The following is a 143,900-nucleotide window of genomic DNA, read 5'->3' on the forward strand; positions in this document are numbered from 1 at the left end:
AATGGGTTTTACTGGCATGGTGTTACATTCCTCAGTTGTAAAGTCCCATGCCCCTTAACTGAGTCCTGAAAAAGATGCAGCTGGGAGTTCAGCAAAGCCAAAGCAAGGCCAGTGTCCAGAGCTGCTGTTTCATGCTGCAGCCGAGTCCAGTCCTGCATCAGATTATTTAAAATCCATTAGTCCATTGTGTGGAATCCACATTGTGTGGCGTCCACAGGGCCATGTGGGGGAATGCAGGGAAGTGCGCCCCCTGCAACAGGAGTCCCAAGAGGTCCAAGAGCCATGAATGGAAACTTCCTTTGTGCAGAAGTTTAAATATTCAGGTTTCAAGCCCTTGCAGTGGCCACACCTATTATGGCCCATTACCTGTTCCCAGGTGTGATTGACAGGCAGGTAAGCACCTTTCCACCTCACTCAGACGTTACTGGGAATGTGTCTATTGTCCAGTCCCTTCCCCAGTGATCAGTGGGGAACAGACTTGAAGAGTGGAGTGCCTATATTATCCAGTCTTTCCTTTGCTCCTTTCCTGTTAAATAATAACCAGATTATTACAAGGGTATCACTTTCATCAGTTTGTTTGTTTTACTGTATACCGTTTTTCTATTTAGAATTAGCCAGCTGGGCTCAGTTTAGATGATCCCAATTTTATTGACAACATCCAACGCATAATATTTGGGAGACAGTCAAATGTATGCCTCTTGTCTCCATCTAGCCTGATCAGGGCGTTGACCTTGGACATGTCAATGTCACAGAGCTTCCTCACGGCCTGTTTGAACTGGTGCTTGTTGGCCTTGACATGCACAATGAACACAAGTGTACTGTTGTCTTCTATGTTCTTCATTGGTGGTCAGGGGGGACTTGATGATGGCATAGTGTTCTGGCTTGTTTCTCCTGGGGGTGCTTTTCCAAGGATATTTAGGCTGCCTTCAGTGCCACAGTGTCTTTGGCCATCGAAGGCAGGTAACATACAGATCTCTTTTATGGCTGTGGACACTTTCAGCACTGCTTTCTTTGCCTTGAAAGCCTTTGTTTTGGCTTTGGCTTTGGGAGGGGCAGGGGCTTCCTTCTTCACTTTGGGCTCCATCTTTGTGAAAAAGGTTGTTTTTCTAATCATTAGTTATGATCATGAGTTTTTGCTGGTATAGAGAAATATACCAATATATACCAAATATACCAATAACTTACTATTGATTTCTGTAAGCTAATGTCTCTAGCAACTTCGATGGAAGTTTTTATAGTTATAATGAAATTAGTTCCAATATTTTGTGGATTCTGTTGGTTTTATAGGTATTTGGTCATATTGTTGCAAATGTCAATGTATCTCTTCCAATACTTACGCTTCTTTCTCTCTTTATTTTTCTCCTCTCCTTGTAAATTTAGCCAGAACCCCCTAGGGCACTTAAATATTGAAACCATGTTTTCTATACCAGAAGTTGGTTTGGAACTATGGCCCATAGGCCAAATCCTGTCCACTGCCTATTTTGTATTGCCTGTGAGCCAAGACATGTGTAATCAACAATATTAAAAACACTATTTTCAACCCAATGATGCAAATTTCCAATAATTTTATTTCAAAAAAGAATCCATTCCTCTCACTGATAGATTTTTATTTTCAAAACAAATTATACTCAATATTCAATTTTGAATTTCATCAAAAAATGTGGAAATGTGTTTTCTCGATTATTCTATTAGTACCTACACAATATCTTTAATTTTGCCTCTTGGCCTGCAAGACCTAAAATGTGTCCTAGCCTGCCCTTTAGAGAAAAAGTTTGCTGGCTCTTCTCTGTACCATGGCCTCTCCCCTGACTGCTATTTGCTATAGTTATCTGTTACGCACTGACCCTCAAGTGCACAATTTTGTCAAAACAAACCCCTCAGAGTGCCTTCATTAAAATGGGCATTAAATTATCTAATCGTGGGATCCAGGAGATATTTTTAAGTTGTCCTCTTACTGCTTCCCTTGAATGACTTAAAGCTGAAAGGAGGAAATGCAGATAAATGTCAAATAAACTTCCAGAGTCAATGTCAAATCAGGACACCCCGAGGTTATTTGGGGATCCAAGAGCAACAATGAAGAATCCAGATCTCCTGTCCCAGCTGAGGGGACTTTGCCATCTGAATCTCTGGTCTCAGGACAGACTTCAGTTGGACCTGTCTGTTCTTGGAAGTAGGCCCATCAAGACACCAGTGGTTGTTCTTAAAAGTTAACTCTTCTGAAACATTGTTCTGTTGCTTAAAGCTCTGTTACTAGAAGAACAGGCGATTGCTGGCTGACCCCTTGGTAAGGAAAGACAGAGGACTGGCTAGCTAGCTTGCTGAGGAGAGCCTGGCCCGGACAGAAGCTGAGCAGCTGCACTGACAGCGAGGACCCGGCTGCCAGGATTCCCACCTCCACCTTCAGTTTCCCAGGTTTCTGTTAAACCTGAGTCATTATGACCCACCCCAAAATGGGAATTTGAAAAACAGAAAATCCAGATATATAACCAATTGCCTATGGAAATTTCACATAAAATAAGGCAGCATATCCAGTCAGTGAGGAAAGCATAGACCTTTAGTAAGTTATCGTAAGTAATTAGGACCATGAAAAAAGATAACATTAGGATAAATTGCAAACGGGTATGTAAAGGAAAAAATAGGAGAACTGGAGGGAAATCTGAGTGAATTCCTTTACATTCTGGTCTTGAGGGAAACGTTCCTAATTACGATTCAAAATAGGCCAATAAAATATAGTGATAAAATTGAGTACGCAAACCCAGAAAACTTTTACGTAACAAAAAATACTACCTGAGAAAAATTAAGGCACTAGCTGAGAGAAAAATTTTACTAACATATTACAAAGTTTTAGTGTCACCAATATTATAAAAAGCTTTGAAAATTTGAGAAGAAAAAGCAATGATATGATAAGAAAAAATAAACATATCAATAAAAATAAAAACATTAAGCATCACCAATAATGGGGCCACCAAAGAATAAATACAAATGGCCCTTAAATATGAGATGTTCTACCTCACTCAGGAGAGAAATGCACATTAAAATTACATTGAGATGCACGCTCTTACATATCACATTGGCAAAAATTCCAAGTCTAACAGCCTGCTCAGTTGGTGATGCTGTAGGTAGATGGTCTCAAAGCTGCTGCTGGTGTTCAGGGGCCTTTGTAGGGAGCGGCTCTAGGGTCAAGCCTCGGGCTGACCTGTGGCAGGGCCACAAACAAGTCCCAGCCTGGAGGGCAGAGCTCTCCTAGCATAATTAAGCCTGGCCTTGTAGCCCTCCCTAGTTCCTTCCTAAGTAGCTAGTGGGCTGTGGGAGGTGCAGCAAGTGTTGCCAAAACAAGAACATTTGTATACATGTTAATCTACCCTTGTCTTAACCAGACTACAAAATAAAGCATCCGCTTGCAGGCTGGGTCTTTTGTGTCCTCATCCAGGCACGGGAGATCCACTAAGCCCCAGCTGTATTCTCTTGTCTGTCTTTTCTTCAATCCTTCACCACCCCTCCTCAGGTTCACCCTTGGCCGTGCTGGCAGGGCACAGGCCTTCCTATGCACCAGCTATTACAACATCAATAAACAGGCAGGCGTTCTTTTTCTTCAAAGTTGAAACACTATATGGCTCTGGGAACCGGTAGAAAGGATTTGAGAATTTTCTTTTCCCCTCTCCTTCAAATCACTGGAGGTAACATGACTATTAAGCCATTTCAATTGTTTTAACTGAATTTTAATTTTTTTAAATTTTAATCACTTTCCTCTAACTAAAACAATTGCCTGATTTATAATGTTTTCCATTGTCACATGCCTCGGTCATTTAAGAAAGTCACATGCGCACACACTTTACCATTTTTTGTTTGTTTTTTGTTTTGTCGTTGTTGTTTTTGTAATAATAAAGCTCCAATGATCTTAAAAAAATAATGGTTGCTGAGGAACACCAAAAGGAGTGGTGACTGTAATGGACTGAGCATATAAACAAGGACCATCCACAAATACAGCCCTAAATCCATTTAAATATGGGGGTGCTTAAAAGCCTAAACCAGAATATTTCTCAATGAGAATATTTTTCAAGAGGTCCCATGGGGTCACCTTATAATTGCAGAATGAAAAACATACTTTACAACAGCGACATCTGGTGGCTACCCTCTTACCCAGATGACTAAATTAAGCATCACCACTAATGGGGCCCTCTGAGATTATGTGTCTCCTTGTGTGATGCAATACGCAGTACACGGCATCACCTATGACAAATTATTGCCCAAAATGCTTAACTTGAAATTAATCAAGACTTTATCCCTAATCTCCAGTTTACAGGAAATTAAAGGGATGTAGGAACAGGTTAGATAGCAGTATGAGAACCCAGACAAACCCAGAGATAGGACATGAAAAAACAACAACACACACTGGCTTCGTCTCTTCAAAAAGTCAACGTCATCTTGTACGTCAATTGTGAGTGAAAAAGTTTTTAACTCAATTTCATGGGGGAGGGCGGGAATCAAAGATGTAGGAAAAAAGTGAGAGGATGGTTCCCAAGATGCTATTGATCACTGATCTGTTACTTGAAGTTTCTAATACAGGCTCAGTATGGCTAACAGGGCTGCAGTTTTTGGTGCTCCTGATTGATCAGGTTGAGTCCTCTGGTCCAGGATCTCAAAAGCATGTGAGGGACAGGGGGGCTGCAGGCCAAGGGAGATCAGATCAAAACTTGATGCAAGAAGGCCGAGAACCAGAACTCAATCTCTCTCCCTCTTCTGACTGCACAGAGCATCCTCACCAATAGTAGATCATTTCATAAAACATGTCTTTATATGCCAGGGGTTACTTTAAGTCACAAACATAGTTTCCATTCTGAAATTAGAGTGTCCACTTTAATTTATTTTTTTTTATTTTTTATTTTTTTTTTTACTTTAATTTATTAATCAACATTTTGATATTCATTGTGAAGAGAGGTCTTCTCCCTTCTCCTAGGGCTAAGGCCACTGCAGACTTCAGGGGAGTGTCTTTTTCTCTTTTCCCCACTTCTTCACTCTTAGATTCCTAAGGGCAGCTTCTGGCCTATAAGAGATTAGAGTGCAGAGAGGGAGAAGGAACAGGGAGTGAAAACTGGCTGAAACTATCATAAGATGGCTTTGTGCTCTCTGGACTTGGCAGGTGTTTAAAGCTGACCCTTACTCATATGTGTTCCCCTGAAAGGTTTCTCTGACTATCTGCCCCTGCTTCCCCCGTACAGTGCTCCTTTGACTGGCTTCTTCTGTCCCCTCCCAACCCTCATCCAGCATCTTTCTGGAAGGCCATGCTTTTGGGAAAATGTCTTCGTAATCCTGGCCAACATTTTCTGCAAACATTTCTGAGAATTCTGGCCTTTGTCCTCAGTTATGGAGAGGCATCTCTTAAAAATATCCTACCTGAGAAGAATGCCTTTGAGTACCTAGGGGTCTTGGGCCACACCAAACAGTCTAACGGTGGGATTTATGATGGGGGTTTGGGGCCATGCGGTATCAGCTCAGCACAGGTTGTCAACCCTGTAATGTTAAAGTCTGCATGACGGAGCTCTAATAAAAACTCGACGCCAAGGCTCAGGCGAGCTTCTCTGGTTGGCAATTCTCCGTGCATATTGTCACACGTTTTTGCCAGGAGAGTAGCACCATCCATGAGTCCGTTAGGAGAGGACAACTGCAGGCTCCATTCTTGGGACCTTCCTGACTCTGCCCTATGCATCTCTTTCCTGGGCTGATTTTAATCCATGTCTTTTTACTGTCAAAAATCCATGTCTTTTTACTGAGAGTTTAACAGCTTCCAGTGTGAGTTCTTTGAATGAAGTATCAAACCTGAGGGTCATCTTGGGAACCCTCCTAACTTGCCATCACTGTCAAAAGGGAGGGTGGTCTTGTAGATGGTCTCCCCAACATGGCAAGGGCCTTGAACAAGCAGATGTCTAATAAGTGTTCACAGAATGAAGGAAAGGATGAAGGAATTTGTATATACCAGCAGAAGAAGCCATGGCAGTTACCTAAGGGTAGTGTTTTCTCAAATGCAGTATGATAAGGTTTGTGCTCATGTTGTTGTTTTTTGTTAATCCTCACCCAAGGATATTTTTCCATTGATTTTTTAGAGAGAGTGCAAGAGAGAGGGAAAGACAGAAAGAGAGAGAGAGAGAGAGAGAGAGAGAGAGAGAGAGAGAGAGAGAGAGAAACTTTGATGTGAGATAAACACATTGATTGGTTGCCTCCTGCATGAGCCCCAACCAGGGGCTGTTGGGTTTTGTTTTTGTTTGTTTGTTGTGTGTGTAATTAATTTTTTTTGTTACTCCTCATCTGGGGATATTTTTCCATTGATTTTTAGATAGAGTGGAAGAGAGGGGGAAAGACACAGAGAGAGAAACATCAATGTGAGAGAGACACATCAATTGGTTGCCTCCCCACATGGCCAACCAGGGCCAGGGATTGAGCCTGCAACCGAGGTACGTGCCCTTGACTAGAATCAAACCTGGACTATTTGGTGTGGTCCTTTAATCTACAGGCTGATGTAACCACTGAGCAAAACTGGCTAGGTTGTGCTCACATTTTGCGTGACAAAATTAGACTTTTTAATGCTGTGGGTTTTCTTCCCAAGTACACTTGGACTTATCTGGTCACACCTTAAACACATGTCAATTGCCACACCACTTCAAAGACTAAACATCAAGCAGATTTCTGCCTGAAGAGTGGGAATATTAGCATTGTCATAAAGCTCTTCACCGAGTAGAGGCAGGATTTGAGGCTGGCCTGAACTATTGCCCATTGCACCTTTCTCCAGAGTTCCTTCAATATGGACACAGGAAGACACACCCTCTACCCATAGTTGGCAAAAGCTTCACAGTCGGGAATGACCACTCTAAGAAACTTCAGGGACACAGCACTCTCCCTAAACTGCTGTCCATGGACAAAATGAGGTCTCCCTCAGTAAGAGAGCATGCTACTTATGACCCCAGGGAAGGATAAAGCCTGTAGATGTAACATCGAGGGCTTCTCCCTGTTCTTCCTCCTTTGGGGACCCAGGGAAGGTCTTCTCCATCTTCTTTGGCACCTTCGGCCTCAGGGACAGAAACAACCCATTAACAGGTTACTTTCCATAAGTATCTCAGGGCTGCTTTTTCCTCCCACACTGTTTTCAAGAGTGAATTGCTGTGAATTGCTGAGTATAAGGCAGTTGCCATATACTCATTATCAGAGAACAGAAAGTACGTTCAGATAGTATGGGAATGAGGCCCAGCAGACCTCAAAAAGAACTTTAGATTCCTAATTCCTATCAGCTTCTTCATGGCCTGGTATCTGAGTTTTTGCCCAGGAGGCAATTCTGGCCTCAGAAGTCACCAAAGAAATATCGGCTACATTATCCAGACCTGGGGGCACTGCCCTTTTAACCTTTAGATCCCCAACCAAGCAATAAAGTTTTGATCAGATATCCTCACGTGATGCAGAATTTTGGTTCAGATGTCCATAGTCTCTTTGCAAGAATTCCTACTTCCATCCTAGGAATTTAAAGTCAACTTCCATTTGCACACTTCCCTGATGGGTCAATTCTGCATTAGTGGAATCCAAATATTAGGTGGTGTCTCCTAGCTTTTAAGTTCTATAGAACGCTGGCTTGAACCCTCCCTTCTACAGTCTGTGGAAGTCCAAAGCTATTTAAACAGTTACTACAAGTTCTCAGGGGGTATGTTCTTATGTTCACTCAGTTTCCACGCTCAGCCTTCCTGGGCTGCCTTTCTTTGAGATATCACAATTCTTAAGAAATATCCTTTAACTACCAACTACTTAAAACACCCCAGCTAATCGTACCATCTCTCTCCATTTTTTTTCTCCAGGCTCTCCAAACAAATTTCTTTATCATAGCAGAGTTCTTGCTCCTGAACCCCATTCTTTTATCAAAATATTTTTTGTTTAAACAATTAAAATGTTTTTCTTCATCTCATAAAGAACTATTTTGGTGCCATTGGGTTCAATGAACCATATTATGTATTTGTCCTGGTCAAGATAGTAACTGCCCCGTCTAGTGTGCAAGAGATCCAATGGAATCAAATTGCAGCCAAGTGACTGGATAGCTTCCTTAGGAGATGATGCTGTATCAGAGGTTCAGTGTTGCTCTTTGCTGCTAACAGGTTGGACTTTAAACAGAAGCAAGATCAACTGTTAGACCAACACATAGCCTCCATCCCTGGTTACTTTGTTAACGCACTCCTTGTACCAACACTCAGGTAGCTGATGATGGAGGTCTTGGCCTGCCTGCTGATGATGGAGGCCTTCACCCTTGAAATCAACTTCTATTCCCAGCTTAAACATCTCTGTCACCACCACCACCACCACCACACACACACACACACACACACACACACACACACACATTCGCTCACTGTTCTTTCCCTAGCCTCAACAGTGACATGTGGGTGCCCTCCCTGGCCTACTGTCCCTGATCGTCACAGAAATGATTGTTCCTCTCTTTTCCTTTATAACAGGATTCTCCTCACCCTCCTTCCCCATCTTTCTCTTCTGAGACAAGATTTCATGTTTGATATGGAAGGATTGTTGGCTCTGAGGTCACTTGCAAACTCTGAACTGGGGCTCCAGTGTCTGATCCCTTGTCTGAACACACAATAGGTGTCCCAATGTCTCAGTCCTCAGATGTGGTAAGGTCCCTACTCTCTTATCTCTGAAGAAAAATTTAGGCCTCTGCTAAATAAGGTTGAGGTACAAGGATACCAAAACTGAGTGGCATAAACTTGGGGTTCTGGAAAAAGAGGGACTGTGAACTAATAGGGGATTGGGAGATAAATCCCACACTGAAGGAAATGAGCCAATACAAAACACTCTCCAATACTGGGAAAGAATGAGTGATTCCCTCTGGGCCCAAATCCCATAAAAAGTCTAGGCCTACACATGCTGGTCTCTTACATGATCGAGGGACAGGGCCAAGAATCTCTAATTTCAGAAACCAGTGAGAGCAGGTATCATTGTCTTGGTGAAAAGTGTTAAGTCTGAGAAAACGTATGTTAAATATTTTCCCAAGACATGTTCAGTAGAAAGTATTTATGTTTGAGTACTTTAAAAGCTCAAAACTGTGTAGAAAACAAGATGTTATTCCCACATAATATTTCATGTACATCTATGTGGCCTATATCCCTACCTCCCTGTGAACTCCTCTAGCCCAAAGAGAGGCCAACCCCTTCTCTCTACAGTAGGATCTAGATCCATCACTGCCCTCTCCATCCGAATTCTTCAACCAATTCCTTCCCACTGGCTCTTTTCCCTCTGCCTAAAACCTTTCCCAATAACCACACTTGAAGGCCAGGGATGCCATGTTGCACAGCTGCCCAAAGCACCACTGAATCAGTCTATGTGAATGGCGCCCCCTGGAGTTGAACAGTGTGCACTGAATAGAATGAATGAACAGTGATGAAGCATAGAAAGGAGCATTTCCTCTGTTCACTAGGTGGCGCTCAGGCAGTTTTCAACTATGTGATGTGTCAAGGGCTCAGAGATTCACTGCAGCAATTTGGCAATCTCACTACTATTTTCTTAGCTAAGTAAACCTTTATTATACGGGTCCTGGGATTATAGACTCAGACTCTAAAAGAAGCTTTGGGTTTGTGTATCTTTAACTTAAAACATCTCCAGTGGAAGAAGTATCATTCCCCCTTAAAGAGCTCAGTCAGCTGTTCATGCATTCATTCAAGAAGCAGTTATTGAGCACCTACTACATACCAGGCACTGTGCTCCATGCTGACGATTCAGCTGAGGATAAAAAGAAAGAAAGAGGTGGTGGTGGGGGGGAAACAACAACACGATCTCTGCACTCATGGACCTTTCAGCATTCGTTAAAAATTCATACAAATACCATTAAATTATAACAGTGGAAAGACCTGCAAATGAGAGGTACATGATGCTGTGGGTACATCTAACAGACCAAGACAGGAAGTTCAAGGGAGGCTTACTTGAGCACGGGATGGTTGAGTTAACATCTAAAGAGAGTAGATGTTGATTAGATAAAATGGAAATGGAATGTCATAAGCAGAGATAAAAGCATGATCTAGGGCCCTATGTGGCACTGGAGGAGGTGAGTGAATGATGAAGACCAGTGTGGCTGGGCCAGTGCAAGCAATTGGGAGTTTCAAGTGAGATGAGGCTGGAGAGGTAGGGTGGGCCAGACCTCGTAAGTCTTATAGGCTATATAATATGAATTGTGGTCCAACACTTGATCTTAGCCAAAAGGCCAAGAAGCGATGAATTGTGGTCCTTATTCCAAGAATAACTGAAAGTAATTGAAGGGTTGTAAGCAGAGTAATGACATGATTATATCTGTACTTTAATGGGATCACTTTGGCTGCAATAATGTATTAGAGGGGCTTTAAAGGTGTGGCAAACAAATTAGGAGGTTATTGTGGTAGAGCAGGAGAGAGACACTGGTGGTTTGTACTGAGGTAGGCTTCAAAAGCTCTATTAGAAATCCTTCCTTAAATCAAAGCAAAATTTGTCCCAGCTCTTTCTTCTGAGACCACAAAGACCAAGTCAACTCCACATCAACATGGCAAACCTTCAAGTAGATTAAGGAATACACTTCACCGAAACCTCTTCCACTCTACCCCTTCTTGACCTCATCACTTAATCCTCCTTTCTTCTTGTTGAAAACATAGTTCTTTTACCAGGTCCTCACATGGCCTGACTATGAATTCTCTTTGCCACCCTCACTATCCATCTCAGAACAGTCTCCGTTGGCCAATAAAGACGAAAGCCCCCAATGAGCCAAAGCTTCTGGAGATTAAGATGAACACAAAGATAGGACTGATATGCTAAACCCTGATTACAGTGTGAAAACAAACAAGGAAGAGTTAAATCTACCACCGGAAGCTAGAACATTATAAATTAACATCTGACTTCTCTATCAGGCTGATAATAATAGAAATAAACATATATTGAGACTATTTTGAACATATAACATGCATTAAGTCCTTTTGTCCTCTCAACAAACCTTGAGGTAGGCCCTAATATTATTTCCATTTTACAGATGAGAAAAACAAGGTATGAAAGACTAAGGTCACCCAGTCACGAAGCATCAGAACCAGGACTCAGGCTTCAATCTGACTTCAGGACGTGTGCTCTTAGCCACTACACTACACTACCTTCAAGGGCAAGGAGATTTATCTGCATACTTAGAAGAAAAAGCACACAATAAATAAGAATTAATGCCCCCCCCCCCCGAAAAAAAAACACAAAGAGAGAGAGAGAGAGAGAGAGAGAGAGAGAGAGAGAAACCAGAGGAACTCCCAACTATTTGTTTGATTTTAATCTAAAGCCCAGATGAAAATTATATTAAGACACGGTCAAATATGAGCCCAAAACAACAGTTGGCCATCTTTAAGAAATATTGGAAGATGACCAACACATTAAAAAGACAAATTTATTTTTCTAAAAGAGTAGCACTGTTTTTAATGAGGTTTAGTCCAGGATACAAAACAAGGCGCTAGCTGTGGCCTCAGTGTTAGTACAACTGTGAACAATGACTTTTCCTTCCCCCCTAAAGACAAGGTACGAAAGTGTATCCGATGGAAGGGGATGAGACATTCCAGTCTATTTTTGAAAAACCGCCCTGAAGCTGGTAGCATTGTTGCAGTTTCAAAGGCTTTTCCATAACCTCTTCGCCCCACACCCACCCAATAGGCATTCAAATTCTGGGCCTTTCTTGATCCAAGAGATTTTTTGCTGGAGAATTTCTTTTTTGAGACTTTTAGAGTGCAAAGGTCATTTTTCTTGTTTGTTGTTGTTTTTCATCTCGTTGAACTTTCTGTCACTGGATGAGTAAGGAAGCCAGTGCGGTTCTTGATGAGTTTTTCGGAGGAACTTTGTGATTTTTTTTTAAAGGGTCAATTTTAGGAAATTGATGTACTTTCTGTCTTACCTCACTTCGGTATTAATATCTTTTACCATCAACCAGGAAGTTGACTTTAGAGAAGACTTTGAAATTCTGGCTTCTTTAACTAATCGTCTACTTGTTTGTTCACAAATATTTATTGAATATTTGCTACACGCCACACAGACTGCTAGGCGCTGAAGAGTCAAAATAGCCAGGGTTCCTACCCTCAGGAAGAATATCATTACTGATATAATGATTTCATAAATGTGGCCATAATTATAGGCTGAGTCACCTGCTATAATTATTTCAGAAATTTCTTCCAGAGCAGTTTCTAATATTCTAGTGATAAGCAAGAATGTAAATGATTCTTCTTTCCATATTTTAATGACATTTACACAATGGAAAAAACATATCAAAAATCTTTCAGTGACTTAAAGTTTGATCGTAATCTTACAGTAAGATTATGCCTTAAATTAGAATGCAAAGTTTGAAAAACTATATAAATCATTGAAACACCATTAAAAATCTTAATAAAATGAAATTGACGAATCTGCTTTGAGTCAATTTTTTAAATCTATTGATATATATAATTCAGATGCCATAAAATTTAGCCTTTTAAAGTGTACAGTTCAGTGGACTTGGTATATTCACAAGGTTGTGTAACCATCTCCACTGTCCAATTCCAGAACATCTTCATCGCCCAAAAAGAAAGCCCATATCCACTAGCAGTCTTTCCCCATTGCCCTCTCCCTGCAGTCCCTGGAAATATATCTATTTTCTGTTCCTATGGATTTGCCTAATGTGGACATTTTGTATAAACGGAATTATAGACTATAGGGCCTTTCTTGTCTGACTTCTTTCTTTCACTTGGGATGTTTGCAAGGTTCATCCATGTCGTAGCCTGTATCAGCACTTCATTCCTTTTGTTGTGGAATAAGTGATTAGCCAAAAGAACACCATTTTACATGCACTGAGTATCAGTACAATAGACCACACACATTTCATGTTTTTCATTTAATTTCTGGATTCAGGAGTTAGGTATTATACTCTCAAATACAGGTTTATTCAAATTAACTATAAGCTATGATTATTCTATAAGAGCCTGGACACTTCAAAATGTAATAAGGCTTTTATCTCAAGATGGTGGGGAGGATATACGTATGACCTCTCCTTCCTCTCAAAATATTATTGAAACAAAAGGAATATATAAAGTATTAATAGGAATAGCTTGATTGAGCCCAGGGCAAACAGGATAGATGCCATCAGTGAACCAGAACCATCAAGAAATATCTGGAAGATGCTAGGCAGATAGAGCCAGAATGAAATCCATAGAACAGAGACGTCCAAAGCTGGCCAGAAGGGGAGAGGACAGAGAACAATGCCTCGTTAAAGGGAAGTGACATGGAATAAACCCTAACCCAGATATGTGATGACTCAACCTACATCTTCAAAACATTAACTTGCTTCCTGGAGGGGGTAGCAGATGTATTTTTTCCTTGGCCCGCTATGGTTCTGCAAATGTGGTGATGGGATATGATCTTGACTGTCCCTTTTCTCCCTCTGGACGAGGTTACGCCTTTTCCACCAGGTTCGTGTTTTCCTAACACTTTTATTCCCTGAAATCAAAAAGCGATTATGTGCCTAACTTGATTTAGCTCAGTATAGAGGTGTTTCCTGACCTGTACCGGCCATATTTCTCTAAGATCTACTTCTTCTGTTTTATAAAGCAAAATTTGACTGGTAAAATGACAGTGCAGACATGTAAATACTGAGTCAGGGTGATAGCAGGTATCTTGCCCTTCCCCCTCCTTACCTCCCTGAATTACACAGTGTGGTTTTAAGACAAAACTTAAGTATTCAGAAACAGGAACCTTTTTTTTTTTTTAGGAACAAAAACTTAATTTTCATTTCTTAATTCTTTTTAAATTGTGGAGACTTTCACTTTGAGGCTGCTGATCACATGTTGGTTAAGGAGTGTAGCTCAGGGCCCCTACTCCCTAAACTAGGGAACAAGTATCCATCACTCCCCATGGTGAAGCTCCTGAGTGGAGAGAGCAGTGGAATTAGTTTCTGAGGAGAGAGTGAGAAGCACAGATGTGTGTGTTAGGAGTTGCTACATCCTGGCCAAGGAGAACTGAGGAGGGCTGGTTGGTGGGGATTAAATTTCTAAATGCTCCTTTGCCAAAAACGGTCCTGGTGTATTATATCAGGAGCTGTCAGAAGGTGATGAGACAGGAACTATGGAAACATGGGCTATAGCTTTTAGCTCTAAATCCAGTTTCAGTGGCTGCAAAGCTTTCGATAAATCAGGGCTTGGAGGAACAGCAGGATTCTGAGATCACTTTGTAGATTTGATTTAGTGGTGACAGTTTGTCCAAAGTGTAGTGTTGATAAAACTAAGAGTCTCATCCCAAAGGTACCCGTGAGTTAAACTGCACCCACGGTCATGTGCTACTCTGCTGCAAATCCAGGCTAAGATGTCGGAGGGTTTAGTTTAGTGAGACCCATCACCACTGCATGGGAGGAAGAGTGGTTCTGTGGGAGGTCTGAGTCATGGAATTGGAAGACTCATCCTTACCAACTGTGGATTTGGGGCCTCAGGTTCGTTAGGAGGCTGTTCTAAATAGTGACTGACACTTAATTTTTCTGAAAGTCTAAACCCATGGGTTCCCCAGACAATGGAATAAAGTAGATCTTTATTCACTGTTTATCAAATATTGACTGCGTGCCATCTAAGCACCAGACAATGTGTTGGGCTCTGGGGCTTGATGTCAACCAAAATATGGGCCCAGCCCTCATTGATTTTACAGTCTAATGTTACAGCCAAAAGACATGAATCAAATTTATCACCAAAACAAATGTGAAAAGTTCAACTGTGATAAGAAGAGGTCTTACGAAGTACTAAGAAACCCTATAATGGGGATGGGTGGAATAAATGATTTAGCCAGAAAAGTCAGGAAATATTTTCCCAAGGAAGTGGCATGTATGCTGAGACCCAAAGGATAGCTAGATGTTAACTAGGCAAAACAGGATTTTAGCAGGTTGTAGATAGAAGGAATGGCATGTGCAAAGGCCTGTGTAGAAGGAGCAAAGATCATCTGAGAAATAGGAAGCCAATATGGCTGGAGTAGAAACAAGAGACAGCCTGGTACAAGATGAAGGTGCAAAGGAAGGTAATTACCAGACAGTGCAAGGCTGGCAGACATGGTAAGAGGATTTGGTTTTAGAATAAGATATGTATTTTGAAAAGATAAATCTGGTTTCAGTATTGGAGAGGAATAAAGTGGATACATATAAAATATTAGCAGTTTATTGTGTGGGCCAAGCAAGAGAAAATGATACTTTGAACTAGGGCGCTGATATGAAAGTGGGAAAAAATTTATGAATTCCAGAGATATTTAAGAGGTTAAATAAACATGATCTGATAAAGAATTGCATTTAAAAAGGCTAGAGAAAGATATCAAAGATACCTTTCTAACTTACACATCTGTTTGCATGTAGTGCTATTCACAATGATAGAGAACACTGTCATGGGGGTGAGGAAAGGAGACTATGAGTTTGGTCTTCTATACATTGAAAAGATAACAAGTAGGTAATTGATATGTGAGTCAGGAGCTCAGAGAAAGATCTGAATTGTAGACACAACTTAATGAGTCAGCTACATATAAATGGTAGTTGAAACTATACGTGTAGATGAGATTGTTTACATAAGACAATAAGAAGAAAGCCCATGGTTGAGCCATATGAATTCTAACTTTAAAGACTGGTTAGAGTTTGATGAGTCTCCAAAGATGAGAGGAGTGGCCAGAGAGAAAAGAGATCAGCCAGGAGGTGTGGTGCTACCAAAGCAAGAGTATAAACCCTCAGTGGTTTAGGAAAGAGGTCAAAACTCTCAAAGGTTGCTCAGAGTCAAGTAAGATGAGGACTGAAAATGTCCATTGAATTTAATGACACAGAATGACTGATGACCTCAGAAAAAATCTGTTTCAGTGACATGATAGAGCTAGAAATAAAATAGAAAATAGTAGAAGAGTTTGAAAGTTTGAAGGGAATCACTAATTTCTGAACTTATACTTTTGGAGAACAAAAGAGTGAGAGTTGGCTGGAGAAACATCACAGGACTGCTGGGTAGCTTTGAGGGCTTATTCGAGATTCGATTTTGTAAATTTATAGTTAAAATCTGCCCTATTGTGAGACTTCCCCCAGCAGTCCTCCGCTACTAGAATGCCAGCCCATAATTGGGTTAATCCAAGGTTGACATGCATTGAAAACATAGAAGAACCAGAGAGTTTGATCTACTGAAAAGGATATTGCTAAAATGATGTACCATAAAATCTAATTTGGAGGAAGAGAAGAAAGGAAAAACTACTTGTTTGGAAAATCATATATTAGTGTAGGGGTACATGGATCCTGATAACATCAAAGAATCATTAAAGTGGGAGTAGTTGAACAAGCAACACAGAAGGAGAGGATGCTGTAGGCAGAGAGTGGGGTGTTTGAATTAATGACTTTGGAGTTGGCACAGTACAGTTGATCAGATACAGGATCCAAGGGAGTCTGTGGCTGAACAAGGGTGGAAGTCACTAACGATGAAAGGCCTTGGGTTTGACTCCATCAAATCTCTTTTATTTGCAATTGATAGAAAACCCAAATCAAACTTGGAAAGGGAATGTAGAAGGCTTTGTTCTTAAAAAGTCAAGGGATAATTTAGCTTCAGGCACAGCTCTCATGATGTCATTAGGATCTGGACTCTCTCCATCTTTCAGCTCCTCTGTTCTCTGTGTGCACTCCGATCTCTGGTAAACGCCTCTCTAGTGGTAGCAAAACAGCTTCCAGCAACTTCAGGCTTTCATCCTCATCAGTCCAAGACAGAGTAGAAAAGAATAAGCCTAACTAAGCTTTAATCCTGGGCCTTATTCTGATTGGTCCAAATTCGGGTCACATTCCCATCTTTGAACCAATCACTATGATCACAGGCATGCATTGCTGGGATTGGTCAGACCTGAGTCCCATATTCAGCTGGAGGATTTTCATCCAAACAAAAATGGAGTGTTGTTCCCAGAAGAGTCAATGTATGCTGGCCAGCAAAAACAACAGATGTCTTTCTTCTTCTACAGTGTTGAACAGGTTGTTCATGAGGTTATTCAAGTTGGTAGCAGAGATTGGGGTGGAGAGGAATCCCACAAAGCCAGTCTTTGATGCAAGAGGAGGCATGGCCTGTCGTCATGACATCACATGTAAAACAGAAGTTGGAGTGTTAGTACAAGTGCCTTTTGATAATTTTTTGTGTTGTTAAGCCTCACTGGAGGATTTTTTTTTTTTATTGACTTTTAGAGAGAGTAGAAGGGAGCAAGGGAGGGGAAGAGAGAGAGAGGTAGAGAGAGACATTGATGTGAGAGAGACACATTAATTGGTTGCCTACCCCATGCACCTGCTTGGGGCCGAGGATCAAACCTGCAACCCAGGTACATGCCTTTGACCGGGAATCCAACCAGTGACCTTTTGGTGCTTGGGCCAACGCTTTAACCACTGAGCAACATCAGCTAGGACAGACTGCAAGATCTTTGAGGGCAAAGAAGTTTGTATCCCTGGTACCTACTAGTAGGCCTGATACTCAAAATATTTCTGTAAATAGATGGATAGATAAGTAGATAGTAAATTATAGATGAATGAACGAATAAATGAACCACTTTATTTGAATATATCTTAGGAATAAACTCACAGTATTTGATGGAAAGTATTTAACAAACAAGCGCCTTTGTAAAACATATCTCTTCTGTTCAACTACATAAAAAATGGAGCATTGTGAAAATAACATACACTCGGAAGTCACAAACCCAGATTTGCATCTTGGCTCTGTGTGAACCTTGTGCAAATTATTTAGCTACCCTGAGTCTTAGTTTCCTCATCTCTAAAATTGGGTAATGTTAGAGTGACACCTCAAGGGGGAAAGGCCAATGAAACAATCTCCCAAGAGTATCCATATGTAACATTCATCATTTTGATAAACTTATAGATAGGGCCTCATTCTCAGCCTGACAAAATGAAAACAACAACTTCATTTCATCATCACATGGAGAGGGAAGCCATTTCCCAGACAGAGGCTCACATGTAATTAACCAAATGAGACAGGTAGATGCAGTAATCAGAATGTCAACTTACTCATTTACCATGAGACATTTTTTGGAGTATCCAAGTACCTATCACATTTTCTTCCTGTGTGCAACTGTATGTGGGATGGACAATCATAACTAGAAGATTGTTGCGATCAGGCAAGGGGAGTTGGGCTGCCGCTTGCTGTGGTGATGGGCCAGCCACTGGAAAACCCTCAGAAGAAGTGGTGACGGACAGGGTTTGTCCCCACGTCCTAAGATGAGTTTGCATGTCTTCATTTTGTTCTAGTATATATTTATGTTTCGGAAGGTATCTTATTTTCCTCGCATTGCAATGTCTCAGGGAAAGGCTGATCCTAACTCCTAAAATATCAACAATAAAAAGAACAACACCTTCTTCATCGGTGCAGCCTGCACGTCAGCGGTAGGTGTTTCTTTGGCCTTTAAGATCTGGGTCAGATGGCTTGACTCCCCATGCCCATCACTGTGAAAGTCCTAAGCCCATCTAAGATTTCAGCAAATCCTTGTGTTCCTGTAGACTCCTCTTCCACTTGCTTCCTCATGATCTCTGCTCAATATATGTCAATCCAGACACGAATCACAGCTGCTTCACTGATAGCCTCCAAAATGAAAAATAAAAAAATCCCACTCACACAAACCTTTCCTGAGCAGACTCTGCTAAAGACCTGAGGAGGCAGGGAGAAGTCTTGGGAAGGATTGTTCTACACATGACTCCACAAGCTGTTCAACACCCATATGAGACAGTCCTACCCTGCTAAGGTCCCTCTGAGCACTCTGATACCAGGGTTCCTGTCCTGGCCCTTCTCACCATTAGTCCTCCTCCCCACACCTCTTTCCCTCCCTCTCTCCCTTCTCCCTCCTCTGCTCTCTCTCCCACCCCTCCCTCCCCAACACATCAGACAACTTCCTCTCTTTGACTCAGAAACAGAGGTTCCACCCCCACTCTGGAGCCTCCTCCACAGCTGGAATCCAGGCCAGGGCATTTCACCTTCTAACTGACCAAAGGTATTTTCCAAACAGAGACTACTCCTTTCTAAATTGAATTTTGGGGCCAGCTGTTAATAAAATAAAAGTATTTCCTACCTGGTTGTAAAGTGCCTAGGATGTACGTTCAATAAACAAGCTTCCATCCACTCCTCTTGTTCCTCTCCATTTATGCAACACATTGTTAATCACTGATCATTTCAAAATGACCAAGATGTCTCTGCTCCTCTCCACATTCCTATGTTGGTTGAGAGGACACCCTCAAACAAAACGCCCCATAGCCATAGGCTTTTAAAGACTGCTGCCAAATACTGGCTCCCCAATTTACTGGCTTTGTGATCTTGTGCAAATTACTTACTGGCTTCAATTTCTCCACCCAGAAAATGAGAGGATGGACTAGCTTAAAGACTTCTTGGGTGTGGCTCAGTAGGTTGAGTGTCATCCTGTGCACAGAAAGGTTGCTGGTTCAATTCCCGTTCAGGGAAAATGCCCAGGTTTTGGGCCCGATCCCTGTTAGGGGTCACGCAGGAGACAGCCAATTGATGTTTCTCTCTCTCCCTCTTCCTCCCTCTCTCTCTAAAAATATAATCCTATAAAATAAGACTTCTCAGGAGGATTAAATTAATTACTTTGCTAGTACATAGTAAGGGCTCAGTAAATGTTAGCTGCTTAAAAATATTTTTTGTTTCTTTATCTTCAAATATGTGACTTCATCAATGTAAAAGATGAGAGAGTTTAAACTTTGCATTTTAATAAACTCAACCTTGAGCTAGAGACTAAAGCATTAGAGTTAGGGTTCAACTGGGCTCATGGCCTATATATACCCTGCCAGTACCATAAGCCACAGAGGATGGCCAAGTACTAACTCAGTTGGGACCTGCATTCGGAGATGGAGGGGGTAGTAGAGACATGATGAAAATACACTCCAAACCAGAGTAGGCTAAACTGGGAGAGACACCAACTATCTGGGTCTAGTTCATTTCTGGGTCAGAGGATTCAGGCCTGGAGGGTCCCGGGGCTGGCTAGCATCATGATGAGCCGCTCCCACTATCCCACTAGACCTGTCCCGTATCTCCTGTGAATCTCAGAGACGGGGAAGAACTGAGACACCACAGACTCTCCCAGAGAGAATAAAGGCTGCCCTCTAGTGTCTGCAGCCCCAAGAACAGCCAAACTCCCTGATTCATATGAGCAAAGTGGGCTCTCTGGTCCAGGCTGCTGCTCTCATGGCCATAGCTGACTGCTGATACCATCTTCCCCCATCACCTACCCATTCCCTGGAGCCTCTGCCCTCACAGGAACAGACTGGTTGGACTGCTTGCTGCAGCCTCTGGAAAAACAGGGTTAGGAATGGAGTGGGAGAGCCAGGCATGGGTTGGGTGAAACCAGTTCCGCCCAAGGTGGGCCCAGGTGAGGGGGAGAAAGAGGGAAGGAAGGAAGGGAACTCTGAGGGGACTACCAGGCCAGCTCCACAGGGCACATCTTGATGGGGGTGTGATTAAGTGGGTCTTTCTCCTTGCAGAAGGCACAGTTGTCTGGGCCTGGACACAGGGGGCTGCCTAAGGACAGGGAGGGGCAGAGAAGATTATGGCTCACCTAAAAACTACCTAAAGGACACATTTCTACAGAAACCCGTTTAGATTTAGTCCCTACACCCAGAAGTACATTATCCATGTGACTTTATAGACTCTCCTTGCAGACTTGCGCTTCCCTTGTGTGACTCTGGGTTTCCGGCTCATCCACGCTGCCTGGCTGCGTCAGGGTTAAGCAGCCAGGGGAAGAAGTTTGAGTTTTGACTCTCCATCCCTGGGCACCTCTCCACGATTGGCACATATCGCTCCCCTGGCACATAATGTTGCCCCTGCACCACCCATCACCCTGATCCTCTTTGCAGAAGTGTGTGCTTAAAGGCGGAAGCGAGGCAGCCTGGGGGCAGCGACAAGCCCTAGGAGATACCTAGTGACCTGCGGGAAGTCCCGGCACGCCTGGCTGTGGGGAAATCGACACCAGGTCGGGCGGCCGCGCTCACTGGAGCAGCGTGATGCGCGGCCACGGGTGGGGCGCCGGGGCCAAGACTCGCTGTGCGCTCCCCTGCGCCTGGCTGCCCTGGCCGGCCGCCAGCCCCGCTCCAGGGGCGGGGGCGGAGACGAGGGCGGAGCGCGGCCCTTTCTGGCTGGGAGGAGTGGCCGCGGCCGGGAAGGTCACTTGGCCGCTGGGCTAGCTGCTGTCTGTCACTCGCGCCCCGCGCCCAGCTCAGTAGTTCTCCCTCCTCCAGGCTCGCACTTGCGCTCTGGAGCAGCGGGCGCTGAGCAAGCGCCTCCATCCCCATCAGAAACCCCATGGGTGCCCAGGCCACCTGCCCTTGCTGGGGCTACCTGTCTCGCCTCCAGGTGAGGACCTGGATGGAGCCCGTGGTGTTCTCCACTCAGGTGGCCAGCTCCCTCTACGACGCGGGGCTGCTCCTCGTGCTGCATGAATCCTTCGGGGGCAGAGTCTCCAACCACAGCGCCAGCCCGTCGCCCCGGGAGGCTCTAGAGGACCAAGGGCAGAAGGCCATCTCCAATTTTTACATCATCTACAACATCGTGACAGGCCTGACGCCCCTGCTGCCGGCTTACATCCTGGGCTGGCTCAGCGACCGCTACCACCGCAAGATCTCAATTTGCGTGGCCCTGCTGGGCCTCCTGCTCTGCCGCCTCATGCTGCTGTTCAAGGTGCTGTGGGACTGGCCCGTGGAGGTGATGTACGTGGCCGTGGCGCTGAATGGACTCTGCGGAGGCCTCTCAGCCTACTGGGCCGGAGTTATATCCCTGGGCTCCCTCGGCTCCTCGGAGGGCCGCCGCTCGGTCCGCCTCATCTTTATTGACCTGATGATGGGCCTGGGGGGATTCTGTGGGAGCATGGCCTCCGGGCATCTCTTCCAACAGATGTCTGAGAGAGCCTGGCAGGGCCTGGTGCTGACGGTCTGCAGCGTGAGCTGTGCCTCTTTTGCCCTTTTCTACAGCCTCTTGGTCCTGAAGGTCCCTGAGTCGGTGGCCAAGCCCAGAAAGGCACTCCCCGCTGTGGACACGGTGTCTGGCACGATTGGCACATATCGCAGTCTGGATCCTGATCAGCCAGGCACGCAGAGTGTGGTGGGGCACCCATCTCCTGGGAAAGCAAAGTCCCCCCAAACCATGATTGTCCTGCTCTTCCTGGGTGCCATCATCTATGACGTGGCAGTGGTGGGCACAGTGGACGTGATGCCCCTGTTTGTGCTGAGGGCGCCTCTCAGTTGGAACCAGGTGCAGGTGGGCTATGGTATGGCCGCAGGGTACATCATCTTCATCACCAGTTTCCTGGGCGTGCTGGTCTTCTCCCGCTGCTTCCGGGACACCACCATGATCATGATTGGCATGGTCTCCTTTGGATCAGGAGCCTTCCTACTGTGTTTTGTGAAAGAGACGTACATGTTCTACATTGGTGAGTCTGACCTTCTTGGAGAGGCAGGACAAAGACACTGCTGCTCCCCTGAGTCATGGGGCTGACACCAGGGATGCTGTGCGCTAGGTGTCCCAGCTCAGCACCAGGGATTACATCTGCTACCTAGGAGGTTCAAGGGAGACAGGATTATATGCACTTGAGTTTATCTGTGTTGTATTGGGTATTGTGTTATCTGTATTGCCCATTGAAATGTTACCAGAGTGGTGTCCATGGCTCCAGGAGGTCATGGGAGAAATGGTCAGGGGTACCTCAAGTGGCTTTGGATGGAGGAGATGGGATTGGGTTTCTTCACCCCAATTTTCAAGAGATAAAACATTGAACAACTCACCTAAAAAGATCCCTTAATTAAAATCATTTTGGGCCAAGCAAGAGCTTTCTAAAAATGGATTTAAAAAATTCTCTGTAACTGCTTTCTACACCCAATGTAATACATTCCTTCAAGGAAGCAGAATGAAGTTTCCACGAGAGGACACAGCTCCAACAACCACAAGCAGACAGCTCCAGACCAAGGCTCCAATAGAGCTTTCTCCAATGATAAAAATGCTCTATTCCAGTGATGGTGAACCTGTTGAGCTAAGGCGTGTCAGCATTTTGAAAAACTCTAACTTAACTCTGGTGCCGTGTCACATATAGAAATTTTTTTATATTTGCAACCATAGTAAAACAAAGACTTATATTTTTGATATTTATTTTATATATTTAAATGCCATTTAACAAAGAAAAATCAACCAAAAAAATGAGTTTGTGTGTCACCTCTGACACGCATGTCATAGGTTCGCCATCACTGCTCTATACCATCTGTTTTGTCCAAGATAGCAGCCACAAGCCACATGTGGCTATTGAGCACTTGAAATGTGGCTAGTGCAAGTAAAGAACATCATTTACCATTCTATTTCATTTTAATCTATTTAAATAGCCACACATGGCTAGTGGCTAATATATTAGAAAGAACAACTTAAACTAGTTACCCAGAGGGCATGAGTCTTCCAGAGCAAGCCACATAGGAGCTATGGGGAGAGGGAATTCTAAGTGAGACTCTGGCTTTATTCTAATTTACACCTTGGCCAAGGTTGGGCTACAGTGAGAAGTGTTCTTGGATGATTTCTTTCCAGCTCGAGGCGTCATGCTGTTTGCTCTCATCCCCATCACAACCATTCGATCAGTAATGTCCAAACTCATCAAGGACTCCTCATATGGTGAGTAACATGAATCTCTCTGAGATTCTCTGCCCAGGCTGTTTCAGAGCTCTTTGTCTTGAGGCACAGGGTTCGGACTTGCAGAAAACAGACAAAGACAGCTCCAGGAGCAATCTCAAATACTCCAGGATCACACTGATGTCCATCCAGGGCAGAGGGAGTGAAAACAGGAGGGCGGGGCAGACTCAGAAAGTAAGTCACTGGGGAGCCACAGTCAAAGGAAGACACTACTATCCACAGGCCACAGGTAGATCCACTGGAGGGAGGCAGGAGTCCTGGTGAGATGAGCCATGAAGACTGAGAGGGAATCCTGGCAAGTGGGGTCTCCTGAGAGCTCCCACAGATCCAGCCAGCTGGGAACAGGGAGGGGGAGCAGCCTATTTTCTTAGTAACCTCTGTTCCTTCCACAGGAAAGGTGTTTGTCATCCTGCAGCTGTTCCTGACTCTGGCCTGGGTGGTGACATCCACGATGTATAATGAGATCTATCAGCTCACCATGGAAAAGTTTGTCGGTACCTGCTTTGCTCTCTCCTCCTTTCTCTCCTTCCTGGCCATCGTTCCAATTAGGTAAGACAGGAGCAGCGTCTGCCGTTTGGGTTGGGACCCTGGGACTTAGGTCAAGGGCTGTTGGACAATCTCAACCCATTACCATAGAGCATTGTTTATTTTCAGTGAGTTCTCAGCAGGTTCTCTCAGAAAGAACAAAGTGCTGCTGTTCCCCCAAATGAATTATTTGGGAATTCCCCATAGTCATAAGTAATGAACAGAAGGCCCCAACCAGCTGGCTCACTTCCTGGAGGTTTTGTAATACAGTTTATTTATAGGAGCCTCATACATTTCTTGTCATCAGAAGCTGGGATTAGAAAATCTCTTGAACCTCTCAGCCCTCTTTGGTTTAGCCCATTTAGGGTAGAGTACTCCCTCCTCACTTCTGTGCCCTACCAGGGCTTGGCACCTGGCAGCCCCTGTGCTCAGTGCCCCTGAAATCTCATGGCCACTGGACGTGTGAGGTCCCTGGAAGACTTGGACAATTCCCTTGATGTCTTTTGGGGGAATTGTCTCATTTGTAAAACAAGAGCACACAAGTCTGGGAGATAACAGGCCGGAGAAAAGCTGGAAAAGCAAAGGAGAGGCATTCCAGGCCCTTGGCCAGAGCACCAGCCTGGTCATCACCAAACTGAACCACACGGAATAGTCTGGTCTTCAACCCCATCCCTGTCCAATGAAAATACAGAATGAGCCATATGTGCAAGCCATGTCGGTGATGTTGAACTTTCCAGTAGTCACATTTAACAATGATAAAAGTAACAGGTGAAATCAATTTAATGACATATTTGATTTAACCCACTATATCCAAACTATCATTTTCACATGTAATCAGTTTACAAAATTAATCAATGAGATTTTTTATTTTATTTTATTTATTTATTTTTTTTTTACGGAGTCTTTGAAATCTGGTATGGATTTCATGCTGACAGCACATCTTAACTTGGACTAGTCACATGTCAAGTGGTTAGGAGCCAGTGTGACTAGGGGCAGCACAGCTTGTACTGTTTAAGCCCTTTTCCCCCTCCCCCTAAAGCACGGTTCTCTCAGGCTTGTATCAATTCCAGTAGAAGATAAAGGAATGCAATAAAAACATCCACAATAAGGTGCAAGGGATTTGATGTAGAGTTGCATTTTAAAGGGACCTGCCGAGGAGCACATGAGAGCTGTGCAGATCAGTCACCATGGCATTGTAGGCAGCAGAGCAGAAAGTAAGTGAAGGCAGGTGGGAGAAGTAGGAAGTGGCCCTGTTTTGAATTCTCACATCACATCACAACATATGTCCCTGCCTGCCTAGGAATTGGGCCTTCTGAGACAGAGGCCACCAATCATTAAGGCTTTTTACAGCTAGAACAGGCCAAGGCTGTACCATTAATCATTAAGTGACCTCAACAGGAAAGACCAGTAGAGCTCTAACCACACAATGAACAGCTACATTCCAAGGAAATAAGAAGCCAGGAAGACAGGTCAGAGCAGGAGAGCTGAGGATCCGTGGAGGGCAGAAGGCTGGGAGGAGAGGTCCCTGGGCTACAGCTGCCAACAGTCTATTTGCAAGAAGGGACTTTGGCCCCAGCAGTTCCTGGTACCAATTTCACGTTACTGTAGAATCTGCCCTCTCCTGCTTGCTCTTCTTTATATGCAATAGGGAGATACTGAGGAAACAAACATATGGCCCTGCCCATCTGCCACCCACTACTGCCTCGTGCTTCATAGAGAAAACAGAAGCCATCAGAGGAGAATGGTCCCATCTTCCCCAAAGTTAATCTACAAACCTACCTTCATGTGCATCCATCCTATTCTCCCCTCCCCAACCTTTAAAAAAATGATAATAATTGCAAACACTTAAGTGTTCTTAATATGTGCCAGGCACTACTTTAATTATTTTATATATTTTAATTAGTTTAATATCCTCAAACAGTCCTCCTATGTAATTTCTATTATTATCCCCATTTTGCGGGTGAGGAAACAGACTCTACGGTATTATGTAACTTGCCAAAGGTTACACAGCTAATAAGTGGCAGAGACAGGATTTGAACCCAGGCAGTCTCCTTTACCTACTACATGACATTGTTTCTTAGAAATGTCACCAGGTGTCTGGGTGCCACTTCTCCCATCTCGTCAGAGAGATCACTACTAGTTAGCTGCTATCTCGCTCCTGATTTCTTCCTATCAGAACTGACACATGATCCACCGCCCTCTCTCCTTCTCCTCCTTCCCCCCCTCCTCCTCTGTTTTATAGCTAAGTTCTCCAAAGGCTGGTCAGCACATGCTCTGCAGACATGGTCTCATGTCTCTCCACCCATTCACTTTGCAACCCTCACCAGACGGTGTCCCCAGCTCAACTCCCCTGAGCTACTCTCACCAAGACTAAGATATGACTTCTGCCAAGCTGAATCCAGTGGACGCACTGCAATCTCGCCCCACGTGATTTCTCAGTGGCCCCCAACACTGTTGATCACTCTTTCCTTGGGTGGCACTTGTCACTGTCACTCACCTTTCTCAACACCTCGCTCTCCTCGTTGTTCTCCCACCTCTATGATTGCTTCTTCTCCACAAACCTCCAAATGGAAGAATCTTTGGGGCTCTGCTCTGGGTTGCCTTCTCACTTCATATTTTCTAAGTCATCTAAAGTACTCTCAAAATTCCAAGTTATTTAAATTTCTAAAATTGGATTCTTGACACCTTCCTAAGTCTGTTCTCCCTCCAGTCTTTCCCATCTCATTTCTACCACTCACCCAGGGCAGAAATCAGAGTCACCAATGTCCTCCCTTTTCTTCCTCCCTCTACCTGCAATCCATCAGGCCTCATTGATTCTATCTCAAAAATATGCCTTAACTTCATCCTTTTCTTTTTATCTTTCTCTTGCCACTCCTAGTCCAAAGCACTCATGACCGAATTAGCCTCTGAGCCATTCTCCCCACATCCACTCTTGTTCGCCTCCCATCTTCTCTTCACCAAGTGGCCAGAGCAATTTCCTGGGAAGGTAAATCAGATCATGTCATCTCTTGCTCAAAACTCTGCACTTGGCTTTCAATCTTTTAGGATAAAACCCAAAAAGCTCACCATGGACCACAAGGTCCTGTGACATCTGGCCTTGCCAATCTCTCCAGGCTCCTATTCCTGCCACTAACCACCCTCCCAACTCTATGCTTCAGCCCCAGTAGCCTCCCCTCATGCTCTTCCCCTTCCTCACCCACACAACTTTCTTAACCCAACTCACTGTGGTCTTAAACACCATTTTCTCCAAGAGGATTTGAAAAAAATCCCCTTCTCAATCTGAAATAGACCCTTCTAGTATATGCTGCCTATTTACTGGTAAAAGCCACACAGAAGTATGATGTAAGTTCAACATCACCTACACTTTTTCTTCATAGCATGACAGATGATGATTATTTAGTGATTATCTGTTTCATGTACTTGCCCACTAGACTGCAGGTTCCCCGGCGGGATCATGACTGGATTGCCAGGTATCCTCTGTGTCCAGTAGCCAACCTGCCATAAAAGAAGTACCCAAGTACATTTGTTTAATGAATGAGTGATCTTTGGAACCTACTACTACTGCTGACCATCCACAGCCCTGTGCTGCCTGTTGGCTGACCTTGAAGTCAGGGGCGGCCGTCACCATGTGGCTGTGCTATGGTGGTCCACCAGAGGGGTCAGCTGCAGAGTCAGGGCTCAACCCAGAGATCACACGGTCCTGGGCTCGCTGCCTCCAAGTCTTAGCTCTCCTCTTGCTAGTTTTGTAAGAATAAGTTTTAAGGACAGTAAGTGTTCCTCTCGGTAGAATCCTGGGGCTCATGGAAGGTGGGAAATCAGAGAGACTGGAACTTTCCACAAAGCTTTCCCTTTGAGGTTTGGATTTAAGCTCCTACCCCATCCAGCAGCTCCAAGTGCTCCCATATCATCCAGGAAGCGCTTAGAACCTGAGGTACCTAGAACTCAAACAGATGAGAAAACCGAGGCCCCCAGATGCTGATGGACACACCAAAAGTCACACATATCCAAGAGTTCTACTTAGAGCTATGCAGTCATACACATTCATTTACCTAAAAATATGTCTAATCAATGCAATGACTCATGGGAGAGGTAAAGAGGCTGTGGAAAGGCAGAAGATGAGGCAGCTAATTCTACTTGGGATTAGAGACCCTTGGTCTTAAGACACACGTGGAAGTTCATTCTCACACAGAAGATGTAAGATGGACAGAGGATACAGCCTCTCAGTCTATCGGTGATAAAGAGGCGACCAGAGTCCTCCCCGCCATCGGTGAGGAGGAAAAAGTTCATCTTTGCCCCAGTTCAGCTCTTCTCTTATAATTTTCTCTTGTAAATTCTTATAGCATCATGGCCTGTAAACAAACCTCATGGCTGAAACATGCAGACATCACAGAGACATGAAGGCGCTGACCCACAGGAGCTACAAACATCAGCAATGGCCAGGTCCCTCTGAAGACAAAGGAAGGGACCAGGAACTGGTGACCAAAGCAGCCTACTGCTGAGAAACCGGAGTTCCAGCCAGTCAGCCTCGCGTGACCTGCTCTGGCTCAGGGGTCCCTGGTGGGTGGGAAAAGCACTTCCCTGGTGATGGAAGACCTGTCTCAGCTTTCAGACACCCCTGACAGCAGAGGTTAGGTTCTGCGGGCAGTAGAGCATGAACTGTAATGGTACATGCAAGCTGCACACACAGCCATTCCAGACGCTACAAGGAGTTTCAGGCAGCAGCCTCTTTTCTTCCAGAAATTGTCTTCCAGGCTCCAAGATATGGCTAACTAGTCACCTGGGTGCAGTGCTAGGAGTCCCATGGGAGAACTCAACCAAACAGCTTCCAGCAACTCCTCAAACCAAAGCATGCATTTCCAACAGCCCCAGGGGAGTGTTGAAGGGGTGTTTTGTAAGAACTGCCAATAGCGAACATCAGTCAATATTTTTTAAATGAAAATAAAACCTTGGATAAAAGTTAGCTTTTTTTTTTTTTCCCCCTGCGGCCTTGCTAGCTGTGAATTCTCAGGAAAGATTCCGAACTCTGGCGCTTGGCTTTGGGTGAGTTTTGTTGTTATTGTTGTTGTTGTTTTTAAGAAGCAATTTTCAAGACTTTTTCTTTAACAGAATATTAAATTGAATACTTTCAGTCAACAATACTTACCAAAGTGAGTGGTGTAAAGGGAGGGGAAGAGGAAGTACAGGAAGAGCCATTATATTTTAAGGTCCTTTTATTGCCTATTTTATTTACACATATAAAAGCACATTCACCTCCTCATAAAATCAACATTCATAGTAAGTATGTGACTCAGTTTCTTCCCAAGTCAGATTCCCTCTGTAACCACAGACACAGCATTGTTATACGGGGGTAAAACTTAGAGCTAGAGAATGCACTTAACTCTCAGAGTGTCTGGGCCAGCCGTGGGCAAACTACGGCCCGTGGGCCGGATCCAGCCCGTTTGAAATGAATAAAACTAAAAAAAAAAAAAAAAGACCGTACCCTTTTATGTAATGATGTTTACTTTGAATTTATATTAGTTCACACAAACACTCCATCCATGCTTTTGTTCTGGCCCTCCGGTCCAGTTTAAGAACCCATTGTGGCCCTCGAGTCAAAAAGTTTGCCCACCCCTGGTCTGGGCTCAGAGGCTTTGTATCTCTGATCCTTTGCAGGGAAGGAACAAAACTACCTGGCGCATCTACTAAGGTCCCGGCACCATGCTAAGTCTGAGATATAGCGAGAATATGACTGCTCCTGCCCCAACAGAGTGTATTTTCCTAACAGAGTGTATTTCCAACTAAAAGCAGTTTCACTCTAGAGAAATGGGGCTAGGTGTTGGAAGGTCTTAAGCAGGAACACTAGATGCTTCCCTTCGCATCTCCAAAAGAGCTCTCTGGCAGCACCAAGGATGAATCGATAGGGGAAGGAGTGAGCAGATTTGGAGAAAGGAGACAAGCAGAGAGACCCTTGCAGTAGCCCAGGTGAAGGATGATGGTGGGCTGATATTGGGTAAGAAGCTATGAGGATGGAGAAATGTAGGTGGACTTGAAGAAATATTTGGAAGTGAGAGGTCAACAGGAGGTGGTGATAGATGTGAGGCAAGAATGATTCGGATTTGGGTTTCAGGCAAGTAGGAAGAAAGTAGAGCTCCTCACTGAGACAAGCAACATAAACTCAGAAGGTAGGATGGGGAAGGTGAGTTCAAGGCCATGCTCCCATCTAAACTCTCACCCATAAGCTCATTCCTCTTGACTCTTTGCCTCCCACCCCAGTCGTGAATGATTCCCCCAACCTGAATGAATCTAATCACTGGCTTCTTCATTCCTGCTCCTGAAAAGCTTGCTCTGAACATCTAGAACAATCACCTTATTTGTCCACATTGATCCTGCCATACACTGTGGGGTTTAACCTGAGTAGGGCTCTCAAAGCCCCAGTAGTGGCTCCTTTTTAACCCCAGCTGTCACTAGGGTAGCAGTTTCCAACTTTTTCTATTCTCCCCAGGTCATTGTTTCTTCTAACAGATGTTCTAACCCAGTGGTTCTCAGAGTGTGGTTCCTGGGCCAGCAGCATCAACAATCCCTGGGAACTTGTTAAAATGCAAATTCTTGGGCCCCATCAGAATCAAACTATGGGTGGGGCCCAACAACTGCTGTTTTCGCAAGCCTTTACGCTTAAGAATCAGGGTTCTAATTTATGGTCCTGACTTTTTCTCCTTAAAATCTGTCCCTGAGTCCCCCTCCTCCTCTCCCTGCATCCTGAATTCTTGAGTCCCTTAAATCCATGTCCTTGGTTCTCTTCCCAAGTAATCTAGTTTACTTCCATGGACTCCAGAAATCTCTTTCTAATAATCCAGTCAACACCTCCACCTGAATCTCCTCAAACATAAATCCAAACCAAATTTCCCTTCTCCCACCCTATCCTCTAATATTTTTTATATTCTCCTCCTGATTGATTTCATAGTTCACCTCCCAGCTCCTAGGCTGGCAGTCTCCAAGTCATCTCTGACCCTTTCTCTCACCACAGAAATATCTTCAATCAGCTCCCTTTCTATCACTTCTTGCCACTCTTGCAATCTATTCCCATCGAATCCTCCACATACTACCTCCATCATCCTTTTAAAAGAAACCAGTTGAAAAAGATATACACCCCCCAAAAAAAGGGTATACAACCCACTTCTTAATTTTCAATGACAAAGCATCCAGAAAGGATGATCATGGGAATATCCTTAATATCTAAGTTGGCCATATTTAAACAAGTCCTAGGAAGAGTCTTCCCATAAGGGCTATTCTAGAATGGGTGCCTAGCAGACACTAGGTGCTTTGTATGTATTAAGCTAGTCCAATCAGCAACCCTTCAGGGGAGGCATGTCTTCATTCACAAATCACAACACTGGCATACACCGGCCTAGCTCCTGAGGGCGCCAGCCCGCCACCCCACCCCCACCCCCACCCCCGCCCCCCAAAATGTGAGGAGCCTGCAAGCCTCTCTGCTCTTCTAGCCTGGTGCAGTCACCCCTGCTGGTGTCTATAGCAAGTCTGTCTATCTCAGCCATGGCTCTTGTCAGATCTTCATCGCATCTACTTTTCCTTGGACAATGTCATATCCTTGTCTTCAACTATTAGATTGATTTATTGCTCAAAATTCTCACTCTGTTTGTGTTTCCTACAAGCAGAATTTCCTGGCTGAGAGATAAAATTTTCCCAATGGGACATTTGAGGAGGTCAAATCAGGTTGATTCAGTCCATGCCCAGGTCATTGTCGAGGAGTAACAAAGATGTGCTTCTGGTCTGAATGCTCAAACTGAATTACGTGATACAAACCACATGCAGAAATAAATTATATTCTATATATTAAAAAAAAATCACAACTCTGTGGTGAGAATTCGGAGATGTGGCTTGCCTAAAGCTACATAGCAATTTAATGCCAAATCTCTCTCCCTCACCCACCTTGCTGCCTCATTTTGTATGGCTACATTACATTAATGACATCCACTATCAGTAAGCCAAATTTAACACCAGTTTAAGTCCACTTCCAGGTCATTGACTTCATTAGGAAAGCTTAACCTAGCTTTCTGGCCTCTAATTTGCAACACACTGTAAATGTCTAATGAGCCACAGACATTTCTTCTTTCCTTATGGATTTTTATTTTTTTTATTATTTTTTTTTTCAGTGGCTTCACACAATTGAAACTTATTTTTTATATATCTAATAATTCATGCAGGTATGTAACAGGCAGCCTTCAACACAAGGAGTCAGGGACCTCCATTTGGTCAACCCCTAGGGACTTGGGGACCTTCTCTTCCATCCAGTGGACAGAAAAGAATAGAGTGTAGGAATTCCTGGGGGAGGTTTTCATGGGCCAGGCCTGGACATGGAATCCATCACTGTCACATATATTTGCTGACAAGAACACATTCGATGGCTACACCAACTGCAAGGAAGGCTGGGAAATTGTTGGGGTCCAGCCCCAGCAGGTCCAGGGGTTCCCAAAGGTGTGGACGGAGTCGGCGAAGAAGGAATGACGTGGAGACAGCGTTCAGTTGATTAGCATAGCGAGGTTCTCTTTCCAGGTTCTCCAGCCAGGTTCTCTCCTTATGGATTTTTAAATAACAACTAAGCAGTCAAAAAGAAATCAGGAGATGACTGGCCCTGTCCCAGAAAATGATGTTGTGCTTTGCTATGGATGGAGTAGGAAGCAGTCCTTCCTGTGACTCCTGGGCCGGCTGCCAGCCTCCCCGCCAAGCCTGGTTTCGTGCATAGTTTCGCACATGGTTACACTACAGACACTAGGTGGTTCCTTCATCCCCCCAAGCCAGTGCCAACAAGTAAGTGGAGGAGATGGTAAATTGAGGATGAGTCTATACAGAAGTGAAGAATAAAAAATGGTCAATTATATTTTATTGCGGTTGCTCTACATATCCTGGTCTTTGCCGGCAAGCTTTAGAGAAGAAAAACAAGAGAGAGACGTGCATGTTTTCGCTCTTGTAAAAGGGTACAAACGAGAACAAGACTCAAGGTAAAGAAAGCATCTTTTATAGATTTATTGGTCCATTACTTTAATTGAGGTAAAGAAACCTTGAAAATTTACAGGCTACCAGTTTATCAAGCAATACAAATTCTTTTGTTTACCTCAAAATGTAATACTAATCCCATAGTAAACAATGGACAGAATGTTTTATACACAGACATATGAAAAGAAGTGGACAAAAACCTCGTGCCAACATCAAAAATGCAACAAAAGGTCTTTTTTTTCTTTTTACAATCTCTGGGTCCCACAACAGGGGAAAAAAAGGTGACATTCTTTTTAAAATTTGGTACCTTCATGACACAAAGACTTTGATCTGTAAATAAATCACTTTCTCATTGACACACATTCTTCAACACATTTTTTTTTTTTTTTAATTCACAGCTTTTGATTTGGCTTAATGGCAGCATGGAGAGAGAACACATTTACACAGAGGACTTGATCAACACCTCAGAAGGTGTTTTTTCCTTTAAAAAATTTAAATGTAAAGAATGACTTCTAAACATAAGAAATACGGCCCATAATTTGGACATGACCTAAGCAAAAGGTTGTTTTTGTTTGTTTTTGTTTTGTGTTTTTCAACAGTTAAAATACAAGTAGAAAGTCTGCTGGCAGTTTTTGGCATGGGAGTACTATCAGGTGTACATCATTTCCCCATGCATTCCCAACTCATAGACCTCAAGGGAGCAGGCACACAGCAGTACAGCGGACAGGGCATCTGCAGGCCGGACCCGAACCTCAGCGTGAGCAGGTGAATGGGTTGGACTGTTCAGAGCCGCTGGCTTGTTATTCGCTGAAGGCCCAGCTGACACGGGCACCATTTCAACATACTGAGTCACGTTTTGGTTTACAATCTACTTTCATCGCTCCATTTCCACACCGAGGAAAAAGCATCCCCCCTTCTTCTTTCCAGTGTGTGGCTGGAGGGCTGGCCTGGGACGGTGAGCCAGCCTGTCAAACAGGGGTGTTGACAGCTGTTGCCTGCTCTCACCCGGCCTGCAGGGAGCCAAAATCCCCCAGTGAGAGCACAGCACGGACAATACTCAGTCACTGGTTTTCATTGAAAAAGCCCTAGTAAAACTGACTAGATTATGTGAGTCAACACAATATGTTTTCTGTTTTTGGCATTTCAACCTGTGGAGCATTTCTTCCTGAAATGTGCTGGTCTGAGGCCTCCACGGTATCTCTTAAAAAGCTGCTCTGCAGAATCAGGGTAAAGCTTTAATATTGTCATAATCTATAGGGTTCTTTGTATCTATGTGATTTGTCGATGCTGATGCCATATATCCTCTACAATCAAAAGTGTGCCAAAAGGCACTAAGTTAATTTTTCACACTCTAAAACAAAAACGGTCTTGTGGTCCCTGTGTTTCCTTACATTATCAAAAACATCATTTGGCAATAGCAATACTTAGCTTTCTCTTCCCAAAAGGCAGCCCTAATTATGAACCCTACTTTCTTATTTGTTTCTTTAAGACAGTGGTTCTCAACCTTCTGGCCCTTTAAATACAGCTCCTCATGTTGTGACCCAATCATAAAATTATTTTTGTTGCTATTTCATAACTGTAATGTTGCTACTGTTATGAATCTGTGGGAAACTGTTTATTGCCTTCACTATCTGATAAGTGTAGACAGAGAACCCCCCGAAGGCTGGGTGCCTTTGAAGCCCTAGCAAAGGTAGGAGCTAGGCACCACCTCTGTTTGTCCAGACAGTGGTAGCTGAAGCAACTTCCCCATTTATTATTAAGTAAATCCTTGCTGATGGGCTAGTCTGCTTGTTACTAGGTGGTCACCTGCCTAAGGGCTATGCTATGGGTGCATCCCAGAATCAATAAAAGCTTGGTGAGGCCTGAGCACGGGTGGAAGTCCTTCCCCTTGAGTTGGACTTGCCCGCCTGGTCCCCCAATATTTCAAATTATCTCTTGTCTTTTCATTTTCATTTGTGTGCGGTTCTGCTTCCAGTTCCTGAACCCTGACCCACGCGGACGTGGGAAGGAAACACTCAACATGAATCGTAATGTAAATATCTGATATGCAGGATGGTCTTAGGCGACCCCTGTGAAAGGGTCGTTCGACCGCCAAAGGGGTCGCGACCCACAGGTTGAGAACCGCTGCTTTAAGAGGACTGAGGACTGACTATGCTAGACCTCTTGTGTTCAGGCTGAACAACTGATTACATTTCTAAAAACTCTTTTTTTAAAAAAATCCAGAATCTAAAAAACACCCATTGAAGAATAAGGCATTTTAACAGGTGTTGACAAATTCTCAAAAAGTAGAGTCAGGCTTTTAACAGTCTGTGGCATTTTTAAAAGTCTGGATTTGTTTATTTTCAAGTGCTAAGTACACAGAATGTTTATGTATGAGACACAGAATCTTACTGGTTTGTTAAAGGTATTTTTTCAAAGCCCTTATTTACAGGCTCTCTATAGTAGCAAAAACTACCTGGATAACGCATTTTTCTGCCACACAGAAGGGATCAGACAGCCTTACCCAGAAAGCATTTCAAATACATACGATTAAGAAAGAACAGTCAAACCCCCTGTAACAAAGTCCCTCCCCACCTTTTCTAATGCAGCCAGCCCTGCGCATGCTCTAATCTGTGCAGCTATGGGGAGACCAGACATCCCTCAAACAAAAAGCTAACCACCTACTGGGTGGATTGATCAAAAACCGGGTTTCTGGTTTAGTCACTGAATTAAAAAAAAACAAAACACAAGGAAGAGGACAACTCCAACACACCTGGCTCAATCTGTCTGGCCCAGGGGATGACATTTCCCCCAAATTTACTGCTAAATGCCACCTGCCATCCAAATAGAGAAAATGTAACAAGTGAGAGGGCGTGTCCAATCTGTTGCCATCTTGAGGACTTTTGAGAGGCAAACCCCCATTACCAACATCATTTTGTAAACGGAGATGACCAAAGCGGTGTTTCCCCAACCTCATAATTAGATTAACCAGTTTCCAGACCTTTAGAGTAGGCGTCTAGGAAGGCAGGGTCCAGGATGGTACGCCCGCCCTGACCACAGGCAGCCCATTTGCTCAGCAGAGGCACCTTTTAGTGCAGCCAGAGCAGAGCCCAACTCTGACCCATCTTAAGAGCCAAAGAGATGAGGCCAACATAGACCCAGGAGGTGGCTCTGGACCTCGCTGTCCCTCCTCTCTCACCCGTTAGGACACAGTACAGAGAATGACTGTTCTCAAGCCCCATGAATGGCATCAAAACAACAACTGGTGCCCATGGTTTCAATGCTCCCAATCTCAGGATCAAGTCACACAAACTCTGGGTGTCTCTTGGACTGATGCCGTCCCGAGAGAAACTCCACTGGCCGACGGCCGCCCTCCTCTAAAGCAGAGCTTCCTGTCATTCCGTCACAAAAGGCGGCCTCCCAGGAAATGAGCAGCAAGTGTGCATGGACAGCGACTGAGAAAACACTCATTCAACAACATGCAGAACACGCTCCGGTGTGGCTGAAATTTGGCATGAAGACAAGCTTACGTTACATTCCCCAGGATCCCAGCGTGGTGCCGGGCTGTGTTACTTCAACTAAAGAAAGGTGTCTGGTGAGTTCAAAGAGCAGCACAGTGAAATACAAGTTGATCGCCTCCCAAATCGCACTATCTGAGCTCACCGGGAATCGTCATTAAGCTTTACTAAAGGAGAAAGTCCGGCCGGGTAGGATAGGCCTCTTCCATCAGGGGCAGTGGTTCCTTGCAGAGTAGCCTAGGATCTTCTTGTAGGCCCAGCCCGTGATAAGGAAGAGCAATGTCCGCATCTGCTGCCATCTTATCTTCAACACCACCTGCTCTCTAAAACCTGCTGTTTCTAGGAACCCTCTCTTCTGCCTTGGCCTGGATTTTTGACCTGGGAAGTGAAACCTGTCGTTTCCCAGGCCCGGGGCCAGCAGACGGAATGACTGTCCATTTCACTGCCATGTGCTCAAGCCTCGCAACCTGCCCATGTCTGCCTGAGGTTAGGTGCACCTGCAAGCAAAAAATCTCCTGGAAAATGAATACAAGACAGGAGCTGGTGCTCTCGGCACCACGCTTTGTGGAGACAAGGAGGATGGGGCGACGAAGCCTCGATGAGGCAGTCTTTGGCACAGAAGTCTCTGGATCACACATCTCCTAGGGCAGTGGTCGGCAAACTCATTAGTCAACAGAGCCAAATATCAACAGTACAACGATTGAAATTTCTTTTGAGAGTCAAATTTTTTAAACTTAAACTATATAGGTAGGTACATTGTTATTAACTTAATTAGGGTACTCCTAAGGCTTAGGAAGAGCCACACTCAAGGGGCCAAAGAGCCACATGTGGCTTGCGAGCCGCAGTTTGCCAACCACGGTCCTAGGGGATCAATCACCTTTGTGCTGATCGAGATGAAGAGGCGAATGCTTGGGCCTGCTGACCCTCAGGGGAGCCCTTAGAGGACTGAAGAGCCTCCCTCACTGCCTACTGTCCCTGCCTCCTCACCTTAAGATGCCAGCCTAGGCCATTTCTCCAAGGAAGCCTGTACTACACACGGCTTTCCCCAGACCTGCTACCAGTAGCATGCTGGAGGGCGGTGAGCCGTGTTTCAGCTTTTGCTGGCATCTTATGGCACAGGAACATCACATGGGGGCCAAAGAGAGGAAGACAAAATCCCAAGGTGCCCAAACCCTTTCAGAGCTAGTCTTTCACCTCCAGAAATGTTCAGAGGTGACTGCGGGCCCTACGCCCTTCCCCAAATGTCCCACTGATGAACCTAGCAGACTACCGCCTAGTTTTCCTGTAACTCCTGCCATAGTTCTTTCTGAGTATTCATTACACTGGGCAACGTTTTAAAAGCACACATTCCATAAGGCAAGCCTTCACACATTCCCAGAGATGAGTGTTCTCTGTTGGGCCCGTCTAGTGTCTTCTATCAAATCTCAATAGAGAGCCATCAACCCACCCTGATTCTACCAGCAAGCGGTCAGGCTGGACCCGGGCACCCATGCCCACACCAACGTGATGGTTTAGAGGTAGAATGAAGCACTGAATCACCCCTCAGGCTAGATGGACTGTTCTTATCCACCTACTTCAATGAATCATTTCTAATCGTACCAAACTGAAAATTCACATCAGAGGGTTTGCGCATAGCACGAACAGGGTCTGACAGTGCAGTGAAGTACCCATTGATATAAAAATTATAATTTAAACCGCGACTTTTCAAACACGATGAAACAGAACCAACTGTCCTGTGCCGTCCAGCTGCTGCCCCGACAGCATCACAGCATGGCTGGCACCGGGCCAGCTCTGCCGACGGAAGTGGAGTGGCGTGACTTCAACGTGCCGCGCGCTGGCTGGCGGCACCTGCAGGTTACCTTCCGCGTGCAGGGCTGTCTCCGCACAGCTGCTTCATTAAAAAAAAAAAAAATACTACCGCATATTTGAGGCTCAGATTTATAATTTTATAAGGATGAGCCGCGGGAGAAAGAACACAAACGTGACATGTAGCTTCCTTTCAAGAGAAGGAAAAAACCTAGTTGGAAGATAGATATTTTTTTTTTCCCCATCTGCTTGTTTGATGTTGATTTTAAAAGTAAACCTGGTAATAGTTTGGAATAAAGACTAGATGCAGCCAGCAGGCCCCAGGAGCTTGGCTGCAAACTGACCTTAGCTCCACCAGAAGCAGAGAGTCCACTGCTGCCGGTGTCATAGTGGAGGTTCGACCAGGGACTGACTTTGCTCCTGGTCAGAAATAGTGGGGGTTAAAGCACTTCATGTAGGACATTCACACTGAGTTTGCAGAATCTCGACTGTGTCAGAACCACACACCAGCCTCTCACCAACGCGTTGCCCAAGCACTCAGTGGACATAATAGGAAACATTAAACTAGGACTTTTTGGTGAGGTAAAGGCAACTGCACAAAGCAGATGTGGGAGGCGGGGCTTGGCATCTGCCCTATGATCTCAGCAACAGGAGGAGCTACCCTGACTTCGAGACTATAGCTACTCCCCCACAGGCCTACTCTCTACTTTGATGACATTTCACAAATAAAACAACAACATGGAAGGACATCACAGAGGAAAAATGCACCTTTTTTCATTTTACACAAAAACAGTTTCCAATCTTCCGCATTCTAGTGTCAGAAAAAAGTTTGGGGAGCCCTGTCCTCCAGCTCCCCGAGGCATCGCGTAAGGACAAGGACGCTGGCTGGCTGGCTCTAGTTCGGATGCATTCAGACACTGATTTCAATGGCCCCACGGGAACCAGGAACCATCAAACAGGCACCACTCATCACGAGCAGGGAGCAGGCCACACACGGCTTCAGGCCACTGTACATTAAGGACCTTCCACGGAGGTGCCAACACCTCCTGCCAGGCTGGGACATGTCATTGCCCACAGAGGTCAGTCCAGAGCTGCTGTGTGTCCACGGGAAGCAAGAATGGCCTCCTGTTTGTGCCTTCCTCACATCCCTGAAAAGCGGGGCCCGGGTTCCCTTCCGCAACAGGCAGCTCCGCTGTCCCAGAACAGGAAACTGTGACAAGATGTCAGAGGGTCAACTGAGGATATCCGGTCCCTCGCTTTCGAATCTTCGTAGTGTTCCATGTCATAGGTTCCTTCACAGCACGGAGGTCTGCTGCTTTTGCTGAGAGATGATTATAGCCTTACACCTCCGCCAGGGAGTAAATTCTAAGTGAAAACAATGTCAGACAAAGGCAGGTGGGGAGGGAGAGAAATACACGGGGAGAGATGCTTCTGTGGTTGCTTGCTCAGCGCCCGCTCTCTGGCACAGCAGGGACATCCGGGACGGCGTGCTGTGCCCTGTGTAGGTAGGAGAGCCTCTGTCCCCAGAAGGAACTCACTTGGCCTCTTGCTTCTCCTGCAGAAGTGGAATAATCGACTCCCACGCCATGAGGCACTGAAACAACAACACGGGGCACCGAGTATCAGCATCGGGTTTCAATTTCGGGGTCAGCTTCTTAATTCTGCTCTAATCCTGACGATCCTGCCGGGTGACCTTGTCTAATGATGCCCACATGCGTTATCCATAACTACCAGCAAGGGAGGAGGTAACAGGTGCTGGTTTTGAAAACTTCACCCCCATTTCTACGAAAGATACACAGCGTCTGTACAAGGTCGCAATGCGCTGTCCATACTAAATGCTCACATCCAATAAGTGGAAATGGAGTCACTGAAAGAAATTCCTTCCCTTCAAAAAGCAGAGAAGAGACCAGGCTACGAACCCTTGATGAGGCCCTAGGTTCTCAGCCAGGATGGGGACAGGGCTCCAGGTATGGGTGGTGCCTGCATAAGGCTGGAAGTCACACTGGAATGAGTCAGCCACCTGGCTCTGAGGGGGTGGAAACCCGGTCTTCCTCACCAGCCTCACTTTTACTTGTATGGCGGCACCAGGAGCTCCCAACTGGGACAATGGCGGGAGGGAACTCTGTATTTACTGTTTCATCATGTCCAAACACTGCCATGTATTTCACATTCAGTATCAGTAGTCCTCACGACACACACACACACACACAAACACATACTTTATAGATGAGGAAAATGAGACCCAGGAGGTTAAGTAACTTGCCCAAGACACACAGCTAATAAATGGCAGAGGCTCGTGACTCCAAAATGAGAGTTCTTCCAACTATACCAATCTCCGTGCACCCCAGGTCCATAGACAACTTAGGCACTCTCCTCCGAGACCACCCTACTCAGCCGAACTGGTCTTCCCTTTGAGAAGTCTTTTGCAAAGAGGGACGGACAGGGGAATCACACAAGGCCTTTCTTAGAACCAGGAATTTGTGCTGAGTCACTTGGGGATGAATTCAGAGGAGATGGGAGGAAAGAGGCATCCTTAGGTCAAGAGCGGTGAAATCACTCCCTGCTACTCTTTCTTGGTGACTCTGAGGTTGGAGAAGAAGCCAGGCGCAGAGCTTACTTTCAAAACCAGAGGCCAGGGCGGGGTCCAAGGCATGCTGGGTCCTGCTCTCTCCCTTCAGGATCCTTCTATGTCAGCGATGGACCCAAGGCCACACCAGCTTTCCTTTTAATCCTCAAATGCTTAAGCTTTTTCCGACCTTGCATATGTTACATATGGTGTTCCCTTTGCCTGGAATACTTACTCCCCAAGTCCTTGTCTCTGAGAATCAGATTAAATGCCATTTCCTCAGTTTGGCCTTCCCTGCCCACTCCACTTGCCCCTTCCCGTCCCTAATCTGAATTACGCCCCCAGTACTTTCTCCCACAGTTTCCTGTTCTTTCCCTCACTCTGCAGTGGTGGAATTATTGTACCAATGCAGATCCTCCACCAGACCGAGGGCTCCTTAATGGCAGGAGTCCTGCTGTTTTGTTTATTAATGTGTACCCACCCCTTGCACACAGCAGATACACAGAAAGCGTTTGTTAAATGTACGTAGGAGCCAAGATGAGGTCCCCCAAGACAGTGAGCCTATTTGTGATAGAAGGGAATTCATGAAAAAAGCTGTTTATAATTGTTTTCCCTTGTAATTCTACATGCCTTTTTTAAAGGTATTTAAAGTCTGTTTTAAAAACAAAACAAAACAGGATTGTGATAAGGGGTCTACAGGCTTCAGCAAATAACCAAAGGGATCCATGGCACAATGGATGTGAGGAACCCGTGGAGGTAGAACCACAGCAGGTGATTCCTTTAAGCTGTAACCCCAAAGCCTCCATTAAAGTAACCCCAATACCACAGTAATGTAACCCCAAGCCTCCACTGACTGGGGGCATCCCTGCGCTAAGGCCTGACTGATTCTGGGAAGCGGTGAGCTGCCAGGGCCAAAGGACACGGTAGAGAAAAACACTGCCATCAGTAGTGACTGCAACTGAAACCCCAGTGGGGGTTCTGCTCCCCAAATCAGCACCACATTGAGCACAGCTGGGAAGACATGCAGGGGTTGCTAAGAATAAAGTAAAATAGGGAAGGAGCTGGAACCGGCAGGATCCCTAATTCTGGGTTTCTGACAGGCCCTCCCTAAAGGCTCTGTCTATGGGAAATACTTCCTTAATGAGAGGGCTGTGGTCCTTCGGCGTGCCCCTTACCTTCTCATAATATTGGATGTTCTTGTCAGCCATTCCCATGAGCAGCTGCCGGAAGTCCTGCCTCTTGTTGTTCTGCCACCTCTCCATGTCGGCTTTCAGGTCAGCATTGAAGCACTCCATCCGATCCTGACATTTCTCAACGTCCGCGGGCACCTGAAGAGCGATGCAGAAGTGGGTGTAACTGGTCTCTCATGCCCCAAATTGCTCTGCTCACACAGTTGTGACGGGCCAAATCACTACATGAAAATGTTATAAACCCACTCTCTCCTCTGGAGGCGTTTGCCTGAAGGCAGAGCCCATTGTTTTAAGGTCTAAGAAGGAACTCTGAAAGACCATCCTGACCCAAATCTTCAAACCCATCCAAGCGTAAGGGACTTGTGGGAAACACCCACCCCATTTATAAACAGAAAGAATCATTGTAAGCAGAGTCATATATCTTTGGTTCCTGTTTTTAAATATAAAAATGTGTGTAGATTTTGCAAATAGCCAGCACGATTTGGTATTGCCCTGTGAGTTTCCCATGTCCAATAATGAAATTAGAAAAGGTTCTCCCATATCAAGTGAACTATTCCATTAGTTCTTGATGCTTGACAATGTCTATCCTCATTAACCAGAGAATTAATTGCAATAATATGACTGTTGGCCAGCTCCCTCTTCTGAACCCCACATTACATATAATCTGGAGACTTATCTATGCTCTCCAAGATAGCAGATCACCAAAAAAAGAAAAGTTAAAGTTAGGCAACTCTGGGAAAGAGAAAAATTATGTATGCATGTCAAACGAATATGAAATACAAATTCAAGTTTTTCCTTAAAGAAGACCTCAAAATGGAACAAAGTCTGAATTTCACAACTTTCATTTTGCTTTGGTGAGTTTTATCCATCCTACACATCTAGACAGAGAACCCAATATTATGAAAAGGTAACAGGAAATTATTACCCTGGTTGCCAAAGCACAAAGCTAGATTCTCTCCTAACTCAAGAGCTCCATTGGGCCCTGATGGTGGCTAGGGGTTCAAGGAGCCCAAAGCTGGGTCAACGCCCACCTGCCAAAAGCTTCCCAACAACAAATAAGGCCTTGAATACATTTTGTGTGCCGGCTCCTGTGAACCCCAAAGTCTCCAAGCTGTAGGTCATCTTCAGGGTCACTCTTTACCAACCAAGGAATTTTTATACTCAGGCCTTATGGGCAAGGAGCCAACCCAGAAACAGCAATAATGGTGAGGCCAAGCCTGAGGGAGCTGGACACCTTCAGAGCTTCTAAAAGTGCCGAGGGCACTGGCCATCTGTCACCCAGACCACTTGGAGATGGCTGAAGGAGCAAGGAAAGGAAAGCAGCCTAGGTGAGGGGATTTGAGAGTACGTGGCATGGAAACTAAACCTGGGTGAGACAAGGATGAGTCGGAGAGAAAGAGACAGCAAGGCAACCTAGGCAACTCGAAAGGAAAGAACTTTTCTCTTTAGAGGGGGAAAGGAGCCTTCCTCAAAGCACTGAAGCTTCTGGAATTACAAACAAACTTGACTTTTTCTTCTGGTACCATGCCTGAGGTCACTCACCCTTGCCTTTCCCTGCTGACTCACCCATTACTGTTGACCACCTCGGAGGGAACCTGAAACAAAACAAGAGTACCCTGGCTTTGCTGCACTGGAGCCATTCCCCCATAAACGTCCAGTCACCCGGCCCATGGACACCCAGGGAGCCGGGGTCTCTGGCCAGGCCTCAGCTCCCTGCAGGCGCAGTCCAGTTCCCTTATTCCTCTCGTGGGCACTGCTCATTTTAGCATGTGGGTGAGTGAGTGCATGGGGGCAACTTCCTGTTTGCTTAGCAAAACTACTTCAGCAAAGAGGAAAAGTAAAGCTCTGAAAAGAGAACCTCGTCGGGGGGGGGGGGGGGGGGCACAGGGAGAAGAGGAAGGCTTAGCTCTCTGACTGAGAGGAGTTCCTTCACAGGAAAGGGGAGCTGCTCATGGGGGTGGAAGCTCTGGTTGACCCACAAAAAATCAAAAGTCAGGACTGCAGCTCTGGAGTTTATGATCGCCCCAGCCTGGCTTTAGAAAATATTTTTAGCTCATCATTCTCACAACATACTCCCCAGTTGGCAGTGAGGAATATGAAAGTGCTTAGGTCTCTACAGGCCAACTTGTTTCAAGTTGCCTACAATCTACCTGGGAAGATGCTCCCACTGCACTCAGAGCCCTATGATGAAAGAAAAGTAAGGCGGAACTAGAAAGCGAGTCCAACTAGGATAACAGATCGGGTTTCCTCGGAGAAATTCCACTGAGGCCACTCTTCAGAGAAGTGCGACAATTGGGGGAGGGCACTCTAGAGTGACAGTACGTGCAAATGACAGAAGTGAGACAGCACCTAGACCTTCCTTGGAACAGCTCACAGCCCACCAAGGCACAGAGAGAGAACTCCAGCTGGTGAGATTGGTGGGGGAGGGGCATAAGCCTGGGGCTCTTCCTGAAGGCCAGGTTTTCTGGGGTCCATTTCCCTCATGCCCCTTTTTTTGAAAAGAGAAAGCCTTGTGCTTCCTCCAACTGTATAGACAGTTATGGGGCCAGATTTCCAGAGTTCGAATACGACATCTACCACTTGCTAGACGGGTAACTTTGGGTTTCTCTATGCCTCAACTTCTTTTTCTGGATAATACTCTCCACCTTACAAGGCTGTTATGAGGTTAAATGAGATAGAATGTATAAAACACTTGGTGCCTGGTATATATTAAACACTCAATAAATATTTGCTCATTCTGGTCAGTATCAACATTATAAATCAAAGTTCATAAAAGACAATCTCTCATTTACATAGTTCCTTAGGTCAGAATATTTTATTGAGCTTTATTCCATGTCTTATAAAAAATGTACTTTTTTGTTTTCCAAATATAACCTATTATAATATAATCAAATATCATTGTTCAAACTTCATGTCACTCTTCACCCTTGCTACCCCACCCAAGATTTCTCCAGAGATTGGAGATGAGTCAACACCAAATTCTACTGTCATAGATCATCCTTGGCACCCTGGAACCGGGGCAGTGGCTGTAACTCCAGGAGGGAGGGGATAGTTTAGACCAACCTGGTGCAGACAGAACTGACCGACTTGGCAGTCAATTGCACGTGAGATATAAGATATAGAAAGTCAGAGAAGAGCCTGAAGTTTCTTTCTAGTCTGGGTGACTAGGGTAGCAATAGTCCACTGTAGGGCTCAGGATAAAGGACAGGACCACAGAACAGATAAAGGCGGTAGCTGCAGCCACGGGAAGAGTGAGACCTGCGCTCTACAAGAGGGGGCTGAAATAACAACAATAAATAACCTGATTTTAAAAAGAGCAAAGGAAAAAAAAAGAGCAAAGGACTTGAATAGATATTTCTCCAAAGAAGACACACAAATGGCTAACAAGCACATGAAATGATGTTTCACATCACTAATCATTAGGGAAATGCACATCAAAACCACAATGAGACCACTTCACACTCATTAGGATGCTTATTATTTAAAACACACACACACACACACACACACACACACACACAGAAAATAAAAAGTGTTGTTGAGAATGTAGAGAGATTGGAACCTTTGGGCACTGTTAGTGGGAATGAAAATGGCACAATCATGGAAAACAGTGTGATAGTTCCTCAACAACAAAAAATAATTATAATATGATACAACAATTCTACTTACGGGTATATAGCCGCCCCCCCCCCAAAAAAAAACTGAAAGCAGGGTCTCCACGATATATATTGAACACCCACGTTCACAGCAACATTATTCACAATAGCCAAAAGGTGGAAGCATCTCAAGTGCCCACCCAGAGATGAGTGAATAAGCAAAATGTGGTATATACAAACAGTGGAATATTATTCAGCCTTAAGAAGGAAGGACATTTTGTTATCCTCACTCAAGAATATGTTTATTGATTTTAGAGAGAGAGGAAGGGTGAGAGAAAAAAACAATGGTTGCCTCCCATACACACCCCAACCGCAAGCTAGGTGTATGCCCTGACTGGGAATTGAACCAGCAATCTGTTGGTGTACAGGATGATACTCCAACCAACTTGGCCACCAGGTCAGGGCAAGGAAGAAAATTTTGACACATGCTACAACATGATTGAACCTTAAGGACATTACGTTATGTGAAATAAGCCAATCACAAGAGAACAAATACTGTCTGATTTATATGAGGTACCTAGAGTAGTCTAATTCATAGGGACAGAAAGTAGCATGGTGGTTTCCAGGGACCGGCGGGAGGGGGGACATGCAGAGTTGTTGTTTAGTGGGGGAAGAATTTCAGTTCTGGAAGATGACAAGAGTTCTAGAGATTGGTTACACAACAATGTGAATTTACTTAACACATTTGAACTGTGCACTTACAAATGGTTAAGATGATAAAGCTTGTTATTTTTTTCCATGATTTAAAATTTTTAATATATGAGGGAATAGAAGAGGAGGCTGAGGAAGGGAGGGTAGATGGGTAGAACTCATGGAGAAGCCTACATTTATAGGGCTAATAAAGGAAGCAGCAAAGGTCACTAGAAAAGATGGGCACAGAAGCAGGAAGTGAGTCAGAGAGAACAAAGCCCTAGAAACACAGGGATGGATAGAGGGGTTAGATGAGGGGGAAGAGAAGGGTTTAAAGAGAAGAGAAGAGAAGAGAAGAGAAGAGAAGAGAAGAGAAGAGAAGAGAAGAGAAGAGAAGAGAAGAGAAGAGAAGAGAATAAGAGGAATTGGGGAGAGCTGGCTGAAATGACCAGCGACTGAAGTTGTCCAACTTTATCAAGAGGAGGGCCGTTGGCATCAGACTCTCAGGATCACATTCTTCTCGCTTTTGTTTCTTTTAGGACAGTGTTTTTGTGACAATCAGTTCACTGCCCAGAAACATCCAGCATTCCTTTTTATCGCAATGGTTTAATTTTCTGACTGAGGTATTGTTAGTTGTGCTATCTTGTGTCTGAAGGATGCTGAGATGGCAATATCCAATGCTAATGGTTGGGTGCTGCTTATCACAAGCCACCAAGAAAAAAAAATCACCAGATTAGACCTCATACGGCAAGAAAAACAGAGAACAAGACTGCATTTTTCTTATCGGGTTCCTAATCTCTCATGAGAACATCCACTACAGGATATGGGTTATTGAAGTGATGAGAGAAGGGTCACAGGGGGTAAAAGCATTTGTGTGTGTTGGTAATGTAAGGCCACACAACATTCACTTTTAAATGTATTGAGTCCTTTCCATGTACGTGGCATTCCTAGGCCCTGATATAAATCCCTACCCAAGTGTCCTTCTTGGAGGTAGGCTGCAGATGTCATATTATCTGCTCCCACAATGACGGTAGATTGAAAAGTCCCCAAAGGTTATATAAAACAGATATGATCCCAAAACCTGGGGGAGAGGGGATGCATGGCTGCCATGGGACAGGTGCCAGGACCAATGACAGAAGCAATTCAAGATGGGATCTTCTCAGCCGCATGCTGCCGGGTGAAAGGCGGGCGGAGCTTCCTAACGGGCTCTGTGTGAATGATAACAACACTGACACCAGCCCTCGGGGAAGCCAGAGTCCCAGGCTGCTCACCTCCAGCTTCAAGCAACCAGTCTGTTTACCCTAGTGTGCCACACAAACATGTTCATTTTCTATGTGAGCTGTGAGATGAAAAAATGTTGAGGAAACATTGAGATAGGGTCAAGATTGAGAAGCCTTGGGTGCCCTGAAAGAATGCTTTTTAAAAATATATCTTATTGATTCCAGAGTGGGAGTGGGAGAGAGACAGATAGACACATCAACCATGAGAGAGAATCATTGATGGCTGCCTCCTGCACACCCCCCGCTGGGGATCGAGCTAGGGCTTTTTTTTTTTTTTGGGGGGGGGGGAGAAAAAGAAACAAACTTCAGAGAATGGCAGGTGAGGAGAGAGAAGAAAGGACACAGGTGAGTCAAGAGCAGATACACTAGAACAGAGGAGCCTTCAGATCACCTGGTCATGGCTGAAAGGAGCGAGCAGGCACAGAGACTGAAGACTCAGGAGACGGTCCATGTTCTTTCTCTCCCTCAGTCCCTCTGGTACTCATCTATGCATGCTTACAAAAGCCAGGACCCTCCTCCCCAAAGACTGCTGGGAGCCGGAGCAGTAGGAATAAAGGGCTCCAACTCTGGAGCAAGACACATTGAGGGCCAAGTCCTGCTCCACCACTTGTTAGCTTTGGCACATACACTATGTATGTAATTCCCCTGAATCCTGGCTCTTCATCTGTAAGATGAGAACAACCACACCCACAGGGTTGAGGCAGGAATTAAGTAAGATAAGGGAGGTGACAGAACCCGCCTTCTCTGGCTGAGGTGACCTCTGCCTCATTAGTCTGGCTTTCGAACCCAGGCTGAGATCAAGGCTGCTGCGGGGAGAGCTGGAAACCTCGGGCCTGTCTGTCCTCACTTGGCAGAAGTGTCTGGAAACAAGGACACTCACTTAACTAACTCCCGGGTCTGCAGAAGCTTCAGACCAGTCTCTTCGCTCCCATCTACCACCTCAGAGCTGGAGTTCTTGCTCCTGGCACATCTCCGTTCACCCAGAACGTTAACCATTCTGTAGTCCTAAGAGCTTTGTCCACAGCCTTGGCGAGGTCTGTCCAAGTGACCCCAAGCTCTCTCTACTTATGCTCAACCTGAGAGGCAATAGCTCAGTCCCTCCTGTTTTCTGCTTCCACCCCCCTCCACGGGACACACCATCTCACCTCCACACTGACAATGCAGCATGGTAGCAACCATGCTTGGGTAAAAATTGCTGTTTAATATTTTAACCCTGCTGACATGGCTTCTGTAATTATTTGCTTGCTAAAATAATAGAAAAGTTATTTTTATTTTCTGAACTTATATAAGTTATCCCATTCGATTGAATACTCCATTGATTGTGGTTTGAATACCCCCATTGATAGTGATCTTACTGGTCTTTCGAAACACATTCCTCTGCACCTGGAGACCATGACAGCACAATTACTCTAAATGGCCTCAGTGGCTCCAGATAATGTGTTTCCGTTGACTTGGGTCCCAAGACCCTAAACCAGCCTTGGGCAAACTACGGCCCGCGGGCCGAATCCGGCCCATTTGAAATGAATAAAACTAAAAAAAAAAAGACCGTACCCTTTTATGTAATGATGTTTACTTTGAATTTATATTAGTTCACACAAACACTCCATCCATGCTTTTGTTCTGGCCCTCCGGTCCAGTTTAAGAACCCATTGTGGCTCTCGAGTCAAAAAGTTTTCCCACCCCTGTCCTAAACTATAATTAATCTTTGTAACTAACTTGCTCAATCTAAGCTTCTGTAACAAACTGCTTTTTGCAAAAACCAGGTTCCTCATTTCAAACCTCAAGATGTAATCAGTACCCTTTGTGATATTTGCCTATATAAGTCTGATGTTTCGGCCAAGAGGGCACTACGAGATTTGGAGAGCATTTCCCACTCGTAGTCCCGGCTTTGAAATAAATGTGGCTCCTTAATTCGACTTCTTGAGGCGTTCTTGTGTGATTCACGGGGTACAATACAACAACACGACCATTCCCAAAGCTCCTACACTTGGCAGTACCCAATTCAAGACCACCAATGGGTCAGGGCCTAAAAGAGCACCCCTCCCCCCCTTTTACCTTTTGAAGATAAATGTCAGATTTTTATAAAGCCTTCTCTCTTGGCATCCCTTCTTTGTTCTTTTTTAAACTAGCCACACTTGACAATATTAGCATTGAAAAGTCAAATGCAGAATAAACTGCAAGTTCCCTCCATGGCCCACCCTCATGTTCACATTAGGGTAGGTATGTCCTGTCCCATTTTAAATGCAATTCCCGCCCCTCTCTGTTTCCAGCATTGGTATCCTCGTGGCTTGTAAGGAGGGTCAGATTCGCAGGCTCACACACGCCTGTGGTTCTGACAGATCCAGCCCAAGGCAGCGGCCCCTACTAAGAGCCTATAATTTCTCCAACTTCAAAATTACGATGAGGCAAGCCAAGCATACGCCATCCAAAGCTCCATCTGCCTGAGAACAAACCACTGCAGAGTCTGCTGAGTCTCCTCAACCTAAACACAAAGCAAAACTTTACATTCTCTGACACTAACATTTTCCCTCACTGCAGAGGCCTCCCAGCAGCTGGGGCCGCAGGGCTCCCCCTTCATCCTCCGGACATCCACTCCAGTGTGAAATTCGAAGTGAAGGTCATGGAGGCCCAGAAGGCCATTTCCTTCTTCTGGGTGATGGGGAAGTGGTCAGATTTTGCTACTAGTTGTGGCTTCACAAAAATCAACTTTCCTCAGTCTTCAGAGCAACTTTTCAAGATTTCACTTCAAAACAAGAAGCCCCTAGCCCCTCTCAGGTCTTCTGTTAGCGTGCTCAGATCTGGACCCTCCCCTGGGGAAACTCCCCATCGTTCCTCTTCTTCCCTCATCCCTTTGATGGGCCTGTGAACAGTCCTGCTCCCTCAATAACTTACAGCGGAACTCATTGAGACCTGGGGTAAAATCAGCCCTGACCCACTTCCTGATATCTTGGCTTTCATCTCACCAGCAGGAGCTCTGGAGAGTGAAGCTCAAAACCACATAAAGCAGCCCAGCCAGTGTAGCTCAGCAGTTGAGCATCAGCCCAGGAACCAAGAGGCTGCCAGTTCGATTCCTGGTCAGAGCACATGCCCGGTTGCGGGCTCGATCCCCTGTGGGGGGCATGCAGGAGGCAGCCAATTGATGATGTTTCTGTCTCATCTATGTTTCTTTCTTTCTTTTTTTTTTTCATCTATGTTTCTATCTCTCTATCCCTATCCCTTCCTCTTTCCCTAAGAAAATCAATAAAAACACATTTAAAAAAACAACACCTGCCCTGGCCAGTTTGGTTTAGTGGATAAAGCGTCAGCCTGCAGACTGAAGGGTCCCCGATTCGATTCTGGTCAAGGGCACATGCCTCGGTTGCAGGCTCAATCCCCAGTAGAGGATATGCAGGAGCAGCAGTCAATGATTCTCTCTCATCATTGATGCGTCAATCTCTCTCCCTCTCCCTCTCCCTTCCTCTCTGAAATCAATAAAAATATATTTAAAATAAACAAACACATAAAACAAAGCACAGCAAAAGCTTTAGCCATTCACTTCCCAGATGTCTGTCTACTGCTGAAGGGTGGCTGGGAGGATGGGTGGTCAGGAGGAGTGGGAAAACAGAAACCTTAGGACACAAAGAAATAATGCCTTAAAAATGCGTTTAGACAAAAGAATATTTTTAAGTCATGACAACAAACTCAGCAAACACGTTCAGCATTCCTACTAGAGACAACTGGAACTCGAATGGGCAGCAGAGGCTCCACCAATGGAGCACTTGGGGCCACATCCAACACTGCCCATCTCTGCACCCGCACAGCAGTCACAGGTCTGAACCCCGCCAAAGCCAATGAGCAACCCAGTCCAAGTGGGGGCAGAGCTGGGATTTGCAGCCAGGGCCGTCTGATTCAAAATCCTGTGCTCTTTCTACCAAACCATAGTCGACTTGGACTGACTGCCCTCCTCTGCCCACCAACGGAGCTGCTGCCCCAGACCCAAACTGGTGGTACAATTTCTGCTGCCCCCCGTCACAACCTCCATCGGGCTAAATATCACAATTCTAACGAGGTAGCAAAGTTAACTTGGGCAGGGCTCAGCATCCCACCAGAAAGAGGGGCGATAAAGACCGCCTAACGCAGCTGCTAAGAGGACGTAGCTGTGTCTGGACCCTGCTGGTTCGTCTCATGGGCTGGAAAGAAACCTGCTCCTCTGTAAACTCCTGCGGCCGAGAGGATGAGTGGGATGGGTCAGTGGTGTTCCAGGAAGTGAGAACAGCAGCAGCAGGAAGATTTCAACGCCCACTGGGAGGAGAGAGAAGTCACCCAGGCCCGCAAAGGGAGAGAGCATGAGGCAGGAGCCCTACAGCTTGGCTAGCTCGAACTCAGGAACTGGAAACAGCTGTTTCCGCTACTCCATCTGCCCCGAGAGGGGTGTGAACTTCTGCAGCCAGCCAGCCAGGGCATAATCAAGATTTAAATGGACCTATTATTCACACCCTTTGGCTCCTGTCTTTACAAAAAAACTGTCCCACACAGGACTGGACATATACTAAATGACAAAACGAGGCTCTGAGAAAGTTTGTATTCAGGGCTGAGCAGGCACGGATGCTGACAGAACTATTTAAGTGACATCTTTTAAATATAGGGTCCTCAGCTTGCAAAGTAGGCCAGTGGCGGGACTTGCCATCTCCCTTCCCCTCCCTGGCCAGGAAAAGTAACATCTATATTTACATTCGGGAGCTAAATTGTAAGAATGAAAGTTTAAAATATATAAACACAGTATTCTGTGTCATTCCTTTTTTGTTTTTTCATCCTCACCAGAGGATGTTTTTATAATTTTGAGAGAGAGAAAAAGTGACAGAAAGAAACATTGGCATGAGAGAAACATCAATTGGTTGCCTCCCATACATCTCCCGGCCAGGGGTCAAACCTGCAACCTAGGTACCTGCCCTGACCTGGAACTGAACTTGTAACCTTTTGGTGTATGGGATGATGCTCCAACCACCTGAGCCGCCGGCCAGGGCTCTGTGTCATTCCTTTAAATGAGACTGAGACATGGGCTCAGCAGACAGCACCATGTTCCAGAATGTCACCGGGCCAACCAGACTGGTCAATGGGACAGGCAGCTGGGAGGTAGAGGACAGCTGTGTGCACAGCTGTATTCCCATCATCTCCTCCCTCCAGACACACAGTATAGAAGAGGGTACCTCGCTCTCTGGCCAAGTCCCAGCTGCAAACAGCGGGCCACTGATAAGAGTCCCCATCTTTATAGTTGTACTCTCTGTCCTCAGCCTTCACTCTCTTGTGCAAACACTATGGGTGACAGAGGACGCAATGCCACAAGTGTATTGCCTGCCTGCTGTGTCAAGCACACTGAATAAAGATCTTTGGCATAAACAAAAATAGGCAACTTATTGAGATGCTTTGTGCCTTGTTCCCTGGTTCCCTGAAATGGGGAGAGAACAGTGCCTTCCCTCTGGTGACGGCTGGGGGGATTATGTGAAGCAATAAACATACCTGGTATAAAGGTACTGTACAGAGTCAGGTGTGCCATTTCTGAGGTTTGGTTTCAAATTCCCAAAGCCAGTTCTAGGCAATGAGAACCAAAGCAGAGGAGGAAACCCAAACAAACAGCTCTGTTGTCAAACTATTTCCCTGAAACCGGGGCCCCTGCTATTAATCTAATAACATCCCCCACCCCACCCCTTTTCAAAAACAAATACACCTTCCAATTACAGACAAAAAGGAGCAGAGTGACATCACAATAGCTGGCAAGGTTCTAAAGTCCATGTGTGACCCCTGCTGGCTGTTTGACCTTGGGCCTTGGTTTGCTCAATAAAGATGGTGCTTGAACCACATGACTGTTATATGGCATAAATGAGACAACACAAATATAAAGTGCTAACCACACTGTAAGCACTTGCTTATTGGCTGTTATTGCTCTCGTTTTGAATCCTGGCTGGTGGCGGGGAGAGAGAGACAACAAATGGGGGTGGTACAACAGTTGTGAACCGCCATCTAGTGATGGCAAACCTTTTGAGCTCGGCGTGTCAGCATTTTGAAAAACCCTAACTTAACTCTGGTGCTGTGTCACATATAGAAATTTTTTGATATTGCAACCATAGTAAAACAAAGACTTATATTTTTGATATTTATTTTATATATTTAAATGCCATTTAACGAAGAAAAATCAACCCCAAAAAAATGATTTCGCGTGTCACCTCTGACACGTGTGTCATAGGTTCGCCATCACTGACCTAGACCTGCGCCCTGGAGCTGGACGGCATCGGAAACTAGATCAGTGCTTCTCAAACTGTGTGCTGAAGGAGCACTTTCTGTTGGCTTTCCCCCCAATCCAACCACGTGGGAGTGCTACTGTGCATAACCAGTGTGCAGCTTATTCCACGTGCAACTCTCCACGCTAGTGTGACACACTCGTCCCGAGCGTTCGACACAAATCACAGCACCTCCTCTCAGCTTCTATACTTTCCCGTCATGGACTGAGAATCCTTATCTAGACTGTTCTTCCCCCTTCTCCTCAATCCCATTCAGAGAGAGAGAGGAACTGGCCGTGGTTAGCAGAAAAATCAATCCCAGGAAAAATCAGAAAACTCAAGCTCAAGGGCACATGAGGAGCACCCAGAAATAAGGCCGAAAGAGAGAAAAAGAGGGAACGGCAGCAGCACAGCCCAGCTGGCACTGAACACCTCCATGGTCCCCATGTAGGGACAGGATTCACTGGGCTCCAGCGGGGATTTCAGGGTGCAGCTCGAGCAGCCCGCCCTCCCCGGGGGCTCCCTGACCTTGGGGCGGTCCTCCTTTCTCAGAGCCACGGCTTCCAGTTTGGCTTCGTACTCCGCTTGCACTTGGTCCCTCTTCTTCAACACGCTCTGTGGGAGGCAGAAAGGGGAAGCATGTCACACAGAGTTCACAGCGGGGCCTCCAAGCCCCAGGGACTGTGTCTTCACCCCATCCTCCCAAACCATGGCGCCCAGGCCCAGCCACGTGCTCCTGGGACAGCTTGGCTGTGCGTGACATGTGGCATGGACTCTGCAGGAGGCAGAGTTTTTTTTGTTGTTATAAACTTGTTTACTAGTATTAATTCATGCAAACATTTTCCAACTGGGGAAGAGAGAGGGCAAAGCTGGTACAAAAGGCCTCCTAAGCCATGAGCTTAGGTCATAGAGAGATTAAAGACTTATCCCCAAACCAATTCCAGGAGGAAACAATAACAATGTATAGAAACATTTTTTACTATATTTGAATAAAATACAGTCTTACCCATAATTTTCAAACTGATTTTCCACTTTAAGGAGAGAAGGAGAACCATTCTGAGACAGCTTTCTAGTGAGATAACTTGGCCCGACTCTGAAAGTGACAGGATTCCGGGGAAGGGCAGGTGGGGTGACCAGTGCCCATCCATCGCCATGGTGATGAGAGGACTCTCAGCTGAGAGAATGGTGCTGTGCAGAAATGTGGAGCTTGGCAGGTGACAATGTACGAGGTTTTCTGAACTGTTCATGGAAAAGTCCAAGCCAAGAGAGTTGATCCCTGGCAGACTGATTAGCTTACTGATCCATAGCCATTTACATGTCCTCCATGCTAGGCCTGGTATACAAAGAGCCAAGAGGTCCAGTCCCTACCTGAGGGGTTCCGGAGTGGGGAGAGGTGCAGGCACAGTGCGAGACTGCAGGTGCTCCATGAGCTGTGTGCAAGTCCAGGATGTCCAACAGCGAGCCTGCCAGAGTGAGTGGCAAATGGGCCCAAAGAAAGGCAGCAGGACGGAGCTCAAGTGACAAACCAGGTGCTCAGGATGCAAAATTGAAGGAGACGCTCACCCATGAGCGTGAGTGTCTCCCTAGATCACGGAGGCCTGGCTCTTCCACTGAGACACCAACAGGTAGACCAGAAAAGCATGCAGTTGACATTCTAGGGAAGCATCTGTTTCATCCAAGGGTTTCTCTTTTCTCCTTTTCATAGAATTACAATGGCAAGCTAACAGTGGTAAGAATGTCCTTTCCCACTAATTCCAAAGTCACGTTGCTATAAAAGCTCCCAATCTTTCACTTCTCCCCAGTGTGGGGACGTTCCAGCAGAGTGCGAGGTCGGGCAGGGAGGAGCGGTTTCTTGGCTAAGCTGGGGGGTGGAGGGGCAGCTTGTGTCCCTGACAACGTGCTGAAAGGTGGTGAGTGACTCCATGGCTGAGAGCACTCTGGGGACAGCCTTGGAATGGAAATTCAACACCTGGAACCTTAAGTCTTCCCCCGAAGTAAGAGTTTATTGGAGATGTGTTTCACCGTGAGAAGAGACCACGAGGTCAAACCTGCAGTGGCTTATTTTCCATTGTTTGCCGCTCATCTTTCTCCTATGTTCTCGGGAGTTCCCTCCCCACAGTCGTCAACCTTGGACAGAGAGATTTCCAGCACTGCCTTCTAGAATGTTCCGCTGCGAAGGGCATGTTCTATAATGTAACACAGTAGTCACCAGCCTCATTTGATGACTGAGCTCTTAAAATATGGCTCGTATGATTGAGGAACTGGATTTAATTTTTATTTAACTGTATCCGATTTGAATTTAAACTTAGTCACCTATAGCGATTGTCTGCATAAGACTAGAGAACCACAAAACAAAACAATCAGGCGTCCTTTCTGGACTTCATAGAGCCCAGGAAACATTCTAAATGCACTAGTCTGGTACCAGCAGCAATAAAAATCACAGTCTCCATCCCAGAGATATAAGCAGGATGCTGTCCTTGGAGACACACATGTGGTCCCGAGGGGCAATGAGACAGCAGGGAGGGGCGCTGGGATGCTGATCACTGCCACGGCCTGCCTTCATAGGGTGCCTCACACCTTATGGGAAAAAGCACACATACCTAGTCGAGGGGTGGGCACGCGGATGAGTGGCCCCTGTAACACATCCTCGGTCAGTGTGGCCAGAAGGGGAGGGCTGGTGAGAGAACAGCCCCGGCGCCTCTCCTCGCCCTGCCCCACAACAGGCGAGGGCCCCAGGGTTCAGCCACACTCCCTCCCCTCGTAGCTCGGGCCTTCCCTGCCCTCTGTCTGCTCAGTCACTGTCACCCTTGCTTCTCCCGAGGCCGGAGCACTGCCTTCTGCAGACTGATATCCCCCCCCCCCGCCACCCCCACCCCCCCCCCCCACACACACACACACACAAACACACATCACTGGGCAGCAGGAAAAACTCACAACAACGAAAGCCGCAACCACCCTGCAGGGCTGAAAGGGTACTGTCCCATTTTCTATGGAGAAGGCGAAGGTCCAGTGGAGGGACCGGCTGAGGCAGCCATTGGTTAATGCCGTAGTGCTGACGCACCCGGGGTTTCCCAGTCTGACTGCAGGCCAATCACAGGAAAGCTGGGGGAACACGTTTTGAAGCAAGAGAATCTGTGTACAGCCACCATCCCTGTTCAGACTGGTGGTGATGGTCTGAAAGGACTGCTCCCCCACCCAAACACTGGCTCTGGTGACAAAACTGGTCAACCAGCCTGTGGCTGATCAGGCCGCACCCTGCAATGGGGTGAAAGGGACAAGAGAGCAAGGCGGCATTGGCAGAGAGGTGTCCCCATCACTGAGTGACAGCAAAAGGTACCCATCCTCTGAGCTTCCCACAGAACTTCAAAGGGACCTATGCATCCAGTGACACCAGAAACCAGAGCGGTGGCGTGCGTGTGTGGAGAAACTTTCCCCGGCACCTCCTCTCCACAGTCGCCCGCACCCCGTTTTTGTGCTGCCTCAATGTTTCCTCATTCGCCTCCCAGCTGCTGGGGATGCAGCAGAGAACAGAACCACAAAACCCGCTCCTTCATGGAGCTTACACTAGAGGGTGGGTGGACAGTACACAAGTAAAATATATTCACACAGAGCCCATGAGGCAGTGCCAGGTGTCGGGAGGAAAGTGGAAGAGGAGAGGGGGGTGTAAAGTGCCCAGGGTTTGGAAGATGACAGGATTGTTCACAGGGTGGCCAGGGAGGGCCTCGGGGACAACGTGACTTTTAATTCACAGCATGGAATCAATCCCTCTTGAACCCTGTATTTTTTTTTTTAACCTTGTATTTTTTTTTTAATGTGGAGCAGTTCATCGTGATTTCAAAGTGTTCCCAGTAATATGGAATTTCACTACCTTATTTTCAAATACAGAGAGGGAAAATGACTCCGTTTCTTTAACAAATAAATTGCAAGGAAAAATAAATAGATGAGGAGGGATTTTGAAAATATTTGAAAAATGTATGGATTTTATTTGGATCCCAATTTGGAAAAAATATATAAAAACAGCATCTGAGGCAACTGAGGAAACTGAACGCTAACTAGATATTTGAGGATAATAAAAAAAGAAATTTCTTTAGGTGTGATGATGACACGGTTCTTTGTTTTTCAAAAGAATGCTCGGATTTTAGACATATGTACTAAATGTTTTTGTATGAAATAACATGATATCTGGGATTTGCTTTAAAACAACACAAGGGTGGGAGCTGGGAGGGGGTGGGAGCAGAGTTAGAACAAGATGGACCATGAGTGGCCAGCTGCTGGAGCTGGCTGATGGTACAATGGGGAATTGTTATATTTTCACTCTACTTTGAATATGTTTGAATTTTTCTATAATAAAAGTTAAGCAATGGAAACATAATACTTGTCATCCAAGTGTTTCATCGAGAAACTAATCACAGTCATTATACTACAATGACAAAAGTGTCTGGGAGCTGGATTACAGATACCTTCTGTGGTTTGGCTTTCAACATCTCCACTGGATTCTGTCCAAGAAAGTGCCACAGTGGTTAGTATCGACCGGAAAGCTCAACACTTCCCTCTCCATCCCCAGTGCTCATGCTCATACCTTCCTCTGGGGCAGCTGTGGGCTCACAAACTTGTAGGGGGAGAAAGAGGCAGTCCAAAACTAGCCCCAATGCAATAGGTGAGCAGCTATTAAAAACAAAACAAAACAAAAAAAACACCAACCTTCCCAAGTCCAGAAGGTTTTTAAGCTCCAACATATTTGGATGCAGGGTGAGAAAGTACATGAAGCAGCAGGGACAGCTTGGCCATGCGTAGAGAATTAAGAACAGAATGGTTCATTCTCTGGTCAGGGGCTGACAGCCCAAAAGACCCCAGAGGAATTCATGTAAAATGAGTGTTTAGTATGAAAGAAAGAAGCGCAAGTGCTAATAAAAATCAAATACCGAACACAGCCCTATAGCCTGTTTCTGGGTGGCTCTCTAGGAGAGCATTTACCTACAGGCAGGAAAAGGAGTCTGACTTGGTACTGATAACATCATTTATGATTAAACTAGAGGCACAGTGCATGAAATTCGTGCATGGGTAGGGTCCCTAGCGGCTGCCGGCCTCCCTTCCTGTGGCTGGCCGGCCAGCCCTGCCCTCTGGTCAAACTCCCAGTTGAGGGGACAATTTGCATATTAGGCTTTTATTATATAGGATGATTAAATTTAAGTTGCCCCTTTCAACATGCTCCTTTTACACATTTATTCTATTGAAAACAGGATCACCTGTGAGTTCAATGTTCTAGGACAAAGTTGGTAATACTGGAACCATATATTTCCTCCTAATTTTAAAAGATAGTTGTTACAGAAAATTTGGAAATTAAAGAAAAATGTAGAAAGGGGTCAGGGGAAAGCATCCCTAAATCTCATCTTTCAGGCACAAGCGGTAGCACATTATGTCTTCACTTCTCGTCTCTTATCTTGAATGACTTCTTTGATGCTCTCCAATGTCCGTTTTCTCTTTTTGGCACTTCTGTTAGTTATTCAGATGTTGAATTTTATAGTCTAGTCCTCTCGTTTTCATATATTTTCTCTCCAATCCTCAATCTGCTTTTTCGTTTCACTTTATATGTGATTTCCTTAATTTTTTCTTCTAACTCTTCTATTGATTTTTTTTTTCATTTCCATAATGATCTTAATTTCCATGTGCTCTTTGTTCTCTGGGTTTTAAAAATTCTTGATTTATGGCTAAGATATCTCTAAGATATTTTTGAAGATATTAATGATTTTTTTCCTGGAAATTTTCCTCTCCCTCAATGATGTTTCACTCAATATGCTTTTTCTTCTTTGTTTTTACTTGATATTCTTATTAGAATCTTCTCTTAAATAGTTGGTGGCTTTTGTCTGTCTAACAAGCTGAGATGGAAGCACTGAAAACCTGATTGGAAGCTCTCTGCACATCGAGGGCTTGCTGACAGTTCTCTGTAGGGACTCTGCTGGCTCATTCTGTTGAGGATCTGCCCCTCCCCTCCAATATCAGTATCTCCCAGTCTCTTCTCCTGGCCAGATAGTCAAGAAAAAAGCTCTTCTAATCCTTGCAGGGAAGGTATAAGGCCGAGAGCCAAAGTCTCAACATTCAGTAACCTTTTACTTAACATCCTGATTTTAGGACTTTTGTCCCTACCCTCAATTGTGCCCGGTGTCCACAGACTCTCTATTTTACCCACTCCAGAGAATTTACCTCCAGTTCTGCCATATGGGGAAGGGACCGTGGCTTGGGTGTGAGGCGTGAGAAAAGAATCAGAAGCTCTAACTTCTTCTGGGCTCCTAACATTCTTCTAGTCAGCTCCACCTTTCTGTTAGTCCCAGAGATTCTTGGTGCTCCCAATTCTTGGCCTTTCTGAAAAGTTCCACAGTGTAAACTTGGTGGCTTCTTAGTTTTACCCCACAGGGAGCTCCTAAGGCAGCTGGTTTGGGTTGCCTAAGTCCCCCCTCACCTCTACATTTGCTTTCTAGTCCTCAATTGTACTGATGTTGCCTCCCCTTCTATCACTCTTTGTCCTTACAGGTATATGACTTTTTTAAAAAAAAAATCATTCTGGCCCTAGCTGGTTTGGCTCAGTGGATAGAGCATCAGCCTGTGGACTGAAGGGTCCCAGGTTCAATTCCAGTCAAGGGCACGTGCCTGGGTTGCAGGCTTGATCTCCAGTAGAGGACGTGCAGGAGGCAGCCAATCAATGATTCTCTCTCATCATTGATGTTTCTATCACTCTTCCCCTCTCCCTTCCTCGCTGAAATCAATAAATATGTATATTTTTTTAAAAAAATCATTCTGGTGTCATTTTTGTGCAATTTCATGAATAAGTTTAAAAATGTATTCAATCTGCTATCACTAGGAATCTCACAGCTTTAATATCACACTTTCTAATTTTTAAAAAACATTTGAGATCACGTACATTTCTATATCCCACTTTTTCATATTTTCAAGAAATTAGGGCCTCAATCTATAATCACTTTTGTTTAGGAAGGAGAGTTTTTCCTCTCCCGACTCAATCTTCCAAGAAATTTCTTTAGTTTTTGAAAAGCACCAGAACTGGTCAACCTAAAGCAGCAATTTTCAACCTTTTCCACTTCATGGCGCACAGAAACTAATTACTAAAATTCTGCGGCACACCAAAAATATATTTTTTGCCAACCTGACAAAAGAATAGGTATAATTTTGATTCAATCACACTGGACAACTATTATCGTGTTGTCTGTTGTCATTTTTTAATTTGACAGTCTACGGGAAAAGAGGTCAGTGCCCCTGACTAGATAGTCAGATACGGCATGCTTTACAAATTTTTGCAGCACACCAGGTGAAAATCACTGACCTAAGCATCAACTAATTACTTGACTTGTTAGCGCCACCTTGTGGCCCCTGAGGGGAAAGGCGGCTGGCTGAAAAAATCATCTTATAATTAAACAATTGGCATTTCTTACTTCACATTAACACAACAGCAGGTCTACTTGGCCGCCTCATCCAAAATATATCCCAAATCCACCCACTTCCCCATCACCGTTTAGTGTAAGCTCTGACACCTCGGTTATCTGCCACTTGGCTACCTGTGACAGTCTTCTAAATGGTCCCCCTGCTCCACTCCCACTTTCTACAACCCATTCTCCATACTGCAGCACTAGTTGTCTTCTTAAAGGAAGAACTATATACTGTCATCCCCTTCATAAAACCAGATAGCTTCCCTTTTATTCCTAACTAGAGGTCCGGTGCACGACATTCGTGCATTGGGGGTGGGGTGGGGGGTCCCTCAGCCCAGCCTGAGCCCTCTCACAGTCCGGGACACCCGAGGGGTCCTTAGCGCTGCTATGGAGGCGGGAGAGGCTCCCGCCATTGCCGCTGCACTTGCCAACCGTGAGCCCGGCTTCTGGCTGAGTAGCACTCCCCCTGTGGGAGCACACTGACCACCAGGGGGCAGCTCCTGCATTGAGTGTCTGCCCCCTGGTGGTCAGTACACGTCATAGCGACTGGTCGTTTTGCCATTTGGTCAATTTGCATATTAGCCTTTTATTATATAGGATAATAAAATCCTGACTCTTACCAACCATGGCCTTTAAAGATACAAATTCTACTATATGCCCTGGCCCCTATCTTGCCCTCTCCCACTTCCTCCCTTGTTCATTGGGCTCTACTCACACTGGCCTCTCTGACCTGCAAGGACACGAAGCTCATTTCTGCTTTAGAACTTTTGCACTGCCTATTCCTTCTGCCTAAAATGCTCAATCCTACATGTCATGTGAGTCTCCAACTGAAGCCTCTTCCTCTGTGTGGCTTTCCCTGCCATCCGCTCTTCTCTCATCTCACCCTAGTCATTCACCCACACCTCTGAAATAAGCATGCTCTTGGACTTGTACATACACCTATCTCTTAAAAATAACAAGTTACATGACATACTATAGTTATACAGGGTGGGGCAAAAGTAGGTTTACAGTTCCTATGGAAAATAAAACAATAATTAATGAATAACAATACAAGCATAAATTCTGTTTCATGTACTCATAACTGTAAGCCTACTTTTGCCCCACCCTGTATATCTGTAAATATTTCAACTTCACCACATTGTCAAATTCAATTAAATATTTGCTGACCACCTTCTATGAACTAGACAATGTGGGAAACAAGATGGCCTTGCCCTAACCTTCTTAAGTAAAGCTTCTTCAGCTCTTGGCCTGGTCATAATGACGCCAATATTTAAAAAGCATTGACAGAAATTTGGTAAAAACTCTAAGATATTCTCTCCTAGCCCATCACTAACCTAATTACATTTTACACACGCACCATGTATAGAATGTGAAATTCCCTCTCAGGACTCACCTGCAGATGTCTACAGGGTATTTAACTTGAGTCCTGGGCACCACGGTAACTTTGTTATCCCTACTTCTCGGGCACTGTTCACTCCCACTTCACAGCATCCTTGGAAAACTCGTTTTCAACCATCTCTCTAGTACGAGATGTCCCCTTAGTTCACTGAACATTGTGCACCTGTTCCACAGGGCCTGACAGCAACCCTCCTTTTTGTGTGCTTTCTCTCTACCTCCAAAGGGAACAGAATGTCCCTAAACATACCTGAGCTCAAGGAGAGGCAACTGAAACTCGGCCTTGAAAAGCGAGCTGATCTGGTTTCCTTCTTAGTTGATGTAAAGACACAGACTCAAGGCCACTGGTTGTTAGAATGGTGGCCATGGGACAGAGAAAAGATTTACCCGTGGGGCCCTGACTCTTCATCTATGAAATAAGTTAGAGGAGATGATTCCCAAAGGCCTTTTCGACCTCAGAGAAGAAGCCCAGTCTCAGCCCCATTAGGAAAGGGCTTCAGTGAACACCAGCATTTTCTCCACGCGGGGCTCCACTGACACTCAACTACTTCCCATTCCTAAGGCACAGGCCCGACTCCAAATCATGAGGACAAATATTCACTTTGGTTCACTCTAGGCCATTGCAGACTGACAAACGTCACCACACCAACACCTACCTCCTTACCAAAACCAAACCATGATGTCCCCAGGTCTGGAGATCACTCAGTGGTTGATAAGAACAGGTTTCACGCCTAGCTTATGAGGCTCAGAAGTTGACCATTGACAAATGGCCAGGAGGTGTCATTGATTCCTGGTCAGGGCACATGCCCAGGTGTGGGGCAGGCAGCAGGCAGCCGATCAATGACTCTCTCTCATCATTGATGTTTCTATCTCTCTCTTCCTCTCCCTTCCTCTTTGAGATATATATATATTCATACTAGAAGCCCAGTGCACAAAATTTGTGCATGGGTAGGGTCCCTAGGCTTTGCCGGCGATCAGGACCCATCAGGTTCCCCGCCTCCTCCTTCCCTCACTCCCTCAGTGCCCCGCTGCTGCTGGTTGCCTGCCATGTTCCGCACTGCCCCCTGGTGGTCAGCACATGTCATAGCGAGTGATCGAACTCTCAGTCTTCCAAACTCCTGAGGGGACACTCTGCATATTTGCCTTTTATATAGATAGATATAGAACAGTTTTGACAGCAGTCCTTCACAAGCCCTCTATTCCAGGTTTAGTTTTCACGCTGAATAACAAAGTCTGCCCCATGCATACCTTAAAAATCAGAACGTTATTTTGGAAGTAAAATTATATGTCACTCTTAGAAAAAGAAAATGTAGATAAGAATTCTTAAAAAGCAGTAAAGTCAAAAGGCCAGGGAGCCACTTAAGACACCTAACTCTCCTGAGGTCTTTAGTCTTGGCCACACGGACCCTGAGAACCCTACATGCAATCTTGGCTTTGCCCAGATCACTCTGCAGATACTTTCCTGTTGAAAAGATGGGGAGCAGGAGGCCTTCTTTCTTTCTAAATGGACTTAGCTCAGCTCACCGTGGGGCAGACAGGATTTCAGAGCCTGCCAGTCAACACTTCCTCCACATGCCCTTCCGCAGACAACACTGTAGACCAGCGAATTTCAACCTTTTTCATCTCATGTCACACTACACTAAGTACTAAAATTCTGCAGTACACCAAAAAATATATTTTTTGCTAGTCTGACAAAAAAATAGGTGTAATTTTGATTCATTCATACTAGATGGCTATTGTGTTGCCTGTTGTCAATATTTTTAATTGAACAATGTAAAGGAAAAGGTCATTGCCCCTGACTAAATAGTCAGGTATTGCATATTTTAAAAATTCTTGCGGCACACTGGTGTGCCTGCCATGGCACAGCAGTTGAAAATTGCTGCTTGATTAATCCAATTAATGTTTCTCCAATGAACAAGAAACTTAATACATAAGTGTCACACAGTGTGTGAAGAAAGAGAGCAAACAAGTGTTTCTTTGATGTATAACTTCAATTATTCAAACAAGCTTATTATGTCTCACTGTGTAAAAGTATTTTAATAAAGATGTCAGATAGCCGAAACCGGTTTGGCTCAGTGGATAGAGCGTCGGCTTGCGGGCTGAGAGGTCCCAGGTTCGATTCCGGTCAAGGGCATGTACCTGGGTTGCGGGCACATCTCCAGTGGGAGATGTGCAGGAGGCAGCTGATTGATGTTTCTCTCTCATCGATGTTTCTAACTCTCTATCTCTCTCCCTTCCTCTCTGTAAAAAAAAAATCAATAAAATATATTTTAAAAATAAAAAAGGTGTCAGATAAATCCTTGCTAAATGAGAATTTAAAATCCTGCTTCAAGTACAAACATTTATTAAGTACAAACATACCTGCTCTCCAAACAGCCTAGGTACAGGCTGGGGCACTTTCTAGTGTGGGCATTCAAGCATTTGATCCTGAATTTCATCTTTATGACTTTTTTTCTAAAATATCTCAAGTATATGCTTTGGGTTGGTTCTCTGTTCATTCCTTTTGCTGGGCAATTACGATGTCCTTTTAATCTAAAAACTCATGTCCTTCAGCTTTGGGAGATTGTCTTGAATTATTTCTTTCATAATTTCCTTCCCTCAATTTTTGCTGTTCTCTCAATCAGAAACTCTTATCAGTCAGATATGCTGAAACTCTAAGATTAATCCTTCTGACCATTCTTTCACATTTTTAGTATTTTTGCATTTTTATTCTACTTTTCAACAACTTTGTTTTACTTTCCAAGATTTCTTCATCCTTATCTTCCAACTTTTCTCTTCAATTTTATTTCAGCAACCATATTTTAACTTCCAAGAGCTCTAATTATCCAATTTTTCCTTTTCCACAGTATCCTGTTCTTGTTTAGAAGACTTTACACCCCCTTGAACTCTCAGTGAACACTAATTAAAGAATTTCTTCCAAACTAGTTTTTTCATGTAATTCACATCCTTGGTTCACCATGTGTTCTATTTATATGTCCATGATGTCCATCCACATGTCTGATCCTGCCCACCTAGGATAAAGGAAACCTGTACCACATGCAAATAGGCAATAATCAATTGATTTTTTTGATAATAATTATAACCAAAAAAGTACCTAAGTGCACAAGAAGGGAGCCAGCTTACCTTCATGGAGTCAGAGTATAAAATATATTCCCTGAGCACAGGCAGAAAGTCTTCTGTCATGTCATCTGTCAGCTCTTCCAAGGCTGTGGAGCAGTTGCCGATGCACGCTGACACGCCCTCCAGGGGTTCAGCCAGCTCCCCCTCTAGCGCGCTCCACGTGGAGTACACGGGCCCATATTCTCTGAGCTCCACAAGGTACTCTAAAGCGGGAAGAGGAACCAATAAGCTTGGCTGGGCAGTAGTCACTGGTATTACGGACTCAGTAACCAAGATGTGTTCACTCACCTGATCATGCTCCTCTTTGAACACAACATTGCTTATAACAATTTTTTAATTTCTAAAAGCTGATGCAACAATCAGCTCCACCCCATAATGAGAATGCCATGCTTCTGGGTAATGAGGACCACACTGCCTTCTGGGGGTAAATGGTAGAAACTACATCCATCAAATACCTAAAAAAATAACCACTCTCCTACTCACACAGTGAAGCACTATTTTAACAGTGGTGGCAGAGTTTCCTATAGGTTTAGGGGATGTGTGGGGGTATTTTTTTTAAATCAGTCACAATGGAAAAATGGAATTTTAGGAAACATTTGATACAGGAGATGTGGTCTTACACAGGCAGACTCAGTCTTTCACTCAGGGGTTATCCCAGCCTCTGGTCCTTAGATGTGGATGGTACCTACAGCTAACTCCCAAACCTGCAGGCTCCACATGATGCCATCAGTGTGTAAAGGAGAATTAAATCACAGGAACCAAGATAAATGTTATTTCCCCTCACAAAGAAAATATGGCTCATCATTGTCACCAGGATTCTTGCCATGACAATAAAATGTCACTGCCACTTTTTTTAGCAACCAATGGGTGGCGACTATTGGAGAATCCTTTCCAATGTGCTTCATATCATTGCCAGCATGTTCATTAATACTGTTCAGGTATGTTTGGCTCACATGTGTGTAAGAAGGCAAAAGGCCCCAACATTCTGGGATACAGAAAAGCAAGTGACCACGAGAGGGGTGGGGAGGAAGTGGAAGAACAGCCAGGATGAATTAAAAAAAGGCCTCACAACTCCCCAGGCCAGGGAGAGCGGGTTTGAAATGCAGCAGGGCTCGTTAGGATCATAACTTCGGCAAACACAGGTCACCACACTGTCCTTTTGTCCTTTTTTTTATTTCAAAGAGGAAGGGAGAGGGAGAGATAGATAGAAACATCAACGATGAGAGAGAATCATTGATTAGCTGCCTTTTGCATGCCCTATATTGGGGATCAAGCCTGCAACCCAGGCATGTGGCCTGACTGGGACGTGAACCGTGACCTCCTGGTTCACAAATTGATGCTCAACCACTGAGCCATGCCAGCCAGGTCTTTTGTCCTTTTGAACCACCTTTCTGCCAGAAGATACCGGAGTTTGTCTTTAAACCATCATTCTTATTAATGAAGGGAGGTTGAGTCAGTATCTCCACTTCTAAAGCTAAAGTTAAGAGGGGGAAGTGGGAGAGCCTAGATACTCAGAGGTGGTTGTTTGCCCTGGGGAAAGCCAACACTAGGCTGAAACGCAAGGCAAAGGAGGAAGCACAGGTTATACTCTGCTCACAACTACCTCCTCCCTTCCTTGTATTTACTTATTAGTTTTATAAGCAGAACGTGGCCTGGTTCCATCACTCCAGTGCTTCCGCATTTGATTCTACTTAGCACACGACTGACATTTCTGCAAATGTGGTCCCTGGGCACAATCAAACTCGCAACAAAGAGCTCACCTATTTCTTCTTTGATGATCCGCTGGGCTATCCGATCTATGGTTCCCAGTTTGAGTGCAAAAGTGTCCAAGTATTCGCCGATGGCTGCAAACTCCAGAGGCCGACTCCTCAGCTTGTAGCCTCCGGCGACATGCTTGACCGACTCGCCCACTCTGGTCAGCAGCGCCATCCCTTGCTTCTTGTAGGCATTCAGGTCCTAAGGATGACAGATGAACAAACTCGAAGGGCTCAATCGCTCACACAGCCAGGACTCAGTAACCAACTCCATCAGACAGTTGCTCTTGGAAACGGGAGGACTCAGAAAATAAGGAGCTGAGTTAGAGGACTAACCACATACATAAAGGTGCCCTCTCCTTGCCATCACGTCCACCAAGCTCATGGCCTGCCTTTTTAATCAGGTTCACTTACCTGAGCACGCTCTCCTTTAAACAACACTGTGTTTCCAACATCATTTTTAAAAAACTTTGACCAAAAACAAAAAGTCCCTTCCTCCCTTGCAAAATATCCTAAGTTGTCTTTAGAACCAAAATTCAAGGACTGAAATTCATTCCATTCATTTATTTATATCTCAACCAAAGCCAAATAAGTAGAGAGTAAAGGGTGGGAAGCCAGACATGGGGACAGAAAAGCCAGGGCAAGAAAACTCAGGGCAAGGGCAGCTGCTGTAACAAAACATTGCATGTTGGGCTTCTTGGTCAAGGCATACATGGGAAATACAGTGAGCAACATAACCATTGTATCTCAGTTTAAAAATCACATTAGTCTGCCAGGTAAAACAAGCTTCTTCCTATCGCTAAACTCTAAGAGGAGCTGACAGTGTCTTAGATTGTTCTATGCCCCTAACTTGAACGGTGCCTGTTCAAGAAGATAGAAGATGCAGGTGTCTGTTCCTTCTGTCCATTCTCAGTACAAACAGAATGTTAATTCCTAGTCCTAGAAAGGCATGTCCACAGGGAGATAGGGGACCACTGCTTTCTGGTGACCCTGTCTGATGTAGGGATAGGACAGAGAACAGGGAATCACAGTGAACACAGCCGTCCCATTTGACACACAATCAGAGCTTGGATCTCTGTGGCTGAAGTGTAGACTCCTCCTGATTTCACTTCCTTTTCCTTCTTCATGCAGTCAGGGCCTTCACTTTTGCTCTTGATTCCACCCTTTCTTATCCACCCCACTCCAACTACCCTTCCCCTCCCCTGTCTGTATTTTCAACTTCTATTCCTTCAACATGTAAACTATACCCAAGGCTTGCCCATCTTAAAAACAGCAGAAACCACCTCCAGCCCCCATCCTCTACTTCTTTCCTTGTTTTCAAAGTCTGGCTGCCTGAGAGAATGTTCTAAAGAATCCATTTCCTGTTCTAACTTCAGACGTTCTAGACCCCCCCAAAATATCCTCATAAGCACCAGGCTTTCACAAGACCATAAGGAAGCCCTGGAATTCTCAGCATTGCTTCCATAGACAGTGTTTTTTGGTGTAAGGCTAGGTCCAAAAGGGCTCCTTGAACTACATGCGCTCTAGTTCGAGTAGAGCTTTGAAAGGGCAACGCCAGTTATCCAGGTTCATTAACATGCTGAACAGTTATTTATAGTACCTCTCTGACTGTTGCACCCATTCTGCCAACGATGAAAACACAGATTTGAACATAGTTGATATTGAGTGTCCCCTACCACTCCCAGCATTCCTGGCTGCTGCTTCAAGACGCTTCTGGTTTGGGATAAGATCATGTCATCACAAGGAGAAGGATGCTTCTGCATTCACTGTGGCAGAACGCGCAGGTGGGTAATTTAAGAACAGGACTAAGTTTTTGCTGATGTGTTAAAAGAAAAGGTGGGGTGCTGGAGAGATGAAAGGATGGGAATATGGGGAGTTGTTCTTTAATGGGTACAGTGTTTCAGTTCCGCAAGATGAAGAAGTTCTGTCCAACAATGTGAATATACTTAACATTAATGAACTGTACATTTTCAAGTGGTTAAGAGAGTCAATTTTATGTTATATGTATTTTACCATAATTAAAAAGAAAACATTGGGCCCTGACCGGTTTGGCTCAGTGGATAGAGCGTCGCCCTGTGGACTGAAGGGTCCCAGGTTCGATTCCGGTCAGGGGCATGTATCTTGGTTGTGGGCACATCCCCAGTAGGAGATGTGCAGGAGGCAGCTGATAGATGTTTTTCTCTCATTGATGCTTCTAACTCTCTATCCCTCTCCCTCCCTCTCTGTGAAAAATAAATAAAATAAATTAAAAAGAAAACATTGGGTCATTTAATGCATGTAGTTCAACAAGTAACACTGATTAGGGCTAGACTTTGTTCTGCTTAAACAAACCAACTCCTCTTACTCACTCATATGAATTTAGATTTTGATTAAGACATTGAAGAACTATTTTTTAAAAATCATTGCATACTGCCTGTTCCACAGATAAATTACACACACACACACACACACACACACACACACACACACACACACCTTTCTATTTATTCTTCACACAGACTCCCCATCACCAGGGCCCAAGTTCCCCCCGCCACCACCCCTTTACCTCTCTGTGTAATTAAAATGACTAAGCTTGAGGGCCTGCCTGGCCAGTGGACCTATAATTTGAGTGAATCAGTGAGTTGTACCTTGAAGAACAGGACGGAGTTTACTTTATATAAGCTGAAAGAACTATATCTGGGGACAGGTCACCAAAAAATACTTATTTAAAAAATAACACAAGTTTGACCTGTTGGGGAAAAGGCCTCCCGGAAAAAGGGAAGATGAATGGGAATTGTCATTGATGAGGCTAAAAGCCAACTGAGGTTTAAAAACAACAACCTCAAACACTCAAGGACTCTGACATGTGATTTCCATTGTCTGGAATGACACCATCTTCTAAAGACTTCAATGTCAACTAATATTATCTGCAAATAGTTCTCAATTTTGCCATTTCAAAAAAGAACACTGGAAAGTACCTGGCCCTCAATACATTTGCACCATGGGAAAAATTACCTGTGTCCTGAATATGGGAATATGATACATGAAACTAAAAGGAAGGAGCTGGAAGGAAGCTGGCACGAGGTCACATTCCTACAGACAATTAGAGGAGAGCACCGCAGGTCTGCTGGCCGGGCCTGCCAACAGGGAAGTGCAGAGAGAAGTCGAGTTGAATTTGAATACACAGAATCTGGCGACTGGGGAGAATCCAACTACTTCTCTGGCCACGGCTGGGAAATGCCCACCTGATTAGAAACTTGGCTGTGGGCAAGTCATGCTGAACTCCTCTTGGTCAGGCAGTTGTTACAGAGGAAAAATGTGACCTGAGGGGCCACAAAGACCCAATTTCAAGTCCTAGTGATGCCACTTGAATTGTACAAACTCCTCGAACTGGTTTCCTCCTCTGTGAAATGGGGTACAAGGAAACACGCACAGGGCCCTTGTGAAGAGCATCATTGCCAAATACGCATAAGTGCTCTGAGTCTTGCACACCATTCTGACTCTTGGTCAGAATGGCCTCACCCAGTCATGTGCCAAGAAGTATTTAAATAAATAGGAAGTGTTTAAAGAAACATTTCTCCCTGCTTATGGCAAGTGAAAATATTCTAACTTCCTCTGCTGATGCAAGGGACTGTTTCTCCTAAATTCTATCACAGCAACCATGCTGATGCAAAGGGCACCAAAAACACAGGGTATTCAATGACACCCACAACAGTGGGCCATTCATGAAGGTGGCTTGTGAGAGATGGAAACAACTTTTAAGAAAGCGCTGGAGAATGCTGTTTTGGGGGAAGGAATACGAAAAAAAATCTGTCCTTACCTTAGCAGTAAGAAAAACATTGAAGTGTTCATTGAAAGAAAGTACAGGATGATCCGTAATTCTTTTTAGGAATTTATCCAAAGCTTTCCTTCTGGTCTCCACAAACTCTTCCGAAAAACGGTCCACAACACCTTTCACCACAAACTTTTCGGGAAGCGGCTATGAAGACAGGAAGAAAAATATTCACAGCAACTGATAAAATTGTGCAAGGAAAAGCCACCAGGCTAGCAAATCATTCCTATGACCCATCTGCCCAAGAATAGAATTTCTTAACTGCTCAGATCTTTAAGAAGATAGTCATCAATATAAACATTTTTTTAAAATATAGAGAGAATAAATCAAAACTACCTGGTCAGTTTTTAAATGCAAGAAATAAAACACTAGAGCATAGTTCCTGGATTACAGAAAACAGTCAGTCAGCGTTTATCCAGTAAATTCAATAGTCAGTTACCTTCACATTGCTTGAGGCACAGATGGTATAATGAGAAAGTTAGAACAAGATAAAATAGTCTAAGGAAAGACACAGAAACATCAACCACACAGAAATGTATTTAAATATAATAAGATTCTACTCCCAGCTCAAGAGGTAAAAGACTTTGGTGGATAGAGAAAGAAGTACATGTTATTTAAAAAATACCTCTCCCGCCAAACCGGTTTGGCTCAGTGGATAGAGCGTCGGCCTGCGGACTCAAGGGTCCCGGGTTCGATTCCGGTCAAGGGCATGTGCCTTGGTTGCGGGCACGTCCCCACTGGGGGGCATGCAGGAGGCAGCTGATCGATCTCTCTCATCGATGTTTCTGACTTTCTGTCCCTCTCCCTTCTTCTCTGTGAAAAATCAATAAAATATATAAAAAAAAAAAACTAAAAAAAAAACAAAAAAAACCTCTCCTTCTCCCCCTTTTTGTTTAGGTTTATACTAAAAGGTTCTTTAAAATGTAACTTCCTTTATTTCCCTTACACAAACAAATTTCTTTATCATATTTTCTTTAAGCCAATATTGTGGATAATTTCAAACTACCTGGCCACTGTAGGATCTCTGAGCTTTAACCTATTTCGGTAGTAGTTTGATCAAATTAAAAGGCCTTCCTCATTATTGCCACCACAGGGAAAGAGAGTATTTGCTAACGCACAATTTGAAATGTACTAGTTATGAAATATTAAAAGAGTATTTACATAAAAAAATAAGAAAGTGATCTGGTCAATATTTCTCCAAACAAGATAAACAAATGGCCCAATAAGCACATGAAAAGATGCTCAACATCATTCGTCATTAGAGAAATACAAACCAAAACCACAATGAGATACGCTTTCATACCCACTAGGATGGCCATAATTTTAAAAAGAAAGAAGAAAAAAAAACACACCAAGTGTTTTCAAGGGTGTGAAAAAACTGGAACCAGTATTTAAATCCACAACTTGTTCAAACTCCGTCATATGGCCGTAAAGAGATGTTTTCTTTTAAGGTATTAACCCTCAAGAACAACAACAACAACAAAAACCCACACAAAAACAAAAAACAAGATCAGAAATAAGATACAGCAACCAGGACTCGGCCATCCCAAAGAAGGGGAGTACTAAGTCACTCAAGTGGAGCAGGAAAGACAAGAAGCAACCCAGACTGACAACACGAAACCTTAGAAAGACTTAGGAACTGGCAACACCAGCACCCCTGGAAGTGAACACTTGGAAAAGCTTTGCAGAGTCACTGTGTTTCAGTTCTCGAGAGTAAAGACTCCGGCACCGTGCCCCATGGGATCCTCTTTCACCTCTGCCAAAGTGTTTGACTTTGGTGAAGTTCTATAATCTCTTGGTACCTCAGATTTTTCTTCTGTAAAAAATGGAAAACAATAGTACCAACCTCATGAGGATTACATTAGCTATGAGGTTGACTGTGCTTCCAACAGCTCCTGCCACTGAGCAGACACTTGATAGAAGTTTGTGTGTTTTTGGCTGTAGGAGTGGCCGCAACTTCAGGGGACTACTGTTCAGGTAAACCTTGAGACGGCAGGAGTGTTTGGAGAAGAGGCGAAGAATTGAGGGATTTCTTTTTAACAGAGAAGGAGTTCTAGAGGGCACAGTGGGAAGGGTTAGTAATAAAGAAGAGCTCTTAGGGGAGAAGAGTCAGGAATAAAATGACAGAGCCACATGGGGATAACATGTCCAAGTCAGATGTCCACACTGGGGTAGAACATTAGAAATGCATGGCCAGCTCAGAGGCCACCCAGCCCAATGTTCCGGAAGCAGAGAAGCTGCCTTAGCAGGGTATGGTTGTCCTTTAGGATAATTCCTTTGCTCTGCTCTATTCATCTCTCATTCCCCTAGACAGCCATCCTCCTGAAACCCTACACTCAATCACCTACATTTCATGCTAAGCAGATTACCATCTCTCTGAAGGAGGAACCAGGTCTAAGGACAGCACATGGAAATTCCCTAACCATTTTGCTTCCCCCACAGAAACCCATCTACTGGGCACCACCCTCACCTCCATTCCTCAGGTCCCTGTGGAGAACATCTCCTCCTCATCCAGCTCTACTCCCTGAGTCTACAACAATGTATCTAGTCCCAGCCGGTGTTGCTCAGTGGTTGAGCGTCAACCTATGAACCAGGAGGTCATGGTTCGATTCCCTGTCAGGGCACATGTCTGGGTTGTAGGCTCGATCCCCAGTGTGGGGCGTGGAGGAGGCAGCCGATCAATGATTCTCTCTCATCATTGATGTTTCTATCTCTCTCCCCCTCTCCCTTCCTCTCTGAAATCAATTAAAATATATATATTAAAAACAAAACAACAAAAATATGTTTTTGTTGTTTTGTTTTTAATATATATATATATGTATAGTTCTTTTTCTACCTGAAAAAAATAATGTTTTGACCTTATATCCTCTCTACTCCCCTCCTGTCTCATTCAACCTTTTTGAAAAAATCATTTATCTTTACTTCCACTCTTTCCATTGATTTCTCAACCCCCAACCTTCCTCTACCCCAAAACAAAGCTGTCCTTGGTACTACCTTCCATGCTGCTTTTCTCTGCCACACCTCACCCAATGCAGAAATTGTTCTTTTAAAGATGAGCAGTGACTTTCTAATTACCAAGTTTAGTGGATATTTTTCTGTTCTTACCTCATAAGTCCCGTTGAGCATACTCTCATTTCCTTAAGCTGAACAGGACTTGGGAAGGCCTAATGAGCAATTAAAAGGTTAGGTGTGCCTCATATAACATAACAGGTAACCTCCTGAAATACTTATCCATTCTTCAGATGTAGTATGTTGAACTTTATGCTTAATGAATCGGGGAAGTTTGCTATTTAAAGGAACTCTTCTGCAAACAGAATTACCTCCTGTAATAAGCATTATTATTCCCAAATGTACATGACTTTGAAAATTTGTTTCTTCCTATTTCCAAGCTTCCTTAAAGGGACACACTCTCAACCTTACCTTTATCATTGACTTCCTGGTTATTTATGCATAGGAATCTGGGTTACTAGTTCTATACTGGTTCCATCAAGGGCATCTATACTCTAAATGAGACACAGAGTGAAAAGTTCAACACAGTTCCCAGCACATGGTGGATATTATAAACACTGAAAACAGGAAGCAAAAAAAGGAGAATGAACTAAAAAGTGGAACTTCCATACATCTTTTAGGCCAAAATGTTTTTTTAAAATCATCTGGGATGCCATTTCACACCACTAGGATGGCTATAAAATAAAAGTAAAAGGAAAGCCCTGACTGGTTTGGCTCAGTGGATAGAGCGTCGGCCTGAGGACTGAAGGGTCCCAGGTTCGATTCCAGTCAAGGGCATGTATCTTGGTTGCGAGCACATCCCCAGTAGGGGGTGTGCAGGAGGCAGCTGATCAATGTTTCTCTCTCATCGATGTTTCTAACCCTCTATCCCTCTCCCTTCCTCTCTGTAAAAAAATCAATAAAATATATTTTTTTAAAAAAGTAAAAGGAGAATAACAAATGTTGTCAAGTATGGAGAAACTAGAATCCTCATACATTGCTGGTGAGAATGCAAAATGGTGCAGCCACTGTGGAAGTTTGGTGAATCCTCAAATAATTAAACATACAATTACCATATGATCCAGCCATTCCATTCCTTGGTGTACAGCCAAGATAACTGAAATCAGGTGTTTTTAAAAAAAACAAAAAAAAAACTTGTACAATAAATGTCCAAGCAGCATTATTCATAAGAGTTGGGCTGGAGAATGGGAAGTGATTGCTTAATGGGTAGGGGATTTCTTTGGGGGCTAATGAAAATGTTCTGGAATTAGATAGTAGTAGTGATTACAAAATATTGTGCAGACCATCCAGTTGGTGTTCCTTCCCTCCCCACCCAATTCCTAAAAACAAAAAAACAAAATAAAAACAACAACTATATATATATATATATGTTGGGACCTACCAAAAATCCTATTTGCAAAGCATTATAATAATCCATTAAATATTTCAAGGTTTAATCTTAAAATATTTACATTTCTTGCCCTGGCCAGTGTGGCTCAGTTGGTTAGAGTGTCATCCTGTGTACCAAAAGGCGGACGGTTCAGTTCCCAGTCAGGACACATACCCAGGTTAAGACACACATCCTGGTTGTGAGTTTGATCCCCGGTCAAGGTGCATACAGGAAACAACAGGTCAATGTTTCTCTCTCACATCAACATTTCTCTCTCTCTCTCTCTCTCTCTCTCTCTCTCTCTCTCTCTCTCTCTCTCTTTTCTTTTCTCTATGCGATTACATGCTAACAAACACACACATACAGCACACTTCTAGTTTTAAGATGGCATTTTAAGAACGTCTGATTATTTCTTTCTGCTTTAAAATTCCAAAGGAACAATGCAATATAAAAAGAGAAAAATCTGTTGCAGCACCAGAAAACATACTGTTAACAGGACAGAGTTTGTTAAAGACACAAAGCAGAAAAGCTTGGGTGGAGAGAAAAGTCAATCGGTATCAACCATCTCAGGCAAAGGAAAGGTAGGCTTCGGAAGTAAGGGGTTGGGTTTCTCCAGTTGAGCCCCAGAAGCTGCCAAGTTCAGAGCCTAGAAACAAAGGCAGGCCTCCAGGCAGCCAATAGGGAAAGACAAAGGATAGAACTTGGGTGCCTCCCCAGAGCTTGGCTGGCTGTTCACCTACAACTTCACATGACCCCACTGGAGCCCAGGTAGAGTGGGAACTTTATCTCCATGCTCCTAACATAAGCAGTAGCGTCTGAAAGCTCAAGAACTCTCACACATTTTTCATCATAATTGACTTAAGTTGGCATAAACAAACAAAAATCAGAAACTCACCACTCTCCCCCCTAATTTTCCCACTGATTCAAAAGATCCTAAAGTTCATCTTGAAAAAATAAAACGTGCCCTGGTCACCCACTTGGATGGCAATAACCAAAAATAGATTATAACCAATGTTGATGAAGATGTGGAGAAACTGGAATCCTCACACACTGTTGGTGGGAATGTGAAATGATGCAGCCGCCTTGGAAAACAGTCTGGCAGTTCCTCCCAAGGTTAAGTGTAGAGTTACATATGCTTTAGCAATTACACTCCTAGGGATACACCCAAGGAAACAAAAACTTGCACGTGAATGTTCATAGCAACATTACTCATAATTGCAAATAAGTGAAAACAAATCAAATGTCCATCAAAGGTGAGTAGACAGACAAAATGTGGCATATCCGCACAATCGAACACTATTCAACAATAAAAAGAATCAGTACTGATACATGCTACTACACGGATGAACCTTGAAAACATTATGCTAAGTGAAAAAATCCACTCACAGAATACTCCAGAGCGTATGATTCTACTTATATGAAATGTCCCGATTAGGCGATTCCATAGCGACCGAAAGTAGGTTGGCGGGTGCCAGGCACTAGGGAAGACAAGGTTTGGAAGTGAAAGGAGCAGGAGATTTCATCTGGGGGTGATAAAACGGTTCTAAAACTGATTGTGCTGATGGGTGTGTAACTTATGAAACACGAAAAGCCCATGACTTGAACATTTTAAACGGGTGAATTGTGTGGTATAATAATTGTATCTCATTTTTGAAAAATAAATGAAAACTTATACAATGATTACATTGAGTAAGTGTAGTGGGTTTCCAACTGGCAATAAACTCTTCAGGGTGGGAGTTTCTTGTCTGTCTTATAACCCTCGCCTTCCCAGGGTACAAAGATGATGCTTAATAACAGGTAGACACCTCCTAGCAAAGTTGCTGCAAAATGAATTTCTATAGGGGAAAATTTTTCTTGTTTCCTGCTTCAGTCAGTGATGCTCTCCTATATTAAATCTCTCTGCAGCCCGGCCGGCGTGGCTCAGTGGTTGAGCATCGACCTATGAACCAGAAGGTCATGGTTCGATTCCCAGTTGAGGCACATGACTGGGTGTGGGCTCAATCCCCAGTAGGGGGCATGCAGGAGGCAGCTGATCAATGATTCTCTCTCATCACTGATGCTTCTATCTCTTTCTCCCTCTCCCTACCTCTCTAAAATCAATAAAAAAAATCTCTCTGCAGCCCAGATATATATTAAGAATTTATGAAGAAATTTAAGTTTCCACTTACTTCTAAAACCCCTTCCTCCTCACTGCTTCTACCCAGACCATAGGAAACCATACTTAAAGATACTCTGGATCATTTCATTTTAAGTATTCTGGAGACTCTTCCATTCTCTTTCAGTTCTGGCTTCAAAGCCTGCCCATGAGTGCTACTATTTCACCAGCAGGGGTTGCTATCTAACCTTTGATGGTTAAGCACTAAACCTGAAATGCACTATCTGCCGGAAACCATTTACTGTATTCACTAGCTGAGTATAGACAAGGACCCCCAAAAGCTAGTAACATTTGAAAGCCCTAGCAAAGGTCAGGGCTGTGTACCACCCAGTTAATCTAGGTACTACCCAGTTAATCTAGATAATGATAGCTGAAGCAACCTCCCTACCTTTAATCATGTAAATTGCCTAAGGGTGATGTTATGACCTAATCTGTGTGTCATTGAAACCTCCTTACCCTAGGGCTACCCCAGACAAACATCCTTACCCTAGGGCTACCCCAGACAAACCTCCTTACCCTAGGGCTACCCCAGACAAACATCCTTACCCTAGGGCTACCCCAGACAAACCTCCTTACCCTAGGGCTACCCCAGACAAAATAAAAGGTTGGAGAGGCCAGAGCATAGGAGGAAGTCTCTCTCCTTGAGTTGGACTTTCCCGCCTGGTCCCCCGACATTTCCAAATTATCTCGTGTCTTTTCCTCTCATTTGCTGTGCGGCTCCTCTTTCAGATACCAAACCCTACTCCACACAGAACGTGGAGGGAGTGTTACTCGACACTATCTGTCAGGAGATGAAGCACAAGTCCCCTAGAGCACACAGTGTGGGCTCCGCATAAAAAGCGACTTCCCATGCCGAAACCGGTTTGGCTCAGTGGATAGAGCGTCGGCCTGCGGACTGAGGGGTCCCAGGTTCGATTCCGGTCAAGGGCATGTACCTGGGTTGCGGGCATATCCCCAGTGGGGATGCAGGAGGCAGCTGATCGATATGCAGTGGGGATGTGCAGGAGGCAGCTGATCGATGTTTCTCTCTCATCGATGTTTCTAACTCTATCCCTCTCCCTTCCTCTCTGTAAAAAATCAATAAAATATATTAAAAAAAAAAAAAAAAAAAAAAAAAAGCGACTTCCTTCCAAAGAGTACAGGATGGAAAGGGGGAGAAAACAAGAGTAACCGCAGTGGAGAACCTGACAAGCACTACCTCAAGTCAGGAGATCAAGGTGAACATCAACAGTCATACCTACAGTGTACAGTGTGGACCCTTGATAAGATGCAAGGAGAAAGGCACTGTACCTCTGTGCTTCTTCCTCCCCAAAACGCATTACCCTGGTCGAATCATGAGGAAGACATCACATACATCTCAGCTGAGGGACACTGTACAAGATGCCTGAGCAGCACACCCCAGCACTCCCAAGGTCATCAAAAACAAGGGAAGCCTGAGGAACCATCACAGTCAAGAGGAGCAGACAACAGGGGTGAGGGTGAGGTGAGGGCATGACTGGGGCTGGGGGAGCAATGGGAGATAAGGACACATATGTAATACCTTAATCAATAAAAAATAAAATAAAAAAGAGGAGCCTAAGGGGACCTGAGGACTGAATGTAATGCAGTGTCCTGGATGGGACCCTGGGACAGACAAAAGGGCATTAGGCAAAAACGGAGAACCCAGAAATAAAGGGCTTTCAGGAAGCAATAATGTACCATGACTGGTTCGCTCTCTGTGACAAATGCGCCATATTAAAGTGTTAATAAGCAAAACAGTGTGGGGTGTAGGAGAACGCACTGTTCTATCCTTGCAATAATTCTGGAGTTCTAAAACTGTTCTAAAATAAAGTCTATTTTTTAAAAATCCGCTAGCTGCCAATTTTGCCAAATTAAGGTTTTTTTTTAAAGATTCTATTTTAAGGAATAGTTCCAATGGCTTCAAAGCTATAGTTTTTTTCTTTGGGCACATTTTTAAGTGATTATAAGACAGAAAAGCAAAACTCCAGGCTTGGAGAGCAGAGGGGATACATGGTGGGGATGGGATGGAGGAGGTGGGGGGTAGGGGTAGAGGGTGGGGTAGGTCTCTGAGAAGGAACAGAGGCCCAGCCACCTCCCATCATCCCCATCACAGCACCAGCAACATGACTGCTTTTGCCTTGAAAACTAAGAAAACCACCAGAGTGTGGCTTGTATTCAGCCCGCCCCACCCATGTGTAAAAAAGAAGCGTTAGAAGAAGCAGTGGTAACAGGAAAATTGGTAGGGCTAAGAAGTTATTCAACCAAGGCTATTACTGAAAGAGCAAGCCCTGCTGAAGAGGTTTATGACCTAAGTTGCCCTAAAGCCACTAAAACCCCAAGAAACATCTGGAGTGTAAACAGTTATTATTTCTACACTAAAAATAAATGTAGTCAGAAAAGTACTCAATGAGTATGCTGATTTTAAGTAGTCTTTTCTGTTTTATTTACTCTGGTTCTGGTTTAAAATGTAAAGATATAAGTAATAGATAAATATTATGCTGCTTAAATAAATAAAAGTAAGGTGGCTTTGGGCTTGCTTTTTAAATGGAGAACTGGTGGAGTGGACCGTGTGCTAGATCCCTGCTCCCTGAATTACCCACGTCTAAAGAAAGCCCAGCAGCGGCGAGGGAGGCAGCATCCTGCACCTGGTGGCAGCTGTCCAAACCTCAGGAACAGTGTCTAGGAAGGGGAAACAGTCTTTAAAGGGGCAGCAAATGAGAACTAAAACTCTCCATACTTCAAAAATTGTCATAATGGAAGTGAAATAAGTCAGTTACAGAAAGACAAGCATCACATGATCTCGCTCATATGTGGAACCTAATTAACAAAATAACCGGATGAATGGAGTGGATCCAGCAGCATGGAACAGAGTGCGGAATCTCGGAAGGAAGGCGGGAAAGGGTGGGTGGTTGGGAGGTAATCAACCATAAACCTTGTATGCAAAGATGCATAACCCATGGACACAGACAATAGGGTGGTGAAGACCTGGGGCAGGGGCTGGCGGAGGGCTAGAGAGGGCCAAAGGGAGAAAAAGAGGGAAACGTGTAATTCTTTCAACAATATTTATTTTTTTAAAATTGTCATAATGGAAGTGAAGAACTACGCCATCCCACTCAAGAAACCGGCATACTATATAGCAAATGAGAAAGCCAAGCCCAAAGGGTAATATATATTTACACGGTGTCCATAAACATTTGATGGGGGAACTGGCCTAAAATGCAAGGCAGAGTTTGCCCATAATTGAAGGGGTGAGAGTTGAGTGAACAGTCTCAGGGAAGAAAATGCAGGAAAGTGAGTAATAAGCTTTAGTGACTTAGTACCTACGGGAATGAGATGAGTGGGCTGCGATTCTTCCAGTTTGTTCCTCAACCAGTCAAAATCCTGGTATCTTCGACGGACAGAATATTCCGGCAGGTCAAACTCCACCCGAGTACTCTGCGAATAAGAAGAATAAAGCAAAATGAGCATAAGGGAATAGGAGCCCATCTTGGCAGAAGAGGAGGGAAAAAACTCTCCGTGAATAACTAGACTGGGCAAGAACACACCTTCCTTCCACCAAACACACAGCCAAAGGGCAGGGTCCACCAGCACGGAATGAGGGTCTGGGCCACAGGGCCCAGTTAAAAATTCAAGGATCTAGAATGAAAAGCTCCATGTGCGTGAGGTGTTTTGTTTTGTTTTTTACCCTCAGGAAGTGGAACTCAACTCTCCCTCAGAACCGTGTTCAGAAACATTTGATTCATTTCCTCCAAGCTTCAGTTTGAGCATTTCTTTTAGCCGAATCACTCCACTGAAGCTATTGCTACTGAATCCGAATCTGGGAGCCTGTGAAAAGGAATCACATCTCCACTCTCTGATAAATATGTTCACAAGTTTTGCCAAAGGCAGGGGGGAAACGAACAAACAAAAAGTAGAAAGAACAGGCCATCAGCTCATTTAGGAGCCAGATTAGATAAAAATGGAAAAGGTTTTGCCTCATTTGCCATATTCTGGCCAGAGCCATAACCTTGAAATTATATTGTATTTCAGTTGATAAGAAAAAAAAAATCTACAAGTAAATAATACCAAAATGTCACTGTATAATAAAAATATGTCTCTCATCCCCCTTCCTGAATTTAATTTTTCTGAAATGTGATTGTAGCATTTTGATCATGAAAATCAATGTTAAGTGAAATTAAATTAATTTATAGGAAAACAAGATTTTTACACAATGATTTGCCCAAACTAAAGTTATGTCTCAGCTAAACCATCTTCTCTATGGGGGTACCAACTGTATGACAGTCACACTTCTCAGGAATTAAAGTACCAAATAAAAATGGCTCAAGCTACATTTTGTAAAATTACCCTTTAGAGCCAAAAGTCTGTTTTAACCACACCACCAAGAATATCTTTAAAACACATAGGAAAGAGTTACTCATCAAAGAAAAAGCTGTTAAAGTCTTTGGCGTTGAAAATTATGATTTCACCCTCCCCGAAAACTGTGCTCACACAGTCTGGGTAAAATCGTGCAGTGAAAGGACTCAGCCTTGGACTGGACCCCAACTAACTCTTTCTGCATCTTTTCCCCTTTTCAGAGTCCCTCAGGTTAGCTTATGCCCATGAAACACAAACCTCTCCTATGATGGAGTATAAGGATGGGAAGATGTGGGGAACTTCATTTAACTTAGGTTTTTGTGATTTATTGGAAGATTCCCCAAAGGAATTAGCACTGTAGAATTGGAAGGTGGGAGGAAGAATACTTAAATACGAAAAACAAATCACGGATGACAACTTTTCAGGCATACGGATCATGGAAAGATTGAGAGCAGGCAGCCTGAGGAACCCTGCCCACGAGCAGTCCCGAAACACCACGAAGCCTACGGGAGCCTTGGTCTCCTCCACAGTTAGAAGGCAGTTGAAAGGATGTTCTTTGAGACCCCACAGAGCCCCCCAGCAGGCTCCATTTCCCTGGGTTTTCAGCCTCTTGGGACCTACAGTTCCTTGATATTCTGTTCACTTCTGTCTTTTCTTCCTTCCTTACTCAGCGTCAATTCCATGAGCCATCACTTGGGCCTCTGATTTGCCAATAGGCCCCTTCCCCACTGTCCATCCCACAACTCTCGCAGAAATGCAGCCATCCACTTCTTGCTCACATAGACCAGGGCGTGTGAGCACATTCCTGAAGGAAAAACAAAGTCAGGCAAACACACTGGTCAACGCAATAAATTCCCCAGCCGGACCCTCAACACTGGCACAGTCTCTCTTTACTTCCTTAATCAACTCTCTTCCTCATTTTCCACATCAGTTAATACAAAGCCTGTACGAGTTTTCAGAACTCGGAAGCCCCACTTCAAAACTTCCCTATCACTCCCCGCAGAAGACCTCATACCTCTCCATAGAGAAAACTGCAGCTTTAAGCAAAGAACCCTCAACTTTCTGCCACAAAAAGACTCCCCTCCTTTCTCCAGAAACAATGAAAAAAGTCCACCTCCCTCATTAGAGGCCACTCCCTCCCTCCCTCCACTTCTGCTCAGGGTACTACCTCCTCAGTGGCTTTCTACTCTCCAATCTTCAACCCGATGTCTCCTTCTCCATCCACACTGTCCACCTGGCACTTAAACAAGTTTCATCCATCCTTAAAAAACAAACGAGAAGCCCACCCCCTCAAATTCACATCCCCCTTCGGTTATTGTTCTTTCCTTAGTCTCACTTTCCTTGCCAAACTACCACCACTCATAACGCCTTTCTTTCCTCTCACACCCTAACCCACTGCAAGCTGGGCTCTACCCCACCACATCAATGGCACTGCTCTCCCCAGTCAGCAATGACCTTCTTGCCATTAAATCTTACGTCTATTTTGTAATCCTCGTCTATAACTGACCTTTCAGCAAGACTCAGCCTGTTGAACCACTGAGGCATTTGAAAAGAAAAACCAGTTGGGGCATAAGTGTTGGTAATGACTGGTGATAGGGTAAAAGACAAGAGGAGGATGGCTTTTAACCTCCAGTCTGCTTCCACATCATCGTCAGTGTCAACAGCCGCACTTGGGTAGGCAGGGGAAGGCGGGGGTGAGGGGTGGGGGTGGGAGGGAATCCTCTCTTAAAAATCATGTCATGTCCTGAGTCCAAGTTCTAGCTTCACCATGTATTAGTTGCATGTCTCTGAGCAATTTTCTTACTATCTCTATGTCTCAGATTCCTCATCTGCAAAATAAAAATACCACCGGTACCTATTTCATTGCATATGAGGACTAACTGATGATACATTTAAAGCACTTAGCACAAAATAAGTGACAGCTCATCCATACCGCAAAGCACTATTGCAGACTCAGAAATGACAGCATAAAAGCATGTTTACTGGCATTTAGTAGCATTGAAAGACATTTGCAAAATAGTAAGTGAATTGACAGCATGTAAAATACTCATTTTTGTAAATGAATAGAGACAAATGGTTCCTAAAGTTGTAAGTGATTATTTCTGGCTAGAGAGCTTATAGATAATTTATTTCACTGTTTTAGCTTGCTTGTGTTTTCCACAAAGAGCACATATTACTTATATAAAATAAAATTTAAAGGGTTTATATTGCAAACAAATACAGCACATGGTAAGTGCTCAATAATTAGCTATTATGATAATGTTACTTTCTAGGAGCCAGCTGAGAAAATCGCCAATTCAGCCTGAAAAGATCTCTCCGCCATTAGGGAGATAAAAAACCCACAACTTAGATTTGCTTTGCCTACACTGACTCTCAGCTCTAGACTCATTTCTGTTTTATTTTTTATGTATTTATTTTGAGAGAGAGAGAAAGAGAGACAGAGAGATAGGGATAGAGAGAGAGAGAGATTTGTTGTTCCACTTTTTAATCAAACTCATTGTTTGATTCCTGTGTGTGCGCTGACCAGGGATCGAACCCGCAACCTTGCCAAATCAGGATGACACTCTAACAGAATCCCTGGCTCATTTTAGCTCAGACAAAAGCAGCTCTGCATTTTGTCCAGCTTTGGTTATTAGGAATCTGAAGTAGGACTGGGAATCAAAGCTCAAACTAAGAGTGTACGACCTTGTACGCTGACCATTACGACCAATATGTACGACCTTGTCCTCTGACCATTAACTTTGTTTGAGAACCTCAGTAGAAGCAGGGGCCCTGGGACAGGATCAGGTGTTTGGGACCCTATGTCACTGTTTGTCCTCTCTCTTTCATCCTCGCACTTCTCTACGAATCTTTAACACAACATTCAGGAAGAAGGCTCCAAATGCATCACCGAGACATTAAACCTGGTGTCGCTATTTGGAACAGGAAGAGAAAAAGACTCTGGTCTGAGATCATAAGTGGAATTGACAGTAATAAGTAAAACTTAATACTGCAACAAGTTTACCTGGAGGTGTTAACGTCGCAGCCAAATGAAAATGTGGGATTGGAGCTTGGAAAAGGTTATACTGAGACATTATCTGACTTATAGGAAATCAAACAGCCCCAGGAAAAGGAATGGAAATAAGACCACAATGAGAAAGGGGAAGGAAGCAAGTAAAGAGAAGAGGCACAAGAGCAAGCACGTGCGGGAGCCTGTGAAACAAGGCCCTGCAGGATTAGCATTTGGGAGGTGAACTGCAGGGCCCAGAAGTAAAGTAAAGGTGGGAAAACATCCAGGGAGGCAGCATCGCTGTGCAGCCAGGCAGGCAGTCACCTTGTCATCCAGCTGTTCAGAGCACAAATTCAAGAAAAACAGGTTTTGCATTTCACTGACTGCAGGTTAAAAAATAAGCTGACCCTAGGGGAAAAAATAAGTAACTGGAAATAAGTCATGGGAATACATTATATCAACCTAGGACAGTGATGGCGAACCTTTTGAGCTCGGCGTGCCAGCATTTTGAAAAACCCTAACTTAACTCTGGTGCCGTGTCACATATAGACATTTTTTGATATTTGCAACCATAGTAAAACAAAGACTTATATTTTTGATATTTATTTTATATATTGAAATGCCATTTAACAAAGAAAAATCAACCAAAAAAATGAGTTCGCGTGTCACCTCTGACACGCATGTCATAGGTTCGCCATCACTGACCTAGGACTTCTGAGGAGATAATACACATCCAAGCACCTAGCCCATAGTGCCTGGGAAGCAGTAGGTACCCAGTGGCAATGGCAATGGGGGAACACTGTGTAAGTGCATGTGTATGTGACAAATTTTCAAATGTGAACCAGGTGTGAGAGGACAAGGCAGTAATATCATAGTGGCACATATCAAAAAGTCCGTAACTATTAGTTTCCATCCTTCTCTTACTCCTTCTCCCCCTACTATCAAGTCTAATTATACCAAATTATAATCATGGGATCATCACAGAGATTTAGGTTAATACAACGATTTATAAGTTTCAAATGCAATGTGATAATAATACATTAAACAGTATCATGATAGAAAATAAGTGAAAGTAGAGTTGACCCTTGAAAAATCACAGGGGTTAGGGGTGCTGATCCCCGCACACACATCCATATAACTTTTGACTCTCAAACAACTTAACTACTAAAAGCCTACTGTTAACCAATAATGTGAACAGTCAATTAACACATATTTTGTATGTTATATATGTATGTAGTGTATGCTGTGTTCTTACAATAAAGTAATGTAGAGAAAAGAAAATTTTATTATGAAAATACCTAAACAGTATTTAATGAAAAAATCCATGTATACGTGGATCTACACCATTCAAACCCATGTTGTTGAAGAATCAACTATTTAAGGATTAAAGTTTTCTTTGAAAGACTGCAGTCACAATTTCTCCTGCATTTTAAGATTAAAAACACTTACATATAATCCTTTTAATCTGAATGTATCTACTCTCTCAGAAAGCCATACCCACAATTATAAAAAGGGAACAGAACTGTACAAAAGGAGAGAGAAAGCAAAGGCAGAAATCATGGAGGGACGACTCTCATTCTCCAAGACCAATCAACACGGGAACAAGATAACAAAGGGACCTACTTTGGTGGTGATCCTGTAAGTGATATAGGTCTCCATTGTACAGACATGCTTCTTGGGATCATCAACGGTGACAAAGAGATCTCTGGTCTCGCCATCGATGTCATCATCAAGCTGAAGTCTGTTGAGAAGGGAAGATGAAGAAGCTGGGCTCGAGGTGCCTGCTGGCGTTCCACCGTTGGGCAAAATGAGATCCTGAAAGAAGAAAAAAATCACCTTACAAATTAAATGAAAACATACACCTGGAGAATATCAGCAAAAGTAGCCAGTTTAGCCAAACCAATGAACACCTCTAAATACAAACAAACAAAACTTCCAAAGAGTCTGAGCCTCTCCTCACATAACGTTTAAGTGAACAGTTCTTTTATGACCAAGAGAAACAAGCCATGGCTGAGCTCTACACCAGATTCACACTGATTCATCTTCCAGCAAAGACTGGAGGAACCAACAGAAGCAAATAATTCAGTCAGAATATAAAACCCCACCATCATCAGACCTCAACAGCGAAAGAACTTGGTGAGCACATCACATACTCTTTCCCACTTTCTCACCTACCACCTGGGCCCAACTAAACATTAAGGGACCTGAACCCTCGAAAATATTTAACACATTTAAAAACTCAATTAACCAACACGAAGAGACAACTAAATATTTTGTACCTCCTGAAAGAAGCTCATTCACAAAACTACCTATGAAGTATAATTGCCAAAAACCTGAATCTGAGTCCTGAACAAATCTCTGTGCACAAGAAAAGTTTACAGGAAATACAGAGGAATGAGGAAGATATTAACAATATTATGAGGATGCAGTCAGCAAAACCTTATTATGTGAAATTAAAGAGAGCTAAAAACCCCGTTTCTTCAATAAATACATTACAAAGAAAAAAAAAGAGATAAAGATAAGAGAACCTAGATTTGTAAAAAAAAACTTAAGAACTTAAGAGACTTATAAAAAATTACAATGGAACCTGATTAAAATAAAATGTTAAAAGATTTTGAGACAGGAAAATTTGAATAGTGGTAGGTTATTGGATGATATTAAGAAATTTTTAGGGGCTCTGGCTGGGAAACTCAGTTGGATAGAGCATCATCCTGATATGTCAAGGATGCAGGTTTGATCCCCAATCAGGGCACATACAAGAATCAACCAATGAATGCATGAATAAGTAGAACAGCAAATATCTCTTTCTCTCTCTCTTTCTCTCCCCCATTTCTTCTCTCTCTCTCTGAAATCAATTTTTATCAAAAAGAAAGAAAAGAAATTATTAGGTGTGATAACAGAAGCATTAATGTTTACAAAGTCTTCATCTTTTAGAAATATATACTAAAATATTCATGGATGAAATGATAGGATGTCTGGGATTTGCTTCAAAATAATCCAATAATTCTACAATCCAAAAAATTGGAAGGTGTGGAATGGGGGCTGTGGGCAAATGCCAGGAAAAAAAGAGACGGAAAGATTTTTTTAAATTATGGACTTCTTTCTCTTTAGTCCCTAGTAGGAAACCATTTGAATAAACTATGTCCCTAATATCCTAAAAGATGCAATCTTACAGTTTTCTTTGGTTTTAAGATTTTACAACAGAACAAAGCCTTGTCTAGATGTAAAAACCTCTGAATGTCACTTTGCTATCACCAGGAGACAAACACTGAGGAATATGGCAAGAAGGCGAGGCGGCACCATGGAAAGTGCCTTGATCAGGAATGCAGAAAACATTCCTGACCCATGGGTCTCAGAGCCCAGGATGGGGTGGAAGATGCCTTCTCCTGACATCTCTGTTCTTTTTTTTTTTTTTTTGGTCTAAAATTTTACATATGTCTCCTTTTCTCCCTGCTTAACCCCCCCCCCCCCCCCCAGCCATTCCCACCCCAGGCAAGCCCCTATCACCCCAGTGTCTGTGTCCACTGGTTATGCTAATATACATGCATACAAGTCCTTTGGTTGCTCTCTAAGCCCCACCCTCCCCTGCCATTTGTCTCTGGATCTATTCTTGTTCATCAAATTATGTTGATCATTATATCCCACATATGAGTGAGATCATGTAATATTTATCTTTCTCCGACTGGCTTATTTCGCTTAGCATAAAGCTCTCCAGTTCCATCCATGCTGTTGCAAATGGTAAAAGTTCCTTCTTTTTTATAGACACCCCTGTTCTTGTATGCAGGCTGGATATGAGCCCCCAGATTAGAGAACACACAGGAAATTAGAGGTCAACCTAGTGATCATATTCATGAGCTCCAGCTAATCCTGGGACATCTGGGAAGAGGGCTTGGACAAGACAGAGGGAAGCAAGGCCTGGGGTCAAGGGCGATGTCACCAACTCCAATAATTTTACCACACACTCGATTACGCGATATCAAAAATATGTTTGTGGCTACTGAAAGGGTACCATTTTCACAGAAGGTGCTCCTGAGAATGGACCCCACCTCCACTTCAACTCGGTGGGGAAGGCAAAGTCCTCAGCAGCTGCTCTGGTTGTGGGCGTGACTTCGAGCCCGGCTGCAGCAGCCGCCAGCTGGTTCTGCCTGCTTGCTCAGCATGCTGACACCACAGAGCACGGGTATCTGGGGATCTCAGAGAGACACCTTCTCTGAAGCTCCGAGATAACTGTCATGTTTTCATCATTTCAATAAATATTTAAACAGGCACTATGCTTGGCATTGCAGGGACCCACCCTAACATTTCATCAACACTCGGGCCCCGGGCCCTGGAATGGCTCTATCGGTGGCAAAATATTGCACAAGAAGAAGAATTCAACATCTTTACTCAGATAAACCAAGCAGTTCACACAGCAGTTTTCCACGAGTCTGGCCTAGACCGATCCTAGCAGCCTCATTTCTCACCACACCAGCTCCCGGAACCCACCGGGCCGTCTCGCACTCCTGGTCTTCGCTGCAAAGCCCCCTCCTCTCTTTTATGTACAGGTCTCCAGGTATCACACCAGCATCTGCTCAAATTCCCCTTCCCCTGGGAACCCTTTCTTGACCCACTCCTTGGCAGAATGAGTCACTCCCTTCTCAAAACTTTGAGGCAATTGTCACAGTTTTAATAATTTACATGTATAACATCCACAGACACTGTGGATGTACGACTGTAATTGTGCCATGTGTATGTGTGTGTGTGTGTGAGAGAGAGAGAGAGAGAGAGAGAGAGAGAGAGAGAGAGAGAGAGAGAGAGAGAGAGATGGTTTGCAGGTCTCCTGGTGACTCCCAGCCAACCTCCCTAACCTTTGCTATGGGGACTTCAGCCAATAACCTTCCAGGAACAGCCCACACAGAGTCTGAAATGTTTTGGCCAGACAGTGGGGCGTAAACTATGTCTCAAATCAGTTGGTGGGGGAGGGAAGGGAGAGTCAGTCCTCCGGATCCGTGGCACACTGCACGTTCTTTCCTCGTAGGGCTGTGTGACCAAGGAAAACACTCGCACTCCTGCTGCGGGTGTTACACAGACAATTATTTGAGCTCATACAAACAGCACCAAGCTACCAGTATCTGTAGTTTCCTAAAAAGGTGTGCTACGAGCGCAGGTTTCCATGGCACCTCTGGACACAGTGCTTCCACATCCTTATTTTATTGCACCCCACATGGGCCTCATGAGGTTAGCAGGACAGGCATGGTCTCTGCTGATGAGGAAGTAGATCCAAAAAGCTTAAGTAACGTGTTCAAATGTATCGACAATAGTCACTGCTATGCGAAGAGTGGAGCCAGGTTTCTGGTTCCTAGTTCAAGGTTCTTATCAAACTGAATCCCCTTAAGGTGGCTTTTCCCAACCCAACGTGGCCCCTCATCTCTACTCTCTGGCCATAAATCCATTTGGGAAACATGAGGCTTCTGTTTCTGAAGCCAGTCAAGAAAAGCTAACATTTTCCTTGGGGTCTTAATACAAGGTGTTCCCCAAAGGATTCCCCTCAAAATATGGTCCTCGTGTGGAGAGAAAATATGAAAATCTTGGGAGGAAAGGGCAGAGGGTGAGGTGGACGGAAGGGCCCAGGTCCCCCTGCCCTCAGAGTCGCCCAGCAATGGGCCTGCTGCGCTGAGAGACAGAGGCTAGAGCAGGTGTTGTGGGAGAGCAGCACCTTTACGACCACTGTGACCTACAGAATTTGAGAAGTGAAAGATCCTCTTGGCTCAGCACAAAAGCCTCCAGTTTTATTTTTGCTCTCCCATAGTCAGTCCTCCAACCGCAGCCAGAGCGCTCTTTGAAAAAGGTTAATCATTGTTAAATATAGTTAATAACACTGTATTGCATATTCGAAATCTGTTAAGAGAGTAGATCTTAAAAGTTCTCATCACAAGGAAAAAACTTCAGAAGAGCTTGAAAAGCCTCTGAAGGCATCCTTACGGCTCAGGGGAGGAGGAGAGGTCTCTGAATGTGCAGACTGTGCCTGACTTGCCCCATCTTCCCCACCCCTCCCCAGCCCACCCCGGATCTTGCCAGCACACAGAGATGCTTGAAGAATGAATATATCCTACACAAACTCAACAGAACATTCTTCTTTATTTTTTTTAAATATACTTTTATTGATTCCAGAGAGGAAGGGAGAGAGATAGAAACATCAATGATGACAGAGAATCACTGATCGGCTGCCTCCTGCATGCCCTCCACTAGGGATCGAGCCTGCAACCCGGGAATTGAACCATGACCTCCTGGTTCATAGGTCAACGCTCAACCACTGAGCACCACTGGCTGAGCTGAACAGAACATTCTTGATTGCTGACTTCATCATAAAGTTTTATAGTTAGGCCCACTTTGGAGAATAAATTCAAAGGAAAAATCCCAAAAATGTTTTGTTCAAAGATGTTCCTAACAGCAAAGAACACAGAGTGAACTTTGAAAAACCCCAATGGCACAATGACCAGGAAACAATTGTGTTTACCAATTAGAATGTTACACACTCAAAATCACAAATTTAGACTCTTGTCTAGATAAACTCAGTGAATTTTTGCTTTCTTCTTCTTTGCACCCTCCAGGTCCTAACCTAACAACCTAGAACAGTGGTCGGCAAACTCATTAGTCAACAGAGCCAAATATCAACAGTACTTCTTCAAAATAGACTCGCCCAGGCCGAAAACCGACCTCTGCGCATGGGCCACGAAGTTTCAATCGCACTGCACACGCGCCCGCACATGGTATTTTGTGGAAGAGCCACACTCAAGGGCCCAAAGAGCCGCATGTGGCTCGCGAGCCGCAGTTTGCCGACCACGGGCCTAGAGAATGGGAGGGAAAGAGCAGTAGGGAAGGAAGGAAGGAAGGAAGGAAGGAAGGGAGGGAGGGAGGGAGGGAGAGAGGGAGGGAGGGAGGGAGGGAGGAAAGAGAGAAACAATGGCTGAAATTGTACCAGATTGGAAACTAGGAAAGGGTGGAATCCAAAACTTTCAAAAATTTTTTACTGGCTATGATTGGGACACAACTGAGAAAAGAACTAAGAGGTGTCTTTAACCCACGGCACTGAGGTTACTTACATTAGTAAGGTTACCTGAGAAGTAGCAAATGTCCTGAACAACTCACATCCACTCTAATTTGTAAATGCCATTGTCTAGGGAGCACAGGAGAGTGGAAGGGCCCACAGTGGGGCAGAGCAAGACCACCAGAGTGTCTGGCTGTATCAAAAAGGGGATGTCAAGCACAGGCAGATACACCACGTGAGGCCCACCAGCAGAGGGCACCCTGCCCACATGGCTTCATCTAACCATGGTGGTAGAGATGTAACAGAAAGATCTGAGCAACTTGAAGGCAACTGGGTCAGCTGCCCTGGGCAAGTCCACCAAGCACAAAGCAGACGAGACTGCACATCCTGAAGGGGTGGTCTCTACGCAGATGGGGAGGGTACCTAGAACAAGAAGGAAGCCAGGCTACACTGGGTCCAACAAAGAGGAACCAGGCCAAGTTTCCTTGACCAACTGTCCAGGACTCTGGTTTGCTTTCTTCTGACCCTTTCCCCACTGACAAATCACTCTACCCATCTGTCAGCTGATTATTCAACTCAACCTAAGATCCAAGGAGACAATTCTAACATCAAGTAGAAACACAGGAGATCCAATAATTCACTTGTTCTGATGGGAGGCAACTCGCAGGCCTACATTACACCTCATCAGACACAAGTAAACCGAAAAATACATCCATCTGCACTATCTCATCATTCAGACACAAGAAAACCAAAATATGAAGGAAGAAGCATAGCCCTCAAGAGCACATATATACACTTGAAAAAAATTTATCCCATGAGATAGAATACTTTAGGCTACATCTATGTTGTACTTCCATTTAAAATAAGTGGAAGAGGGAATTTAAAAGTTAAAGGAAAATGGAAGAATAAAAGATTAAAGCACAAATTGAAAACAGAAAAGTAAAAGCTATAAGCAAAAATTTATTCTTCTAAAAGATAAATTAGATCAATGAAAACTTGGGAAGCCTAATCAATATAGAGAGGGGGTGAGGGAGAGCAGGCAATAACTCTTAAGTGTTACCTCTCTGTATGACTGACTGTAAATTATAAAAGTGTGCTATGAATAACTACGCTAATAAACTTGGATGTCTATAGGAGTATATGGCCAAAGTGAAGTTGAGATGAAATAGAAAACCTAAACAAATAAAATAGCCACATAACTTGTCAGAGCACTTTTACTAACAAGCAAGCTTTCCTCCAAAGTAATCTAAAATTTTAATACACATGCAATGGAGAAAACGATTCAAAAACACTTTAAAATGGTACATCTGAACAGATGTAAAGCATGTACTAAATCATTTACTAAACAATTCCGTGACAAAAGGAGAGGACACAAGCTATCTGGTGGACGGTCTTGCCGTTTGTAATTATTAACTCCCTTTAGAGGATTATACATTCTTCCTATTGCCCAGTGACTGCCGGCAGGACACATCTCCACTCCACTGACTTTCAGTGTGACTTTCTCAGTGGCACGTAAGCGGATGTGACATACACCAGATGGGAGCAGACAGTTTAGGAGCCATTGCCTGATCCTACCAGCTCTCTTGTTCTCTCTCCTCTGCCTTGAAACAGGCATGGCCCAAACAGGGCTGCTCCTTCAGAATGAAAGTCTTGTGGAAAAGAGCCACAGCGACTGACTTGCAGCCACCGACAGGTAGGGGGACTTAGAAATTAATGACTGCTGCAAACCTTTGAATTTTGCGAGTTGTTAATTACCACAGTAAGGATGACTAATATATGTAATTATTTAAAAGTCTATATCATTTTTTAAATCTAGATAGGAAATAGTTGTGATAAACAGTATAAAGTTTTAAGGTGTGGGGATTTATTTCTGTAGAATTATTCGAATGCATCTTAATGATATGTCCTAAGTTATGGGACCCTTCTTGCTTATTAGTGGGAAGTTCAGTCCTCCTTCCCTCCCACCCCCACTCTGGAATCCCTATCTCAAATATTCTCCAAAACCTCCAAGGATGCTTGCACAAGTATCTCTAAGTTCCCAAGGCTGAGCAGTCTATGGTTTCTAGCATCTTCCCCGAAAAGTCATATTTTCCTACTTTGGATTCTGGACCATTTCTTATGAGGTGAAGACTCTTCTTCTTTAGACCCGGATTATGAGACCACCTGTTTTAAAGCTTTGTTTGTAGGTTAACAAAGTTGTTTGGAATGGAAAATGTTTTCCTAGCTTTTCTATTAGTAAACCTGCCATTCAAGTAAAATCTACTCATTGGCCCGATGTAAAACAACACCTCCAATGAGATCACAGTGAAGTTGAAATGAAAGAGCACAAGTTCACATTCCTTGGCTAAGTGTCCAGTGTCTGTTGCTAGCTTTTTCTAAGAATCTCCTGACTAGCAATCGCTTCTCAAGACATTCTTGTGATTCCTGTGAGCAAAGAGTCCCCCCACTCTCAGCTGAACTTAAACATGATCCCTTTCCATCCCTTCTAAGGAGGATGCACTATTTCAAGCACATATTAAACACCTAATACACATCAGCCAACGTGCCGACACAGGGCTACCAAACAAAATAGGTATGACATCTGTGTCTAAACAACTCAACCTAGCCGGGCATGGGGACATGAAAACCTCTAACTATGATGCAACACAAAAGGGCTATAATAGAGCTCCAGGCACAATACAGGAAGCAAGCAAAGGATTCTGGGCAACTTGAGAAGACGGAGTAAATTTGCCACATGGAAAAGCAAGGCAGAGACCACGGCATGAATATCCCAGGCTGAGAAATCACTGCCACCGAACGAGGAGAGGTATTTCCAAAAGTTTGTCCCTAACCGAATAGTAACTAAGACCTACAACACGTGGGTTCTGCCTCTATTGCTGGTTAAGTATGTGCATGCCATCGGGGGGACTCGAAACCCCAAGCAAACAGCTTTCTAACGAGGTGAGTTAAACCTCCCCAAAAACACATATTTCAAGGAGAATGTGTCTCCGATACCTCTTAACTGTGCTACTTGTTCAGCTTACAATACCTGGTCTTAGTTTACTTGTTTTTGTGCTGCCATCTGACACTGTCCTAAATATACAAAACACACTCAGTGTTTGATGAAATAAGATGCCTATGAAAAATTAAAGGGAAGGCTCTAGCCAGTGTGGCTCACTTGAGTATCTACTATGCACTGAAAGATCACTGGTTCAATCAGGGCACATGCCCAGGTTGTGAGTTCAGTCCTCGGTTGGGGTGCATACAGAAGGAAACTGATCGATGTTTCCCTCTCACATCAATGTCTCTCTCTCTCCAACCTCCCTCTCCCTCTGCCTCCCTCTCTTTCTAAAACCACTAAAAAAAATCCTGATGCCTAGGCTCCACCCTGACTTAAATGGTCTGGGATGTAGTCTGGGTGCCAGGATTAAAACAAAATAAAACAAGATAAAATAAATTTTTAAAAATTAAAGGAAAGGACATTTTTGGTGTTCAGAACAAAGGCCTAGGCAAAACGCTATACTATACAAAGCTGAATGTGTACGAGGTGATCAAATGCCTGTTGATGAATCATTACCTCAGACCAAACCTTTTCAGAAACAGGAACCACTCAAGTGAGGAACAGAACAGGGCAGGACTCCACCACAAATAGCAACTGCCAATAGCAACTCCCACACCACTCAGCTGTGCTTTCAAAGAGCCTTGCGCATTTAGCAAGACTAAAGGTGTCCTGGCCTCAGAAATCATCTGAAGCGCCTCTACAACAGGGACTCTTTCCCTGGGGTCCATGGGCACCTCACACCAGGATTTTGTGCAAATTTTGCATGTGGGCGTGCAAGTTTGAATCTTCCTTCAGAGAGAACCTGTCATTTTAGAGTCCTAGAAATACCAGCGGGGAAAGAAAGTTAGACACTGCAGATTCTAACCGTCTCTCTGAACTAAAAAGAGGAAACATACATTTCAATTCCATGAGCTGCCCAAGTCCAAAGTGCCCTCTAGAATACTCTCCCATTCCATCATTTGTGACACACACACCCTACCTTTGGGGGTGGGGACGTCCTTAAACCCTCAACCCAAACCGAAAACTAACCAGGGCTGAGAATTTGTTAAATTAGAAGGAAAGATGTGACTATATCCCAATAGGTTTCACCTGCTTGAAGAAATATTTCCCTTCATTTTTTTCTCCTACCGGATACATAGGGTTCTCCCAATACCAGTTTTGTGGCATTAAACACTGTTGTATTGATTCTGGATTCTGCGCCTTACCACAGAGATGTTTTTCCATGGAACCTCCTCAAAGCCTGAAGCCGAATCCCAGCGGCATCCTTTTCAGAAGCCTGAAACGTACCTGCCTCCCGCCCGCAGTGCAGATGGGTTTCCAGGCTCCAGATCCACCTGGCGACCTGGCAGCTCCAGATCCAATTCCCATGTTACCACTGACATGGCTCAGACTGGATGTGGGGACTCCTTTTTTTTCCATGGTGACTTGATTCCTTGCGGGGTTGGGGGGGCACAGATTGGGGTTGGGGGAGAGGAGGCACTGAACAAGTGGGAGTCTGATCATAGTCTAAACAGTAACAAGTAAAAGAAAAGGCAGGACTAGGACATTCTAGAACAGAACTGCTCAAAAGAGTTTCACAACAAGTAACCAGACAGGTAAAGTAGAAAAGAGGCAGGAAGGACATGAAAGAAAAAGGCTTTACACTTAATACTGGTCGGTCTGAGCTCTCACCTGAGCTCAAAGGCAGAAACGAGCCCTGTGACTAAGGGCAAGTGGAAGGATTTCAGACCAAGTACAGGTGGCAGAGGGACAGAAACAGATGAAGGAAGGAAGTCAAGGAATGAATGAAGAAAAAAAAAATCTGACAAACTTATTTGCCTATAAACTATGAGGTTAAAGCAGAGTCAGAAAGGGGAGGCGGGGAGGCCTGTTTTGAAGCCAATAAACAAGAGATCAGTAAACAGCAAGCCTTTCTCAAGATGCTTTTATTTACACTTCACATATGAGAGAAAAATGTCAACTGTCCAAAGTGAAGGATATTATTATTTTTTAGTTGAGGCTGCTATGGTGGGAGGAGAGCTAACTTTCCTCAAAGCCACTCCTGGGTTTAGCTGTTGGTTTGACAAAATTTAGCTAAAAGGAATGATATATGCATTAAAAAAATGTATAGGAATATTCTAAAAACATTTCTATAATATACATAGTTAAATGTTTTAAGCACCTTTCTCCAAGTAATGAAAAACCTGATTATGTCTCTGAGGTGGCGGAGGAAATGGGATAAAGTAATGATCACTTTCTATTTATTCTATAGACCAGAAGAGGGATGTTTTCCAACACCTGGGAGATTTAAGTAGCCTAATTACCAGGATGCTATACTCCCACAAACCACAAATTGGAGGATATGGAAAAAAAATCTATTCATTCACCTATTCATCTAAACAAACACCGATCAAGTTCCCACTGAGGGCCAGGTACTATTCTAGAAGCAGGGGAATGCAAGCTGATAAGGAATTCACTGGAGGAATCAAGTATTAGGGGTGTGGCACTCACCCAGGACCAACAGCAACGTGATATAAAGTGATAAATACATGCATAAGGAGAAACCGGCTGTGCTAGAGTCTAGAGAAAGTCTGCCCTGGGAGGAAGGCTTTAGAGGGCAGTCTGCCGGCCTCATAGGATGGCAGAGGCCTGGGTTTAAATTCCAGCTCTCCTACCAGCTCTGCAGCCATAGAAAACAGAATGTGTCCAAGGTGAACACACCAACGTTCGCTAATGCCAAGAGCACCGGGCAGGTGGCGAGGTAGGCTGTGTGGAGATTCTGGGTGTCTGTGAAAGCCGCTATAAACAGAGACGAGCACTCCCTGGGAGAGAAAGGCGTTCCTGGCGTGCATCACTGCATCAGCAAAACTGTCCCAGAAGCGCGGCAGCCACAGCTGGAGAATGTCATCCCCACAGACCGTGAGCCGCCGGGGATTAGCTCCAGACTCTGAGGGATCTTAAGAATTTGAGGTGGGCCTCCTGGGCAAAGGCTAGCTTTTAAGCAAGTAAGTGGCAATTATATATAAATTTGATTAAAAGAGTTTAGAAAAAGCACACGGAACAAATATAAAGGGGAGAGCTTAGAGATAGGAGAGGGATCCTCTAGGGAGCTATTATAATGGCCAGGCACCCTCTCCCATCCCCCGCCCCCCTATGGGGACCTGAAGAGGAAAGGACAGATGAGAAGTGTGGTCAGCATTAATGTCAAACGGCTTGAGAAACTCTAAGGAATGTTTTCTAGGTAGAAAAAAACAAAGTCTGGCCATACCAGGGAATCTGTTTCAAACACAGGTAAATTACAGAGGATTAGGAATGCTGCAGTTCTAACAAAACCAAGTAAACCCAAGTTCAACAGCCCTATGTGCCTGTCCTGAAATCCACAGAGCCCAAGGTTAGGACAAGAGGGAAGTTCTGTCAAAGTGACCGTGTTCCGCAAAGGCCTAAAGCCAGGTCACTGCGTACCCAGGTGAGCGCTGCCTCCCACTAACCTTCAATCCTCCACTTCATTGATACCTGATTCGAGTCATTTTTCCACTGTCAACAAGCCAGCAACCCTCACCGTGGGAACTCGCATGGGGAATTTTGCACCATAGTCCATCCATTTAAGGAGGCCAGAGGATCAAACAGCCAACGAGCTGTCATCACAGCCTGACTCCGACATGGCCAGAGGGTCGGTCCTCCTTGGATCATCTGAACAAATGACCCGAAGAGCAGAGAGCCAACGATGGCCAGCTGAGCGCCTTGGGAGCCGGGGCTCTAAGTTCACTCAAAAACACAGTACAACCCCAAATAAAAAGCAAACTATTGGGGCTAAGAAATGCTGAAGGATTTGGAGACAAAGCCTATACTTTCCACAGCAATCTTGAAGTCATGAAAGATAAAAGAAATTAAATGTTTTAAGCTCACACTCTCTGCCAGGCATTGGGCAAGCTTTACACATTACGTCTCATTTAACCCTTAAAATAACTCGAAGGTGGGGGAGGTTAAGGGAGATGACCTTTATCTGTTTTTCTACAAGAGAACAGGCCTAGGGAGGTTAGAGGGTGGCCCAGCAGAGCTCACCCCAAGAGTCCAGAGCAGAGGCCAGTGGCCTTCCCCCACCTGCCCCCTTGTCACAGGAGATTTCACTAAATAGGCACCTACCGGACAGAAGACCCCACCCCACCCCAACTGCCACATTAATCTTTGCAGCTTCACCAGCACCCGGTCATGAGCAATCCTTCATGTGTCTCTTCAAACAATTCCTGCTGCGCCAGTGTCAGAGAAATAAATCAAGCCACTTCACGCACGGGATTTCAAGAGCTGGCCAGCTCCAGGGAAGAGCCAACATAAAGGATCAGAAACCATGAACAGCTCCATTTGTCTTGTAGTGATGGGACAGACTGTACCTTGTTTGTGGTGGTGCTGGTTACAGAAACCTATACATGTGACTGAAGTGCACAGAACTAAATACACACACACACCCAAACACAATGAGTGCATGTAGAACTGGAGAAATCTGAATGAGTTCTGTGGATTGCATTCAAGTCAATTTCCTGGTATTGTTATACAAGGTATTACTATTGGAGGAAACTGGCTAAAAGGCCCCTGGGACCTCCTTATTCACATTTTTTGATAACATCCTATGAATCTATAATTATTTCAAAATGAAAAGTTTTAAAAATTATTAATTCATGAACTGTACAAAACCGGTGGCTGGCTAGATTTGACCTCTTGGCCTTCGTTCGATGATTCCTGATTTACATGAATAGTATATAATATCCTGTGTTTGGGAGGGATTTTATAAACCCAAAAGTAGAATCCATACAGAAAAAAGACTAACAGATTTAACAATTTTTGCCTCCATGTCAAAAAGACACAATTAAGTAAAAATGAAAAGATAACAGCAAACTGGGAAAAGGATTTAAACATATACAAGTTGATTGCTTTAATATAATAAAGGTTTTGAAAACCAATATTAAAAAAGTTTGATACATAAATGGACAAATGATATAAATATGGCCAATAAACAATAATTGTTCAACATCAATAGTAAACAACAAAATGGAAACTTCTCCCATCAAATTGGCAAAGATTAAAAAGATTACCTCTGATTCTAAAGCCACTCTGCTTCTACTATACCGTACTAAAAATATTTAGAAAAACTAAACAAAACAAAAATATGGCTTTTTCAAAGCTCTGTTCACAGCCAAAAGAACAAGGAAGGACTTTGTAAACCAGAAGAGAATTTGGGCTGGATGACAATACTGTAGTTAGGAGACTCTGTGACTGGTTGCTCAACCTTCGCTAAAGAGAAAATGTTGACAGTAGAACCGGTGTCTCTTCCTCAATCTTCATCCACACTGAAGTGTCATCAATGTCGATGCCAAGGACAAAAATGCAGGAGATATCACCATTTGTCTCCAACGACCCACGTGCTTTTCCCCTGTTGGCTGTGACTAAGAGCAGATGGTAATATTTATACCCAGTGAATTTCATCTGACTATGAAATTCAAGCCCCAGGAAAGCAGAGTCCTCAAAATCACCCACGGAAGGGGAAGGGGAGGACACACATGGCGGTCAGCCAAACTGCTATGCTTAATCCTCAACACAATGGTGTTACCACACCAAGGGAGGAGTCCATACAGAAAAGGCAGGAAACCCATTCTTCTAGGGTTTTGGTGTGAAGATAACAGCTTCCAAATGTGCAAGTAAAAAGTTCAGAGGGAGGTGGGAAGAGATTAACCAAAGAACTTATATACATCTATGCTTAGCCCATGGACAAATGATAGTGCAAGGAAGGCATGGGGAGGGGACAGAAGGGCCAAGGGGGAGGGGTACATATGTAATACTTTCAACAGAGACATGATAGGGGGTGGGGGGCATTGCTGGGAGAGTGAGGTTTGGCAAGCAATTAGTTGCTGCTGACCCATGTGCTGAGAGGTGAAACTATAGCAAAAGTAGGGTCTACCTTCGGATTCTGTGAAATCTTGTCCTGGCCTCCAAGGGCCCTCAGTTGGTTTTGTATCAAGTGTGTTCGTGGGGAACTCAAGTGTCTCCTTAGGAGTGATGGAGTGATGATGGGCTGCTTTAGGGGATGGCAGCAGAACAAGCCTCATCAACTCCATTTTGGGGATCCTTTCCTGGACTCTGTCCATTCCCCATCATTCTTTCCCCTACTGTTACTTATCCTAGCCTTTGTTTCTCCATCTGTAGCACAAGTGAGCATGTAGAAAAGGATTATGTTCAGTGTTGAAGGATAGGTCATAGGTCAGACAAGGGAAGAGACGGATGGGAGTGAGAGGTGAAGACCCCACTCTTAGTGCGAGGTTTGACTGAGCATTTCACCAATTTTCCCTCACTTACTCTCTGAAGCAGGCAGATAAATTATTCCTGTTTTACAGATGAGGAAGTGGAAGCTCTGAGATGCCTTCTTCCTCCTTGTTCTGCCCCTCAGAGACTCAAGCTACTGCCCATTTGTGCTTGAAGACTCAGTTCCAAGTATCCCCACTAAGATGCCTTCCTTCTCAACAGGCCTCTCCATCCCCAGCCTGCCAACACTTGTGGAGTGTGGGTTAGCTATCCCCTACAATGCTCTCATCACGCCCCTGTGCCTAGCGCTTTCCTAATACTTATCATTTGCACTACCATTGCCTGTTTATCTACCTGCCTTTGCCAATGAAACATACGGTACGAGGTGCTATGGACCTGGTATCGGTTACCTTTCTCTTGCCAGCGTGGTGTCTATGTCAGCCTGTAATTTTTAAAGGACGGCCATAACAATATCCCCTATTGACATGCCATCAATGTGGCGGGGCTGCTGCCCATCAAGAGACAGGGTCTGGATCAATCCACCCTGTTGAATCTGGGCAGGCTCTGTGTATGCTTTGGCCAAAAGAGTAACGCAGAAACCATGCAGTGCCAATTCTGGGCAGACCCCTCGAGTGGCCCAGCAGCTTCCACTTCCTGTCTCTTGGGATACTCATTCTTGGGACATGTCCTCTAGGGACCCACCCACCATGTTCTGGGCAGCCTGAGCTACATGGAAATGTCACTTGAGTCAACTGCCAGCCACGAGTGCATCATGTTAGGCATCCGGTCCAGTTGAGCCCTCTTATGACCACATGAAGACTCCAAGCAAGAACCAAACAGCTGAGGCGAGGCACAGAATCACAAGAAACATGAATAAATGTGTTTTAATCTATTTCATTTGGGAGAGGTTTGCTAAGCGGCAATGTATAAACAGAACAACATCTGCCTGGAACAGTGGTACAAAACGAAAGAGCAATTCAATCAGCTCTGACATATAGACGGCCCAGAGCAAACACTCCATTTCATAGCTGCTGCCATTATTAAAGTCATGTGGAAGGGTCACAGATGAGGAGAGACTGGCTGGAGAGGCTGCTACAGCCCTGCCAGTGACAGGAATGGGGGACACTAAGTCCACATGGTGATGGGCCGAGCCCTGGGATTGACTCGTGTCACTCCAAATTCCAAGGAAATGACAAAAGAAATATCAAAATGAGAATAAATCCATTTTTTAAAAAGCCAGAAAACAGGGGTGGCTACTGTCCTTCAATAAAAAAAATTTATGAAGAATTTTGGGAAGAGATACAGCAGATAGGATCAAATTTACCAAAAAAACACACAAAAAAAACCCTCAAATGTAGCCAGAGCTGAGCAACCAAGACCTAACTGGGCCATAGTGGGAAATGCTAAGCATGGGAAGGGTCTGTGAAAATCCCAAATTCAGGAGTGACAGTGGCTGAGAACAGAAGCAAACACTGAGTTTTGACTGCAACTTGATAAAGAAAGAGGAAGAGCATTTTTGGACCAGCTGTGAAATTCGCCATCTGCAGAGCAGCTCTTTTCCCACTTCCTCAGTTCAAAACAGTCCACCCAGCCCATGGCGTGTTATCAGCCACACACCCTGATGGGAAGCCTGCCCAAGAGCAATCCCAAGGACCTATCTCCATTCTCTGCTTACCTCATCCCATCCCTACCCCAAAGGCTTAGACTCTCATTTCCAGCTGCCACCAGCAAAATTACTGGTGACGTTTTTTCAGGACTCTAGAAAGATTTCCTTAGGCTGTGCCAAACAGGGTTTACAACTTTCTCCTTCTTTTTTTATTAAAAACAAAACAAAACAAAACAAAAACAGAAAACTGGTAAATACACATAAAATTTTTTTAAAAAATATATTTTTATTGATTTTTTACAGAGAGGAAGGGAGAGGGATAGAGAGTTAGAAACATCGATGAGAGAGAAACATCAATCAGCTGCCTCCTGCATACCCCCTACCAGGGATGTGCCCGCAACCAAGGTACATGCCCTTGACCAGAATCGAACCCGGGACCCTTGAGTCCGCAGGCCGACGCTCTATCCACTGAGCCAAACCGGCTACGGCAGTAAAATACACATAAAATTTGCCGTCTTAATCAGTTTTATGCAATACCTTTAACAATTATTTTTATTTTATTGAGAGAGAAAGAGAGAGAGAAATCAATTTGTTGATTCACCCATCATGCACCCAGTGGCTGGTTCCTGCATATGCCCCAACCCGGATCAAACCCACAACCTTGGCACATCAGGACAATGCTCCAACCAACCAAGCTACCTGGCCAGGGCCTTAACCAGTTTTCAGTTGTTAATGTAAAAAACCACTAAAACCTGTAAAGAATTTTTGTGAGTTTATTTGAGCCAAACTGTCGACATATGCCGGGAAGCAGAACCTCAACGAATTGAGATAATGCACCGGAGAATGGCCAGTTACATCGGTATTTATACATTGCAATCAAAGGAAAGGGATGTAGGTGGGTTACATGAAATCCATTGGTGATAGTCTAGAGAGGCAGGAGAAAGCAAAGCAGGGAAACCCCTGGGATTGGATAAAAAGTAAAATGATAGACACATATTTAGGTGGGTGTAGGAACAATTAACATGATAACAATGAAGGAATTGGGGCATCTGTCCTGGAGCCCAGGTACATTAGGTTGTGTCCCAAGGGGTCCAGAAAAAGGGAAGTTACAAGTTACCCAGACATTTCAAGGATATGTTATTATAGATGCAAAAAGACAGATAGTCTCAGTTAAGGTAAAGGTTGACCTTGTCAGTGAAGATACGGGCCTAGGATGTAACTGCCCACCAGAACTGCTTTTAGTTAAAGTTTAATTTCAGACCATCCTTTGTGGTTACTTTCAGTCTCTGAGTTTGCAAGACCGCCATGCAGGCCTCCCCTGAGCTTGTCAGGTCAGCATGTGGCTCCTTTCGTCCACACAGTGTACAATCAGTAGTGTTAATTAAGTACAGTCACACTGTGTACAACCCATCTCCAGAACTTCTTTCATAACCTTCTTTTTTTAACCAAAGGGGGTTGGGGCTATGGTTGGGCTTGCCCCCACCCCAACCCAGACCAAACTTCAATCAGGACAAAGGCTGACTGACTGTCGTCTTTGAGCACACGTACATATATGCTTGTATGTACACAGGCATGTACTCAGTGGTGGCACAAGAACAAGTCTCATTGCTGGGAGCAACAGCATGTGCCTCCCCGAGAAGGTAGCAGCAACAGAACCCCACGTGTGCAGGCTAGAAAGTCGGGGCTCTCTAGCCCAGGTCACTAAGGCAATTCCTGCCCTAAGTTAAGATCACCATCTTGGACATCACATTCTGAAAGCAGGTCCGAAAACAGGATTGCTAAACTAATCATGTGAGGTTGAATGTCAATTAAATAGAAAAGGAGAAATATTGGAATGGAATGGGATGAAAAATAAATCTACCATCCAGAAGATCAAGTCAAGGAATTCTCCCAATACACAGAGTGAAAATATAATGCAATAAATGAGCTCCCCCGAAAAAAATGAAGCCAAAAAAAAAAGAGAGACTAAGACCCAAATATCCATAAGAAGTCTTTTCTCCAGAAAAAGGGAATGAAGTATGAATAGGATATAGACACAGCAGTAAAACTGAAAGGGTTTCAGTGGAAATACCTAAGAAAAATATACACCTAAATACCAGCAAGCTGGTGAACTTTATCAATTTAAGAAGAAAAATCAAGGGATATGTGGAAGAGTACACGAAGGAAAAAAATCACTGGCACAGACTTCTCATCTGGGACTGTGGTGCTGAACTAACTGAAACAAAGAAAAATGATGCAATCGTTAAAAAGGAAGGGAGTGGAGGGGAAGAGAGAGAAAGGAAGATTTTTCGGGACCAATATACAACAATCTTCAAGATCTATGGTGTGTAAAGCAAGGTACAAAACACTGTATGAGGGACCACAAGCTTTTTAAAAAGACTACATTTATGCATTTTCATATTTATGCATAACATATATCTCTAGAAAGTTTCTTCAGATACTGGTAACACTGGTGGCCTCTGGGGAGGGACACCTGCTGCTGGAGGAAGGACAAAAGGAAACTTCACCAGATGAATGTGTGTATCTTCTGAATTTTGTGCCATGTGAATGCACTGCCCACACCAAAAAAACATCTCCCTCCCTTTCCCCCCCAATACACACACACACACACACACACACACACACACACACACACATATGTTGGGAGAAAATGCATCTATCTGACAAGGCCTTGTATACAGAATATATCAAGAATTCTTAAGAATATAGATGCGGGTGGTTTCTACCCTTGGCAGGAGGGGGCAGCCCCACTGGGAAACTGCTGGTCAATCCCTCCAAAGGCTCCCACACCCTCTGACAGCCTCCCACTGGGATGCAACATCCTCCACCTCTGCCTCTTCCCTGGCCAATGGCTCAGATAGGCTTCTGGCTGTCACTGCCCCCAACACATTGAATATATATATTTTTAAATATATTTTATTGATTTTTTACAGAGAGGAAGGGAGAGAGATAGAGAGTTAGAAACATCGATGAGAGAGAAACATCGATCAGCTGCCTCCTGCACATCTCCTACTGGGAATGTGCCAGCAACCAAGGTACATGCCATTGACCAGAATCGAACCTGGGACCTTTCAGTCCGCAGGCCGACACTCTATCCACTGAGCCAAACCGGTTTTGGCCACATTGAATATTTTTAAATAAACCATTGAAATTTGCATGCCATATGCACATTTTGACCAACGTTCTATTTTCTTTAGTCAAAGGCTTATATAACTTCAAATACTTCTAACCACTGAGTCTCCCCATTCTACCTTTGTGCAACCACGCATCTCATTAAGTTAATTCTATACTGTTTTCAAGGACTTTGTGAGTGAGGGTTAGTGGGGGTATTTGGAAAGTTCTTTTTTTTTTTTTTTTTTTTTAATTTTTTTTTAAATATATTTTATTGATTTTTTACAGAGAGGAAGGGAGAGAGATAGAGAGTTAGAAACATCGATGGGAGAGAAACATCGATCAGCCGCCTCCTGCACATCTCCCACTGGGGATGTGCCCGCAGCCCAGGTACATGCCCTTGACCGGAATCGAACCTGGGACCCCTCAGTCCGCAGGCCGACGCTCTATCCACTGAGCCAAACCGGTTTCGGCCATATTTGGAAAGTTCTTGATTTGATAATGATCATGTGTATCCACATGGTACTACAATGTAAATTACTCAATTTACCAATGTCATTCAAAATTAAAATATTTTTTATCCATTTTTCCCCAAAAAAAATAAAGTCTGTGTAGTATATACATACAATATTATTTAGCCTTAAAGGGAGGTGGTGGGGGAGAGACTCAGACAAATTGCCATTCAGACAATAAAAGAGTAATGCATGCAACTCAATGTTGTTATGTAATGTATATAATCCAGGGTTTCTATTTCCCTTATGTCATTCACAGGCATAATGTAGCACACTGAAAACTAAATCAGAATAAAGCTGTTTAAGGAGCAGTTTAATGGAGCACTGACGTTACTGTGAAGTTTGACACAACCGTTAAGAAAGATTTCATGTAATAGAAGGGGCATTAATTTTTTAAAAAGAATGATCATAATCAGGAGCTCCAATTCTGAATGATTTCAAAGAAGGAGAAGTAAAAGCAAGCCCGAGGCCTCTTCTTGTTCTGGAGAAAGTTACAGACACTAATTAAATCATGCCTATGTAGAAGAATCCTATATAATAATCCTATATAATAAAAGGGTAATATGCAAATTGACCCTAACAGCAGAGCGACTGGGAATCACTGGTCACTATGACACACACTGACCACCAGGGGACAGACACTCAATGCAGGAGCTGCCCCCTGGTGGTCAGTGTGCTCCCACAGGGGGAGCTCTGCTCAGCCACAAGCCAGGCTGATGGCTGCCAGTACAGCAGTGGTGGCGGGAGCCTCTCCCGCCTCCTCAGCAGCACTAAGGATGTCTGACTACAGCTAGGCCTGCTCCTCGCTGGCAAGTGGACATTCCCCAAGGACTCCCGGATTGCCAGAGAAATGTCTGTCTGCCAGCTTAGGCCCAATCCCTCAGGGAGCAGGCCTAAGCTAGCAGGTGGACATCCCCCAAGGGGTCCCAGACTGCAAGAGGGCACAGGCCAGGCTGAGGGACCCTCCCAAGTGCACAAATTTTTGTGCCCTGGGCCTCTAGTAGAATTATAAGCATTAGTCAATAGAAATAGGAAATAGAGCTTGAAGGAAAATAAAACTGAACAAAGCACACTTGATCAATCCACCCAAAGTAAGGAAATGGAGAAAGGGGAGGAAAAAATAGCATAATAAACAGAAAATATAGAATAAATCTAACATTCCACATAAAACATTAGCAAACCTACTACAACTTATAAATATAAGTATGGTTCAATATTAAGAAATCAACTAATTATATTAAAAGATTAGTGCAGAAACGTCCAATGATCATTTCCATAGATGCTAAGAAGGCACTTCGAGGCCTCTGCAGCTCCAAGAGCCTGGGATTCTACAGCAGAAAAACAGCCACTGCGGCTGACTGTGAGCAGTGAGTGGTAGGGGCAGAACCTGGACCAGGGGGCTTGCTTGATGCTGAGGCAAGAGGTGGGCAGATGGCGAGACAGATGGAAGCAGTGCACAAAGACCTCTCATCTGAGAAGCCTGGCAGTGATGGGAAGAGTGAGCAGGCAGAAGGCAGTGAGCCTTAGGACACTTCTCTAACACGGCAGACTGATACAACGAGGAGGAAGAGGCTGAAAGGGCTAGAAACTGAAATAAGGGAAGAGACACAGGCTAAGATACAGTAGAGGCTGGTTACATTCCTGTTGGCCTGAGGACTGTGCTTTCTATATAGGACAGTGCCTAAGGCATTTAAATGCTCAAAAAAAATGAGGGAAAGGATGACAGTTCTAGAGCAACGGTGGTTAAGAGAGTGGGCTCTGAAGTTACAAAGGCCCAAGTTCAAATCCTAGCCTTACTCTCTTCGAGCTCTGGGAACTTGAACAAGATACTTCACCTCTCAGAGCCTATATTTCCTTGGCTGTCAAAGGGGAATGAGACAGTAACTGCACCATAGGAGAGTGCTCCCAACCAAAGCACGTGTTCTGTAAATGTCAGTAGTGAGTACAGGCACAGTACTATTGCCTCTAGGTGAGGGTGGCGGTAACTGAGGGAGCACGTGCTAAACACCCTGGATGAGGAAGAGACCAGAACAAAGGAAAAGAGAAGCAGCAACAATTAGAAAAATGAAAAGCAGTCCCAAGCATATGTTAAACATGAAAACCTGAGCGTAGAGGAGACCACAGTAAGTTTTTCTAGAAACAGGGACTGCTAGAATGTTGACAGAGGATGGGTATTCCCAGCGAGCTCCACATCAATCCAGAATGGAGGAGCAAACCCTGTGACCCCCGACTCATCGCAAGCGAACCCAGAGAATGAAAACAGTCCTGAGCGAGAACACTGAATGGATGAGGGGTGATTTTAACTGGGCCTGAAAGCCAGTACCTCCAAAGAATACTCTCCGGGCCAACCTCGTGGTTGTGCAGTTTGTGTGATCACACGGGCTACTGCTGCTATCATGCACTTCTTAATACTTTTTAACAAGGGGACAAGCATTTTATCTCTGTGCTCGGCCCCTCAAATGTTGTAGCCAACTTCGGTAAAGAACATTCATCGGATTAACACACACAGAATAAAATCTAAGGGCTGAATAGTAAAGAATTTCCCATTATAATCAGACCAGAAAACAATTATTCAAATTGTCATTGAAAATCCTACACTGACCATTAAGTTAAAAGACAAAATGGCCCTAACCGGTTTGGCTCAGTGGATAGAGCATCGGCCTGCGGACTCAAGGGTCCCAGGTTCGATTCCGGTCAAGGGCATGTACCTTGGTTGCGGGCACATCCCCAGTGGGGAGTGTGCAGGAGGCAGCTGATCAATGTTTCTCTCTGATCGATGTCTCTATCTCTCTATCCCTCTCCCTTCCTCTCTGTAAAAAATCAATAAAATATATATATTTTTTAAAAAGACAAAATGTAGCTGTTGCCTATTACAGCAAACCCAAGGTCTCCTTCAAACATGTTTCATTCTAGAATTTCTTTAATGCAAAGTAATCACTCTGATCACCATCACGGCATTTTGCATAACATACCCTTATCGTCATGTTAAAGCGCAATTATTCACTTGTACCTCTTCTATCTCCCTTCCTGGATCTCGGGTGCCTGGAAGGTGAGGTCATCTTGTTCATCTATGTATCCTTCAGGCATAGTACACGCTAGGCCCACATAAATCTCTGAGGAATGAACGAAAAGACCAAGTGTCCTTCACAACTGCTGATGTGCGTCATGAAATAAACCAGATTCTCTTGCCCAGATAGGGCAGAGAAAGGCTGCGATACTGCATTTTTGCAGCATAGATGCCGATGCCAGCAGAATGACAAGCCCAATTCCTTAGAACACATCTCTGCCCTAAGTCAATAGCTCTACAGAAGGCCTAGGCTTCCATTTCTGCAATAAAACAACCATCCCATAACCACTTTTGTTCTAATTACAATAAGGTATCATTTATCTGAGCGCTGAGACCTGACCTGTCCCAGGCTAATATCAATTCCAGAATTTGAATATTTTAACTCCCAAGGAACATAAGGCCTTATACAGTGCACAGTACAGAGAAGTTCCTCATTACACTTAGCACTTCAAATATTAACATAACTTGGTTTATTAATATTGGTAAGAAATGAGCTTTAAAAGTATATATACCCTCAATGGGGAAAGGACAGTCTTTTCAGCAAGTGGACGTGGTACATTGGCTATCCACATGCAAAACAATGAATTTGGACCCTCATCTTACACCATTTACAATAATTAACTCAAAATGGATTAAAGACCTAAACCTAAGACCAGAAACTATGAATCTCCAGGGGGAAAAACAACAACAAAAAACAAGGGAAAAGCTTCAGGACATTGGACTTGGCAATAATTTCTTGGATATGACACCAAAAACATAGACAACAAAAGCAAAAATAAGACAAACAGGTCTACATCAAACTTTCAAAGTTTTGTGCAAAGGACACAAAACTTTGCATAATTTAACATCCATTAAAATGCCACTACCAAAAGACTAGAAAACAACAAGTGTGGGTGAGCATGGAATGGGAATCCTCATGCACTGTTGGGGGGATTGTAAAATTTTCATTGTGCAGCCACAATGAAAAACAATATGGAAGTTTCTCAAAAAAAGTAAAAAGAGAATTACTGGACCCTGGCCAGGTAGCTAAGTTAGTTAGAACATCATCCCAATACGCCAACGTTGCAGGTTCGATCTCCGATCAGGGAGCATATAAGACTCAACCAATGAATGCATGGATGGGTGGAACAACAAACTTATGTTTCTCTCTCAAATCAATCAATGGATCAATCAATAAAAATTCTTAAAAAATAGATTTACTATATGATCCAGCAATCCACTTCTAGGGTACATATATATTTCAGTATATATATATATATATATATATACTGAAATTCTCGCAGAGGTTATTTCCATACCCAGGTTCATGCAGCATTATTCACAATAGCCAATCAACAGATGAATGGATAAAGAAAATGTATCCTATCTAATAAATGGGTAACATGCAAATTAACCATCACTCCTTCACAAAGATAGCAGTGCCCATAGGCCCAAGATGGTGGCGCCCAGTTCCCTCAGCCCCGCCGGAGTTCCCCAGTCCTGGGGGGGAGGGGGAGACGGCCGCTGAGAGTGGGCAGCATGAGCGGCCTGGCAGAATGCTTCCTTCATCGCCGTGGTGACGAGGCAAGCATCCCGCCCCGGCCACAGAGAGCCTCTGGGCAGTGGGCACAGAGCGACCAGGCCCCGCAGAGAGCAGAGAACCACGGGGAGGGGGCCTAAGCCATCAGGGCTCCCAGATTGGAGAGGGCTCCCCTGAGGGCTCCCAGATTGGAGAGGGTGCAGGTCGGGCTGAGGGACCCACCCTCCGTGCACGAATTTCATGCACCGGGCCTCTAGTATACACAGAATGGAATATTTTTCAGTCTTCAAAAAGAAGAAAATTTTGTCACATGCCACAACTGGTGATGCTTGAGAACAGGTAGTGCCATTGGATTTTTACCATTTGCACACCAAACTCCTGACCACTCCACTCCCTGAATCCAGCAAGTCAAAGCCCTAGTGAAACTGTCTTCCCTGATTTTCTGCTGCAACAGCCTTCTTCCTGGAGTCCTTGCCTGTTGGCTCCACCCACCCAATCCTGGCTAGGGGCTCAGCCAGTGACCTGTCCAATCACAAGTATGGCCCTGCACTCTCCGTGTTAACATACAATTGGCCTCCCAGTCACGCAGGATAAAGCCTTTACTACTTGCTCTTTCAGACTACAACCTACCCACTACCTACCCTTCCAGCCACATCGCTCACCAACCCCCCCATACACACTCATGCAACCTGACACTGCCAAGCTTTTCACCTGCTGGTTTTTCTGCTCAAGATACTCTTCCTTCCCTGCCCATTTGTAAAAACATCTACTTCTTCATTCTCCAACTCAAACATCATCTCCTTTGGAAAAGTCACCATCCTCCTCAGCACGGTCACTCCTTACTTCTTTCCCTGTGTTTTATTTTCACAACTGTAGTAGACGATGTCTGTGTCCCACCCATATCCTCGGCCTGGCCAGTTCAGTGCCCGCTGTCCTGACTTCCAGCTACCAGCACCTGCATTTCTTGGCCTGACTGCTTCCTCTGGCTGCTGGACCCGTTTTGCTCACTCATGTGGCAGGCTGGAAAGTGCTTGGGGATTCATGCCCAAACACCCCCAACTAGCAGTGCTCAACCAATGACTGATAGGGTTGCTGTTTGAACCCCAGATCCCTGACCTGGGGTAGGGATAACAAAGGTGCATGTTCTATACAGGCTCCCAGGGGCCCCCGGGGGGTACAACTCCAGCTCTGCTCAGTGAGCACTGGCTCTGGAACACCTTTCACTGGCTGTCTTCCCTTCCCTGTCTCACCCCTTCAACTCTCAAACTACTGGCAGTTAAATGCTTTCCCAGCGTCTGCTTCAAAGGTAATAACAACACCTAGTATTTCCATAGTATTTACTGTGTGCCAGACACTATTTTAAACACTCATTTAACCTCCAGAGCACCCCTGTAACATAATCCAAAATTTAGATAGTGGATGTTGGGCATTATGGCAGTCCCCCCTTATCTGCAGGGGATAAGATGCAAGACCTGCAGTGGACGCCGGAAACCTCGATTAGCAGCAAACTCTGTATATACTCTGTTGCTTTCTATATATACTTACCTATGATAAAGTTTAGGCACATTAAGAGATTAACAATAACTAGATAGAACAATACAACAATATACTGTAATAAAAGGTTGAGACTATGGTCTTTCTCTCTCTCAAAGTAACCTATTGCACTGCCCTCACCCTTCTTGTGATGATATGAGAGAAACTGCCTACATGATGAGATGAAGTGAGGTGAATGATGTAAGCACTGGGATAGCATTAGGCTACACTGACCTCCTGACCATGTCAGATTAGAAGGAGGATCAGCTGCTTTGGGTGATCCTAGATCAGGGAGCCATGTCAGTGTCAATAGTTATATGTCAGGAGTGGAAGATGTTGATGGCTGAGAAATTTTAATATTTTCAGACTGCAGTGACCATGGGTAACTGGAACTGCAAAAAGCAAATCTTCACATAAGGGGCAAGGACTACTGCACAAGGTTAAGAAACTCACCCACGGCCATAGAGCTAGTAAATATATTTATCATCTTTCACATTCTATTACAACCATCTGTGTATGTGTCTTTCTTCTTCATTGGACCATGACCCTCTCAAGGGAGAGACCTTTTTAAAATCTTTTTCAACATTCCCAGCATCTAGCAGAGAACCAGGCATGTAGCAGATGCTCAAGAAATATGGGTTTTGAAAAGTGCCTGCACTCTGCTACTCAAACATGCTATGTGTTTTTCCTTCCTCTGTGCCTTTTTGCAAATAGGAGCCCCGAAACACTTTTTCTGTGTATCCCTCTTGCCCTTGTCCACTCTCTTCCACTCTCACCCCCTCCACCCCTCACCCCCGCCACACACACACACACACACACACACACACACACACACACGACAAGAATTCCTGATCCTTGTTGGGGCAGTCAAAATGAGGAATTCTCACATGTGGGGCAAAACAGATGTCAGACAGCATATGACCTCTCTAATATCAAGTAAACAAACCCAATTGCTCATACATGAATCAGTGCACTTTTGCCAAGCTGTTATTTATGTACTTATTTTCATTTGAGAGACTCTTATTTATCATGGAACGTGTCTTTTTTCCCATAAACTCCACTAACACTCAATTCTCCCTTATCCTGAAGAACTTCCCTCAACCCAGTCTTTTCCCCTAAGCCACCAAACTGCTTTGACCTCCTGCCTCCTATGTGACTGTCAATATCTACTTGGTCTAAATTCTGACCTCGACCTCTGCATCTTCCACCCACATCTCTATTTAGATCTATTGGAGTTATGCATGTATAATAAAGAAGAGCTTCCCTGCACCGTTGTGCTAAGCCTTGACGTTTTCGTGGGCTTTCAACCGTAGAGTCCGGGCAACTCTGTCCTGAACTCCTGACTTCTAACTGCATCCCAGTCTTCTTGACACCTTTGGCTCCCACTTGCTTCCCAACCTGCTACTGCTACTCTCCAGGTTACGGCTCTGTCCTCTGCCAGGTTCTCATGTTTTCCATCACTTATGTAACTAATTCCCTGTATTATAGTCTTTCAGTTTGAAATACCTACAGTGGTTTTTATTTCCTAACTGGACTGCAACTAATACAGAAATTGACAAAGACTAGGCAAAAAAAACACACACCAAAAAAGCTAGGAATAAAAACAACCACCGCCACCTCACATTTATGAAAGGCTCACTATATACCAGACACTCTCATGGTAATATGTTTTTGAAATGAACTCAATGGATTACCATAGCAACCCTGTGAGGTAGGTACCTCTATTATCCCCCTTTTAAGATGAGGAAACTGAGGCTCAGAGAGATAAAAATAATTTCCGGTTCCAAAGACTGTAAGTAGTGGAGCTGGGACTCAAATCCAGACAACCTGGCCCCAGAGTGCACTCTCCAAAACACAAAGCCCAGCACAGTGTTTCAAGCAGGGAGATATTCAACAGGATCAAGTGCAACCAAGAGGTCAGGTACGATAAGGGCTGCAAGGCATCTACTGGATTTAGCAATAAGGAAGTCACGAGGAAAGTCAGAAACCAGACAGCACGAGGCTGGCCAGTAAGCCAGAGGTTAGGAAGGAGAGACAAGAGGAGCAAACCTTTCTCTCAAGAAGTTTGGCTCTGAAGAGGGGTCACAAAATCAGACAGGAGATGCAAGAGAAGCAGCGTTTTCTACACTCTTGCTTCATTTTAGAAACGAGAGCAACTTGACTGTTTAAATATTGACGGGACTGAGCCAGTTGAGAGGGAGTCCGAAACCGTGAGGCAGGAGGACAACAGAGCAGGGTCTGGTCTCCCAAGAGGCCAGAGGGGCGGGCTGTACAGTCCAGGATCCACTGAGGATCTCTTCTACTGCAACAGGGGGCAGAACGCAAGGATGGCTGCAGATTCAGAACATTTTGTATTTTGGTGAAGTTATTTTACTACGGCCTCTATCTTTTCTGAGCTAGAAAACAAGCAGAAGGAAGGGTGGAGCAGAGGGGTGAAGGGTGTGAGGAGTAGAGAAAAGCTTGAGATAAGCCACAGTGCTGAAGGGGGCCGGCTGTGGAAAGACAGGAGTCCCCAGCCAAAGGCCCCAAGTGTAGCTGGAATTTGTGGTTTTACATGGGCAGGAATTCTCACGGTACCTTCAGCCCGAGGTGTAGGCAAAAGACATGAACAAAGGGGATGACCCAGATTAGACGTAAAAGAAGGAAAGCAAAGAAACTGAGTGAAAAACAGGGGCAGGAGCAACTGACCAGATGAGCCACGGACTACAGAGGAGGTAGGTGAACGCAGGAGGTCAGAGAACAGGTGTAGTCAGCTATTACTGACTAAGGAGAGAGTAAGGCAAGAAAAGATGGCATCTGATGGCATTATCTCTGAGCAGGAACAGTTTTGATGTTATAGTACAAGGGTGTGTCCATGGGAGAGGGCAGTTGATTTCAAAAAAAGAAGTGAAGGTGACTGGAAGTAGGGTAAAAAAACATGCACACTAAAATAAAAAAAAATTTTAAATCCTGAGAATTTTGGATAGAGTTCCGTGAGGTGAGGGCATGATTTGAGACGACAGTGAGTTGAAGAGAGAGGGGTCTAAAGATTTTAACGAATAGGAGTGGGAAGAAAAAGGTAGTGGAAGGTCTGCAATGGACATTTGTTGTTTCTGCTTGTCCAATATCCATCGGTCCTATTTCTAATAAAAGCATCTTCACTTTGCTTTTGAGGCCACCTCTTTCCTCCTCAGGCACCGAGAGGACTTCCAAAATATTCGTAATATTCTATAGTTTAACCTGGAGGATAGGAACATGAGTGTTCATGTTATTATTATTTTTTAAATAAATTTTATTGATTTTTTACAGAGAGGAAGGGAGAGGGATAGAGAGTTAGAAACATTGATGAGAGAGAAACATCGATCGGCTGCCTCCTGCACACCCCCTACTGGGGATGTGCCCGCAGCCAAGGTACATGCCCTTGACCGAAATCGAACCTGGGACCCTTCAGTCTGCAGCCCAGCGTTCTATCCACTGAGCCAAACCGGTTAGGGCCATGTTATTATTTTTTAAACCATATAGATACACTAGAGGCCCGGTGCACGAAATTCATACATGGGGGGCGGGTCCCCGGCCTGCACCCTTTCCAATCCAGGAACCCTCGGGGGACGTCCGACTGCCTCTCGCAATCCGGGAACTCTGGCTCCTAACCGCTCGCCTGCCTGCCTGCCTGCCTGATCGCCCCTAACCCCTCTGCCTGCCTGCCTGATTGCCCTTAACTGCTCCCCTATTGGCCTGATCGCCCCTAACTTCTCCCCTGCTGGCCTGATCGCCCCTAACCGCTTCTGCTTCACCCCATACCCAGGACCCAGGATTCCCTCCCTCTGGCCATCCGCAGGCACCCAAGACCTGGGCTGGCTTCGCCTGGGCTGGCCACAGCCGCAGGGGACCGTGGGCAGCGGCTTCACCTGGGCTGCAGCTGCGGGCACCCAGGACCGCGGGGCAGGCAGCTTGTCCTTCTCCTCGGCCGCAGCCACAGGCGCTAGTGCCCAGGACTGTGGGGTGGGCAGCTTGTCCTGCTCCCGGGCCACAGGCGCTGGCGCCTGGCAGCTTGTCCCTCTCCTGGGCCACAGCCTGGCTGGTCCCCATTCCTCTCTTGCAAGCTCATTTGTGCCTGGCTGGTCCCCATTCCTCTCTCGAAAGCTCAATTGTGTCTGGCTGGTCCCCAGTGTTGAGTGTCTGAGTCATTACGGCGTGATGGCATGATGACCATTTGCATATTAGATCTTTATTATATAGGATTTTATTCTTTAGATTAAAGAGATGCATTTTATATACTTTGGATATATATTTCACAATTCAAACACACATATTAAAACTTCCTTTCTCCACACTCTAAAGATAAGGGCCAGTGTCAGGTCTGAGCCACCCAAGTTACAAAGATTGTCTTCAGCGCCTGACCCAATTTAGGTCCATGAGACACCAGCCCGAACTTTTGCTGGAACTCTCAGGAAAGAGGTACTCTCTTTCTGCTGTAGTTGTGCAGCTTGTTTGTACAACATATCCCTTCCCTAGCCTGAGAATAAAGCTAACACAGAAGAACGCAGAGACAAGAGGAAGGTGGCAGATTCCCGACATCATTTGAATATCTAGTTCCAGCCATCCCTGAAGCCAGATATCTGGGGCTCTTCAACAACACAAGCCAATTTGCCTTTGGTTTATGACCTTTTAACTAAAAAGAAACCTAACCCAGTAGTATAGTCAAACAAAGGATTCTCAATTCAACAGCCTGTGTGACCCTTTTCAACACATAAGCCAAACCATGCCCTCCTTCTGCTCAAGACCCTGCAATGACTCTCAAAGTAAAGGCTAAAGTTCTCGAGGTGGCCTACCAGGCCCTACACAGTCTGCCCCCATCGCACCACACCCTCAACCTATGACTTTCCATTGCTCACTCTGCCCTAGCCACACTGGCCTCTGGGCTAGTCCCTGACACCCCGAAAATGTGCCGTCAGGCCCCTGCTTTGGCTGTTCCTCCCACCTGGACACCCCTCCAGATATCCACTCACAAACTGCCTCACTTCCTTCTCCTCTCTGCTCCAATCTCAAGTTCTCAATAAGGCCTACCCGTATCCCACCCTCACAGCCAGTGATCCTGAACACTCCCCTCCCTGCCTTACTGCTTCTTCCTTCCATAGCATTTATTACATAATACAGTAAATGTACCCAATGAGGGCGAGAGTCTTCAACTGGTTGATTCATCTCAAGTTCCCAGAACAGTGCCTGACTCCTAGCAGGCCTTCAAATATTTGCTGACTGAACAAACAAAAAGGCACGACCCTCCAAGGAGCAGAATTTGGTTGGTGGAGAGAAAGGAAACTAACTTTTATCTCCTGAACTTGATGTGCGTGGAGTACAGGAGGAAAAGACACCTCCATTTCAAAGACTTCAGGGGAAGCAGTGGCCTAAGGGAGCAGGAAGGAGGTGGAAGAGTTCAGTAAAGAGGCTGAGGATGTGTGTAGGGATGTTAACCACCATTGGGGCTTAAGAGGGATTGATGTTAAATTTGGGAAGGCACATGGGAGTTGGAGACTGAGGCAGGGGAGAAGCAGCCCAGAGCGGTTTGCAGATGAAAGTAAAAAAAAGAGTTGTGGACCAGTGGTTTACTTACATTTTAGCTGGAGATGAAGGATGTAGTGGTAGAGGGCCTGGTGAGCTAAGCTGCTTTAAAAGAATTAGTCTTAGCAACTCTTGGTAGAAAGGGTTCCCCCATTACTCCATGGTTTGAATGATTTTAGATTTTGTGGGTGGAGAGGCCATGGTCTTTCCCTCCTCCCAGTACCCCAGAGGCCATGCAGAACTGTTTGCTGGACCGGGGCACAAGGCATCCCTGTGCATGGCTCCATCCTGGGCCCACAGAAAGCAATTCCCCTCGCGTAACATAATAATCCCCCGCACTAAAAGCAGCCTGTCAAATCCTCATTCTCCAAGCCCAGAACTGACTCTGTGACATCTAGGATCACAACCCTAACATCCCAAAAGCCAAGAAAACAGGCTTCTTTTTTTCTTGTTTATTTATCCTCACCCAAGGATTATTTTTTCATTGAGTTTTTAGAGGTAGAGAGACAGAGAGAGAGAAAGATCGATGTGAGAAAGACACAGCCACTGGTTGTCTCCTGCATGCACCCCGACCAGGGCCGGGGATTGAGCCTGCAACCCAGGTACATGCCCTTGACAAGAATGGAACCCAGAACCTTTCAGTCCGCAGGCCAATGCTCTATCCCACTGAGCCAAACCGGCTAGGGCAGAACAGGCTTCTTTTTAAAGACAAACCGGCGCATTCAATGTTCCTACCTGCCCTGCATGCTGCCCAGGCAAGAAAAAGCAGGGCAAAGGGAAGCCTTCCTTCCACTGGTCCTGATTCACCTTTGATGCCTGTCAGCTTCTCTCTACAGAAATTTCTCCAGAGTTATGAAAACATATATGCACATGCCAAGATTCAAGGAAAAGGTTACTCCCAGAGAAACAAATTATATTGCTTAGCCTCTAAGGAAAAGTGAGTTACTATAAATCAGACCCTTGGGAATGATGTCATTTTGGTGTTCCTTACAGCTCTATGGAGACTTATTAAATATTCAATAATTATCCCTGGCCAGTGTTCTCAGTGGTCAGAGGGTCGGCCCATGCACCGAAGGTCTTGGGTTCAATTCCTGGTAAAAGGCATGTGCCTAGGTTGCAGGTTTGATCCCTGGCCCAATTGATGTGTCTTCTCTCTCTCTCCCCCCCCCCGCCCCCTCCCCTTTCTACTCTCTCTAAAAAAAAAAAATCAATGGAGCCTGGCTAGTGTGGCTCAGTTGGTTGAGCATCATCCCATGCACCAAGATGTCCCCAGTTCGATTCCTAGTCAGGGCACATGCCTGGGTGGTGGCTCAATCCCCAGGGTGGGCATGCAGGAGGCAGTCAACTGATGCTTCTCTCTCATCGATGTTTCTCTCTCTCTCTCTCTCTCTCTCTCTCTCTCTCTCTCTCTCTCCCCCTTCCTCTCTCTCTAAAAATCAATAAGAACATTTTTTTTAAGAATCAATGGTTCCCTAATTTCACTTAGTAGTAGAACAAGAAGGAATTCATTTCCTATTTTACTAGGAGGAGGAAATCCTGATCACAAGTGTTGAGAACAATTCTAATTTCTACAACTAGTAACGAATGTCAGCAGCACTAGTACAATTGCAGCTCAAGCTCTGGTCACAGCTGACCTGGTGATGGGGGAGGGGGATGCGGCCCCTTCCCCGCCACCGGACTCTGCTGTCTCTCAAAGCAGCAGGAGGGTTACGCTGCTCGGAGAAAATCAGGAGCCTCTCTCTGCACAAAGAAGGTCAAAGGGCGAGCTTCTTTCCATCGACCACAAAACCAGTGTCTGCCAAACCTAAATAGTGTGGGAGGCCGTCAGAGGTGAAGGGAGCCCAGACAGAAAACCACAGCTGAGTCTCCCCCGGCCGCTGGGGTCTGAGTCAGGTGACTTCTCAGGGCACACAACAAACCTAAACAAAGATCCCGCCCCACATGACAGACGGGGGAAGATGACTGGCAGTGAGACCGACGCTGCCCAGACCTGCTGCAGAAAACCATTAACTCGTACTTCTTGGCAGCTCCAGCCAACTGGAGGGACCTACAAGTTACTTTGCAGCGCAGCCTTCGGGGATGCGCCAGGAGGAACTTGGGAGCCCATCCCAGGGCACAGGCGCCGAGCACTGCCCGCAAGCCTTCGGCCCCAACCCGCAGGCGGGACCCCTCCCACCAGCTCTCTCTCACCAGCGCTCCAGACCCGTCACAGCCTGGCAAGCCCGTCCCCTCCGGCCGCTTCCCCCGCGGCTGCGACCCCACGGGGGCGGCAGAGAGGAAACGCCTTTTCCAAAGGAAAGGCTCTGGGGGCAAGGGTACGGCCGTGCCCCCCCCCCCCCCCGGGAAGGGGCGCCAGGGTGGGCGCGGCCCGGTGCCCAAGGGAGCTGGGGATCCATCATCCCCTACGGGAGAGACACGACCCTCCCGATCCCCAGCTAAGCGCGCCCCACCTTGTCGCCGAAGCTGCGGGCCATCAGCAGGTCCGGGCTGGGCGTGCTGTCGCCGCCCACGGCCTCCTCGCTGCTGGAGCCGGCCAGCGGGTGCGGCATGTCTCGCAGGGAGTGGGGCCCCGTGGACGGCAAGGCCTTGGGGAGCCCGCCCGACATGGCGAGCACCGCCCGGAACGCGCGGCCGAGGCCCCGCTCCGCTGCAGCTCTGCCAGAGGCCCTGCACCCGCCGGGCTGGAAGCCGCCGCCGCCGCCGCCCGCCGGCACCTCTCTGCCCGCGGGGCTGGGCTGGGCTGGGCTGGCTGCTCCGCGCCGCGCGCCCCCGCTCCGCGCCCGAGCCCCGCGGTCCGCTCGCACCTTGGCCGCTGGCGGCCGGCCAGCACCGCCACGCCGCCCAGCCCGCTCGCGCCCCGCCCCCGCGGCGCCTGGGCCACCCGGGAAGGAGGGGAGGGGACAGGGGGAACCGGAGGAGGACGGGAGGCCGGCAGCCCCGCCCCGCAGGAAGTGCGCCCTGAGCCCTCGGCCTTGGTCCTCCTAGTGTCCAACCTCGCCTCCTAGAGAGCGGCCCTGTGGAGGCTGCGCGCTGTGCCCAGCGCAGATGTTTAACGGAAATCGGAGGTGGAAAAAGACGTTGGAGGAGCCTGTTCCATTCCACCCGCGTTTACTGGTGCGCCCACGGGCAGCCACGCTTGGAGATGGGGGCTTTGGAGCACGCACCTGGGTCGGGATCATCTGGCCCTTAAAATAACCCAAAATGGAAGGAATTGTGAGCCATAATAGGAGTGGCATAAAGGACTATTATTAGGCTCCAAGGAGAGAACCATTCAAGGAGATGACCTGGGGTTTCTTCAGATGCACGCTGAGACCCCCGTGCCATCTTGCTTCTGCAGCTAAGCTGCGTTTATGTAAGGTTAAACCCCATGAGTGAACATCAGTGAGCAAAGAGAGGGAGTGCTACCAATGATACGACTTTAAACTCACACCAGGACTGAACTGAAGCTTTTTGAAAGAACAGTGAGATTTAAGCTCTTTTTCATGCTTTTGCGCTTCCTTTCAGGCCTTTGGCTGAGCTGGATTCTCAGCTTTCTTTGGGAGCCGAGTGGGGATAGGCAGTCATTGCTTCAGCCACGTGGGGTGGAAGTTCACTTCCTTTTCCCACCTTACCTGTCTCTGCAGCGTTTGCTCTTAGGCCAAGGCAGTAGAGGCTATCAGTCCAGGCAAGAACAAATCAATACTAACAATAACAGGTAGGGTGGCTTATTGTGAGAGAGCACATTTTTTCCCTGTCTGTTCCCAAACTCTAGGTTTGTTCCGTTTCACCACAAATCTTGAAGCTGGGATTCACTGTGGTCTACACCACACTTTAATCTAGAAACAAGTGATGTTTCGGCAGGAGGAGAATGCAGAAAGTTGAAACTGACCCAAAATATCACTCAGAGACTCAATGAGCTTCAAAGATCTTCCTTATTCTCCCCAGCGTGATTCACTGGGCCTTAGTCCTCACTCAGTTATCTTTTGTCTCCTCCGCACGTCTCTGCCTTGTGGGGAGACTAGGGCTCAGAGGGCCCTGGGAACAATTTTAAGTGCTGCGTCTACCTTATAGAATGCCAATGTCTGGTCCTCTTGGAACTGGGTAAGATTAACACTTTTATATTCAACAGCTGCTTGACAACTACGACAGACCCTATTCATGGTTCTTCTGATTGGCGTTAAAATAAACAGCATGAATATAACTAGAAATGAGTGTTCTATAGAAGTATAGCATAGGGATTTCTTATTGAATGGCGGTATTTATTTTAGCAACCAGGCTGCCGTACCTTAATGGAGATTTTATTAAGACTCCACACAGCTTTCTCTTCAAGGACACCAAGGAAGAGTTCAATGTGATTGACATTGGAAGTCCTACTTGGTCACCACAAGTGGGTGACCCTGAGCAAGTTGCCTATCATTAATGAACCTGTTTTCTAACCTAAAGGGAGGAGCACAGGGAGCAAGGTAGTGTTGTGAGAATGAAATCGTATTCCTAGCAAAATACTGGTTGTGGCATAGATGCTCCCTTCCTTTCCCTCTCTGTCAAGTGTCCTCTGCTACTCTTATGAAGTGATAATCCCAACATCTTCATAATTAAACATGCTGCACTCCAGACTCCTGTATTTGCTCAGTTTGAGTCAGAGTACCAATTTGTATGCTCCCATCCCACCAAAAAGCCCTAAAACAAAACAGAAACATAAAACCAGAGTTCCTGAAAGGCTGGATTCAAAATTGAAACAGTTTATTTATTTATTTTTCAATTTCCTGGTTGGTCAGTGGCCTCTGGCCACAATGATCCAGTGGGTAGTCATCAAAACTAAAGAAAGTGAACTTCGGTGGAAAACATTTTGGTAAAAGTTTCCACCATTCATTTTTAGCCCAGGACTGCCTATTCATATTCACCATTTCCTGTTGTATTGCAGTGTTCCTTGTGGTGGAAAACTGATAGTGAAATAACGTTAAGTGTCCCAAAGTAGGTGACTATGTTTTTACTAAAGGTTTTTAAAGCAACATGGTGCTAAGGAGGAAACGTGAAGTTTTTATGACATATTATTTTATTTCTTATTGATTGGTTTTGAGAGACAGAGAGGGAGAGAGAAAAACATCGATTTGTTGCTCCTCCCATTTATGCTTTCATTGGTTGATTCTTTCAGGCCCTGACCAGGATCAACCCCACAACCTTGGTGCATCTGGACGACACCAACCAACTGAGCTACTTGGCCAGGGCCTGAAAATTTTATGTCAGAACAGAAAATTATTGTGTTTGGTGGAATTTGTGGAGGGCTGAGCTCTGAGGAAGAACAAACTAGATATGTGTGTGTGCGGGGGGGGGGGGGGGGGGGAGCACAGGAAAGATGCCACCAGAACCCAAGAACTGAGCCTGGGGCCTTCCCTCATCCATAGGGAATCTTAGGCATTTAGGCTTGTGCCTTGCAGGGGCCAGGGCCCTGGGCCCCCAAAACTGGTAAATTTGCTAAGCTGGAATTCTGTAAATCTCACTAGCAAGTCTGTGAGAACTTTACATGAGCACCCAGACCTCAGAAACAAAGCAGAGCCACAACAGAGCATTCTCTTTCTCTCCCCTGGTACAGCATGTGCTTAGGCTGTATTCATGTTTGTGTTAGCTGCTCACCCTCTTCTGGTTTTTAATACAATCATGGCTTTATTCTACATGGTATCCCAAACCCTGCCTCAAAATAACACCAGCACTTCTGAAGTGGACGGCTGATGAGGACAAAGGAGGTTTTTAAAGAGCATTCAGAGTGACATGGACAAAGCCACAGAGGGCTGTCTCAAACAAGAGGGACAACTGAGAAGGCGCTGTCGCCAACAGAGGCAAAATTATGTGGATGATTTAATTCAGCCAATGGCATCCCAGGAAAGAGCAAAAGCCAGCAGGTCCACTTGAGGCTAGGATCTGAAGAGTTTTGCAAACAAGAAATTGGACCTTGCCCCAGAACCAGCAGAGGTGCTTGAGGGTAAATGATAGGACATTTATCTTTCTATACTGAAGTGCCTGGCCCCCTCAAAACATGGAGACCCTTTGCAGTGGGTAATGCAGCACAGATCATGGGATTGGTGCCCAAGGACTACCTACCTGTGAGTTTGTTCACGTGCCAACTTCTAGAACCCACCTAAGAGATGCTGGTTCTGGGGTGGGGCTGAAATCTAAGTCTTTTATTAACAACTGATGCTCATGTTGATGCTGGTCTATAGACTGTACTTTGACAGACACTGTTCTTAGAGCTCCACCCATTTCTCTAAACCAGAAATTGACATTCCAAACCTCCTTTTGTATATAGTATTTTAAGTACTTACTTTGGAGAAATTTCCTGTTTCCTGAAAAGTGCTTAAAACACAAATTTCTCTTACAAAATGCTATTGCAGCGAACTTTACCCTATGCTTTTATGGTTATTTTTATTGAGGGCCTACCAGGTGCTTCAAGAACAGAGGGGCTCAGATGAACTAAATTATCTGTTGACATTCATTTTTTAGTGCCGGCTATGACGTGCCTCATGATGGAGTGGATATGTTCCAGAGCTCCAGAAACTTCTTTTGGCTGGCCGTGTGGGCTCCTAGTAACAAGGGCCTCATCGGGCCACAGAAATGCAATTCACCACCATCACAAGGGACACCTGCTACTTGGCTTTCTTCACAAGCAGGCTCTGGAGTGTGGGGGTGTGCACGTATCCTTTTGTGGTGGCCACCCAGCAGGGGCTGGGCTGGAGAAGATACTGAGCTGACAAGCCCCGGCACAGAATCTTATTCACCGTGAATTTTTGGATAAGATAGAAACACCTATTTACTGGCTATGTGCTCCATGAAAGTGTGTGGGTCTATAACCAGGAATGATCCTTAAAGGGCATCCAGAAGAGGAACATTCAGATATCATATGACCCAGCAGTTTCATTCCCAGACCACAACAGAAACGCATGTGTATCTTCATCAAAAGATGGATTCAAGAATCTCCACATCGGCGCTATTTATAAGTTTACATACTCAGGCATCTAGTGCATGATCCAAACTTCATAAATGAGGAAGCTGAGGCCCAGAGATATTAAGTAACTTGTTCAAGGCCAACCCGCTAGTGCTATTGCTAGTGCACCCTTCCAAGTGGATGCACTGTGTCCACATGTGGGCTTGGGGAATACTAGTTTAGGTAAAGCCAAAAGGTAAAGGAGTGAAGAAAGAAAGAGGCTCCGCTGGAGTGGTTCAGTTGGTTGAGTGTCGCCCGGTACAACAGTTGGGGTGCGTAAGGAAGGCAACTGATCTATGTTTCTATCTCACATCAATGTTTCTCTCTCCATTCCTCTAAGCATGTCCTCGGGTAAGGATTTAAAATTAAAAAAGATGAGTGCTCAGAAACTTTTATTTGCCTACCAGTCATCTGCCCCTTTTCACTGTTGTCCTGTCTCTTCCTCTCTCTCCCTACAAATGCTGTTTTGTGAGGTTCTGATGCCTGGTGCTGCTACAGCCATCTTGTGGCCAAGAGTGGAGACATACCCGATACCCTGAGGATAGCAGAGTGGATAAGAGCCTGTGTTCTGAGGGCACCAGTGAGCCACTGCACCTCACCCCAGATGCCTTAAGTAAACCATAAACACCACTGTGGTCTCAGACAGTTTAATTGGGATCCCTGTAACACACAGTTGAATTCATCCTTAGAGATTCAGGAGACAAGGAATGCAAGCAGGCAGGAGAGAAGCTAAGAAGCGAGTTTCCCTTTGTGGGTCGTGGTGTTCCTATCAGCAGAACCATCTTCCTGTCACATGCATTCTCGAAAGGGGAAATAGACTCTTGGGGTGGGGGTGGGGCAAAACACTCTTAGATATTACAAGGGCTTGTGGCCCTCCAAAGTTACCTGCCAAAATCCTATGTCTTAATATTTACATTTTCTCATTAGGGAAAATTTAAACCTAACCAACTTTTCCCCAGTGGAGGCAGTGATAAGGAAAAAAAAAAAGTTGAGAAACACTGCTCTATAAGATGTGACAAAGCTGTAAGAGGAACAGAGCTCCTGCCTCTGAATTCCACTCGCTCTTCCCATACCTTTGCCCCACTGTGGTAGCTCCAGCCAAGCCTGCTCTGCCAGCCCCTCCTGCGCTTTGTAAACCAGGTGACTTGTACAGGCCCACAGGCTCATCCTAGTCACACAGAGGTAGTGAGACTGCAGGCACAAGGCCTTGTCCTTCTGTATAACCTGTGGGCAGAGTAGCAAGATGGTGCTGAGGCCACAGCAAGAGAAGTATACTCAGTACCCAGGTTATATATAGATCCAGGCGAGGTGACTTGCTAATGGTAAGGCTTCCCTCACACTGCCAGCTACATGAGGTAATTAATTATGCTGAAGCCTCAGGATTCTCTGATTGGTTTTCTGTGCCCCAGCTCAGGCCTCTTAAGATATGACAGGCAGCACACCATCACCACCACTCGTGAAGAAAATGGGAGATTCAGGAAGCTGCGCTCGCTACAACCCATTGATCTGATTCTCTCTGCTTGTGAGAATAGTAGCCTTTGGGCATAGGCCAAAACCCCCAGAAACTTCTAGAAGTTTTATCTGTTGGCAAGCTCATTTTCTACAAAATCAAACTCAGTCCTCTACAAGACTTCTTAAATCATGCTGTCCTACACTAGAATGAAGGTTCATTCCGTTCCAAATGTCTAGTGCTTATAGTGTCTCTTGGCTCCTCCAGGTTTGACCTTACAAGGTTGTTAGTCTCATTCAACTGCTTCTTATCATCAAGTCAAGGCAGACCCATGTTCTTCCTAGGAGAAGCCACACATCTAGTCCCTTGAAGGGGGATCTTAGGAGTGATTGATGGTACAAGCAAAGTAATTTCACACTGAATGAGAGCAGAGTTCTAGGTTTACCTCGACTCCTGGATTTCTGTACAGCCTCAGAATTAAGGTCTGCTCTGTTGACTTGGTTCCATCCATTACCCAATACTACCTAGAACCCTGCGTAGTGTTGACACACAGGTACATGGCCAGTACTGTCTGGGGATCAGGAAACTGAAGAAGACACCAGAAACTAACGCATGTCACTGCTCTCTTTACAAAATGGAACATATGCTACAACATCATAATTTGTGTAATTACTAATAAAAGAGAATAGTATCTCTTTAAAGCTACTCTCGTCTGGACAGCTCCTGTATTTTTATTAGAGTAGAGATATTGCTGCTGATGGCATCCCATCACATGGATAAGAGAAGCTACACACTGTCCACTCCTTCCAAATGAGACCCAGGGGGCCTTCGGCTAGTCGGGCAGTGAAAGGCAGTAGAAAGAATATCTCTTACCTACCAGTATGGCTTCAGGTGGTGCAGAAATCAAGAGACAGTGCAGTTGGCCAGGTAGCTCAGTTGGTTAGAGTGTTGTCCTAATATGCCAAGGTTTCAGGTTCGATTCCTGGTCAGGGCACATACAAGAATCGACCAATGAATGCATAGATAAGTAGAACAAATTGAGTTTCTCTCTATCCCTTCCTCTCTCTCTCTAAAATCAATAATAAACACACAAATAGAGATTGTGCAGAGTTGAGTGGGGAGCCAAGATTTAAAAATAAAAAAAACAGGGTAAGGGATCTGAATTGGTCACTAAAGCAAGGGGAGGGTAGTCAAAGCAAGTGTCAATGGTGAAGAAAAGAGCCAGGGTTCAAGAACAAGAACATGTCCTGGCTTCTTTGCCAGGACAACATGTCCAGCAAAGAAGCCTCTGATGATCCTGAGCAGTGTCTTGAGGCAGGGGAGGACCGGGGATGCCAGTGTGAACCAGTGTGCTTGCTGGGGTGGATGCGTGGAATGGTCAGGACGGTCAGAATCTGCTGTTCTGGAAGGCTTCTCTGAGCTTGCTGGGGGAATTTGGACAGGGGAAATGACTTTTCAGAATTGCTCTCTGACCCACCTACATACTTTGTTCAAAGTAAGCAACTCATTGTCAGAAGGCAGGATGCTTTCTTGGCCTAGATATGCTCCCTCAGGAAGAAAGCAGCCAGCAAAAGGATCTTCCTCTCCCTCTTAATTTAAACTTTTTATTTTAGGATACTTTTAGATTTACTGAAAAGTTGCAAAGATAGTACAGTGTCCTCATATGCTCCTCACCCAGACTTAATGCCCTAGGTCATTAAGGTACGTTTGTCACAACTAAGGAGCAACACTGGGACATTACTATCAATTTCCACACTATATAATGCAGCAGTAAAAAAGGAATTAGAGCTTTATGTATCGGGAGGTCTATGATAAAAAGGCAAGTGCAAAGAAAAAGATTAAAAAATAAATAAAATAAAAAGGCAAGTGCTGAAGTAATATGTATACTGGGATTACTGTATATGACTGAATGTATATGTGTATGTGTTTACATGAGAATAGAAAACACATAATAGGATATGGACCAAGCTGTTAAGGTTTTTAACTTGGGGTGAGGGGGCAGCAGGGCAGGCAGGGATCAGATTACCATTTTCTTTCTACAACTTCATAATATTTACTTTCACACATTACAATGAGCATTTATTTCTTTTTTAATTTGAACACTCTACTAAGAAAAAAATTTTAAATCAAAACATGAAACATCTGAGTTAAACATTTACAATGCCCCCTACTTCTTTTGCAAAGCTAAGCAATATTATTTGTGTCAGCTGACCTCCTGCTTGCCTTTCTTCACTCTTAAATTGATATAACTATAAAAAGAACGGTAAGAAATCCCCTTTACACCCCAATTAAAAGTGCATAGCATTTTAAAAAACTCTTATGACAGGCATGGCTTTCTATTTCAAATTAAACATATACGTGACTCAACAGCAGCAAGGACACCTCCAGGCTCAGTCCTAGGCTTCCACTTACAGCCATGTCGCAACCCTCTCTTCCACTTTACGGACATGTTCCTCTGTGTCCTACCTCACCTTCATCGGATGTGAGAGGTGTTAACAAGCAAGGTTGAATTCATATCATACAATTTGAGGTGGACTACAGAAGTATTTTCCATTTTTTAAAACTTCAATTTTACTTATTCAAATTTTTCCTGCTTCAGAATTATGTCTCTTTGCTGTTAACTTTATACATAATGTGTATTTTTAACTGGAGCTTGTATGTCCTCAGCATCTTTATTTTGAAGATGATCTTAAAACGTTTCTTAATATTCTAACTACATTCTGAATATAAAATATAACATAGGCATATGATGAGCCATCTGGATGACCACTATTTAATCAACTAATGAAATAGGTGTCAGTGCCCACATTTATATTTAAGATTTTTTAAAAATACCCAAATCTTTCAACTTTAATTTTCTTATGCTGCTGATGAAAGCACAGCAACAGGCTTAGCACAGGTAAACGTGCACCTAGTCAGGCCCATCTGAGCATCTGTGGGACCTGCGGCAAGACTACAGAGGCAGGCTCACATTCCGTCTGTCTAAATACTTGAAAGTTATAATCAAGCTGCAAATGTGTGTAAAGCTATGGCTTCGAAATGACTGAAAGTTGGCTAAATATCAAAGACAACTTACTCTATTATTTTTCATATCTAGGTGGTCTGTTAATATTTGATATGAGTAATAAAATCAATATATAACCAGTTTATAAAATGTCTATTGCTTTTACAGGAGCAAAATAATATTTACATTATTATCCTATAAAATAAAAGCCTAATATGCTAAGTGTCCAGTTGTCCGGTCACCCATTCAACCAATCAAAGCATAATATGCTAATGATATGCTATGGCCACTCAACCACTCCCTATGACATGCATTGACCCCACTGGTGCACGAATTTGTGCATGGGGCCTCTAGTAAGATTATAAGATGTATCACATAAATTGTGTTCCATGAACAGTGTTAAAAGATAAATTGAGGCATATTAAAATTTTTAAGTTTATTTAAGCAGAAATCAATTCCAACTGGACAGCATCAAAGGGGAAAAGGTCAGGGGAGCTCCACAGACAGGAACTGGGGAGACACTTCATAGAGAAAAGGTAATTATTGATTGGGTATAGCTTAAAGCCTAGTTGGCTGTTTGTAATTGGTTGTCCTTAGGCTTCAATTCTATAACCTTAAGATATTTGCATGTTTAGATTTTGGTTCACTTATGCAGGCTGCTACAGCATTAGAACCCCCTCAGTCTAATGGTCTCTTTGTATAATCAATATAACAATAGTAATGTCCAATTGGACACACTTCCTTAAGTGGTTATACTTCTTAGATGGTTTTTTATTAATTTCAATTTAGATAAAACATGTCCTCTGTTAAGGAAGCAATTGAAATTGCCAATTACTAAAGTAATACTTAGATTCAAAACTGAATCACAAATTTTATATATCATATTACAACATTGAGCCCTAGCCAGTTTGGCTCAGTGGATAGAGCATCAGCCTAGAACTGAAGGAACCAAGTCAGGTCAAGGGCACATACCTCCACTGCAGGCTTGATCTCCAGCCCTGGTTGGGGCAGGTGCAGGGGGGCAACCAACTGATGTGTCTCTCCCACATCAACGCTTCTGTCTCTGTGTTGCTCCCCTTCTCTTCCACTCTCTCTAAAAATCAAGGGAAAAATATCCTCGGGTGATTAACAACAACAAAACCACATTGAAATGGTGATGCATATGATAAATCATTATCTCAGAATATTCGTTTATATTTTAACTGTATCCTAAACTATCACTTAGAATGCAATCTTTACCATCCCTTCAAGTAGTATCTAGAGCAGTGGTTCTCAACCTTCCTAATGCCGCAACCCTTTAATACAGTTCCTCATGTTGTGGTGACCCCCAATTTCATTGTTACAAATTGAACATAATTAAAGCATAGTGATTAATCACAAAAGCAGTATGTAATTATATATGTGTTTTCCGATGGTCTTAGGGGTCGCGACCCACAGGTTGAGAACCGCTGATTGAGAGTCATACAGCAAATAATCTGTCATGCTTCACTCATGTGTTAAAAAACAACAGACCCCAAATGGAATCACTTTTGCTAAGCTCACATCACAGAAGTAAAACTTACCTCCTAACTTAATTTCAGTTTCAACGTTCCCTAGGAATAGAATCTTAATCGGTCAGTCTGAAATGTCCTATTCAGCACCAGTGAGGTATCCACCTAATGGACCCTTTTTGTCCCCCAAAGGAAGGTGACCTTGCCTGAAATAATCCTTGTCTTCCTTGTCCTACCCTCCTCTCTGCCTTTAAAAACCTTTCCTTTCCTGCAGCTTTTTGGCACTCCTGTTTACTAAATAGGATGCTGCCTGATTCATGAATTGTTGAACACAGCCAATTTAACCTGTACATTTACTCAACTGAATTTTTGTTGTTTAATACATGGTACATATAAACCAACATACAAAGGAATATAAGAATATCAATTCCTTAACATTGCAGAAATGTTCCTCAGCCGAAAGCACAACCGTTGTGGATACTGTAACAATTCATGAGCAACTCCAGAATCACAAATGATGGGGCGGGGGGGTGGGGGGGGGGTGTGTGCAAAAAATGGACATTCAGCACTAACCCCAAACAATTATTGTTTTGTAGGAATTTATTAAATTCATCTAATCTCAGAGGAAGTATTTGGAAGTTAATAATTTGGTTTTTTCTCACCTATTCCCTGCACCAAAAAAGCTGTGAGCTGTGTCCATGTGTGACCTTATGAAATCATAGAAAAAAATATATATTGGTCTTTGCGCCATTTCTCCCTACCCCCATTCCTGGCACAGAGCTCCTGAAACCCCTGTAAATTCCTAAGTGATAAGTAGGAGCATTCTTTTGTTCTAGTATTTGATCTCTGACATTTGAACTTTTAAACTTTTCTGTAACTCTCCAATCCTGTGTTAGGCATGATACAGACTATCATCAGTGCAGTACATGTTGATGTGCCTGGATTCCAGTCCAGTGTAAGGCCTCCTCGAAGAAAACCTCTATGTGCCGAGACTGCTTGGTGCCCACTCTTGGCGACCACCTGAAATTCATCATCTTAATGATCCATATGGCTGAACTCGTCATAATGAACTAATCAAATAGCTAAGACTGCAGGGCTCCTTTCTCTCTTGTGCTAGTTACATTATAAAAATGAATACTTTTTCTTTCTTCTGTGGACCACCTCTGGGTTTCCTCTAGCTGTGTTTACAGTTTGCAAACTCTAAGACCCATGAATAAATCTTTGTCACTTATTTGTAGCCAAAGCCTCCAGATTCTTTTTTATTATGTTCGACAGGAGGCACCCCTTTACCTCCCTCCACAGGGAAAGAGGAAGAGTGACTTAATGCTTTGGTATCTGTGCCACACAGACTGGGCTTGCAAACTGTGGATAAGACCCGACTCCACACTGGGCCTCAATCTGCACCTGCCGGCAGGTGATTAGGTCAGGAGGGCAGAGCTCTTATAAATGTGATTCGTGCCCTTATAAAAGAGACAGCCATCTATGAACCAGGAAGTGCATCCTCACCATCATGCTGGCACTTTGATCTTGGACTTCTCAGCCTCCAGAACTGTGATAAATAAAATTCTGTTGCATATAAGTATGCAATACCCAGTCTATGGTATTCTGTTATAGACTAAAACAGTCCCGAAGGATCCCACCTCCTGTTATTCGCAGCTTTGTGGTCCCCTTCCACACTGTATCAAGGTTGGTCTGTGTGATCAACAGTATATGGCAGAAGCAATGGGTATGTCACTTCCACACTCGGGTTATAAAAGACACTGTGACTTCTATCTTCGTCCCTCTCTTTAATTCTTATATTACTTGCTCTGGCTGTGAGCTGCCACATCATGAGCAACCCTATGGGAAGGCCTGTGTGATGAGGGATTGAAACCTCCTGCCATTAGCCACGCGAGTGAGTTTTACAAGCAGATCCTTCTATCCAGCCGAGCTTTCAGATGACCTTATAGCTCCAGGTGGCATCTTGACTGCAATCTCAGAAAAGATCCCAAGCTAAAGATCCCACTGCTAGATTCCAGTCCCTCAGAAACGTTTAAGAAAATATGTATCTGTTGTTTTAAACCAAGAACTTGTGGAATAATTTGTTACAAGCAATAGGTAACTAATTCTGTAATTGTCTCAAATTTCTACACACTTAATTTTAAAAAATTGATTTTTAGATAGAGAGGAAGGGAAAGAGAGAGAAACATCTTTTGGTTGCCTCCTGTAGGTGCCCCAACTGGGGACCAAACCCACAACCTGGGTATGTGCCCTGACCAGGATTCAAACCCACAACCTTTTGGTGTAGAGGGATGCGCCAACCAACTGAGCCACCCGGCCAGGGCTCTCCACACTTGATTTTAAAGGCTGTCTAGCCTAATGCATTTCCTATAAATATTTTATCACAGAATAGCAATAGAGGATTAGGGTGGCTTCAATTGGAAAGTGAGGACTATTATCAACTCCACTTTGATACTGAAAGTCTATAATAAACATAATGGCTCAGGATGAAGTAATTCACACACTGCTACCTCAAGTTTCCTTATCATTTGACAAAGCCATAGGACTGTAACATGCATTCCTTTTATCCTGGACTTTCCCCTACTACAGTGGTCGGCAAACCACGGCTCACGAGCCACATGCGGCTCTTTGGCCCCTTGAGTGTGGCTCTTCCACAAAATACCACGTGTGGGCGCGCACGTACAGTGCAATTGAAACTTCGTGGCCCATGAGCAGAAGTCGGTATTTTGTGGAAGAGCCACACTCGAGGGGCCAAAGAGCCGCATGTGGCTCGCGAGCCGCGGTTTGCCGACCACGGCCCTAGTAGATATGGAGGTGCTAAGACCTATTGACCAAGTACCAAGATATCCAGTAAAACACAGGTCTTTCATAGTTGCTGCCATCACCACCATCTATCCCCAGAACTCTTTCCATTTTGTAAAACTAAAACTTTATACCCATTAAAGAATTCTCCATTTTTCTCTTCCCCCCAACCCCTGGCAACCACCAATCTGATTTCTGTCCCTATGATTTTGACAACTCTAAGTACTTCCTATGAATGGAATCATGCAGTAAACAGAGTTCCTAGACCCAATTCCAAAGCATCAGATTCCACAGGTTAAGCAGGGTCAATCCTATAAGACTCCCATTCCCCAACACACACACTTCAGATGGCAGACCAAGCCCAGGTTACCTGTGCTTCTGACTGACTGGCTACAGAGTGGAGGTTCCAAAGATCCCTCCTTGGGTTCAATTAATCTGTTTACTCACTAGATTACTGATTTATTACAAAGGATATTAAAGGATATGAATCAAAAGCCAGATGAAGATATACATAGGGCAAGGTCCCAAACAAATGAGCTTCTGTCCTCATGGAACTTGGGGCCCGCACCTGGGCACATGGAAGCCTTCTGGCTCCCCAACTTGGAAGCTCTCCCAATACCCTCTTTAGGTTTTTATAAAGGCTTCATTACATAAGCATGATTGATTAAATCATTGGCCATTGGTGGCTGAACTCAATCTCCAGCCCCTTTCCCCAGCCCAGGAAGTCTGGGGTGGGACTGAATGCTCCCAACCTGTAATCACTTGGTTGGCTCCCCTGGCAACCAGTCCCCACCTGTAGGTGCTTTCCAAAACCACCTCATGAACAAAACAAGACACCTTTATCCCTCTCAACGCTTGGGAAATACCCAAGGTTTCTGGAGCTGTGAGCCAAGAATTGTGGCAAAGACCAATATATATGAGAAATATATATTTCTTCTAAGTCACAATATCACATACAGTATTTGTCTTCCTGTGACTAGCTTATGTCACTTAGCATAATGTCCTCAAGGTTCATGTGTGCTACAACATATCAGAGTGTCCTTTTTTAAGGCTGAATAATATTTTATTGCATATATATATGCCAAATTTTGTTTATCCATTCACCTGTCAATGAACACTCGGGTTGCTTCCACCTCTTGGGTGTTAAGAATGGTGCTGCTATGAATATGGGTGTGCTACTAACTCTTCAAGGCCCTGCTTTCAATTCTTTTGGGTATATACCCAGAAATGGAGTTGCTGGGTCATATGGTAATTCTATTTTTAATTTTTGGAGTAACCGCCATACTGTTCCACAGCAGCTGTACCATTCCCAACAACAGTGCACAAGGGTTCCATTTTCTCCACATCTTTAACAACACTTGTTATTTTTTGTGTTTTGTGGGTTCTTTTTTTAAAAAAAAAAATAATAGCCATCTAGTGGTTGTGAAATGGGTGTTCACCCTCACATATTTTTATTTCCCTTTTACAGATGACAGAACTGAAGCACCAAAAGGTAAACAAGGGCTCAACTTTTAAATGTCAGAGCTGGAATTTGAACTCAAGTAAACTGACCTACTATTAACCAATATGTTAAAATTCTTGTGAGGCAGAAATTACAAAAATCTCTAAAGAAGATAGAGGGGTTCAAGGGCTAACACCCACCAGTAAAGGGCAAAATGATTAGCAGCAAGTTACTTGATCTTTCTCCTCCTAATATTCTCCCAAACCTGGAAGGTTGAACTTGCCAGGAAGTTGCAAAATGTTGTTCTGGGGGTAGAAACCTCCCCCCTTTTCTCCTTAAATAAGCTTTGTTCAGAATGTCCATTTGAAACCTTTTTTAAAAATTGTTTTATTGCTTAAAGTATTACAGAGTATTACATATGTCTCCTTTTTTTTTTCTCCCCTTGACCTTCCCCCGGCTTCCCATACCCCCCAGTGTCTTGTGTCCATTGGTTATGCTTATATGCATGCATAGAAGTCCTTCGGTTGATCTCTTACCCACCCACTCCCCCCAACCCTCCCCGGCCTTCCAGCTATAGTTTGACAGTCTGTCCGATGTTGCTCTGCCTCTGTATCTATTTTGCTCATTAGTTTATAATGGTCTTAATTATCCATACATGAGTGAGATCATGTGGTATTTTTCCTTCATTGACTGGCTTATTTCACTCAGCATAATGCTCTCCAGTTCCATCCATGCTGTTGCAAATGGTAAGAATTCCTTCTTTTTACAGCAGCATAGTATTCCATCGTGTAGATGTACCACAGTTTTCTAATCCATTCATCTGCTGATGGGCACTTAGGCTGTTTCCAGATCTTAGCTATGGTGAATTGTGCTGCTATGAACATAGGGGTGCATATATCCTTTCTGATTGGTGTTTCTGTTTTCTTGGGATATGGAACTTTTTTTTTTTTTTTTTCTTTTAGAGGTTTCTTATGCCCTGGTTTCTGTATTGTCTAGTCAGGCAACCTAAAACCAAAAGGTTCTCCTAAGGTTCTATCGGCATCTACATCTTGATCATCTTTTTCAGTCACGCTAGGAATAAAAAACGCCTCCCACTGAAAAGGTATCCTGGCCAACCACCAAGTCGCTATGTTGCACTCTATCTAGATGAGTCAGCAAGAGCTGGTCTCAGAGGAATTCCTTCCTCCAGAGGGGAAGTCAGGGGTGAGATTTTAGAACCTGGGCCTTAGTATCTGGCAGACCGTTCGTTCCTCTCTTGAAACTGCTGGCTGCTTAACACAGACGAAGTCACTCAACATTTCTTAGTCTCCTGCCGACCAGGGATGACAAGCCTGGAGCTGCCGCACAGGGAGCACCTCGCGCGCCCCAGGCACCCAATCAGTGCCTGGAAGTCTTACTGCTTTAGTCCCGGGGCCATGCACAACCAAACAGCACATCATACATATTTACCGCCGAGAAGACACCCATTATTAAGAACACATGTTCACATTCTAGAAAAGATGCATACTGGGCTCACGACCGCAGCCCAGGCGGCTCCCATCGATAGAAGGTTAGCTTTGAAAGTAAACGTGGAAATCCCGCTAGGAGCTCCGAGATGTGGCCCAGCCATTTCTTCAACACAGATGACTAAACAGCACTGAAAAGTTCCCCATGGTTGGTTCTTTTCTTATGTGTATAATTATACAAACTATACAAAAGGAAAATATTCCCGGGATTTGGGAATCCGGTGTGTGTGGACCTGCAACCGAGATGGGTGATACAGTTGGAAAGCGAACCCAGCCTAGGAAGACACGCCCTCCGAGTGCCGGCAGCAGCGGGGACTCGGTCCCAGTCTCAGAGGGTTCCCGCCGTCGCAAGACCGGCGTGGGGGGTGGCTCCTCTCCGGCCGGCGACCTCCACAATGAAAGGGGCCGCGGGAAGGCACTAGGGACCCAGTCGGCCTCCGCCCCGCCCCTACCTCGCTGAGCCAGCAGGCTGTGTCCCCGCGTTCCGCCCCACTCGGCCCGGTCCGCCGAAGCGCAGCCTGCATCTCCCATGAGCCTCTTCGGCTGTCAGCTTTCGGCAGAGAAGTGACACCTGCGCTGAGGCGGCAGTTAAAGCACGAATCGGCGTGGCCAGCGGCTGTGGGGCCCGGGCGGGAGGCGGGACTTCCGCTCCCTCGGGTTACGTCATCAGGAGGCGGAAGTGTGGCGGGGGCGGGAAGGTTGTAGAGCTGCACGTTGTGCTAGGTTTGCCGGTCTGGAAGTGGTCGCGCCCCCTTGGAGAGCGCGATCCCACGGTGAGGCCGTCCCTGACGCACTCGCGTCCCCGGTAAGTAGGGCCGCCCGGCAGCTCCGGGGGATGGAGGTGTGTGGCTCCGGTGCTGACTGGCTATGTTGTCTCTGTTGCCACTGGGCAGTGGCCTCTCCGCTTTCCTCGCCTCCCAAAGTTTCCCACTGCTCCCCTCCTTCGTGTCCGCCGCTGCCCCCGCCCAGCCTGCCCTCCACGACCGCCGGCGGGGACCCTTCCGAGGCGCGGGTCCAGCCCCGTCGCGCCCCTGATGGGCGTTTCCCTTCCGCAGATGAGCCTTCCTAACGGGACCGCGCTAGCTCTGCGCTTCAGCCCCAGGAGACGCCTGACCGTGTTCTGTTCAAAACCGACCCCCGTTTGCTCGCGCTTGTACTTTCCCGGGCTCCCCGGAGGCATCCTCAGCGCGCCGGCAGCGCCCGTCGCTCTCTGCTTCCTGAGCAGTGTTCACGCCCTTTAAAGAGCGCGTTTGTTAACCTTTTGGGGTTTTTGTGTGTGTGTGTGTGTTTTTAGCATGGTTGCTTGAATGAGAGTATTATTTTCCCACCGAGTATGTGTTCCTAGAGGGCAGGAGTCCGGTGTTGCCTATTTGGGATCTCCCTTCGTTTTCCATTTTAGCTCCCAGTGTGCACGGTTGTTGCTGGCTGCATTTTGCAAGTGAAACGAGAGGCACCGTAGATGAGTGATTTTTTTTTTTCTTCCTTCTACTGTGACCGTATCGATGTTATCAATGGATTGATACGTTTGGTGCTATTTGGTAGACAGCCTAATGACATATGAAAGACAGCCGTGCTCAATGTTGATATCAACGTCCGCAAGAATATTTAACCTTCACGCTGTAATGAAAAACCCGAGCTTGCAGAGTTTGTGCTTTCAGTCTGTGTGCTTTTCAGGTTTCTGTTTCTGAAGAGATGAAGATGTGGCAGACGTTTCACTGTAGGAAGGCTAGCCGTTCCCGGCCACTTTTCCTGTGTTATTAAAGTATGGTGCATTTTGTATGCATGTGCACGTGTTTTACAGGTGATTGTAAAGTGCTGACCACTTGCCACTGAACATAGTTGAAACAGAAAATAGGAAGATGGCAGCAAACCCTTCAGGACAAGGTAATGCATGCTGGACTGTATTTTGTTACTAGGAACTTTCCCCTTACATAGTAAACATATTTTAATAGAAAATTTGGCATACGGCAGTTACTGTAGCCAGAATAAAAAATAAATAGCAAAGTAACACCCCATTATTTAAAGCAAGTCCAACATTGTATCAGATATGTAAGATCCTTAATAGCTATTAATCCTATCTTTTAATTTGTGTTAAGATTATTCACATTGTAAACCTTAGGTCCTCCTCTAACATCTGTTTTCTTGCTCTTTACTGGAAATCAGAACCACTTTTAAAGAAGTTATATTGTCACCAAGCTATATCCATACCTTTATCTTCATTTGCTCTAAAAATTTTATTACACATTTCGCCTGTATTAAGCTAGCTCTCTAAGGCAAACCAAGTTAGACACATCCTAAAGAAGTTTTTATTTAAAAGATAAGATTTAATCTCTACAAAGTATTAAATCCTACATTGTAAGTAGTTTCCTGTTAAAAAAAACTTCAGGCAAACTTCTGCTTCTTTTCCATATCAAGTTTAAATTCCTGTTTGACCCACCATACTTTTTTGTTACTCATCTTTGGTATGACCTGTTCTGATTTTTAAAAATCTTAGTTTTGTCTTTTTTTTTTAAACTGATTTCAGAGAGGGAGAGAAACATAAATGATGAGAGAGAATCACTGACCAGCTGCCTCCTGCAAGCCCCACCTGGTATTTAGCTTGCAACCCCAGGCATGTGGCCTTGACTGGAATCGAACCTGGGACCCTTCAGTCCGCAGGCCCACGCTCTGTCCACTGAGCAAACCAGCTAGGGCAGTTTGTTGTTATCTTAGTCTTCATATAAATGGAATCATAAAGTGTGCACTTGTTTGTATCCAGCTTCTTTCCCTCCCTCTGTGAGACGTATCCATGTTGTGCCATCTACTAGTAGTTCATCCCTTTTTATTTCGGAGTTCCATGGTATTAATTGACCACAATTCATTGAATCATTCTTCTGTTTGGAGGCTTTGGGGTTTTCTCAGTTTTGGCCATTGTGAATAAACTGCTTTGAATATTTGCTGCAAGCCTTTTTGTAGATATTTGGATGAATATCTAGGAACGGAGCAGCTCAGTGTATAGTTAACTTGATAAAAAACGGGCAAACATTTTCCCAAAGTGCTTGTACCGTTTGCATTCACTCCAGCAAAGTGTGAGAATTCTGGCTGCCCCACGTGTAGCCTTGGCTGTTGGTCTTTTTGGGGGGAGCCACTTTGGGGTTGTGAAGTGTCCTGTCATTGTAGTAGTAACTTGCATTTCCCCGATGACAAATGTTGAGCACTTTTTCACATACTTATTGGCCATTGTAAACCTTCTGTTGTGAAGTGTTTGTTCATGTCTTCTGCTTCTTTTTAAAAACTGGGTTATGTCTTTTTATTTTGAAGTTTTTTTAGAGTCTGGATACTGGTCCTTTGTCACTGCTAATTGCATTATCTGGGTCATCTTGGAGTTGGTCTCTGTTGACTGCACTTTTTTTTAGTATAGGTCACACTTTACTTTTTCTTACTATACTTAGCGATTTGTTATTGGATACTGGATATTCTAATACGTTGTAGAGATCCTGGGTTCTGTTGTATTCCCCTGTAATGTGATTTTTGTTCTGACAGATGGCTTGGCTCAACTCTTACTCCAGATTGTCTCCCTTGTGTAGGACAGCAACTGAAATCTCAGCTCATTCTTTTAGCTTCCAGCTGCTGCTTTCTTGCTGGGCTCCCTGGGCTCTCCCCATATATGTGCGGTTTACAGAAAGCAAAAACTGTGGGTGGATATCAGAGGCATGTTTTAGGCTTTACTCCTTCCTGCCTTCCCCTCTTATTTGGCTACTCTGCCAGCCCTGAACTCTGTCCTCTGATACCTCAGATCAGTAAGGTGAGGCCATCCAAGCTGTTTGTGGATTGAGGAGTGCTTCAGGCCAAAGGCCACAGATTCCCAAATCTCACCAGTTGCAGTTTCTGCCCAATTTTGGTCAGTCTCTCATGCCTTCAAATAATAGGGTTACTGTAACCAAACTACTCTGCCATTCCTGGAAGTTGGAAGCCTGCTGAATCTATTTTAGTGTATTAGTTGGATTTAGGGTAAACTAAGGGTTACATGAGTTTTATAGAAGTGTAGTAAAAAGCTAGTTGCAGTCATAGCTTTACCAGCTATAACCAGCTAATACTGTTCTGTTCTCTCAAATCACAGGTCAGTATTCCCCTATGGTCTTTGACCTCTTTTCCAAGTTATAAGGACTCATATTGAAAATAATTGAAATTAAACAAAAATGAAAACTAAGTGAAGTCTAATTTGAAAAGAAAATATGCTAACAACCACACAATGCAGTCCTACTGAAAATGAAATTTTAAATTATCTCTTTGTTCTAGTAACACAAATACATGAGATTTACAATTTGCTGGTTACTCATTTTTTAGCAGTTGCAAAAAACACAGTCATTTTTAGTGCGGCCTTTGATTGATCCACAGTCAAATTCACCATGAAGCACAGTCAAAACCACTTTGGCTTTTGTTACTGTTTTGTCAGAGATTTTGTTGGCGTCATGGAGCTGCTGCTGTTAGTCACCAGCAGAGGGAGTCCACGTCATGTTCTATAGACTCCCAGACTCGATGAAAATATTAAATTCTTAATTATTTGGATCTATTGCATTTTACTTTCTCTATTAAATATTTCTGCACTGCTTATGAGTGGGACTCATATTATGGGGACTTAGGGACTACTTATTATGGGGATTGAATGTCAAGTGCCATAATTATCTTATAGTGATAACTGAAAGAACAATGACTAAACAATTCTTGACCCATACATTATAGTATATTAATGTCTCTGGTGTAGGGGATAGAATCCTATTGTGCCCACTAACCCCTCTTTCAGATCTAGCCTTCTATCATATTGTAATATGCTGAATTTCATAAGCTCTTGGCAGACAGTTATTAATGTCTCATAGTTTTAGCATCCATAGTAGTGTGGATTTAACAGCGGTCGCCAACTGGTGGTCCGTGAGGTCCAAAAGGTTGTCGACCGCTGGTGTAGAACATTATTCTTGGATTGAAGTAACATTTTGAGAATTTTAATATGTAAAGGCAGATCCTCAAATTGGAATTTGTCCAAGGTACCATTCTTGTGTAAGGAGTCTTTCATTATTGGTAATATTGTATCAAGGTCCTGTGATCATGTGGTGGTAGTTGGATAGGTCTAACCTGAGAATCCTGGTAAAATACTGAGTAAAGAATGTGAATTCTTCTCTTTGATTATTTTATAATTATCTCAAAATGCTTGTAGAAATATCTATAAACCATGCAGATCAAGTGGTGGGAACTGTTGACTGGGGGCCACTCTTGATGCCCTTAGCTGTGATTTTAGGGTGCTGTGTAGGAAGTGGGTGGCTTAACTCCTGGGAGGTTGTCTTGGTTGACCGCAGACTCAAGTAGAAGTCTTACCTAAACCATCTATGGTCCAGAAGAAAGCAGATTTACCCTTCTGGCTTGTACTAAGGTATGCTACTTTTGAATTTAGAGTTTGTTCCAGTGCATAATTTGCTTTTCTGGAACTTTTTAGCTTAGCTACAGTTCCCTGTATCTACCCCTTCCTCCTGTACTTAAACAAAAAAGTACACAGCTACACTTTACAAACAGACATATACTTACCAGTAGAAACAAAACACCTAAATGTTAACACTAACTTAATTATTAACATAGTAACAATTATTTCCACCCTTTCTTTACAACTGTCTTTTTATGTCCTTTAACTTTCCTTTTTGCATCTTCTTGTGAATTCATGGCTTTTAGATTTGATTTGTTCCATCTAGCTATACTTATTATTCTCTCTAATGTCCCATTGTGTCAGCCTGGCTAATCTCAAACTGGCTTCTATGTCCTTTGAGCATATCCTGAGCCTTAAAAAAAAAAAACCAAAACTCTTCTTACTTTCTGACAAGATATTCCAGGTCCATCTTGATTATTTTCCTTCCCTATGACATGGAACTAGTACTCCCCGAGAACCCTGGTTCCTTTTCACGGAGGATAGTATAAAATATTTTCTTGTGAGCAAATTAATCTTTAGGGAATTTATATTTCTCTAAATAGCACTTCAGTTCTTTCCAATGTGGTAACTTATTTTGCTCATCATATAACTTAAACACTACTGGATTTTTTACTTTTCTTTTCAAAAAATTTCTATTTTATATTTATAGTACCTTTAAATCTCTAAAAAAAAGATGTAACTATATAATTCACTTCTAAAAATACAATAGGCTCTTCTGAAAAAAATGAAAAAAAAAAATCTTGTCCTATAGTTGAAAATATAGCTGGCGGTGTAACTTGCTTTAAATATATGCAACTTCATATATACACATGGGAGAGTACCAGTTTTTCCCTTTTTTTAAAAAAAAATGTTTTTGTTGATTTGAGAGAGAGAAAGGGCAGGAGAGGGAGAGAGAGAGAAACATTGATCAGCTGCCTCCTGCATGGTCCCCATCAGGGATTAAGCCTGAAACCGGGGCTTGTGCCCTGAACTGGCAGCCTCTTGGTGCAGGGACGATGCTCAACCAGCTGAGCCACACCGGCTAGGCCCAGTTTTCTTTCCCATTGAAAGCATTCTTCACTTTACAAAGAACTCACTTTTGGATCCCTTTAAATAACACATT

At 44.5% G+C, this 143,900-nt stretch overlaps 3 protein-coding genes and 1 long non-coding RNA gene across 8 annotated transcripts in view; 2 read left to right on the forward strand and 2 right to left on the reverse strand.

The window, feature by feature from the left end:
- Positions 1-16,479: 16,479 nt before the first annotated feature.
- On the reverse strand, positions 16,480-19,346 carry LOC118667172. The gene is made up of 2 exons (XR_004971174.1): positions 19,093-19,346; positions 16,480-17,092 (listed from the first exon to the last, which is right to left on the reverse strand). It is a non-coding gene; the product is annotated as an uncharacterized LOC118667172 (long non-coding RNA).
- Positions 19,347-21,036: 1,690 nt separating this feature from the next.
- SLC46A2 (solute carrier family 46 member 2) lies at positions 21,037-29,175 on the forward strand. The gene is made up of 4 exons (XM_036329989.1): positions 21,037-22,455; positions 23,589-23,672; positions 24,083-24,239; positions 28,556-29,175. The coding sequence occupies exons 1-4, from the start codon at positions 21,333-21,335 to the stop codon at positions 28,611-28,613; spliced, it is 1,422 nt and encodes a 473-aa protein (XP_036185882.1). The 5' UTR covers positions 21,037-21,332; the 3' UTR covers positions 28,614-29,175.
- Positions 29,176-39,258: 10,083 nt separating this feature from the next.
- SNX30 (sorting nexin family member 30) lies at positions 39,259-121,525 on the reverse strand. Its single transcript, XM_036329990.1, has 9 exons — positions 121,150-121,525; positions 87,100-87,291; positions 81,459-81,569; positions 71,590-71,748; positions 67,797-67,992; positions 66,040-66,239; positions 54,614-54,700; positions 42,251-42,403; positions 39,259-40,103 (listed from the first exon to the last, which is right to left on the reverse strand). Exons 1-9 carry the CDS (start codon positions 121,303-121,305, stop codon positions 40,044-40,046), a joined length of 1,314 nt encoding a protein of 437 aa, XP_036185883.1. The 5' UTR covers positions 121,306-121,525; the 3' UTR covers positions 39,259-40,043.
- A 16,479-nt stretch (positions 121,526-138,004) lies between these two features.
- LOC118667175 (INTS3 and NABP interacting protein) overlaps positions 138,005-143,900 on the forward strand; it is a 14,786-nt gene continuing 8,890 nt past the window's right edge. The window contains exons 1-2 of one of the 5 annotated variants that reach the window (XM_036329992.1): positions 138,005-138,151; positions 139,148-139,230. In XM_036329992.1, the coding sequence (XP_036185885.1) occupies positions 139,206-139,230 (25 nt within the window). In that variant the 5' untranslated portion in view covers positions 138,005-138,151; positions 139,148-139,205. Of the gene's footprint in view, positions 138,152-139,147; positions 139,231-143,900 lie in introns of those variants that run through there. The other 4 variants (XM_036329993.1, XM_036329996.1, XM_036329994.1 and 1 more) reach the window with 4 other exon arrangements.

The sequence above is a fragment of the Myotis myotis genome, unplaced genomic scaffold (assembly GCF_014108235.1).
Source record: "Myotis myotis isolate mMyoMyo1 unplaced genomic scaffold, mMyoMyo1.p scaffold_m19_p_12, whole genome shotgun sequence".
Lineage (NCBI taxonomy): Eukaryota > Metazoa > Chordata > Mammalia > Chiroptera > Vespertilionidae > Myotis > Myotis myotis.

Bases quoted from the DNA above. Each gene is read 5' to 3' on its own strand.
- SLC46A2 (XM_036329989.1), top strand. From the start codon at position 21,333: ATGGGTGCCCAGGCCACCTGCCCTTGCTGGGGCTACCTGTCTCGCCTC. The intron at 22,456-23,588 runs GTGAGTCTGACC...ATTTCTTTCCAG, and splicing joins GACGTACATGTTCTACATTG to CTCGAGGCGTCATGCTGTTT. The intron at 24,240-28,555 runs GTAAGACAGGAG...AAATTCTTATAG, and splicing joins CTGGCCATCGTTCCAATTAG to CATCATGGCCTGTAAACAAA.
- SNX30 (XM_036329990.1), bottom strand. From the start codon at position 121,305: ATGTCGGGCGGGCTCCCCAAGGCCTTGCCGTCCACGGGGCCCCACTCC. The intron at 71,749-81,458 runs GTAGGTACTAAG...CTGTCTTCATAG, and splicing joins AGCCCACTCATCTCATTCCC to CCGCTTCCCGAAAAGTTTGT. The intron at 66,240-67,796 runs GTGAGCTCTTTG...TTCCCGCTTTAG, and splicing joins GATCATCAAAGAAGAAATAG to AGTACCTTGTGGAGCTCAGA.